General features: G+C 55.7%; 6 protein-coding genes across 12 annotated transcripts in view; 1 reads left to right on the top strand and 5 right to left on the bottom strand.

The window, feature by feature from the left end:
• Positions 1–344, bottom strand: part of GPR142 (G protein-coupled receptor 142) — a gene marked incomplete at its 3' end in the record, with an annotated part of 2,538 nt that extends 2,194 nt beyond the window's left edge. The window contains exon 1 of the mRNA XM_081218635.1: positions 318–344. Within this exon, the coding sequence (XP_081074761.1) occupies positions 318–342 (25 nt within the window). The 5' untranslated portion in view covers positions 343–344. The remainder of the gene's footprint in view (positions 1–317) is intronic.
• Positions 345–5,378: 5,034 nt separating this feature from the next.
• Positions 5,379–9,899, top strand: BTBD17 (BTB domain containing 17). Its single transcript, XM_081218383.1, has 3 exons — positions 5,379–5,483; positions 7,065–7,341; positions 8,631–9,899. The coding sequence occupies exons 1-3, from the start codon at positions 5,399–5,401 to the stop codon at positions 9,703–9,705; spliced, it is 1,437 nt and encodes a 478-aa protein (XP_081074509.1). The 5' UTR covers positions 5,379–5,398; the 3' UTR covers positions 9,706–9,899.
• A 768-nt stretch (positions 9,900–10,667) lies between these two features.
• On the bottom strand, positions 10,668–36,103 carry KIF19 (kinesin family member 19). Its single transcript, XM_081217951.1, has 20 exons — positions 35,891–36,103; positions 34,065–34,145; positions 23,753–23,863; positions 23,034–23,121; positions 22,574–22,710; positions 21,368–21,493; positions 20,820–21,014; positions 19,321–19,467; positions 17,845–17,967; positions 16,202–16,367; positions 15,354–15,528; positions 15,050–15,248; positions 14,188–14,458; positions 13,969–14,090; positions 13,367–13,500; positions 13,007–13,112; positions 12,746–12,842; positions 11,699–12,096; positions 11,327–11,486; positions 10,668–11,094 (listed from the first exon to the last, which is right to left on the bottom strand). Exons 1-20 carry the CDS (start codon positions 35,927–35,929, stop codon positions 10,964–10,966), a joined length of 3,006 nt encoding a protein of 1,001 aa, XP_081074077.1. The 5' UTR covers positions 35,930–36,103; the 3' UTR covers positions 10,668–10,963.
• Positions 36,104–43,447: 7,344 nt separating this feature from the next.
• DNAI2 (dynein axonemal intermediate chain 2) lies at positions 43,448–63,573 on the bottom strand (the record flags this gene model as incomplete). The annotated part of the gene is made up of 12 exons (XM_081219186.1): positions 43,448–44,128; positions 45,947–46,174; positions 46,988–47,134; positions 47,809–47,944; positions 48,713–48,936; positions 52,077–52,199; positions 53,083–53,222; positions 57,307–57,420; positions 58,446–58,588; positions 60,648–60,769; positions 61,749–61,910; positions 63,391–63,573. 12 exons carry the CDS (start codon positions 63,571–63,573, stop codon positions 44,024–44,026), a joined length of 1,827 nt encoding a protein of 608 aa, XP_081075312.1. The 3' UTR covers positions 43,448–44,023.
• Positions 63,574–72,476: 8,903 nt separating this feature from the next.
• TTYH2 (tweety family member 2) lies at positions 72,477–113,040 on the bottom strand. Of its 6 annotated transcripts, none has more exons than XM_081220123.1 (14): positions 112,858–113,040; positions 105,235–105,407; positions 99,415–99,526; positions 94,223–94,443; positions 88,794–88,889; positions 88,227–88,299; positions 83,820–83,889; positions 83,495–83,550; positions 82,900–82,992; positions 82,590–82,682; positions 80,658–80,800; positions 79,854–80,036; positions 79,310–79,388; positions 72,477–74,258 (listed from the first exon to the last, which is right to left on the bottom strand). In XM_081220123.1, exons 1-14 carry the CDS (start codon positions 112,984–112,986, stop codon positions 74,178–74,180), a joined length of 1,602 nt encoding a protein of 533 aa, XP_081076249.1. In that variant the 5' UTR covers positions 112,987–113,040; the 3' UTR covers positions 72,477–74,177. The 6 variants fall into 6 exon arrangements, with proteins under 6 accessions (XP_081076249.1, XP_081076252.1, XP_081076253.1 ...); XM_081220125.1 differs by lacking the exon at positions 72,477–74,258 and adding an exon at positions 75,430–76,512; XM_081220124.1 differs by lacking the exon at positions 72,477–74,258 and adding an exon at positions 75,430–75,977.
• A 4,907-nt stretch (positions 113,041–117,947) lies between these two features.
• Positions 117,948–121,513, bottom strand: RPL38 (ribosomal protein L38). 2 transcript variants are annotated; one of them, XM_081218908.1, is made up of 5 exons: positions 121,407–121,513; positions 121,161–121,195; positions 120,954–121,014; positions 118,774–118,896; positions 117,948–118,022 (listed from the first exon to the last, which is right to left on the bottom strand). In XM_081218908.1, the coding sequence occupies exons 2-5, from the start codon at positions 121,161–121,163 to the stop codon at positions 117,997–117,999; spliced, it is 213 nt and encodes a 70-aa protein (XP_081075034.1). In that variant the 5' UTR covers positions 121,164–121,195; positions 121,407–121,513; the 3' UTR covers positions 117,948–117,996. The 2 variants fall into 2 exon arrangements, with proteins under 2 accessions (XP_081075034.1, XP_081075035.1); XM_081218909.1 differs by lacking the exon at positions 121,407–121,513 and adding an exon at positions 121,313–121,398.
• Between the last annotated feature and the right edge of the window lie 16,806 nt (positions 121,514–138,319).

Here is a 138,319-nt window from a genome sequence, read left to right as displayed (position 1 = left end):
TCTATGCTGGAGAGCACCCTCTTCTGGTGCTATTGGAGCTGGAATGGCCCCGGTTTTCAGATGGGGAAACTGAGTCTAGAGGGGGTAAGGTGACATGCCTGCCATCACACACAGCTGGCAGGTGGCCAGTCTGGGATGAGGACCAACCCCATGCTCTGGTCCCTGTCCCTCTTAGCCCACACTTTAGGATTTTAGGTTTCACCTTCCAGCTTTTGATGTTTCCATATCCGCTTCAAGCTCCCCACTCCCGGACTCTAGATTCCTTACTGGCTCTCCCACCTTACTCTCCCCACCTGCCCTGGCCCTAGACGCTTTACCTGTCTCTTGTTCTGCAAGCCTCATGCTCCTGGGTCCTGAGTCTTGGGTCACCCCGTGGCTTTTTCTGGTGGTCCCAGCAGCTCGCTCTCATCACCGCCAGCTCTCCGAGCGGTTGTTTGCCCCAGGATTATTCCAGCGGTCCTGAGCCTGCCTGTCGGTGCAGAGCGGTGGGGTGGGGTGGAGCGGGGAGGGAGGAGGAGGAAGGGGAGGGCGGGGCAGAGGCTGAGGGGAAGGAGTCTGTAAAGTAGTCGCTGCCTGGAGCAAACCAGGATGGGGAGGGTGCCCAGGCAGGGGAGGGGCGAGGCTGGGAGGCAGACCTTGGGGCGGGGGTAGCATCAGGGCTCTGGTTGGGCTGCCTCGTGCTCCAGGGCACTCTGGGAACCGGCCTGGCCTCAGTCTGGCGGTCAAACCCTGGGCGTGAGGCCTTTGGGGAAAGGCAGACAGATTCCAGGAGCTGACACAGAGGGGGCTGGGGGGAGGGAACCAGTGCTGGGGAGGGAGAGCTGAGGCTGCCCTGGGCAGGACCCAGATCTGGAGCGAAGCCTCACGGGCCAGGTCTGAAGGAGTCAGTGCCGTGGTGGCTGTGGGTGGTAGGACGAGAAGGAGACTACCCAGGGGGGCTGCTGGCCTGGAAGGGTGGCAGGAAGCCATGCCCAGTGCCAGCTGTGATGGCCAGGCCAGCAGAAGCCCGACCAGGCTGCCAGCAGCGCTGGGAAGCCCAGACCCAGCGGCTCCTTGCAACCGTTGTTTTCCTGGCCCTGGTGAAATGGACCACCTTTAAGGAAAATTAGTCACCGGCAAATCAACACCATCCAGCGTGGCTTGCGCTCTGGAGAGGCTGGAACCTGCACCCGGCCGGCTCCCCAGCCCCATGAGGGGAAGAGCGACCGGTGCAGCCCACAGAGGGCACCCAGGACAACGTGTGGAGTGGCTCGCAGGAGAGCTGAGGCCCAGCCAGCACTCGCTTCCCATGCTCACCCTCTGGGAATGTCCCAGAGCTGGTTTCCCTACGTTAGACCCCAATTCCGGGGCTGGAGCTACCTGGACGCCCACCCCCAGCCTCACCTCCACGCGCAGCCCTGGAACTCACAGAGGCCTTGCTGACCCCTGCTGGCTGGGGCCTGACCCTGAAGTCCTCGGAGAGTCCTCTGGCTTTGGCCAGGTCCCCTGGGTGGCACAGTGGGACCAGAGTAGGCACTACCCACTCAGGTCCCCAGGCAGAGTGTCCAGGACTCCAGCCCCAGAGGGTGCAAGTAGTACAGATATTTCCTCAGGCCACCACCTCCCTGCGCCAGGAGGCTGTGGATGAGCAGGGGGCCGTTTACAGCCGGGTGTGAGGGTCTCTGCTGACATTTCCTGAGGACCTACCCTGTCCTACACGTGTCACCCTCCCGGCAGCCCCTCAAGCTAACTCAGGTTACCTCCGTTTCACACAAGAGGGGACCGAGGCTCAGAGAAGTCCAGCAACTATGCTAAGGCCACAGAGCTAGCAAGTGGAGGTTGGAAATTGAACGTGGCTTTGTCCCTCCCCCAGAGCTGTTCGCTGGTCACTCCCTCCCACCATCTGCTCTCCGGAAGAGCAGGGGCTCAGGCAGCACGAGGCCACTGTGAGCTCGGGCTTTACGGGGAGAGGAAGGGGCCAGGCGGACAGCACTCGGATGCGGAAGGCCCTCCAGCCGGGGGACAGCAGGGTGGAGGCAGGAAGGCAGGTGTGCCACCGCGGGACAGCCCGGCTTTAGGGGAAGCTTTCAATATCATGTCAGTTACTTCAGGGAGCAATTCCTTCCTGTTTAGCTTTGCTGTGCCCCCCTGAATCCACGTGGCCTGGAATCTAAGCTCAGGATTCCCTCTTCCCCCATCTAAGCGTTTGGGGGCTCCCTAGCTCAGGAAGGGAGATGTCACGGGTGCAAGGGAGGCAGCAGCTGGGGTGGGGCTGGGGCTGGGAGCCCACCCCTCCGCCATCCCGTGTCTGATCACTCATGCCACAGATCCAGAAACTCTACATCCTGCCCCAAGCTTGCTTTTCCAGCACTAGAGAGTCCTTGCCCCACGGGGATCATCTATGGCTGCTGAAACATTGGGTTGGCCAAAAAGTTCGTTCAGGTTTTTCCGTAAGCTGTTACCCAAAGGGCCGAATGAACTTTTTGGCCAACACAGTAGCTTCCCAGAAAAGACAGTACGGGGAAAGAAAAGTCAAGCAGCGAAGCAGCACTTGAATCCTGGCTCTGCCCATTCTGAGCCGTGAAACCTCAGACAAGTCACTTGAGTTATAGATACCCTTGCCTCGGGTGGGAAGTAACACTGCTCTCTGTTCTAGCTCAGACTTGCTTTCAAGGAGTTATGGAGCTTCCAGATCGACAGGGCAAAATGAAACGGATTGTCTCAGATCTTCCATCTCCAAGACTGGGCAGCGCGAACGCCCTCCTGCTTCTCTCCAGCTCCAAGACTCTCACGCACACCACGCGCACAAACACACGCATGCAGGGAATTCCCTGGCCGTCCAGTGGTTAGGACGCCGTGCTTCCACTGTAGGGGGCACGGGTTCGATCCCTGGTCGGGGAACTAAGATCCCACATGCTGTGCGGTGTGGCCAAAACAAAACACATGCATGCACACCTACACACCACACATACATACACGTGTGCACACATACATAGCGCACACACATACACACACACGTGCATGCACACACTCCAGAAAACCTCAGACTAAGAAAATGAGAACGGAGAATGCGTATTCCTGGAAAGCCAGTTTCTAAATCAGTAGAGGGGTTTCAGGGATGACAGAAGTTAGAGCTAGTAAGAGGTGGAGCCTCTCAGAGATGGGGAGTCAGAGGTGACCCTCCTGAGTCTTCTTGGTAACCTGGAGCCTCCCCGATCCCTGCACACTTTTTTTTTTTTTCGCGGTACGCAGGCCTCTCACTGTTGTGGTCTCTCCCGTTGTGGAGCACAGGCTCCGGACGCGCAGGCTCAGTGGCCACGGCTCCCGGGCCCAGCCGCTCCGTGGCATGTGGGATCTTCCCAGACCGGGGCACGAACCCGTGTCTCCTGCATTGGCAGGCAGATTCTCAACCACTGCGCCACCAGGGAAGCCCCGATCCCTGCACACTTGAAATGCCATCCATGTAATTCTAGCAGGTAGACCTTAGCTTGGGGTGTACATGACAATCGCCGAGATGCTGAGAAGACACAGGTGCTCTGGCTCCTAGGTGGTGTGGGAGATTCCAGTGCAGGCAGCCACACCTCTAGGGGCTGATGCAGAGCCTCAAGGAGGCTGGAGTTAAGAAGTTAAGACCATTTTCTGAGTAGTGGGTTCTCTTAGCGTCATCTTTTTATCATCAACATTCCTGTCGGAAAGCATTGCACATGGAAGCCGGGATGCCCTCAGAGGCCACGACCCCCGTCACACGGAGGCTCTGTTTTTCTGAGCTGGGCCAGGGTGGTGGTGCAGCCCACGGGAAGGGCAGGCGGGCAGCCAGTGGGCAAGGGATGGTGGATCTGGACAAGGGGAACCAGGCGTGAAGGTCAGGACAGCCGGGAGGGGTTTCCGCTGGGCTGGACAGCTACATCTTTGCCAACCCGGACGAGGCATGTGCCAGACCCCATTCCTGCTCTCTCTGTGGCTCCAGAGAGGGGGGTGGAGCTGTTGGGTCTCTCTGTGCCAGCCCGGGGCAGAAATCAATGCATGGAGCTGGTCCCTGGTAGCCAGAGAGCAAGGGAGGGTGGGCTCCCACCCACCCCCAGTTAAAGACCCAGCCTCAGGAGAAACTCGGAGCTGATCTCTCAGGAGCACACCCCACCTCCACCATTTCAATTCATCAACTTGGAAGGACTCCCCCCCATGAAGATCGGGGCCAGGGCCTACTTGCTTCTGGAAAAGGTGAGGCCTCCCCAGCACCTGCCCACCCATAACACACACCCCTTGGGCTCTAGACGCCACCCTCCTCTCTCTGTTCCTTTGTCCTTAGAAGAGCTCTCCTCTGTACTAACCCAGCTGAAATGGCCATCTAGCTCTCTGCCTGTTTCTCCAACTGTCAGGGTGGGGTACTGGGTCTGCTGTGTGTCTCCTTGGAACTCTGAGATGGGAAAAATTACACTAGGAGGTTGGACAGAAGCTGGTAAAAGAAGCCTTCCAACAAGGTGAACCAAGAGACCTGAGACCTCTTGGGAAGGTGAATTAAAGGAAGGAAGTGACCAGGCACCTCCAGTCCCCATGCCTGGATTTGGGCTGCTTGGGCGGGGGGTGGGATGCCGGCCGAGGACCAGCCTCCAGCGAGGCGGCCAGCTCTCTTCTGGGCAGGGGTGCTCCGTGCAGGGGTGCACAGGCTCGGATGCAGCTCCTCTATGCCCAGCCCTGCCATCTTAGCTCACCTTGACCCTGGGTGAGGGGTGTGATGGTCACAGCCCCCATCTCCCTAAAGGCCCATCACCGTCCCAGGAGCATTCTTCAACGAAGAACATGAAAATGATATCAGTTACCCCGTGGGCCCGTATTTGAGACCCTTGCCCTCCTTTCTGGAGAGCTAGCCCACCCCAAAATGGGAGAGGGGGAGGAGTGGGAGCCTGAGCTGCCGCCATGTTCCTCTTCCAGGCCCTTCCTTTGCAGCCGGCTCACCATGGCTCCCCAGCCATGACGCTGGCAAGCTTGTGCTCTGTGCCAGGGTGGAGGCTGAGCCTGGGATCCGGGGAGGGGGCCGGCGACCCTCTGGGCTGGTGGCGGCCACTGGTTTTGGAGCCCTCTGCCTGCCCTTTGAAGAGCCTTAAACTTCCCAGGAGAGGAATGACTAGCTGTGCCATGTGGTAGGAGCTATGGGGGAGGGTGCCGGATCTGTCCCCCTCAGGGGCCCACAGGCAGCACAATAGCCCCTGGGGCTGCTGCTCTCTGGCTTAACTCGTTGCCTGGGCAACAGCTGGGGCCAATTTCCACCAATCCACGGCAGAGGCTGGGTGGTGGGAGGGAAGCCAGCCAGGGAAGGGAGGGCACCATCCCCTTGGGCGGGACCCTATATAAGGAGGAGGAATGTGAGTGGAGAGGTCTGGGCTTGCTCTCCCTCCAGTGGGCTTGGGGGCAGGGCACAAAGATGCTTAGGCTGGGCTACACCAAACCTGGGTCCTGGGCCAGCTTCTGGGCCATCCTGACCTTAGTGGGCCTGGTCACTCGTGCAGGTGAGTGGGCAGGGGGCAGGGAGAAGGGACAGGACCTTCCGGCTTTAGCCACACACGGCCAGGAGGGGGCGGTGTCCAGCCAGCCAGGACGGGCGCAGAGTGGATTTGATCACACAGCTCCGTGGAGGAGGGCAGCCTGCCTCCGAGGGGACGAGGGCTGGGCAGGCAGGCAGGAGTCTCAACGACAAGAAGACCCTTCCACTGTCCGTTGTCCCAGGCAGCTGGGCCCAGTTAGAGGCGAGTGGGGTGCCATCAGCATTCAGGGCGTTCAATGTGACAGCTTGGAGAGGCGGGGCTGGGAGATAACCTCGGGCTCCTGTCTCACCCTTTCTTCCTCCCTCCGTCTCCCTCTTGCCGACACAAAGATGCTCTGCTCACCTGTGTCTCCTCTCCAAGAGCGCACATGGGCCTCGGGACTGTGAGTGTGTGTGTGCGCACGCGCGCGTGTGCGAGTGCATGTATGTGTGCGCACGCGCGCGCCCTGGGGGGTGGGTGCGCCATCTGCTGCCGTCAGCTCCTCACACTGTGGTCCGCCTGGAGAAGCTGCTGGCAGTGTTTTCTGTCACTGAGTTTTCTGTCGCCGAGGGCATGTCCCCAGCTGACCCTCACGGTATCCCTGGAAACATGAGAGAAGGGCCCAGCGCGGCCAGCCTGCAAGGGGGGAACACCAGCCTCAAGGCACAGGTACCCCGAGGGTCCTGTCCAGGACAAGCTGGCCCTCTGTGCTTTCTCTGGTCTCCTGCAGGCCAGTGTAGACGGGACCCAGGAGGGCTGCTGGGCCTGGAAGCAGCTTCCCCTCCAGGCTGCAGCCTCCTCTCACAGCCAGCCCCTCCCCTCCCGCTCAGCGCTGGGGCGGATCCTCGCCCCCCACCCAGCTTGCCAAGCCCATCCTCTTCCAGGGCCTCTGGCTGGCTTCTCACGGCTGCCTCAGGGAGCCTGTCTCTGATTCCTGCACCTAAAGGAGCTGTCACCCCACTACTAGCACTTTCAATCTAAAACTAGAGCGCTTATTTGTGTATTTATTGCCTGTCTAAGGAGCTAACTTGTGCTTTTATGAGTGTAAGAAGCTGGCTTGTTTGGTTCACTGTGCTATTCTGAGCTCCCAGGAGCATGTCTGGCTTGTAGTAAGTGCTCAATTTGTCAGCGACCGCACTCCTTTGGACAACTCTTCCGAGGGGTGAGGTGCACAGTTCTTCAGGAGGTGAGAAGGGTGGGAACCAAGAGGTTCCTCGACCCTCGCCTAGGGGTCTGGCATCATGGAGACCAGCTCTGGACATTTTGTCCCATGCTGGGTCACGCGCTCTCCCCGCCAGGAATCTGCCCACCTTCCAAGAGCATCCTCTCAGGGTCTGCTCAGCGTCAGGCTTACAAGCTTCCCCACCCAGGATGTGCTTGTGTGCACACACATGCATCCACGCACTTCATGGGCACAAACAGGTGAGCACACAGCCTCCCCAGCCTCATCTACTCTCTGCCCACATCCAATCACATGCATCTCCAGCTGGTCCCTCTGCAACCCCAGCACGCTGCCCGGGGCCCGGGTGCCTTACTCAGGCTGTGCCGTGTTCCTTCCTGCTGCAGCCCAGAAAACTGATGTCGGCGGGGAGTCAACGGGCACCTCCATCAACCACTCCCAGACGCTGCTCCAACGCCTGCAGGAGCTGCTGCGGCAGGGCAATGCCAGCGACGTGGTGCTGCGGGTCCAGGCTGCGGGCACCGACGAGGTCCGAGTCTTCCACGCCCACCGCCTGCTGCTGGGACTGCACAGTGAGCTGTTCCGGGAGCTGTTGAGTAACCAGAGCGAGGTGGTGCTGCAGGAGCCCCGGGACGGTGCTGCTGTCTTTGACAAGTTCATCAGGTGGGGAAGATCAGGGGGAAGACTCCAGGACTTTCCAAGTCCCTGGCTTCTCCACTCACAGGGTGATGGAAGCCCTGGCTCCGAGCAGACATCATGTCCATTCCCTGGATGTCATTAGGATGACCGTGCAACCGCCTCCTCCTTCCCTCCTTCCACTGCACTCCTGCGAAATGCAGCGTGACTACCCTGCCCCCTTGCCTGGAGGCTCTGTGTGGTTTGATGTCACTTACCAGTTACCCTCAGAGCTGTTTCCAAATCTGGCCGTGAGAGCTTTTAAAAACTGTAGATTCCCGGGCCCCACCCTGGATCCTGGGCTTCCCGTCTAGGGTTGTGCCAAGCAGTCATTTCTTTTCTTTTTTAAAAAAAATATTTGTATATTTATTTGGCTGCGCCGGGTCTTAGTTGTGGCGCGTGGGATCTTTAGCTGAGGCATGCGGGATCCAGCTCCCTGACCAGGGATCGAACCCACCCCCCCGGGGTTGGGAGCACAGAATCTTAGCCACCGGACCACCAGAGAAGTCCCCCAAGCAGCCGTTTCTTATTTTAATGTCTCCGGGTGGCTTTGGTGTCTGGCCCCGTTTTGAACCAGAGGGCTAGGGAGCTAAAAAGGTTAGCCATCTCTCTGCCCCATCTCCTGCCTCCTGCTAGTGGGGCACCATTCACACTCTGGTCTGAGAAAGTGACCCTGATTTGACGGCTTAGACAAGATGGCTGCGGAATTCGGGTCGTTGCTTCCAACTTCCGGGCAACGGGAAGAGGGATAACACAGAAGGACCAAAGGGTCTCCCCGCCACCCCAGTCAGTTCTATTTAACCAGCCTTCCCCCAATTCCACTCTGTGCCTCTGCGGACATCTCATTGGCTAGAATTTAGTCACATGACCGCACTCGCTCTAAGGGAGCCTGGGAAACATCTTTTAGTCCCAGAGGCAAACAGCGAAGTAAAATGGCTTGCGCACTCTCATAGCAAGCAGCTGGCGGCATATGAGTCCAGATAGTAAACCCCGGAATGGCAGGAGCTACATCTGTCTTGTTCTAGCACAGAGCTTGGCACCTAGTAGGTGCTCAGTACATGCATGCTATTTCCATGTCCCCACGAGAAACGGAAAGAAGAGGCCGTGAAGTCGGATGGGCCTGGGAGGGCCCTTCTGTTGGCGCCCTTGACCATGATGCTCTCTGACCACGGCCGGGGCCCTCTGGACCCAGAAAGCGGCTCTGGGTGGGGTCGGGGTCGGGGTCGGGGTGGGCCCGCCCGCCCTGACCGCGCCCCATCTCCGCGCCTCTCCGGCAGGTACCTCTACTGCGGCGAACTGATCGTGCTGCTGGCGCAGGCCATCCCCCTGCACAGGCTGGCCACCAAGTACGGCGTGTCCTCCCTGCAGCGGGGCGTGGCCGACTACATGCGCGCGCACCTGGCGGGCGGCGCGGGCCCGGCGGTGGGCTGGTACCACTACGCGGTGAGCACCGGGGACGAGGCCCTGCGCCAGAGCTGCCTGCAGTTCCTGGCCTGGAACCTGTCGGCCGTGGCGGGGAGCGCCGAGTGGGGCGCCGTGAGCCCCGAGCTGCTGGCGCAGCTGCTGCCGCGCTCGGACCTGGTGCTACAGGACGAGCTGGAGCTGTTCCACGCGCTGGAGGCGTGGCTGGGCCGCGCGCGGCCGCCCCCAGCCGTGGCCGAGCGGGCGCTGCGCTCCATCCGCTACCCCATGATCCCGCCGGCGCAGCTGTTCCAGCTGCAGGCGCGCTCGGCAGCCCTGGCGCGCCACGGCCCGGCGGTGGCCGACCTCCTGCTGCAGGCCTACCAGTTCCACGCCGCCTCGCCGCTGCACTATGCCAAGTTCTTCGACGTCAACGGCAGCTCCTTCCTGCCCCGCAACTACCTCGCGCCCGCCTGGGGCGCCCCGTGGGTCATCAACAACCCGGCCCGCGACGATCGCAGCACCAGCTTCCAGACGCAGCTGGGCCCCAGCGGCCACGACTCGGGCCGCCGGGTCACGTGGAACGTGCTCTTCTCGCCGCGCTGGCTGCCCGTCAGCCTGCGGCCCGTCTACGCGGATGCCGCGGGCACCGCACTGCCCCTCGCGCGCCCCGAGGACGGCCGGCCGCGGCTCGTGGTCACGCCGGCCAGCAGCGGCGGCGACGCGGCGGGCGTGAGCTTCCAGAAGACCGTGCTGGTGGGGACGCGCCAGCACGGCCGCCTGCTGGTCCGCCACGCCTACAGCTTTCACCAGAGCAGCGAGGAGGCCGGCGACTTCCTGGCGCACGCCGACCTGCAGCGGCGAAACTCCGAGTACCTGGTGGAGAACGCCCTGCACCTGCACCTCATCGTGAAGCCCGTCTACCACCCCCTCATCCGGACCCCCAAGTAGCCAAGCGGGGCCCGGGGCGGGAAGCTCGGCGTCCCTGAGGCCTCTGGATCGGGAAATACAGGCCCGGCAGAGATGGGCCAGAGGGACTAGGAGTGGCATGGCCAGTGGAGGTGCCCACCCTGGCCCCCTGGGTGGAATCCAGCTGAGGGGTGGTAGACCAGATGCCTGGTTTCAGGAGCTGATTTCACGCTGACTTGAAGGTAACAGTCTTGGTAGAATAAACCAATGCTCAGAGAGGCGAGGGGATGATTAAACCACCCAGTTCACGGGTAAAAACCGTCCAAGGAGGGCTGCACAGGTCAGGGGCTCCCCATCTTTCTTTAGCTTTTCCCTGAGGGCCCCACCTCCACAGGGAACAGGGCAGGTAAAAGCATCCAAATGGTCAAGGCACTAGGTACCCCTGTGGGAGCTTTCTCACCTTGAAGCTGGGGGGCTTAGCTGGGCAACTTCTGAGTCCCGACTCGCAGGGGGTGGCCACTTCATTTGGGATGTGGACCACCCCAAGTCTCTGGCCTCTCCTGGGAGGGGGTCTGGGGAGGGGGGAAGGCTGGTGGGAGGGGACGTGAATGGGCCTTATAGTCCCGCCCTTCCTGGGGAAAGACCTCAGGGTCTAGAGGAAAACTGCTTTCCCCCAGGTGTTTGTAGGTTGGTGCTGTACAACCAGCCACAGGGGACTAGGGGGTGATGGTGGTGGTGGTGGGGAGTTGGGTTGAATCTTAATCAGTCACGGCCACCCCACATTTCAGACAAGGTCTAGTTTCCAACACAACCATCAAAACTCAAATGGGATTTTATTGTTAAAAAGGGGGCTTGGTGGGGGCGGAAGCCACTGCTAAGTAACAAAACCAGATTCCCTCCCCGACCCCAACCACAGCATGTGAATGCTCCTGCCCCAGATGTGGGCCCAGGAGCCCTGTCCCATTAACAGTTCCCTCCCCCCCATTTCTGAGGCCAAGTCGGGCCACAGGTCTCAGAACAGGGTTTTGGCAGCAGGGTTTTCTGTCCAGGGCTGGGAGGCCAGGGAGCCCTGCCATCCCGGCCGTGCCTCCTGGGCTCACCTCCCCTTCCCAGTGGCACCGCAAGCACGGGAAGTGTTGGGCAGGCGCCCTCACCGTTCCTGGGTCTCAGGAGTCCCAGCCTTCTGGGATCCTGAGCTCCTGCTCGCAGGTCACCCCCGTCTGCCCAGCCTCCATCTCCCATTTCCTGCCACACCCCATTCAGTCTTGGGGGCAGGAGGGCCGGTTCCAGGCAGGGCCCCTCAGTTATGTGCGAAGCGTCCATCTTTGCCATGGGTGCTTGTGCCATGGGGCAGGCGGGGCCCCCGGGTAGCCCGTTGGGAAACACCAGCTGGGTTGGAGGGGACGGCGTGGGGTGAGGAGTCCCCAGGGCCTGCAACAGGGGAAGGGCCACGAGCAGTGCTTCAGGAATGCCTCTCCATCCCCTCTGATCGCCCAGTGGCTTTGAACTCCCTAGGGGCACAACCCCAAGGTGCCAGTCCCACAAATATTCTTCAAGAACCCAGTTTCCAGCAAGGGGCAGCCATAGGGCAGGGAGCTCAACGTGCTTCCTCCCTGGGCTGACCAAGCGCTCCCCTCCCATCCCCTCCTTTGCTGGTACTGACCTGTGTTCTGGCTTGGAGAGAGTTTGACCTTGGCCATAGGCAGGGTGACCTTTCCCAGGTGCCGGGTACCAGGGGCTGGGTGCCCGCACACTTGCACCCTGTGGTCCGAGATGCTCTGCACGGGATGGGACCCCAGGAGGTGTGTCTTGGGGCGAGAGAGCTGTGTTGGTTGGAGAGCAGTGAGGTGAGGTGGGAGCCGCATGGGGATCCGATACAGGGGTCTGCCCCAGCTGCTATGCCAGCTTGGGGGGATATGGCATGGAGGGTGGTGCACAGCTAGGGGTACCCTGGGGCCGCTGGAGCAATCCAGCCCTCAGAGCCCCACCAGCAAGGCAGGGGCCCAGACCCCCCAATCCTTGCCCCTGGACTCACCCCTTGCCCTGTGACCTCAAAGGACTGGGACCTCCGCTTCCTCCTCTTTGCCTCCAGCAACTCCTCCCGTTTCTTGCCCAGGCTTTTCTTCTGGCCACGCAGCCAGGGCCCAGGGCCATCGCCACGATGCTCGACTGCCCGGGATGGGGCCTCACCCGTGCTGCTGGACAGGTTGTCCTCACTGGCAGCGTGCTGCAGCATGGGGCTGGGTGGCCGCTTGCAGGCCAGCAGGCTGGGTGGCCGCGTGTCGTCCGCCTCGCTCAGCGAGTGCAGGGACAGGCTGCTGCGCTCCATGCTGGGTGCCAGCAGGTGGCGCCCCTCGGCGCCCAGGGCCCGAGAGCGTCGCCGGGCAGCCTTCACCGAGATGCACTTGGTGCCCGTCAGGATCTCCTTCCTCTCTGCGGCGGGACAAAGGAGCACCCAACCCGAGATCAAGGCCACATATTCCTCCCCCTCCTGCACCTCCAACATCCCTTCTCTGCCAAAGCATCCCCCCTTGCTTGCTGTTTAAGAAACTTTGGGCAAGTTTCTGAGCCTTACTTTCATCTGTAAACTGGGGATGGTAAAACTAACCCCACTGAGTTGTGAGGATTTTTTTTTTTTTTTTTTTTTTTGGCCGAGCCTTAGGTCCCCGACCAGGGATAGAACCCATGCCCCCTGCAGTGGAAGCGCAGAGTCTTAACCACTAGACTGCCAGGGAAGTCCCAGGTTATGAGGAGTAACTGAGATAATGGGCATAGCCTATGGCCAGGGGGTAGGGATTCGGTCTATATTTGCTATTACAATTATTTCTGAGTGGGAAGGTGGGGCATGATCCTAAGTGCCATGTGTTCCCCATTCTGGTTTCTGACTGTGCCCCCAGCTTTGTGTGGACAGAGCAGGTCATTAATCCTCTCTGGGCACTGGTGCCTCTCTTTCTAGAACGGTCAGCACCCGACGCATGGGTGTATTCAGCAGTGCAGAGGGAAGGAAGGGGCTCTGGGCTGGGTGATCTGAGCAGTTTAGACGATGCCAGGCTCAGGCTGACAGGGTGGGCAGGGGGCACACCTTTGCAGGACAAAGGGATCTCTGACAGGTTCTCACTGCTGTCAGGGGAGGAGTTGATCCGGCTGCTCAGGCTGCCCAGGCTGTCCTGAGTAGGGGCCTGTGAGACGAATTGGTTGGGAAGAGAAGCCACTGGACACAGCAGGGACCCTATGTCCCCAGGGGGCTGTTTTGGAAAGGCTCCATCCCAACCACTGGGTGTCCACCCTGGTACTCCCACCTGCAGCAGAGGAGCCCATCGGGCCAGCGGTGCCCAGTGCTCACCTCCTGCGTCACCAGGCTGCCAATCTGGATGGGGGGTGGGGTGGGCACAGAGGAGCTCTTCACCTGCCAGGCTCCGGAACTGGCCTTGAACACGTGGTTGGCTTCACTGAGGTTGGCAGAGGAGGATGGGCATCTGTTGACCAGGCTGGTCCCACTGCGGTCCCACCCCCACCCTAGGGGGGAGCTGTTGTGTAAAGGGAGAAAGGACCCAAAAGTCCTGGCTCCAGACCTGTGCCACCTCCCCGCTTTCGTTCCTGCTCCATCCTCCCCAGGAAGCCCTAATCTGGGCTGGCATCTCTGGGACACAGCCCGTGGTGGCTCAGGCAGGAAGGACTGGCAGAAAGTGGCCCCTGGCCTCACCTCTCTGTGCTGATCGGAGGCAGAGAGCTGCCCTGCAGGAGCTGGGCTTCGGAGCTCAGCGTCTTCACGCTCTCTGGGTCAGACTCTGGGGTCAGCAAGGTTCCTGCTCTGCTAATTTTGGGCAAGGAGCTGTCCTGGGGAGGGGGAGAAAGGGCAGTCAGAAGACTTGGTCCTGGGCCGGGTAACAGCACAGGGTGACAAAGTCACACAGGGTGTCTGGGGCTGTAATATGGTCTGGGAGCCCCAGAGGGCAGTGGCCTGTTCTGGGTCCCCAGGGACAAGCTGTGGTAGGCTAGGCATCCCCCGTGGCACTGCCTGGTGGCCTGGTGTCCTGGGAGGGCGTCTGGGGCCATTTGTCATATCTCAGATAGCCAAACCGGACCCCCAGACCCTGGGCGGGGACAAGTGCCAGAGAAGAATATGCCGAGAAAGGAAGCTTACTCAGGCTGGGCAAGCCTTTGGGTGGGATAAGAAGGAAGGAGTCAGCTCCCTGGGGACCAGCCAGCCTGGTCCCACCGCCATGCCAACGACCTGCACGCACTGCCCTGGGCATCGGCCCCTTCCTTAGCACGTGTGCACATGCTCAGGCCCGAGGCGCCCACCTGCAGGGCCCCAGAGGCCACGCGGTCCATGATGGCGGCCCGCTCCAGGCTGCCCTCGTCCTGCGCTCGCACGTACACTTCGTACAGCTCCTGCAGGCGCTGCGGGACGGCCAAGCTGTAGTCTGCCACGGGAGGGGCAGGGCTCAGCGCGTGCCCTCGGGCCCTCCGCGGGTCGATGGGGCCCGTGGGCGGCTCGGACGCGCGGGGCGCGGGCCCTACCGTCGATGATCTGCCGCTGGCCCTGGATGATCTCGTCGCAGAGGCTACGGTGCTGCTCCAGGCGGCGCAGGGCCTCGCGGCGGTGGCGGAGCGCGCCGTCGCGGAGCAGCGCGTGCGACTGCATCTCAGTGTTCTCCACCTCGAGCTCGTGCACGCGGCACAGCAGGCTGAGCACCTCGCGCTGCTCCTCGGAGCCGATGCGCCGCGGCAGCGTCTCCTCTAGGCGCCGGCCGCGCGCACGCAGCTCTCGGCAGCGCTGCTCCAGCGTCAGCTGGGGACCAAGCGGGGTGATCGCCAGGCGGGCTCTCGCCCACCGCTGAGCCTGTCCCCGCGCCTCCAGTCCCTGGACTCTGGGCTCCCGGCTGAAGCCCCATTCCGAGGCCCACCCTCGAAGCTGCCTCTCGGGCCTTGCAACCAGGGGCTGCTCCTGAGGGGCCCGTCTGTGCCTACCTTCTTGCCGTCCTGACCACAACCCATCCCTGGAACCAGCTCCGTGGATCTGCTGAGCCCCAGCCCAGCTGGTGCCCTCTGGGCTCATGGTACCCTGAAACCCCCTGGCGAGGATATGCTCCAGAACAGAGGGCAGAGATCTGGAAAATCCTAATTATGATATTGGCTACCATTTTTTGAGTCCTTGGTATGTGAAAGGCATTTGTTTAATCTTCCCAACAACCCTACTAGGGCTGACTACTCCCATTTTACAGATGAGTAAGAGAGGCACAGAGAGGTGAAGGAGTTTAGTGAGGTCACAGGGGATTTGTGGCCTGAGCTCCCAGCTCCCACTGCTCCCACAGGCCTCCCCCAGCCCCTTCCTGCTGGGGCCTCTCAAACCCACTCTCCCAGACCCCCAGACCCCAGGCACCTTCTGCTTTCGCAGCTTCTTCTGCTCTCCCATCAGAGCAGCGATGCTCTCCCGGGCGCAGGCCACCTCGGGGGGCTCCAGGATGTCTGGCTGGTCATCGCCTGTGTCCGAGTCCTTCTCACTGTCGTCCTTGGTGTAGGACTCCTTGCGTTGCTCCTCCCTCCACTTGAGTGTCCTGCGTGACTTCTCGTGCTCCCAGCTGCCGCAGCCCCACCCCCGAGGGAGACCCGGGATTCAGGCCACGGTGGGAGGCACAGCATGCATCTCCAGCTCCCAGCCCCTGTCCCAGGCCGGGGGTGCTTACCCCGCAATGGTGAGCAGGTGGCGGGAGGTGTCGATCTGCACCTCCATGGCGTGGTTCTCCAGCTCCAGCAGGTGTCTCCGCACGTCCATCTGCTCCTGGAAGGCGCTGATGAGTTGCTCCCGCAGCTGTTCCATCTCGGCCTCCTCACCCTTCTCGCTGTGCAGTTGGACCTTGGCTGGCCGTTGAACGGCAGGTGGGGGAGGTCAGTGGAGGAGGAAGGGTCAGGCCAGGAAAGGCTGGGCTACCTGGGGCCCTCCCCTCTCTTTCTTCCCAAATGACTTCCTGTGCAAGCGCCTCCTCCAGAAAGACCTCCTAGATTACCACACCCCTCCCACATCCCACTTCCGCACTGAGTCTTCAGGCTATGACCCAAAGGTGATTCCCAGCTTCTCCGTATGAACTGGGCTTCCGCCAGCCTTTAGAGCACCTTTCCGTCAACTAATAAAAGGTGCCCTTTAGACACTTTACTGCCACCTGTTGGAAAATCATCATAGCAAGTACAGAAAACGTATGAGCACCGTATCCCTTCTGGTGATGCCAGGCACAGTTTCAGAGCCCTGCACTGCAGCCCCGAGAGTGACGCCCCGCACAGCTAAACGCCCACGTGCCACTCACTCGTGTGATACCACCTAATCCTCAGGTCGAGTCTCTGAAACAGAGATCATGATTCCATTTGACCGTTGAAGGACTGGAGGCTCAGAGAGGTTGATAACTAGCCCAAGGCTACCCAGCCAGAAAGAATCTGAGTCTAGCTTTGAACCCAGCCCTGCCTGACCCCTGAGCAATTTGAGACGGCCTGGACGGGCTTCGGGAGACGGGCTCCCACGGGCACAGACCCCCACACACACCTTGGACGTGACAGATGTCGCCCCGCTCCAGCCGGCCACGGGCCCGGCCCCGCCCACCCTGCTTGTCGATCTTGCACTTGAGCCTCTGGATCTCGCCCCGCAGGTCGGCAATGATGCTGGTGTACTGCGCGATGTGGTAGGAGACATTGAGCAGGTTCTGCTTCACCTGTGGGGATGGGAGGGGAGCAGGTACGGTCACCTGGACGCCGGGGCCTGCCTGCGGGTTCCTCTTTTCTCTTTCTTTTTTTTTTTTTTTTTTGCGGTACGTGGGCCTCTCACTATTGTGGCCTCTCCCGTTGCGGAGCACAGGCCCCGGACGCGCAGGCTCAGCGGCCATGGCTCACGGGCCCAGCTGCTCTGCGGCATGTGGGATCTTCCCGGACCGGGGCACGAACCCGTGTCCCCTGCATCGGCAGGCGGACTCTCAACCACTGCGCCACCAGGGAAGCCCTCTCTTTTCTCTTTCTTACCCCTAATCTTTCTGACAGTAATGGCCTCCTTGCCTCTGAGCCTACAACCTCTCAACACTACGTGCGTCCGCCAGAGGCATACTCCTAGAATGCCGCCTTCCCTGCTCAACCTCCAGTGGCCCCCTACTGCTTGGGGGGAATGCCCTAATTCCCCCACCACTGCCTCTAGATTTTCTTTTGACTCACTGCTCCATCAGGAACATTCTGCTCCAGCCAAGGAACCATTGTACTGTATGCCCCACTCCCACCACCGACACCATCTCCTTCCTGCCTCTGGAACCTCTACCCTTACTGTTCCCTCTCTTCCTAAGTTTCCTCCCCATCCTTGTCTCCCTCTCACAGTCTCCAAAGAGCTACAGGGGACCCCACCAGCACCCCCATCCCCGACCGTCGGCATCCTTTCCTGCTGTTAATAATACTCTGAACTATCAATTCAGAGTATTATTATTACCTGGCTCCTCCCATCATTAAGTTCCTTGAGGGTTGGGGTAAAACATAAAGTGCCTGGAACAATGGCTGGCGAATTGTAGTGTCGGGAGAATGTTCATGAAATCCTGTCTTAGAATTCCCACCCCTCTACCCACACGGGTGGAAACCAACATCCTAACAGATAGCGAGGATTCTAACACGTTCACCGGAGAGGGTGAGAACGTGGGCTTGGAAACCAGGCAGACACAGCTCCAGTCTCAGCGTCATCACTGCCCTGGGACTGGGAGGTCACTTAACTCCCTTCAGCCTCATTTTCCTCAGCTGTGAAATGGGGATAGAAATAACGCCTGCCTCATTTGAGGATCACATGAGATGATTTGATAAAGGGCCCGACATAAGTGCGTAGTAACGGTCACCTCTATTATGTCTATTAGGATTAGGGGATTTGGAAAGGTGAACATCTGAATGAGCATCTGAAGATGAAAACGGGAAGATGGAAGGGGACGACGGGGCTCGGGGCGCACAGACCTTGCACAAGAAGAAGGGGACCCTCAAGGGCTGTGGGCTTCCCGGCAGGCAACAGGGAAGGGCACAGGGGTGACGCTGGACTGGGGAGTGGGGCCAGTGCGATGGTGGCTGGTTCCAGAGAATGTGCGGTGCGGTGACAGGGCCTGGAATCAGTCCAGGGGCTCGAATCTTGGCCCAGGAAGGCGGGCCCTGGGGGACAGACCAGGAGTCCCTCACCCTGGTCTTGATGTTCTTGGCCCGGCCAGCGTAGGTCAGGGTGTTCCGGGATTCCTCAAAGGCACTGCTCGCTGGGCTGATGTGGGCGATCATCACCGTTCGGCTGTTTCCCCCCAGGGAATCCTGGATGGGGCCAAGGGCGGGCTGTGGTCAGCAGGGCCCTGCCTTCCTGCACGCTGCTCCTGCCAGGCTGTTCGTGATGTCCTTGTGGTGTGTGTGTGTGTGTGTGTTTCCCTCTCTGTATCTCACACGAACACACACGCACGCACACACGCACACACTCTCACAGGTGCTGAAGCCGAGCATCACAGGACTCTCCCCTCCTCCTCTGCTGTCCCCCCTTCTTCCCTCTTCCAGCTTCTTCGCCAAAGTTCATATTTGAAAATTTCGAGTATCCAGGTCAGGGTCTCCCGGCTTCCCTTCTCCTCCCCTCATACCTGAGAACGAGGAAAGGCAGCAGCCCTGGTTGGCTGGGAACCAGAGGGGGAAGAGCCCCGTGGGGCCCTGGACCCCTCCCCCATCCCCTCTGGCCTCCCAGGTCCCCCTTTATCCGACTGCTGGTGGCACTGTTGTCTTGGCTGGAGTGAGGGGGGTGATGGGGACCTCTGTATGAAGGTTGAATTTGGCCTGTGGCCACTGCCTCCCTTGCCCTGGGCTTGCCATGCCCTCCTGGACAGACAGAGAGTGCACAGCGGGGCTGCGGGCTTGGCGGGAGACAAAGCCCTTGGCTGCAGCAGTTACCAGCTGGGCGACTCCAAGCAAGCTCCATCACCTCTCTAATCCTCAGCTTCCTTGGGTTTCGAGGGTGGCAGTAATTAACTGTCCTACCTCCCAGGCTGTAAGTGCAGTGATGCTGGCAGGCCCATGGCCAGCGAGCATTAAGCCATCTGCAGCTCTGCTATCAGCCTAGACAGACCTCTGCTGAGACCCTACGTCCAGCACTTACTAGTGTGAGGCCTTGGGAAGGTTACTTAGCCTTTTAGTGCCTCGGTTTCCCCATCTGAACATGGAAATAGTAATCCCCTAACTCAGACTCGCTGACAAGATGAAAGGGACTGGGAAGTGGGTGCTGAGGCACCGAACACAGAGCCCAGCCAGGAGCGGGGCCTCCCAACAGCAGCCTCTGGGAGCCATGATGCTGACTGACCACCTGAACCCCCAAATCCAGACGACCCCCAGTTCCCCTAGACCCACAGCCCTGGGGTGGGAAGTTAGAGGCAGCCCAGTCTTTGGTGAGAGTCACCAGATAACATACAAGACACCCAGTGAAATCTGAATTTTGGATAAATAACAAGTGGGTTTTTGTTTTTTGTTTTTTAGTTTAAGTATGTCCCAAAGATGGCATGGGACATACTTATACCCAAACAGATTTTGTTTCTTTGAAATTCACATGCAGCCAGGTGTCCTGTATTTTTCCTTGTGACGCTGGCAGCCCCACCCTGGGTGCCAGGCACTGGGCCCGGTGGCAGCTGGTACCTTCAGCAGCCGGGTGAGCTTGCTGTCACGATAGTTGATGTACTTGTTGCTGCTCTTGTCGCTCAGCGCGTTGATGCAGTTGCCCAGGGCCAGCAGCGAGCGATTGATGTGGGCCCCCTCTTTCATGCGCTGCCCACGGTTCTGTGTCTGGGGGGCGAGCAGTGGGCGTGACTCCCTGCCCCGGGCCATCCTGAGTGGTAAACCCCTCCCTCTCCCCCGGGGCCCTGCAAGGGAGAGATGCTGAGGGCCTGGTCCCACCCTCTGTCCTGCGGTCAAGGAGGGCATTCGAGAAGGTCAGAGAACCGGAAGGCCTCTGAACGAGAGTGGGGGACAAGAGGCTTCTGAGGAGGGCTGAGACCCTGGCACTTCGTCTGCCCTGGGGCTAGCCCCGCGGCACAGCTAAGGCAGCGCCGAGAATGCGATGGAGGTGGGTCATGGCTTCCCAGGCAGCTCAGCTGAGAGCCGGCCCGGCCATGGGCACACGGCTCTAGAGGGTGCGCCAGGCTTCAGGGATGGAAGAGGGAAGTTTGTGTGTGTGTGTGGAGGCGGGGAGTGAGTGTGTGTGAATTGCACGTGTATATGTGACAGCATGTATATGGGTATAAGAAAGTCTGTGAGTGAGGAAATGGGTTGAGGTGTATGTAAGTGGGTGTGTGAGCAGGACAGTGTCAAGTCCCAGGAGGCTCTGCCTACAGCCGCCCTCGGGAGATGTCTTTGCCCAGCCTGGTGAAGCTGGGACCCACTCACTCCAGTGGCCGCGGGGCACACCCTCTCCCCCCGCGGGGAGCTGGCTGCTCCCCTGTACTCCTCCTCCAGGAAGCCCTCAGGCGTTTACTGGAAGAGAGTGGTGTGATTCTCCAACCCCACCCTGTTTAAACCAACCCCACATGTTCAAACATGAAGCCCTGTTACATCTCCCTGGCGCTGTCCTGTCCCTTGCATTTGCTTCAGTGCTAATGGTGACATCACCCAGCCCCAGCACTCATGTGACCGTGAAACCTCCAAGTTTGCCCGCAGGAGGGGGCCTGGGCCCAGGCTCAGGGCCAGGCGGACAGGGCTTAGTGATGGGGGACAAATGCTGAGAAATGGGTGATGGATCTTTTTCTCTCCCTGATGTGGTTGGCAAGGGCCTCCTCCCGGGCTCTGCCCAGGGTGCCCCCCGTCGGGGGACGTTGTTTCCCCCCTGCCCCAGCTCCTCATTGGGCCCATTCATTCTCTTGCCTGGCCCTCCCTCCTCCGGGGCAGCCATGTCTCCTTCCCTGGAGAAATCCCCACGCTCCCAGGCCCCTTCCCACAAACAGCCCTTGAGTGCTTCCCCAGGGTCCCCCCCATCCTTCTTGCTCATCGGAGACATCCCTCAGTCGCTTCCCCTCGGGATCCCCCTCATCCCTGCCCTCCCTGGGACAGTCCCCACCCCCACCCCTTGGGGAGCTGGGCGGCCAGCATCCCTGCCCTGTCCCCCAGGCTTTCTCCCCAGCCCCACGGGGAGCTAGCCTCACCTGGGAGGCCCGCTCAGAGCCAGCCAGGTCAATCATGAACAGGCGGCCCTGCCGCACCTCCTGCAGGATGTTCTTGACCCGGCCGCGCTGGCGCACGGACACCTGGAGCACGGCGTGGGAGCGGGAGGACGTCTGGTTGGCGGCCGTGGGCTCCTGGGTCCTCTGCCGGTTCCCCTTCAACAGCAGCTGCATGATCTGGGTGGGTGGGACGGGGGAGGGAGGCCACTCCTGGGGACCCGTGGGGATGCTCCCACGTCCTGCATCTGAGAGGTTGGGAAGGGGCCCAGGCAGGGGTGGGTCGGCCCCCTGTGTGCTGCGGGGCCTGGGAGGTCAGGGTCTGTCTGTAAACTGGGAGGCTGGTTGCCTGGTCAGCCCCCAGGGTCTGCGTGGCTGGGGGTGTGTCATCCAGGATTCTCTGTGTCTGCCCCAGCCCCAGCCCAGCTGAGCGGGCAGCTGCTCCCTGGCTGCAGGGCCCAGCCCGCTCCTGCCCATCCCCACCGGGAGGTTAGTGTCCCTCCCTACTGCCCGGCTGGCTACACAAGACTCGCCTCTTTGGCATTGACGGTGGAGACCTCGGTGATCCCGGCCACCTGGATTACCCCTTTGGAGTCTTCCCTCAGCTCCAGGTACCCCAGGGCAGGGTTCAGCAGGTCCCGGATCATCTCGTTGTAGATCTGATGGGCCAGGTTGGGAGGGGCAGGGGACAGATGTTAACGGGAGACCAAGGGCAGAAGGTTCAGGCAATGGCCAGTCTCTCTGTCCCTCCCGGGCGCTCCAGGCTCCTCTCAGGGAAACCCTGGTTAAGGAGAAAGACCCCTTCCTTTCTAGGGGGTGGGCATAGGGGGCTTCAGCATCCAGAGGGAAACATCGGGCTGCCAGAGCCAAGGGTACAGAAGGCTTCAGAACCAAATGGAACTCCCTTTGCAGGCTGGCCAGGCACGGGACAGGGGATGGGACCTGACCCATGGCCAAGCCCTGTTTGTTGCTAGGCAACCCATACTCTACCTTCACCTGCTCCCACCTTGCAGGCCCCCAAAGTGCATCTTGCTGGTTGAGTCAACACCACGCTGGCTGGAGCAGCTGCTGGCAGTAATATCTCACTGCCCTTCCTGAGCTGTCACCCAGGAGATTATCAGCTCCCGGAGGGAGCCGGAGAGGCCAGGAGCCAGATGGCATCTAGCCCACTGGCTCTCCTGCCTCTTCTGGCTTCTGTGTGTCCCTCGCCCCCCAGCCACCCCCGCTGACCCATCATTGCCTGGTGGTAGCATTCATACAGGTGGGCATCAGAGGCTGTGGCAAGATAGTGAAGGCTGGCAGGTCCCAGCCTGTCCGTGTACGTGCAGTTCCCACCTGTACCTATATACACTGAGTGCCTGCAGGTAGCCTGGAAGGGCAGACAGGGTTGGCTTTCAGGAGTGTGCCCAGGAGGGTGGCGTCTGGGAGGATAGCTGAGGTCTGTGCTCAGCGACAAGGCTACTTTGGAGTGTGGCACAACGGGCACGGCTCGGCTTTAAAGCCCTGGGGTCCTGAGTTTGAATCCCTGCTCCTTCACTTACTGTGTGACCTCGATCTAGTTGCCTAACCTCTCTGAGCCTCAGTTTTTATAAAGTGAGGCCGACCATCTGCACATGGGAGAGCAGCAGTGATGAGCACCCCAGGAAACTGCCCCGTGACCTGGCCCCAGGGAGGTGAGCCAGCCCGGTCCTATGGACCTCTTGTCCAAGCCCACGGGACAGGGTGGAGGGAGGACTCACCTCCAGGTAGGACATGGACACCTCATATTCCATGTCATTGCTGGTCTCCTCAATGGCACAGAAGAGGTCATTGAGGGTCCGAATGTAGATGCCGGGCTCATGGTCTGTGCCCAGCATGGTGTAGGTTTTCCCGCAGCCTGGGGCAGGGCAGGAGGGGCGGGTGAGCAGGGCAGTGGCCGGGCGCGCAGGGGCTCCTGGCAAACCTGGGTCTGTCCTCAAGGCTGGACCCTCCCAGGTGGCCAGGGAGGTGGCGGGGGAAGGGGAGAAGATGGTATCCTTGGCTGGGGATGGGGCTCTGGGTCCGAAGGGCCCTGGGGGAGGGTGGCTTTAATCAGCCACATCCTCGGATCCTGCTCCGGTTGGGGCCAGACTAGCTCTGCGGTGGAGGGGAAGGGGGCTTGATTCTCAGAGTGGACAACCAGGGCATACAGTCCTCTCCGTGGGCTGGGCTCCCCCTCACCTGTGGGGCCATAGGCAAAGACAGTGGCATTGTAGCCTGAGATGACACCTTCAATGAGGCTCTTGGTGGTGGCCTGATACACCATCTCCTGCAGGAAAGAGGAGACCCGTCAGGGGCCTGGGCACAGGCAGGGCAGAGCACACAGGCCCACGGGCACATCCTGGCTCCCAACAGCAGCAGCTTCTGTCCCTGGAGCCCTTGGCCCCAGAGAAGTGGGGGTGGGAATTGGGGGATGGATGTCTCTGCTTTCACCCCATGGGGGGATGCCAGCCTGAAAGAGAGCTCGTGACACCTGAGACGCCTCCCCCGACCGCCGGCTCCCAGCCCCCAGCCCCGAGGACGCACGCATTACACCTGCCGCTGGGAGCATCCCGCAGATGGGCAAGATGGGGGTCCCTGGGAGGGTGTCAGCTTCCCGAAGCTCCCCTCCCAGCGCCAGATGGGCTTCAAGCACTCTCCTCCAGCTCCCATAGGGGCCACCTGTGGGGTGTGCTGTGTGGGTCCCCGTGTAGGGTGGCCTCTGCGTGCTGACCGGGGTGTCCACGCAGGAGGCTCTGAATGCACCACGCAGGCACACGCACACTTGCATGTGTGGGGAGAGAGCAAGTGATGGAAGGAAGGCTGAGGGTCGGTGGCAGGGTCCCCCAAGGACTCCCTCCTGAGAGGGTCAAAGGGCAGAGAGAGGATCTTGCGTGTCCCTGGGCCCAGGCCCCCCTCACCTGGGTGGCAGTGTAGTCAAAGGCCACGTCGAATAGGTAGGACTTCTCCCGGGAGCGATGCGCCCGCAGGATGTCGTCGGGGTCTTCCATTGGGTCCATAAGAACCACCATCTGCAAAGGTACCCGAGGGGAGGCTGGTGGTCACCCGGGAGCCCCAGGCCCGTACCAATGTCAACACTGACCACTGACCTCACCCCTCCTCACTCAAGACATGGGAAGGAGTGGGGATGATGCTCTGTGTCCAGGAACGCCGGGCCCAAGGAGGTAAACTGAGTCCTGACAAAGGACAAGGCACTGAGGGGGATGGACTGTCCTAGAGCCAGCCAAGGTCGCAGAGACAGTGATGGCGCTCCTTTCCTGGGTCAGCAGGGGAGCCAGGGCCAATGACAGCCCAAAGAGGACCTGAGAGCAGACAAGACATGAGGGGCAGCCCCTTGGAGGGGCAGAGGGAGCTGACTGACAGAGGAGGCTGACTTGGGAGCCCGGCCCGGCTCCGTGGACCTGGGAGATCCACGTGTCCCTGTGGGTGCACCCCCGTCCAGCACCAGGATTCAGGAGGCCCAGTGCTGGGAGGACCACAGCCTTGGAGCTCCCACCAGACTCATCCCAGTAGGTACACAGCTGTGCTCACTGCGTCTAAACTGGCCTAAGACCCCTGGGGTCCCAGCAGGGCCCCCTTCTGGGATTCTCAATGGAGGAGAGAAGAAGGAAGAGGTAAGACAGCTCCCTAGGAGGCCCGACCCAGGACCCTCACCCAGAGGTCTTATCCAATCAGATGGGATTCCAGGTAAGCCAGTTAGAGGGGATGCTCCAGACAGGCTGGGCTGGGGCTTTGTGCAGGGCAAGAATGAGGCCACTGACTGAGGCCCCCTCACAGCCTGCCAGAGGCTGGGTGGCCATGGTGAGCTGAGTGCAGGGTGTCAGGGCCTGCGGCTGTACCTGGGGTGCCCACCTGTCCCCAGCCACCACCTCAGGGCTTCAGCCCCAGTGCCCTGTAAGCTTGTCCCAGGATCCAGTTCCTGGTTCAGGGCTCTAACGCCAGCAGCAGGAGCCCTGATCAAGTTTCAGACCCAAATGAAGATACACCCGCCCGCAAGTCCCCAGGTGTGGGTGCCAGTGGAACGCAATGGAACTTGACCAGATGTACAGCTCTCACCCTCGGTGCCAGAACTCCTGTGCATACTGGCAGCACCAGCGGCCTGAGGGCCACCCTCTAGGGACCTTTGATGCAGGAGTGGGTGAGCTGTGTGCACTGATGCCCAGCACCCACTGATCACCTTCAAATGACCTCTGGGCACTGCCAAGTTTATGGCACCATCGGCATTTGGTTCTTTTGACATCCAGACTCCTGAGAATCAGGACATTGTCAGCACAGCTGCTACGATCCCCTCTTAAAGAGGGCTTTGTCTGCGTCTCCATCTGTCTGGGCCCCAGCCTGCGCCCCACCCTTCAGAGCATCACCCCCAGCCTGGTCCACTCTGGCATACAATGGAGCCCTTGTGCCCCTCAGCCAGGTGAACTGGAGCTGAGCCGCGGAGGGCTGGGGTGGGGTGGGGTGCTGTGGGCTGCACAGGGAGTTCAGGCCGGGTGACCACGACTGCTGGGCACCTTCTATGGACAAGGCATTAAGTGGGGCCCTCGAGGAGAGAGAGAAAATGAAATGTGGTTTCCTGCCTCTGACATCACAGTGGAGTGGGGAACAGATCATTGTAATAACAAGCGCCGAGCTCCAGGAGGCAGTCAGAGCATAGTGGAGGGGCATGTGATCCGTGATCCAGGTTTTCCCCTGCAGGAGGGCTTCCTGGAAGAGGTGGCGCCAGCACTGAGTCTTTTTTTTTTTTAAAGCTTATTTATTTATTTATTTATGGCTGTGTTGGGTCTTTGTTGCTGCACATAGGCTTTCTCTATTTGTGGCGAGCGGGGGCTACTCTTCACTGCGGTGCGTGGGCTTCTCATTGCAGTGGCTTCTCCTGTTGCATAGCACGGTCTCTAGGTGCGCAGGCTTCAGTAGTTGTGGCACACAGGCTTCAGTAGTTGTGGCTCGCAGGCTCCACAGCACAGGCTCAGTAGTTGTGGCACACGGGCTTAGCTGCTCCGCAGCATGGGGGATCTTCCCGGACCAGGGCTCGAACCCGTGTCCCCTGCACTGGCAGGCGGATTCTTAACCACTGCGCCACCAGGGAAGTCCCCAGCACTGAGCCTTAAAGGATGAGTAAGAGTTGGCTGAGGAATGTGAGGTGAGGAAAGCAGACGAGGGAAAAGCACTAGCAAGGCCACGAGGTAAGAGGCAGGCTGTGGACAGACGGCCTCAGCTCAGAATCACTGGCGATTCTTGTGAGAAAGGCAGGAGGGATTTTTCCTCCTGTCCTCTCTGCCAGGAATCTCGACAGCACAGACCCAAGGTGGCCACAGAAGGAGACGTTGGGGCCCCTCTGTGGGCACATGCTGTCCCCGCTCTGGGAGGCTCCTGTACGTCCTAAATGTCACCCAGGCTGACACCCAGCATCTGCCCAAGGAATGTTTTCTCAATAAAGCTGCACAGAGGGAGCTTTGAATGTGCCACATGCAGTGCTACGTGCTTTGCACGCACTTTCTCATTTTCCCCAACAGCTTAGAGTAGGCACTTGTATCATCTCAGGATTATCATGAGGAATCAGATTGGTACCCAAAAGCTGCACTGCCAAGTACAGAGCTTGTTGGATTCAGAGCTGTTGGGTTCCAGAATCCAGGCTCCTAACCACCAGGCCCCCCACCCCTGCCTCTGGACCAGCAGCTGCCTTCCTGGGGCCTGTCCTGGTTGAACAGTGTCCTCCCCAAATTCAAATATTAAAGTCCAATCCCCCAGGATTGGAGATGACGCCTTCAATGAGGCTCTTGACGAGAATGTGACCTTATTTAAAAAGAAGGTTGTTGTACGTATCATCGGTTAAGTTAGGATGCGGTCCCTTTATAAGGACTGGTGGTGTCCTTATAAAAAGGGGAAATTTGGACACAGACACACGTGGCGGGAAGATGATGGGAAGAGACACAGGGAGAAGATGGCCATCTGCACGCCGAGGACAGAGGCCTGGAACAGATTCTCCTTTGCAGCCTCGGAAGGAGCCAGCCCTTCAGACTTCTGGCCACAGAACTGTGAACGAACATATTTCTGTTGTTTAAGCCCCCCAGTCTGTGGTACTTGGTTCCAGCAGCCTTACAAATTGATACACTACTGGAGGCAGGCTCCTCCCTCAGCCCTGAGGGAATGGGCTAGTCTGGGAGCTCTCTTTCACAATTCCCTGCATCTTATATTTTTTTAATTAATTAATTAATTAATTAATTTTATTTTTGGCTGTGTTGGGTCTTCGTTGCTGCGTGCGGGCTTTCTCTAGTTGCGGCGAGTGGGGGCTGCTCTTCTTGTGGTGGCCTCTCTTGTTGCGGAGCATGGGCTCTAGGCGCACGGGCTTCAGTAGTTGTGGCTCGCGGGCTCAGTAGTTGTGGTGCGCAGGCTTAGTTGCTCCGCGGCGTGTGGAATCTTCCCGGACCAGGGCCCAAAGCCATGTCCCCTGCCTTGGCAGGCGGATTCCTAACCACTGCGCCACCAGGGAAGCCGCTCTGCATCTTAAATGTTCGTGCCTGTGGCATGCTGGGTACCTGACTCTGGGAGCTTTCAAGGGGCACGTTGACCACACAGGACGCACAGGGCCCTCCCGATGCCGGTGGGAGGGTTGGAGGCAGGGCCGGGAGTGGGGAAGGTGGGTGGTGCATAGCAGGGCTCTGTCCCCACTGGTCCAGGCCTCCTAGCTCAGCAGAGGCCCCCGGGCTTGACCTCTCCCTGCCCCCACTGCCTCCAGCTCCAGACCTGTTTTTCATTCAGTGCTGACTGTGACCTTTCCACGGTTCTAGCTTTGGGCCTGGAAACACAAGACCCGCAAGGGAAGTAGGGGGCCTCAGGCTCAGGAGAGAGTGTCATCCATAGCCTGTGTCCCCATTAGGGACCAGGCTCCTCGCCAGCATCTCCTAGGTGAGTAATACCATGAACAAAGTGTGTCGGGAGTTCTTCCCGCTGCACACCACTCAGCTGCCGGGCTTTGATTGGCTTTGCAGTTTTAACCGCTTCTTTCTGGCCTCCAAACGGCTAAACTGAGACCAGGGTTTCACAATCTTGGCACTATTGACACTTTGGGCTGGATCACTGTTATCAGGAATTGTCCGCTGTGTTGTAGGATGTTTAGCAGCAGCCCTGGCCTCTACCCACTAGAGTCCATGGCACAGCCTCGTCCCAGCTGTGACATTGCCGAATGTCCCCTAGGGAGCAAAATCGCCCCCAGTTGAAAACCTCTGACCTAGACTATTCCTCCTCAAGCCTCCAAACTGGCAGCAAAGATCTCCAGGGGAGGGGATGTGCAAATTGGGTTCAGGCTCCATACTGCTGTGTGACCTCGGGAAAACTGCACCAACTCTCTGGGCCTCAAGTGCTTCCCAGTTGGAAGTCTGGGAGGACCAACAAGGCCGTAGCCTTGAGAGAAGAAATCGTGCCAGCACTCCTCACCTACTCAGGAAGCCCCAGCAGAGAACGGGTATCTGGGGAGGCCCCAGCCTAGGAGACATCATTTCCAGTCCTGGGAGCTGAGCCCATAGCCCCTGTATTCTCAGGGTGTAAACAGGACCCAGCGAAACAAAAGCCTGATTCCAGGTGGCTATCACCCCTGTAAGGCTGTTTCTAGATTTTTGTTTGTTTTTTCTTTAAGAAGGAAAATTCATGGCTGGTCATAGTTCTAGTTGTAAAAGTACCATCCTGTGGGTACTCAAGAAAGGAGATTTTGATCTCAGGAAGGGTGTCCCTGGGCCCTGACAGCCTTCAGGCTAGATGGAAAAGACAGAACGCTGAGCTCATAAAGCCACCAAGGCCCAGCTGGCTGCTCAGGACAGAGCCACACCTGGCTGATGTCCTGGCCAGGTCCCCACATGCCTACAGGACTCTGAAGACCCTGAGGCCTCGGGTGAGAGGACGTGTGACCAAGATTGTCTAGGGCTGCATCTCTCATGGGTCTACAGATGCCTTCATCAGTGTTGCCCTGGGAGCTTGTAAAATACAGATTCCCAGGCACTACCCAGATTCACTGAATGAAAATCTCTGGGGAACTGGGCCCACAGATCTGCCTTTTTAACCTGCACTCTTACCTTGTACCCATTCAGGCACTCAGTGTAAGAATCCTTGCATCCTGGCAGCATTATTCATAATAGCCAAAAGGTAGGAAGCAACCCAAATGCCCATCAACTGATGGACGGGTCAACAAAATGCAGAGTAACCATAGCCTGGAATAGTATCCAGCCACAAAAAGGAATAAAGTTCGAACCCAGGATACAAGGTGGATGCAGCCTTTTTTTTTTTTTACTTTTTGGCTGCACCCCGTGGCCTGGGGGATCTTAGTGCCCCAACCAGGGATCAAAGCCCCACCCCCTGCACTGGAAGCGTGGAGTCCTAACCACAGGGCCGCCAGGGAAGGTCTTACAACGTGGATGAACCTCGAAAACATTATGCTCAGTGAAACAAGCCAGACATGAAGCACCACATATTGTATGATTCCATTTCTACAAACTGTCCAGAACGGGTGAATCTACAGAGACGGAAAGTGGTTTCCTGGGGCTGGGAGGGGGCTGGGGAGATGGGCGGGGTGGTAGCTAAGGGTGGAGGGAAAGACTTCTTGAATCCTCTCCCAGTCACCCTCCTTTGGGGTCACAGAACCAAGAAGCATCCAGATGGTGGGTGTGCACCGGGGGCTCCGCCCCCGGGCAGGTGAGTGGGGCTGAAAGCGCCCGGGCTGCTCCCACAACACTCACAGTCTCTGACTCTCGGCATCTGTCACCTTATACTTTATTCACCTTTCACAATAGCCTGCACTTGCATGGCACAGCTCTCCCTTACAGGATTGCCTCTAATCCTCTCAACAGCTCTTGGGCTGGGCTGAGCAAGTTCTTTATTTCTTTTTTAATTAGTTAATTAATTTATTTATTATTTTTGGCTGCGTTGGGTCCTCGTTGCTGCGCGTGGACTTTCTCTAGTTGCAGTGAGCGGGGGCTACTCTTCGATGCAGTGCGCAGGCTTCTCATTGCGGTGGCTTCTCGTTGCGGAGCACGGGCTCTAGGCGTGTGGGCTTCGGGAGTTGTGGCTCGCGGGCTCAGTAGTTGTGGCTCACAGGCTTAGTTGCTCTGCAGCATGTGGGATCTTCCCGGACCAGGGCTCGAACCCATGTCCCCTGCATTGGCAGGCGGGTTCTTAACCACTGTGTCACCAGGGAAGTCCAACAGTGGAGCAGGTTCTTAACATACTGTCTTCTGATGAGGAAATGGAGACCAGGACCCGGAAGCCCCTTGGTGGCTCCTCCGACAGGACCCCAGGACCCCAGGGGCACGGGGGCGGGGGTGACAGTTGGGCTTTGAACAGATAAAGGCTAATTGTGGGATTATGCATATGGTCAGGTGACTTAAATCCTGTCGACAAACATGGTCTGGAGGGCTGGGGGGAGGATCAGCAGGCTGCGGGCTCTGTGGGGTGGGGAAGGGAGCTGTTTGTTCTGGAACTTCTGGGCCCCAGCGACCTCTCAGGCTGTCCCTACACCTTGCGGTCATCAGTGGCATCCCTGAGGGGTCTGGCGTCAGGGTCTATTCCTGCCCCAGATGCTAGGAGACCAAGCTCCTACCTGAGTCTTCCATGAACACAAAGGTGTGGCCGTGACAGATTGGGGACCACCAGACAGGGAGCCCTGAAGCCAGAAGGGGGCGGGCAGGAGGTGGACCAGGGTTTCACTTACCTCTGGGGCCTGAAACCATCCCGTGTGTCAGCCCTGGAGGTAAACTAACCTCTATTAAACGCTGACTGCGCACCAGTTGCTGGGTAAGCACTGGGCATGCGTTAGCCCGTGAAGACTTCTAAGACGGCGCTGTGACAATGATCCCGAATCAAATGGGGCGATGGGGGTGGGTAAGACCACAGGCACCGGACCACCTCATGACAAATCCAAACCCTAACTCCAGCTTCCCCTTGTCCCCAGAGGACACTCTGCCGAGTGAGTGTCCACCTCTGCAAAGCTAGGGGAACAGTGTCTCCCTCATCTGCAGGAGAATGACGCCTAGCTCTAAGCAAGGCAGTCCTAGGACCCCTCACGGTGGCCCAAGCCAGTGGGTGGCTGAGGCCTCGGTCCACCTCTGCCCGCTCAGAACCCACCGGCTGGTGGGCTTTGGCAGCATCGCCTCCCTGCTGACCACCAGGGGCCAGGCTTCTGTGGTGACCTCTGGGCTGCTCTGCTCGGCGGCTCCCCACCCGCTAGCCCGGGACAGCAGGAGCAGGGGTGAAGTAAGCCCTGCATCACAGAGAAGGCAGAGCCCAGAACCCCAGGCCAGCAGAGGCTGGGTTGGGGAGCACTTCTGCGGGGCTGGGCCGTGAGGGAGGGCCACAACCAAGGGAGCAACGGAAGCAGCCGGGTAAAGGGCAGATCTGCTTCCCAAGCAGATGTCTCTTTAGCGGAGGCCGGGTGCTGTGTAGGATGCTTGGGCCCAGCTGCACCTTTGCTGGGAAAAGACTCGAAGGCCCTGTGGTCCTGGGGATGCTCCCAAACTCACCCTGCCAGCCCACCGGGCTCCAGACCTCCGGGAGAAGGACCAGAGCGGCTGGCCCATCAGTGAGGCTGGCCAAGCCTGCAGCCCCCAGCCTCCCTCAGGGCCAGCGATGCAAGCCTGGGAGGCCTGGGCCACAGAGAAGCCATGGGGGTCACCGGAGAAGGATGGAGGTCAGGGGGCAGGGCCTAGCCAGAGGGCGAGGCTATCCATTTTACTTTTTGGACTTCACCTTACTGGTCCGAGCACTTGAGCGGTGGCTGGTTTTTCAGAGGTTCCCAGCTTGCCACTTGCTGTGGTTTCTCCCAAACTGCAGCCCAAGCAAATGTATCTTTGGTTTTTTTTTTGTTTTCTTTGGCCCCACCATGCAGAATCCCATGAAGGATCTTAGCTCCCTGACCAGGGATCGAACCTGGGCCCCCTGGCGTGGAAGTGCAGAGTCTTAACCACTGGACCAAGGAAGTCCCAGGCAAGTGCATCTTTGAAGCCAGCAGGGAGAGAAGATGCTGGGGGCCAGAAGCTTAGCATTCTCCCTGCAGGGCCTGGAGTCTGTGTTGAGAGCCCTGAATCCACGCTGCTCAGACCACTCTCTCCATGTCTAAGCTGACAAAAGAGCAGCCCCGTTGGGGCTGCTCAGCACTTGGGACCGCTCAGCCCTTGGGACCTTCTCGGAGGCGCAGCTCGGCCTCCCTCTCCACTGGCAGGGACAGAAAGGAGCCAGTGTTTGCTGTGCGTGGGCACACAATGGGCTGTGCCCTGGACCAGAGCGTTTCCATCAGCATCAGTTAATATCTCTTAGCCCCCACTCCGGCTGGGAGCCAGGAGCAGCCCAGAGAGAGAGCATCATTGTCCCACCTCTGAGGACCTGATGTCCTTGGGGACAAGTTGGACAAACAGGGAGTGGCCTTGCCTGGAAGGAGGTTTCTCCTCTCAAGTTCTCTGGCCGTTCATGGCTGGCCCCTCTCATCAGCCAATCCAGCAGCCCTGGGCACTCTCAGTCACTTATAGATGATAACTCACAGCTATTAAATGCCTACTGGGTACCAGGCCCTGGGGAAGCACCGTGCATACATTTGCGGCTGAAGACCCTCCAGAGGAGGCATTATGGTTACTGTCCCCACTTACAGAGGAGGCAACTGAGCCTTCTGGAAGCAGCCTGGCCCAGGCCACACAGCTGGTAAATGATAGAACCTACACTACATGGCTGTTGTGTGCATGCATGCTGCTCCCACCAGGCCTTCAGATGGGTTCTTCCCAGCCCTCCCCTGCCTTCCTTCAGGTCTTTGAGGAAGGCTACCCTTTTCCAAGAGGGCACAGAGGAAGAGAAATCAGGAGGCTGGTGCCACCCAGCTCTGTTGTGGCCACAGCTCACTTGGGCTGAAGGAAGAGGCTAGGTGGGGTGAGCACTTGCCCCAGGGACCCCGAGGCAGGCAGGCATCACAGGCTTTGTCCACCTATGGTCTTCTTACCATGGCCCTTGGGCTTCCTGAGTCCAGCCTGCCGGGCTCAAGGCCAGCAGGTGCCCACTTTACGCCTCTCTCTGCAGTGCACTGCGCCACCCTGACTCCTCTGACCTCCTAGCACATCCTGCCACCTTGATGAGCCTGGGCACTCAGGAGAAGCTAGCAGCAGCAGCCACAGAGCAGAGGCAAGGGGTTGCTCTCGGGGTCCCCAGAGGCCATATCCCATGATGCTTCTACCCAGGCACCAAGCCTGCCCCCACCACTGTGCCCATCCCCACCCCAGACCTGAGTCCTCAACTGCCTACCCCAGAAACCATCCTGGCCGTGGTCTACAGAGTGTGCAGCCTGGCTCCTGCCCACGCTGCCAAACTTATCTCACTCCTCTCGCCCCTTCTCTCTCTGGCTTGAACCACACTGGCCTTGTCTCAGTTACCCAAGTGTATCACAATCCCTCTCACCACAGGGCCTTTGCACATGCAAGTCCCTCTGGTTGAAATTTCTCCCTTCAGCACACTCCTAATGACCTCTTCTTCATCCCTCCTGTTTTAGCTCAAGCACCCTTTCTCAAGGAAGCCCTCCCTGACCTCTGGGTCTAGGTCAAGTTCCCTCTTATTCTCGTATCTCCACACATTTCTTTGCAGCCCTTGTTGGCTACAAACTCCTATGTTCATGATTCAATTCTTTCACTTAAGTCTCATCTCCCTGCACTGGCAACAGAGGGAGGACAGGGTCTCTTCTGTTCACCGTGGTTTCCCGGCTCCTAGCACTGTCCCCAGCGTGTTGTGGGCACTTGATAAATATTTCTTGTCTCCTGTGTAAACGGAGGTGGGGCTTGCCCTGCCCACCTCATCACGTTGACAGGAGAACCAAGAGAGCAAATAGACATCCAAAGACTTTGCAAAACATGAACAGTCTGGAGGTGAGCATTAGCTCTAGACGCTATGAACACGTGCTCTACGGGTAGCAGACCCATTAAGGTGGGGAAGTCAAGTCATGGGTACGTGGAAGGTGTGTGAATTTTTTCAGGGCTGGAGGGAGGGGCTCAAGCTCCCCCTCCCCCCCAGACCAGGGAAGCTTTTAGCTCTCCTTGGATCAATCTAGGGAGGCTTCCTGGAAGAGGGACTGTGGTTTCCTTGATGATGTAGTCAATAGTACAAGGAGTTCAGAGGGCAGAGGAAGGGCCCTTCCTGCCCCCACCAGGTGTGAGCAGACCTCTGCCCTGCCCTACAGCTCCCAGCCACAGCCCCATGTACCTGCTCGTCTACTTTATGGGCGATGAGGGTGGCTCCTTCTTCCAGCTCCGCCACGCTGATGGGCCGGACCCGGAGCGCCACCTGGGAGGGAAGGCCAGACCCCTGGGATTAGATGGAGAGGGCTGTGCCGGGCCGCAGAGACAAGGATGAGAGGACCCCAGGAATCCTCCCTTGGACCAGCCCCATGGGTTCCTCTCTGTTCAGCCATCCAAGCCTGGTTCATCTTAAGGAAAACTCAGTGGTTCAAGGCTACCATCTAGGTCGAGGGTACCAGGTCCACAGAGTGTGGGCTCTGTCTGAGTCTATGAACTTCCCAGGAGCCTGTGCCCCAGGGAGAGCCCCAGCGGAGAGAGCTGTCTGCTCCTCCAGGCTGCATCAGTCACACCCCAAATTAAGCACCTGCAGCCCCCCTGGGCTTTGAACTTGGAGGCCTTGGCAGTGGAGCAGCCTGTCTGTGCATCTGTGAATGATGTGGGCGGGAGGTGGGACGGGGGCCCAGGGGACATCCCCTCCTCATGCTGACAACCAGTGACTGCATCCCCACCTGAGGACAGTGCCATCGGAGGCTCCCACCTGCCTCTATCCTCCCGCCAGAGAGAGATGGTGGGTCTTCATCCTGGGCCTGGGTCTCCCCCCAGACGGGGCGCTCCTTCTTCTACTGATCAAGGGGAAATAGCTGCCCTTGTGGGGCACCAAGGGGTGTGTGTGGGTATAACTAATGGGCCCTCATGCCAGGTGAGAATCCTTCACTCTCAGAGGCACTTCACTGCCTGTCAGGCCGCCCACACCGGCCTCCTCAGCCAAACTCCACGGGTGGCAGGGAAGGCCCCTCCATCCCTGCCCCAGGGGTGCACACCACACAAGCCAAGGCAAGCCATTTTCAAAGAGACAATTCTAAACTGCCAGAGAGGATGTTCCAGAGCCCCGGGCTTGCTTGGGGGCCTGGGGCTGAGGTTCGTCTTTGGAGCAGCGAGCTCACCCTACACCCTACAGAGGCGGGAGTCTCTGGGGGCCGCATTATCCTCCAGTTACATTACCACCCACCTGCTGGTGATGGCGGCCCTTTCCCAGATCCCAGAAGTTAGGGTGTGGGGAGGGGGCTGGGAGAAAGCAGTGGCCTTGGGGTCACTGAGTCTTCCCCCCATCACTCAGTCTGGCCCCACTGATAATCCGAAACCTGTCTTTGTCTCCACCTGTCTCCCGTGCCCCCCACTCACACCTCTTCCTCTGCCCCGGTCCCCAGGGCTATGAGGGGCCATCTTGGTTGCTTCCAGCACTTCTCGGAAATGTTTCGAGTCCTTACTTGGGCAGCATCTGTGTTGCAAACCAATAACCAGCTACCTTCAACCCTGTACCAGCTCCTCTGGTACCTGGGGGCTCTTGTCTACCTACCTGTGATCCCCAAACACTTTAAACTCCTGACACCACCGGGCTGGCATGCTCTGGTTCACCAGGAAACTCCCACCTTCCTTCCCCAGGCAGGTAGGTCAAAGCCCTCCCTGCCCCTGGCTTTTCTGGATCAGAGAGCAGTCTTGTTCCAGAGCCCCATCTGCACAGGTGGGTGGGTGGGTGGGGGGTCCTGCTGGGAAGGTGTAAAAGGGGAGTGGGACTGAAGCCTGGCTAACTTCCCAGGCCTTAGCAGGGTGGCCATGATGCCCTCCTTCCTGACATGCACGACTCGGGGCACGTTGCTCTGGACGCTCCCAGCCCCTGACCCTGAGTGTCCTCTTAGCGGGGCCACACAGTATGGTCCGGAGGCCGCCCGAGGGTGTGGGTTCGGGGGACCAGGGATGGGGTCGAGGAGGGGGAGGTTGACGGGTTCTCACCATGAGTTGCTGGTCCTTGGAGTCCCCGCTGTCCTTCATGCTGGCGGCGGGTGGAAGGGCTCAGGCCGCGACAGCGGTCGTGGCCGAGCCGCAGCCCCACCGCCGCCGGCTCCCTCGCAGCCTCGCCTGCGCTGCGGCTGCCTGACAACCCGAAACCAACGACGCGCCCGCGGCCGAGGCCGCCGACAGGGAGGCGGGGCCGGGGGAGGGCCCCGACGGCGCCTCCCGCCTCCCGCGCCCCCGCCCCTCCGCGCTGCTGCCGAGGGGTGGCCGCCTCCGCCGGGGAGCCGCCCTAGCCTGCTCCGCTTTCCCAGCGAGTGTCCGCCTGTGCGACCCTCCGGCCTTCGGCACGGCCCTGCGTCCGTCCGTTTGGTAGCTCTCGGCGCCCCCTCCCCGCACCCCGGGGCTCGCGGCCTGGGCTCCTCTTCCACGGCCCTCCAGAGGGCGCCCGTCCGGCCGCGTGGCTCGAGAGACAGACACGCTGCCTCCCGCTCGGGCCGCGAGCATCCTCTGCCGGTCTGTCTGTCTGTCTGTCTGTCTGACTCAGCGTCTCCAGGGCGGCGGCTGGCAGCCTTGTGTTTCCATGGGCGCTGCGTGCATCGTGGCTGTGGGCTCGTGTCGCTGGCGTGGTGTCTCCACCGCGTGTCCAATGACAGAGCGGGCAAAGAGTTGGCCCTTTGCCCCGGCTGCCTACCCGAGTGTGCAGGGGAGCACCTATGGCACTTGGGTTGTCACAGAAGAGCCTGCCTCTCAATGTCCTTCACTAGCAAATCAGACCTGATCCGTAAACCCAGAATCTAGGTCAAGATGGTTGGGTCTGTGTGCCTTCTGGCTCCCTGCCTGCTGTATCAGCCACGACAGTGTTCAAGAAAGTATAGGTCAGATGCTGCAGTCGCCATCCTTGGTGAGAACAACAGCAATTACACACTCAGGGAGCACAGTGGAAAGATTCCCGGCCTCAGGGGCCCCAGGAAAACAGGATTCTGGTCCCAGCTCTGAATCCAACTTGCTGAACCACCTGGAGTCAGTGTTTCCTGTACTCTCTGGGCCTTAGTTTCCTGGGTGATGGTGGAGCTCCACCTGCTTCTGATGGAAGAAGCCGTCATCTTTCTTGTCTTCTCCTGCCCCCACTGAGGCTGAGCCAGGCAGCCCCCCTGCAAAGACTGGGCAAGGGGAGTCCAGTGGGGTTCACTTCCCTTTTAAGGAGTTGGGTAAAGGAAGAGCCGCTTATCCCCTGCGGCCGTCTCAGACGGCCTGGCACACATCCAGAACATGATGCCAGCCTGTGTCCTGGGACTGGCTTCTCCGGCTGACCCCAAGGAGCTCGTGTTAGGTATAGTTATTAATAAACAGTGGCAGAAGGCTGCCGGTGGCTTTGGATTTGATAAATAGGTAAACCCAGTAAAGCTCGGTGGAAACCAAACACTCCAGCATGGGCTCCCAAGGTTTTGTCCCGTTCTCTGGCCCAGGCTGCTCCGGGGGCTGCGCACGGAGGCTGGACAGTTTGCAAATGGGCGAGATGCGCGGAGAAACAGGTAAGTTTGAAGATGTGTCATTTGGATTGAAAACACCCTCCAGGGAATTCACTGGAGGCCCAGTGGTTAGGACTCTGCTTTCATTGCCGAGGGCCTGGTTGGATCCCTGGTCGGGGAACTAAGATCCCGCAAGCCTTGCGGTGAGGCAAAAAAAAAAAAAAAAAAAAGAAAACCCAAAATTTGTTAAGAAAGAAAGGAAGGAAGGAAGGAAAGAAAACACCCTCCAGGCTTGCATTTCAGACCCCCGAGTCTAATCCATTTGGATCAGCACACGAGGCCTCTAATCAATTACACTATAGCTATTTTTTCTCTCTCTTTTCTGTTCCTCTTCATGCATAAATCCCACTCAGGATGGCCCATGGTGGTAAAAATAAGAGGACCTTCTAAGCAGGTGGTCCCAGCCCATATTACTTAGATTCTGACTCATCACAAAGTCATCTCTATTCTCAAACGTCCCCCACTTGACTCCAGTGTTTCTGTCAATGACACCCCCATCCTTAGAGCCCCACACCTCTAAGTCATCTTTGACTTCTCCTCTCCTCTCATCTCTATGTTCCAGTCCTGGCGGTTCTACTTCTGCAAATGCATCTCCTCTTCGATGTCTCCTGGCCATCCCCCCGCCCTCCCTCCCCTCCCCGGCCCTGCCCCGGGCTCCAGCTTTTACCTCTTCTCACCTGGACAACATCATGGCCCCTTGTGCCCCCTGCCTGCCCTCTCCTCCACTTCTGAAACCTGCAGCTCTGACCTGGAAGTAGAAGCCGGTACCTCGCTCACCACACCTCCTTTTCAGGCCCCTGCCCAGCCTCACTGACCCCCCCCCCAACCCCCCACCCCCACCAACCCGCACACTGGTCTGCATCCACCCGTCCTGACTGCTTGTTTGCTCTCAAACACATGCTTGTGCTGGGTCCTACCTTGCTCATGCTGGTCTCTCTGCCTGCTGCGCCCTTTCCAACTTCTGTTGAATTTGTTTGTCCTCCATATTAGACCCCTCCTCTCCTTCTCCACAAATCTCCTTTCTATGCCCTCAAAGAGCCATCAGAGTAGGCTCCATCAGGGCAGGGGCCCGGGCACTTGGTGAGCGCGTAGTACATACCCTCCACGTACTGGAATCCATACCACGCTGGGCTCTGATCGCTCACCCAGTCCTGCTGCTTCTGCCCCTCCTCTGCATCCCCACTGCCACTGCCCGCAGGCTGGGACCTCAGAGTGTCCCATCTGGGTGGCCGCAGCAACCTGCCTGCTCTACCTCCAGCTTTGCTCTCTTCCCACCCACTCCCACCCTCATTGTTCTAAGAAACAGATCAGTGTCATCACCTCACGTGAGATCCTGCCATGGCTCCCTATTGCCTTCCATACGGACTCGGCCCCTTAGCCTGGAGTCCCGGCCTTGCCCGCATCATCTCTGGCCTGTCCCCTCCTCCTGCCCCTGCTCTGGCCATGCTCAACCACGGGAAGTATTCTGGATGGGCCACGCTCTTCAGTCACCCCTGGGCTTTGTTCCTGCCTTTCTGTCCTGGCTGTCCATCATCCATTTATTTTTCTGGCTAACTCCGCCTTCACAACTCATCTCACAGGGCCCCTCCCCCTTTTCTGAGCTCATTGAGATCTTCAGTCATTCACCTGAAGTTTCCAGTGGGCAGAAGCTCCCTTACCTAATAAAAGGCCCTCGCTGCCCTCCTGAGTGTTGATGTGATGTTGGCAATGACTATTATTTGCATGCAGCAATGGTATTTTCTTTCTTTCTTTCTTTCTTCTTTTTTTAGCTTGCAGATCTGAGTTCCCTGCCCGGGGATCAAACCCGTGCCCTTGGCAGTGAAAGAGCCGAGTCCTAACCACTGGGCCGCCAGGGAATTCACACAACGGTATTTTCAGTCAGAGGTATGTGACGTTCTCCACTGTCCTCCAAACCCACCCCCGTTGGAACCCACTGGTCTCAATGAGCCCTGAGCACTTTCTAAAGCCCTCCTGTCACCCTCGAGGGCCCAAGGGATCAAAGTCCCCCCTGCCTGTGAGCTGGACAAGTGTACTTATAGCTTGGGAGGGGACATGAAGGAGAGTCATTGGGAAACAAAGCACCCATTGAGGATTTGTCTCTTAGGAAGAAGCCCCAGCGTCCCCTTCCATGGGGTTCAGCTGCTGAAGGGAGCCCGACAAACCATTTCACACATCGTCCTAGTAGGTTCTCCTATTAACCTGGAACTTGTTGCCCTTGGTGAAGGCTGCCACCAGAGTCTTTTTTTTTTTTTTTGCGGTACGCGGGCCTCTCACTGTTGTGGCCTCTCCCGTCGTGGAGCACAGGCTCCGGACGCGCAGGCTCACGGGCCCAGCCGCTCCGCGGCATGTGGGATCCTCCCGGACCGGGGCACAAACCCACGTCCCCTGCATCGGCAGGCGGACTCTCAACCACTGCGCCACCAGGGAAGCCCCACCAGAGTCTTCTAAATGAGAGAGGTAATAGACGCTAATTGAGCATTCACATTGAACCCAACTGTGGTGTTACGTTGACGTGTTATTTCATTGACTCTCCCAGATAATCAGGTAGGTAACAGAGATACAGAGAGGTAAGTAAGTCTATAGCCATCGCCTCGCTCCAAGCTGCCATCTTCTCTCACCCGACACCTTGATATCCTCCAACCAGGGTCCAGGCCACCTCCCTCCCGGCATCATCCGTCAGCAGCCCAGTGATTTTGTAAAAGTACAAACCTGATCGCAACACTCCCCCGCTTCTCAGTGACACTAGGAGAAAGGTCAAAATCCTTCCCGGGACCGTCAAGGTCCTGGCCGCCCGCGCATCTTCCAGGCTCTCTTCCAGGCTCTCTCCCCATCTCACCAGCGCTTGCTCACTGCACTTCCGCAGCAGCGACTTCTGCCTGCTGGCCAGACAGCAGCTCCAGCATCCTCTCTCCTCGGCCCGACTGCCCCCTCCATTGTACACCTCCACAATCACGCGTGTGCGTTTACGGGCACACGGATGCACCTGCACCTGCGCACACACTGCCTGGCTGCCTCACGCTTGTCCTGGGTCTCGGCTTCACTGTCACTTTCTCACAGAGGCCTTGCTGACAGTGCCTTCCCCCCCCCCCAGAATCTAGGTTAGTTCCTTCTATTATCCGTCTCATAGGGCCCTGTCCCTTTGCACAACTGTCATTCTACATTTATCTGTGTATTTGTCAGGGCTCCATTTCTCCCACTGGTGTACCAGCTCCGGGACAGCAGGGCCTGCATCTGGCTTATTTGCTTGCTGCTCTGTGGCCGGGGCCCAGCACGATGCTGAGCAAAGTTGGCGTCACCCAGACAGCAAGCACCTGAGCTGGAGGCAGACTCCAAAGCCCAGACCCTCTCGCCTGCCTCTGAGCCCCATACAGCACTGCTCCTGTGTGCCATTCTCATTCCTATCCTGAGGGGTAACCACCAGGCCCTTAGCACCCCGGTGCTGGGCCTCTGGGCCTCTGGTTCTGGGAGACAGAGAAGAGCCGAAAGGGGGTGCTGATCTGACCCTGCTGGGTTACCAGCAGCCACCTTTGCCTCCCCTTGGGGGCAGTGCCATCCCAGGGGCCTCTGGACCCCAGGGAGCCCTTTATTTTGTTTCTAATGAAGGGCAAAAGGGGTTCCTTCTTCAGAGTCCTGCCCAGGGGCCCACGGTATCTGGTTGCCACACAGAAGGGAACGTGGGACAGTGATTCCCCTGCAGCGCATGGGGCTGTCACAGCTGCCACCGAAGCGTCATCAGTAAGCGGCGTCGTAGCCAGTCAAGGCAGCTGAGTACAACAGGTCCAAGAGGAGGAGTGCACTCTCCCCTGGGTGTGCGTGGACCGGGGGGGCCTTAACTGTGCTGTGGAGGCTTCGGTCCGGCCACTTTCCGACCCTGCTTGGATGTGTCCCCGCATCCAGGCTCTGTCATCCACGTTCCACATTCCACGCCCACGTGCTGGGTCTTTCCAGCAGCGTCTGCGTCTCCAGTGATGCATCATGGTTTTGTTTTGTTCCTTGTTGGGAAAGACTAGGCAACGGGCTCCAGAGGAGGCTGGTGAACGAGGAGGGGATGGTCGTCGGTGAGGATGGACAGCGATGGGCATCGCATTCACAGAGCTCATGCCACCCTTTGCCCTGCGATGTCTGGAGGGACCGCCTCGCCTCTCCCACGCCCATTCCGCAAATGCCATCCAGCACAGTGGCACCCTCTGTACTACAGCGAAGGGTTTGAGGCCCCAGAGGTGGCCCCCCCACTGCCGGCAGAAGCCAAAGGCCCAAATTCTAGTAAAGCAAAAGAATGTTCTCCCTTGGGGCTCATCAGCCCAGCCTCTCACCCAGGGGTCCATCGATGTGCCTGGGGCTAATGCAGGGAGCCCTGACTTTCTCCAGGACGTTTCATTTGGATAGACTTTTTTTCTCTAAGTCATGGTTTCTTGACCTCTGCACTGTTGACATCATGGGCCAGATAATTCACTGTGGTGGAGACTGTCTTGTGCACCGTAGGGTATTTCGCAGCATCCTTGGCTTCTACCCACGGGATGCCAGTAGCACCCTGCAACCAGCTTCGTCAATCCAAATGTCCCCAGACATTGCCAAGTGTCCCGCTGGAGACAAAAACCACCCCCAGTAGAAACCACTGTGCTTCAGGCAGGACTGGGGCTCCCTGGGTCCTCCCACAGTGAGGGGCCTTATCACAGGAGATCCTACAAAGCAGGGTGCGCGATGTGCCGGCACCCTCTGCCTGGATGCAACCCCGGGTGGGGAGCGGAGCCGGCCCGGCCCACTTCCTTTCCTGGGGGACCTGAGAGTGGGGTGCAGGTGGGCGTAAGCTCCGAGGCCAGACGGTGGGCTGCAGTCCCAGCTGTGCCACTTGCTCCCATGAGACTTGGCCAATTCCCTCCCTCTCTCTGTGTCTTGCTTGGCACATCGTGACTCAAGGATTGTAGGTGGTGATATCACTCCTTCTGGGGTTAATGCAAAGATCAAGTGCTCAGTCAATGTGCCCTGCGATGATTGTTTAGCAAGGTCTAGCCACAGTGGCAACTGGATTTTTTTTTTCCTTTGGGAACAAGGGGTGGCTGACCCTGTGTCCTTCCCCAGTAAGATTCTTAACACAGTCATTTTTTATTTTTTATTTTATTATTTATTTATTTATTTTTGCTATTTGCGGGCCTCTCACTGTTGTGGCCTCTCCCGTTGCGGAGCACAGGCTCCGGACGCGCAGGCTCAGCGGCCATGGCTCACGGGCCCAGCCACTCCGCGGCATGTGGGATCTTCCCGGACCGGGGCACGAACCCGCGTCCCCTGCATCGGCAGGCGGACTCTCAACCACTGCGCCACCAGGGGAGCCCCATTTTTTATTTTTTAAAGAGCACTCTCCGGACTTCCCTGGTGGTCCAGTGGGTAAGACTCCGCACTCCCAATGCAGGGGGCCCGGGTTCGATCCCTGGTCAGGGGACTAGATCCTGCATGTGTGCCGCAACTAAGAGTCCACATGCTGCAGCTAGGAAGTCTGCAAGCCGCAACTAAGACCCTGAGCAGCCTAAATAAATACATACATAAATAAACATTTAAAAATAAAGAGCACTTTCGGTCACTGTCGGGGCCCACAGAATGAACACCCACAGAATGAACGGTGGTCAGGGATTTCTCCTGGTGCAAAGCTGCCTCTGAATTGCCCTCTTGCCTTACCAGTGTTTCTGGTCACCAAATGCTGTGGTTTCAGGGCATCCCACTGCCCATGCTGGAGCCCCCTCGAGCCCTGCGTGGTGTCAGGCGTGAGCTGCCTGGGCTCCTGTCCCCGTGCTGCCCCTCATGAACCCAGTGACCCGGGCAAGTCCCCACATGTCTCCCAGAACCTGTTTCTTCCTCTACCGAGGAAGGATAATCAGAGCAGAAACCTTCCAGGGACTTTATCAAAAGAGTGACACGAGCTAACATGAAAAGCTCTTAGTGCAGAGGCATAATAAACACTAACCATTAGCACTATTATTATTAATTTAATTTTACAAGAATGAAGACAGCAGAAAGCTCGCCCTGTGCAAGAGACACCCAGCTCATTTCATCCACTGACTCTCACCCTCTTGGAGGTCAATGCTCCCCAGAGGAGTTGCTTGGAAAGATGTCTTAGAGGTGGACAGACTTTCTGTCCCCCGGTCATGTGTGGGTGCGGAGGGTCAGTAAGGGAGAAGGAGAGACCGCTTCCCGCACCCACAGGCCTTCCCGAGGCCCGGCCATGGCCATGGCAAGCCCAGCGGAGGCTTTGCAAGCTTGTGAAGGAAGATGCTTGTCGGGAAAGCCCTTGCAAAGCTCAACCCAAGGGAACAGGGAGGGCCAGGGGACCTGGGTGAGGTTGGCTGGGGTGTGGCCGAGGCCAGGGGACCAGCGCGGGGATGAGCCCTGCCCCTTCCCTCCCTCCGAGGGGTCTCTTGGGACTGGGCTCAGGGAGTCACCGGGAACCGGGGATCTGTGGGGCATATGGGGGCTGGGTTGGTGCCCCTTTGCTCCTCCAGCCCTCCCTTACCCCGGAGACCCTTTAAGGGAGGGCGTTAGCACCCCGACTTGTAAAACCAGGGCAGTGCCGAGAGGTGGGAAGCAGGCGCGCGTGTGAGCGGGGCTCCGGTCAAGGCTGACCTTCCAAGGTTGGACTCTCTTCACCGTCTCTTTCTTCCTCCCTTTCTTCGTCTCCCTCCACCTCCTCTTCTGTCTCCAGACTTGGTCGTTCCAGCTACAGAAAGACAGCATAGACTTGTTGGTGGAGGGCAGGCCTCCCTGCACCCGGGAGGTTAACCCCTGAGCCTAGGTTGCTGGGCACCCAGGAGACCGCGTTGCTAGCACCATGGCCGTGAGAGCCTAGCGGACGCTCGACACCTGTGGGTACGGATGGTGGGCACAGCCTCAGGCACCTGCCGCTTGCTGCCTGGGCCACCTCGAGCTCGTTCCTCCTGAGTCTCCTTGGTCCCCTCCCCTGTAAAGGGGACATGATTCCCTGCAGGGCTGTGGCTGGGATTAGAGATAATGCATGTGAGGACCCAGCAGTGCTTTCTCAGCTCTGACCCCAGAATGTCTGGCCAACTGCGGAGACGCAGAGACCGGCAGGAAGCGTGTGGTGGGCAGAAGGAGGGGGCCAGGCTCTGTGTAGCTTAACCCCTTCTGAGGATCAGCTTCTCCATCCAGAGCGTTCACGCTGCTGTGGGGAGCACGTCTGGGGCTGTCCAGCAGCAGACACAGGGGCAGCGGCCACATTGCACCGTGTCAGCATCACCTGCTGGAGGGCTGGAGGGCCGGGGGGGGGATGGGTGGGAGGAGCCCGGGCTGTGGGTCAGAAAGGCAGGACTCCAGCCTCGCCTCAGCCCCACCTGTACCACCAGATGGTGTGAGAATACAGCCGCTCAGGTCCGAGTACTTCCAAATGCAAAATGCGCCCACAGAAATCACAGCCTGTCTCTAGACCCAGTGGGAGAGAGGCAGAAATGGTGAGTAGTCACGGGATGGAGCCGGTGAGCTGCTCTGTGTGCTTACCCACCTTCCGTCCCCCTGTCACTCCATCAGTGCCCGAGAACTGGACACACGGGCCGGCTTCATGGGCCGGCGCCCCGTGCGGCCACGCGGCCTGTGCTGAGCAGGGCTCCACGCTTGCTTTAGTGTCTGCTGCCACTGTCTTAAACTTCTCAACACTTTTTTTTTTTTTTGGCCGCGAGGCATGAGGGATCTTAGTTCCGTGACCAGGGATCAAACCCGCAACCCCTGCAGTGGAAGCGCGGAGTCTTAACCACTGGACCGCCAGGGAAGTCCCTTGAGCCTCTCAATACTTTTGAACTAGGGGCCCCATGTTTTCCTTCCTTCCCTAACTAGGTAGCCGATCTTGCTTACAAGGGCAGATGCTGGCCCACACTCGCTTGTCCTTTTCCCTTCCGTGTTGTGCTTCCACTCTTTCACATCTTAGCATCTTATCTGTGGGCCCCTAAAGACAATGGCCCAGACAGACCATGTCTTTTTCTTTGTCCCCTCGTACCTAAGAGGGCCTGGAAGGTGACACTACCTTTATCACTCCATCTCCTCAGTTTCCAGATGAAAATTAAGGAACCAAGAATTGAAGTGATGAGCCCAGGCGATACAGCTAGAAGGTGCTTTGGAGCCGGGGCCATGGATGGCTGAGCTAAGGACACATTTCACCCCCTGATGCCAGGAGGGGTCATCACAGATCTCACAGCCTCCTCCTCCCGGGCCCTCTAGGCTCCCTCTTCTCTGATGGCTCATGTAGCCTGGGTCACATGCATGTTCAAGGTCCCCATCGTGGTGGGGAGAGGAGGATTTCAAGAAGCACAGGGTACGGCTCCTGCGCTCAGGGAGCCTGAAGTGTGTTTGGAGACTTAGGATTCCTCTGGAGGAAGGGGGTAATTCCTCCCACTTGCCAGATGGACAAATGAGGGTCCACCCGGTGAGGCCACTTGCTCGCGGTCGCCCGAGGTCAGCAAGCAGGCAGCCCAGGCGCCGCGGCTCCCTCCCGGCCACGCCACCCCCCGAGCCCGCTCGAGGCCCCTACAGGCTTGGGCTTCTTCTTCATGGCTTCCGCCTCCCTCTTCTTCAGCTCCGTGAAGATGACATCAAAGAACTCCTCCTCGGCCTTGGTGACCAGCTCCTCCAGGTTCAAGGCAGGCTCCTCTTCCCTCTGGTGGCCATCCTTGCCCTCCGCCTTGCCCTTCTCCTTCAGCCGCATCTCACGGCGCCTGGCCTCCAGGATCTTCTCCCGCCGGGTCTCACGCTCAAATATCTGCGCACAGGGACAAAGAGGCCGTGGGAGAGGCAGGCAGGCAGCGCTGGCTCCCAGCACGGGGGCCGGGCGGGTTCTCCTTGCTCGACTCCAAGCAGCCCACACAGAGGCCTGTACTCCGGGCTAATGGCAAGAAAGGGGGGCTAAATATGGGGGTTGGGAGGCGGGAGCAGGGGTGCCAAGTTACTCAGTTCCAAGGAATTCCAAGAACACAGATGCAGGCGTGAAGAACACCCTCCGGGGCTGCGCAGCATGGCGGCCTGGGCCCACAGAGGACGAGTTCATTGGTGGGACCACAACCTCAGGCAGAGCCAGGAGGGTCTCCCAGGGTCTCGGCACCAGGGGTTTTCAATTTCTCTGCGTGCCCCATGGTTCTGGGGAGGCGCCTCTGGGGTGATGGATCTCAGCCCCCAGGGCCCCTTCCCCAGGACGGTCCCCTTTCACCTGTCTTCTCTACAGGCATTCTGCTAAGGCTTCCTTGGACAGGTTCTGCTGCCCCAAAGGTATGTTGTTTGAAACTAGACAAACTGACCGAGTCAAACCACTTGGATTTGCCGCTGAAAAAAACTGAAGCTTGGAGACGTAAAGTGACTTGCCCAGGGCCACTTGGCTACTGAGTAGTGAAGCCAGGGTGGATTCAGACATTCCCAACATCCACTTCTCGGGCTCATTTCCTGATCTACCCCCAAATATCCATCCATTTCCCAGGAGGTGACGGAAAAGGGCATCTGTACTTCCCTGACTGGCCCGCTCGGCCAGGGGGCCAGGTCAGGACAGGAGCTGGTGCGCACCTCGCCCGGGGCCCGCACCTACCGAGGAAACCATGTTCTTCTCGTTCCTCTGCAGGGTGCACAGCCCATTCGAGACCTCCAGCAGCGTGGTTGTCCCCAGCTGGGAGCCACAGGCAATGAAACGTCCATTGTCTTGTAGCCGGAGGCAGAAGAGGGCCTCGTCACACACCTGTTGGAGGGTCAGGCAGACCCGGGTGAGGGAGGAGAGAGGAGCAATGTCACCCTTTGTTGGTCTGATTATCTGGCTCCTGGGGAGACTTAGCCAAGCAGCCCCATTCAGACACCCTTGGTGACTCCCCTGATTGAGGGGGACCCCAGCCTCAACCCACAGGATGAAGTTCACACTCTACGACTGGCTGTAAAACCCTTCACCCGCAGCCTCATCTTCCATCTCAGCCTGCCCCCCACACCCACCCCTCAGTCCAGCCCCACTTTCCTTCTTTCTTTTTTTTTTTCTTTGCTGCACTGTTGGGCACGTGGGATCTTAGTTCCCCGACCAGGGATCGAACCCATGGCCCCTGCATGGGGAGCATGGAGTCTTAACCACTGGACCACCAGGGAAGTCCCTTCAGCCCCACTTTCATTCTGCAGTTTCCCCAGCCCCGCGCTTTTCCACGGCCCTAGCCTGCAGGTCTCTGCTCTGGCTTTGCTGATAGGATAACGTTAGCTCAGGCTGGAAGGGGTCAGCTGCCAGAAGCCTGCGCCCTGGCTTCTGAAGGAACAGGCCTGGCAGGAGGAAAGGCCGGGCATCTGCTTTTTTCCTTTTTAAATTCCCCTCAGGTGATTCTGCTGTGCCACCAGAGTCTGAGGGCCTGGGTGCATGGGGAGGCAGGTGCACATGACCTTCAGGCTGAGGGCGGGGTCACATTGCTTGAACACAAAGTCCCAGATGTCCAAGGTCCCGTCCATCTTGGTGGTGAAGAAAACCGCTGGCCTCACTGGGCTCCAGGCACCATCAGTGAGATAAGCCATGTGGTACCTATTGGGAGATGGGTGCCACCGGTCAGGGACCCCTGTGGTTGGGAGGGATGGAGAGCCTGCTGAGCCGCAGCCCTACTCATCCAGCCCCGCCCCGGCTGCAGGGTTTCATTGCTGGGCAGGAAGTTCTTTCTTGTGTCTGACTTCTAGCCACACCAGCCTCACCACCCACAGCTCACAGTTTGCACTATTTCTTCAAAGAAGACATACAGATGGCCAACAGGTATACGAAAAAGAGCTCAACATCACCAATCATCAGAGGAGTGCAATCAAAACCACAATGAGATATCACCTCACAACTGTGAGGATGGCTAAATTATTACAAAAACAAAAGATGAGTGCTGGAGAGGGTGTGGAGAAAAGGGAACCCTTGTGCACTGTTAGTGGGAATGTAAATTGGTGCAGCCGCTATGGAGAACAGTGTGGAGGGTCCTCAATCCCATTTCTGGGTCTTTATCCGAAGGAATTGAAATCAGGATCTCGAAGAGATACCTGCCCTCCCATGTCCACTGCAGCACTACTCACAATAGCCAAACATGGAAACAACCTAAATGTCCATCGACAGATGAATGTGCAGTTTGAAGCATCTTCCTTTCTGAAGGGGCTGAATCAAGCCACTGCCCAGTGTAAGCTTGGCTGTTTGTGGAGAAGTGTTTTCTCCATTTTATGGGTGGACACAGAGACGCTCAGAGCACTCCTGGCTTGGGCTGGGCCCCCTCTGTGCCCTCAACCCCCTGCATCCCTCTCCCGCCCCAACGTCCCCCCTTACTTGGTCCACATAATGGACGACTCCCGGCTGTCTTCTGACCAGATGCGGGCGGTCCAGTCGCCGACGGTCAGAAAGTTCTTCGGGTAAAATGGGTTTCGCTGCAGGGCATAGATGGGGCCATGGTGGCCTGAGAAGGTGCACACAATCTTCTCAGCCGATGTCTTGGCCTTGCGGTTGCAGGAGATGACGATGCCTTGCTCCGTGCCCACCATGAACTTGGTCGGCTGTGGAGGGAGTGACACGTAAGCGAAAGGCTCCATGGAACATCAGCTCAGGGTTTAGCTGGCAAGGCGAGCGGGTTTTCCGGAGTCAGGGTGGTGGAGCGGCAGGACGGCTGGGGGTCCAAAGGTGCTGAAAGTGCCTGCGGTTTAAGCCTCTGCTCGCGCTGTGCCCCGCCCCCTTCTAGGTAGCTGTGCCCACTCTTGCGCTTGATCAGATCCCACACTTCTTTAAACCTCCCAAGGGCCCCACAAATAAGGGCCCCCGACTCTTCTGGTCCCTGGAGAATCTCATCACCAGCCCTCTTCCTGTAGCCTCACTGTGTCCACTAAGCATTTTGCCATAAAGATCCTGAATGTTTACACATAAAGTAAATGACTGAATCACTAATGTAAAACATGGATCTAGAAGAGCTCCCTCCAGCCTCCAGCTACTACTCCCCGCAAAACTGGTCTACGTTGTACACCCGTGTCCATTCACAACACCCAAGTGTCATCGACATGTGAACGACGTGTGATCTGCCCGTACAACGCAATATTATTTGGCCTCAGAAAGGAAGGAAATTCTGCCACGTGCTACAATGTTGATAAACCTTGAGGACATTGTACTAAGTGAAAAAAGCTCATCACAAAAAGACAAACGCAGGAAGTGTTCACTAAAATGAGGTACCCGGAGGAGGTATATTCATAGACACAGAAAGTTGAAGGGGCTGAAGGGAGGGGAAAATGGGGAGTTTGTTGATTAAAAGGTACAGAGTGTCAGTTTTGTAAGATGAAAAAACTCGGGAGAGCCCACAATGTAAGTATATTTAACAATGGTTAAGATGGTACATTTTACATTATGTGCGTTTTTTTTGTTTGTTTTTGTTTTTACTACAATTAAAAAGAACAACTGGGCTACAAATTGGAGGGTCAAAGGAAAGTGAAGACCCTTCTACACTGTTGGTGGGAGTGTAAAGTGGTACAGTCATTGTGGAGAACAGTGTGGAGGTTCCTTAAAAAACTAAATATAGCACTAACATATGATCCAGCAATCCCACTTCTGGGCATATATTCGAAAAGATACATGCACCCCAATGTTTACTACAGCACTATTTACAATAGCCAAGACATGGAAGCAACCTAAATGCGCATCAATAGAGGAATGGATAAAGAAGATGTGAGACATATATACGATGGAATATTACTCAGCCATTAAAAAGAATGTAATAATACCATTTGCAGCAACATGGATGGACCCAGAGATGATCATACTAAGTGAAGTAAGTCAGACAAAGACAAATATTCTATGATATCACTTATATGTGGAATCTAATTTAAAAATGATACAAATGAACCTATTTAGGGAGACTGCGTGCTTACAGTGCAGGGAGCCCAGGTTCAATCCCTGGTCAGGAACTAGATCCCACGTGCATGCCGCAACTAAGAGTCCTCATGCTGTAACTAAGAAGCCCACATGCTGCAACTAAGAAGCTCGCATGCCACAACTAAAGATCCCACCTGCTGCAACTAAGACCTGGCCTAGCCTAAATAAATAAATATTTAAAGAACAAAACAAAACCAAAAACCCCCAAATGAATCTATTTATAAACAGAAACAGACTCACAGATATCGAAATGAAACTTATGGTTACCAAGGAGGAAAGGTGTGGGGAAGTGATAAATTAGGAGATTGGGATTAACGTATACACACTACTATATACAAAATAGATAACAAGGACCTTCTGTGTAGCACGGGGAGCTCTACTCAATACTCTGTAATGACCTACATGGGAAAAGAATCTAAAAAAGAGTAGACATATGTATTATGTATAACTGATTCACTTTGCTGTAGAGCAGAAACTAACACAACATTGCAAATCAACTATACTCCAATAAAAATTAAACAAAAAAAAAAAAGGAAAGGAAAGAGACACAGCTCGAGAGTCCCAGAAAAGTAAGGAATAAAGTCAACTCCAGGGCTTCTGCAAGCTAGTAAGGGAGATAAACTGCCCAGGTCCCGGTGGCCCATCATGCCTCAGACTCCTTGGTGGGGCATGGGGTGGAGAGCCTGGGCCTTGGGGTCAGAGCCCTCGGTTTGAGCTCAAGCATCCCCATGCTCTAGAGCATGTGACTTACCTCCCTAAGATGAAGTTGTTTATCTGCAAAGTAGGGATAGTCACATCACCTCACAAGACGGTCATGGGTGATCACACAAGCTCAACACATAAGGCAGATACAAGGGTCCGGCACACAGTGTGGGAGAGGTGACGACTAGTGGCAGTGAGGTCATTGCATCTAGCACTTGGCCTAGAAATCTCTGATTCGGGGACAGAATGTTTTTCTGAGTCCTCCCCACTGTGACTCCATGCCCAGGGCTGAGGAGGTCAGTAAAACTGTCTTCCACCTCATCTACCACATTGATCCCCCAGCTTGGGGGGTGGGGTGGGGGACTCCCAGGGCAGGGGTGAGGCCAGAGCACCTGCACCTCCTAAGGGCCTGGGAATGATGTCACACGGCCTGGAAGCAAACCAGTGACAATCCCAAGGGGGAGCCAGGCCAAGAGCCATCTGGAAAGGTCATTTTCTTGCTTTGGAGGGAGTCTTTATTTGCAGCTTCTAGAAGCTTCCCTCCTCGGACACAACCACATTACCACTTTGATATTTCTTTACTGTTCCTTCTCGGTTACTAAATGCCATCATAGGCCCGTGCTCTGGTTTGCCAAGGAGGCTCCTCTGATCTCATTTTCCTCTCCAACACCTCTTCTTTCCCCACGGAAGTGAAGCCACCGGCCCAGGGTCCCACGTGAGGCAGGGACAGACCTGGAGCCTGGCCTCTGAATGCTGGTTATGGACAGGGCTCTTCTCATAGAATGGGGCCTCTCTGGAATCCTGTCCTTTCAGAAAGCTTGCCTTCTGATCAGCCTGGACACTAGCCAAATGGCGACTCTTGAGTGAATTAGAATGGCCTCCTTCCTCTGCTCTGCTGCCCCCTGCTGGAAAGTGGTTGTAAAGACCACACCGGTCTAGGAGGACCACAGGCGGATGGTCCAGAGCACAAGGTGAGAAGGAGCCACAGGGTCCATCTGACACAGTAGCCACGGCTCTGCCCTTGGCTTTGGCTGCCCTGGCAATGGAAGTCAGGGAAGGGAGAGGAAGGGACACCCACCAGAGTAGCCTCGAACTCCAGGGAGATGGCCCCCAAGGCATGCTCCAGCTGTTCCTTTTTGGTGATGTCCATGATGACGACCTCGGTGGGCTCGCTCAGCTTCCGGATGTCCCACCACATGACCTGATGGGAGGAGGGGCCAACTCTGAGACCTGAGGTCCCGCAATTCTCCTGACTTTTGCCTTCTTTTCCCCCTCCACCTTTTTGGGGCCAGTCACTGGGGCCAAAGGGGTGTCTGACAGAGACTACCAGCAACCCGAGGGAACAAACATGCTTTGAGAATCACTCCTTTTGTCCACAGTCCCAAGCCTGGCTAATCATCAGCGTCATGAGCAAGCTTCCTAAAATCCAGATGCCAGGGCCTCACCCCAGACCTCCTGAAGGAGAATTGCCAGATGTGTATTCTTAAAGTCTCCTCACAGCAGGGCAATATATAGCAACATTCAAAATGCACGCATGCTTTGACACAGAAATCCCACCGCCAGGAACGTATACTTCACATGTGTGTGGTAATCTATATACAAACACACTCTTTGCCACACTTTTTGGTAACTACAAAATATTAAAATCCACTTCAACAAATTACAGCATACCCATAATTTATTAAGTCCTTAGCAGGCATGGGGCAGCGCTTTACGATATATGAAATCATCTTCAAGACATGCTAAATGAAAAACGTCAAGTGCAGATCAACGTGCAAAGGGTACAGAAAGAGAGCAAAGACAGACACGTTTGCTTCTGTATGCAGACATGGAGGCTGGAGGCTGATGTGGGTGGGCGGCTACAGGGAGGGGGACTGGGAGGCTTGAAGGTAGAGGTGGGAGGAAGGCGTTTCACTGTCTGCCCTTTTGTACCTTTGGGATCTTGTTCCATGTGCATGTATTACCTATTATTCAATTTAAAAATGGAATGAAAAGGAAACATTCTTAGGTAATCCAGTGGAAGTTTGGGAAACTGTTACTGATCCCCACCCCCTTGCCCCCTACAACGTCCGGCTGGTCGGTACCTGCCCGTCCGTGGATGCCGAGAAGCACTCGGTGCCCGTCTTCGACTGCAGCCAGATGGTGCCGTAAACAGGGTCTCGGTGGCTGAACTCAATGGTGGACAGCTCTGCCACCAGGCTGCCCTTCCTGGTGTCCCAACAGGCTGGCGGGGAAGAAAATGAAGGGGATGTGATGGGGGCACAGGCTTCCTTTCTTAGTGCAGGGAGCACGGGATAGAGGGATGCTGCTTGTCTTGGTTTGGCAGGTACGTGGTTTTTTAGAAGCAGGGCTAAGTTCAAACCCGCCTGAGTTTCCTACCAGACCCCAAGGCATGCTTCATTCATTCCACTGAGCCCCTAACACATGTTGAGCATCACACTGGGCACTGGGGAGGCCACTGGGATTCAGACAGCCACAGTCCCTGGGAGACGGGAAGGGAAATCTGCAAGTACAGCCTGTGCTGTGATTGCTCCAGAAGGAGACACATGGAGGCAGTCAGGGAAGGCTTCCTGGAGGAAGTGAGAAGGAACTAAGACTGAGGAGGAACCTCGGGATGGAGTGAGCCAGGCAAAGAGAGAGGAGCGCCTCCACCCCAGGGAAAGGCTCTGGGAAGTAAAAACATCTACGCAAATCTCTCCTGCTGCATCCACTCATTCCCTTTTCGCCTCTGTACCTTTGCTGCATCTGATCAGAAAGAAACACACAGAGGGAGATTTATCCTTTCTCCTGATTCATAATTAGTACGTCGCTTCTTCTGTTTTACCAAGAAAGACTCGAAGCTTACCTATTATTTTGTCCCAGTGGATTCTGTTTTCATTTTCCCACGAGGGTATATAGCGAGGACCCACCCTATCACTCAGAGCTGTTTCTAGGAAAGCTGGTTTTGTAAAACAACAACAAAAGTCCATGATCCATAAGTATTGATTTATGGAATCCAAGTCCAAGGCATTTGGCCCTGGACCAGTCTGGCCCAGAAACAGGTTTTCTTAGCTAAGCTCGCTCTGCTTGGGCAAAGCAGTACTCCACGGTGGGTCCCATGTCTTTCTTACAGACAGAAGGGCCCCAGAGCCTGGGCTGGTCTGAGCTGGCATGAAAAACCACTGAAAGAGTTAAGAATGATGAGCGAGGCGGGGCTCCTGCATAAATCGTGGCCAAGTGGCTTTGCTTCAGTCTTTTAAAGCCTGGGCATCCAGATGGATTTGCAGGAGGCTTATGGGAGCCCACGTCTATCTCATAACCCTGGAGCTCCCCTGGAGAGGGGGCAGCAGGTCTAAGAGGGAGGTCAGAGGCCTCAGGAGGCCAGGAGGCAGCCTGGCCACAGAGGGTTGCTGAGAAGCGTCCCAGCCGCTCCGGCCCCTACTCCTGGAGCAAGAGGGGAACATAGGAGAGCTCGTGAAGACAGGAGAGAGGGGGAACCCTTTTCGTGTCTGGTTGAGTCTGGCCTGGGATGCAGACAGGAGGATTAATGGCTTGGTTACTTCAAGGCCAGAGGTGACGGGCAGGCAGGAACCTTCAGGGCCCACGTGGGCAGGTTTCTTCTGAGCTCACCAGGGATACCAACATCAGTTTTCTGGGTGTCCCACCAGCAAAAATGGCAGAGTAAAGACCTCTGAGAATTCTCTCCTCCATAAAGGCCAAGAGAACCTTGGCAAAAATGGTCAGAATCAACTTTTTCAGAACTCTGGAAATTAGCCAAAGGCTGGCAGCCAATCAGAGTGTTTATTTGAGAAAAACGGCTGAATCTTGGTAAGAACAGTAAGTGCTGTTGCATTTTGACTTGCCCTAGTTAGGATCCTATACTCTCCGGTTCTATGGTAGCCTTGAAAAATAACATTCTGCCTTCCTGGTAAAAAACCAATAGCCTGGGGCTTCCCTGGTGGCGCAGTGGTTGGGAGTCCGCCTGCCGATGCAGGGGACACGGGTTCGTGCCCCCGTCCGGGAGGGTCTCACATGCCGCGGAGCGGCTGGGCCCATGAGCCATGGCTGCTGAGCCTGCGTGTCCGGAGCCTGTGCTCCGCAATGGGAGAGGCCGCAACAGTGAGAGAGCCGCGTACGGCAAAAAAAACAAAAAACAAAAAACAAAAAACAAACCAATAGCCTGGCAGCCAAGGGATGGAGCAGAATGGAGCTGGAGCTCTTTCAAAGTCTCCTATTCAAAGAATTGTCACTATTTGACCTGTCTGTCTGGTGGTTCCCTGGAAGACCCCCCCCAATTGCAAGGTTGTGTATATTCACCTTGACTTGGAGCTTGCCCAGTGAAAAAGGTCTTTTTAAGAAGGCAATTTTGAAAATAATTATAATTACAGACAACTGATTAACTTTGCAGGGTCCCACAGTGGTGGATAACAAGTGGGGCAAACAATAGGCTAACCAAAATGCTTGAAAGGAAAAGCTGGAGAATGTCCATAGGAGTTTTGGAAAGCTCCTGGAACCTAGACGGTCACATGCATGGGTATGGCTCTGTGCATTCCCAGGGCTGCACACATACTGAGGAAAAAACTGAGAAGGCCCTAAGCTTTCACCTCTGGCTGACCTTAAGGCTCGGTGCAGCAGCTAAGGCAGAGTTGACAACTGCCTGGCTGAGTGTTGAAGGTATGCTCAAGTATGCACACAGAGCCTCCTAGCAAAGTCTGTGAGAGTTATTGGCTCCAGATGACAACATGCAGAAAACATTCATCTCAAGCGCACAGGGAACATTCTCCAAGATAGACCACATGTTAGGTCATAAAACAGGTCTCAATAGATTTTAAAGATTGAAATCATGCAAGGTATCTTTTCTTACCATAACAGAATAAAAGTAGAAACCAATAACTGAAGGAAAACCAGAAAATTCACAAACATAGAGAAATTAAACAACATACATCTAAATAATCCATGGGTCAAAGAAGAAGTCAAAGGGAAATTAGAAAATACCTTGAAATGAATGAACATGAGAAGACAACATACCAAAACTTAGGGTAGCTAAAGCCGTGTTTAGAGGTAAATGTATAACTATAAATATCTGTATTTTTAAAAACCTCAAATCAATAATCAAACCTTCCACTTTAAGAAATTTAGAAAAAGAAGAGCAAAATAAACCCAAAGCAAGCAGAAGGAAGGAAATAGTAAGGATTAGAGTGGAAATAAATGAAATGGAGAGTTTAAAAACTGAGAAAAATCAATAAAATAAAAAGTTGGTTCTTTGAAAATAAAACAAAATTTACCAACCTCTAGCTAGACTGACCAAGAGAAAAAGAGAGAACACTGAAATTACTAAAACCAGGAAAGACATAGGAGATGTTACTACCAACCTTACAGAAATGAAATGACTGTAAGAGAATGAACAATTTTGTCAACAAATTAGATTACCTAGATGAAAAGGAAAAATTCTAGAAAAACACAAACTATCAAAACTGATTCAAGAAGAAATAGAAAATGTGAGAAGACCTGTAACAAATAAAGAGGTTGAATTTTCAACTTTAAAACTACCAATAAGAAAAATCTCCAGACCAGATAGCTTCATTGGTGAATTCTACCAAATATTTAAAGAAGAATGGCTATCAACGGTTCACAAACTCTTCCAAAAAAAAAAAAAAAAAAACAGAAGAGAAGTAACACTTCCCCATTCATTCATTTTTTTTTTTTTGATGTATGAGGTTTTATTTAACTCATTAATGAAAGAACAAGCAAGACGGTAAGCTGGCTTTAAACAAGTTTTGATAGAATCAGTTTCTAAACTGAATGAATCCCCCCTGCAAATGGTCTTCATACCTCTTGTTTTAGCCAGTTCTATAATTCTTTTTTTTTCCTTTTTCCCCCCCGACTCACTCTATATGGCTGGTATTACTCACACCCATTACCGTGTAGGTTGCCCCCAACTGCATCTCCTGAGATGGAGCTCCCCAGTGGTCTCATAACCCCTTTGCCTCTAGCTAACCTAGCCTAGCTCAGGGTAGGCGTACAGTAAATGTTTCTTGACTTCACTTGGCCCATAATTTTCTTAACTTTTTATTTTGAACTCATTTTAGCCTCACTTAAACTTCTACAACTGAAGACACGGCTGAGGTATCAGCAAAACCTGTCTCACCTTGACGTTTGGAATCTGCAGGAAGTCCCCATCCCACTTTGTCCTCCCTGGCAAGCCTAGCCTGGCAGGTGCACCCTGGCCAGACAGCAACAGGGGCCAAGCTGCCTGAGAGCCTGCAGGGGACTCGGGCTGACTCCTGGTTAAGTGCCGGGCGGGGGGTGGGGGTGGGGTCCCTCCTTACCAATCTGCCCATTGTAGCAGCCCGCCAGGAGCACGTGGGAATCTTTGGGGTTGTATTCCAAGGTGACAAGAGGAGAAGATGGCTTTAGGGCAATTTCTGGCCTGTTGGGGTTTTCTACAAAGCAGAACGACAACAACAACTATATATATATATATATATATATATATATATATATATATATATATATATATATATTCTATCAGACCTGGAAAAAAAAGGACAGGGTTAAACCCCTTCTACAGGTGGCGGGTGGCAAGGGGAAGCCTGGAAGCCCCTCTCCAGGCTGCAAGCTCTGGTCCTCAGTGGCCAGCATCTAGCCCTAGAGGCTCTTCTACTGGTTTTATTTTTGGGAATCAGGATTGTGTGTGTGTGACTGTCATTCTAGTCCATTTTCCAGGTTTGGTATTAAATGAGGTTTAAGGCTTTTACAAAAAGTCAACTCTCCCCTGACTTGTGTGAACCAGCTGCCCTGTGTGTACAGCAGGGATAATGATGGAGTCCAGCCCACGGGGCAGCCCTAAGAGCTCATTGAGCTGCTCAGGTGTGTAAGTGCTCAGTCCTGTGCGTGGCACCTACACCTGCTAATAAAGGCTAACGTTTATTTTCACAACGACAGCAATGAGGGACGTCTGAGAGCATGGATGGAGCCCACAGTCACCTGCTACCTGCCAGACTCTGCCCTGGGAGTGAGCCCTTCTGTCAACAGTGGTCCGTGCTCCCGAGTGGACACACTGCCCCTACTGGCCATGAATTAGGGGAAAGTGCCAGGACAGGTGGGACAGAGGTGAGTCCCTGCGTCCCTGTGAGGACCCCTTGGGTCCCTTCTCAGTCTGCTGGGGACTCTTTCTGATATGCTCTTCAGGGACCCAGAGTTGGGTCTCCATGTGGTCTGGTCTTGAATGCCCTGGGATCTGGAAATGAAGGGAGTTCCCGCTTCTGATCTGGCTCCGCTTGGCTGCACCTGAACCCAGACAGCAAAGGGATGAGACAGTGGCTTCCTCCTGGGTCCCTGGGCATCCCAGTGAGGGACCAGCCCCACGAGAGTCCCGCTGCTTCTACCTTCCTCCCCCACGAGTTTTCACTGGTCTCTGCCGCACTCCCTCATCCTTCCCTGGCTACCAGACCCCTCTCTTCCTCACCCAGGTCCCAGATGTACGATTCGTTGCTCATGCCCTCAGGTGGCCGTTGAAAGTCCAAGCAAGAGTACGCCACTGCCAACTTCCTGCTGCCATCGGGGTGCCAGGAGATGTGTGTGGCTGACCGCTTAATTTCCTGGGGATCCCTTTAGGGGAGGGCAAGAGGGCAGAAGACTGAAATCCCAGGCTCCCTAAATTTCGTATTTGCTAAGTTTTTTCTTTAAAGAATTCATACATATTTAAACATTCGCTCAGATAAATTTATTTTAAAAACAAAGCTGACAGGACTGCCTTAATTGGAAAATTGATCTCACCAGCCATAAAAAAAACTAATAAAAATTAAGACAATGGAAATAAAATATTAAATTTCAGCCTGATGTCTTCGTTTGCTGAAAGTTCCGAGCCTGAGGCTTGATTTCTCATTAATATTAAACTATGAGAGAGGGTGAGGAATTCAGCCATTATGCTCCTTGGTATTTGCCCAATTGAGTTTAAAACATATGTCCACACAAAAGCCTGCACACAGAGGTTTACAGCAGTTTTATTCATAATTCCCCAAACTTGGAACCAACCAAGATGCCCTTCGGTAGGTGAATGGATAAACTGTGGTACATCCAGCCATCATTATTATTCAACATTAAAAAGAAATGGGGCTTCCCTGGTGGCGCAGTGGTTGAGAGTCCGCCTGCCGATGCAGGGGACGCGGGTTCGTGCCCCGGTCCGGGAGGATCCCACATGCCGGGGAGCGGCTGGGCCCATGAGCCATGGCCACTGAGCCTGCGTGTCTGGAGCCTGTGCTCTGCAACGGGAGAGGCCACAGCAGTGAGAGGCCCGCGTACGGCAAAAAAAAAAAAAAAAAAGACTTAATGGCCCCAAACTGACACTTTGTCATTGAAGTCACCGGAAGGAAGGAACGAACGTGGGAAATGAAATAACTTTCTGGCCATGTGACTCATCCACATCACTCCTCCCTGAAGCACTGCTATAGTAGAAGGAGCACAGGCTGAGGCCCATCTTTGGTTGGGTCACCCACCCACTGTGAGCCCTGAGCACATCCCCTCCCTAGGGTCAGTTTCCTCATCTGTCAGACGCGGAGGGTGGATGGCATGACTTCTAATGCGTCAGCCCTCTCGGATATCCACATGGAAGGTCAGACCCCAGCAGGGCTGGAGCAGCAGGGCAGACAGCCCCCGCCCCACCCTGGCCCTTCTCTTGCACGCCCATTGCTAGAAGCCTGCTCGGCACACCATGACTCAGCCCTGGATCAGAAAAGAGTCCTTACTGGTTGTGCTGGGGCTGGGTGAAACACTTCCCAGGACCCTCAGTGGGTCACGGTGGCAAAAATGAATCCTCCAGAGTTGGCATTTGAGGCTAGTCACGTCTGAAATCACAGGTATTCTCTGCATACATGAGCACACACACACACATGCACACATATATACATACATATACATGTATACGTGCACACACATGCACATATATACATATACATGTATACACATATGCATACATACATGCACACATGCATATACGTGTATTTTAAACAAAAAGTAGTGCTCTCTACACACTGTTCTGCCCCCTGTTTTGCTTTGGTTTCACATAGTAAATCTTGGAAACTCTCTATAGGCACATAAGGAGCTGCCTCATTCATTCTGATGGCTGCGTCGTATTCAACAGTGTGGGCATACCAGAATTGCTGGAACCAGCCCCCTACCGATGCGTTTAGCTTCCTTCCAGTCTTTGGCTAGCACACACCCTGCCGCAGTGAATATCCAGTGACTTCACACACGTGTCTGTGGGATAAATTTCTTTTGTCAAACTTCTGCTGTCCTTGGCGGTCATTCCAGGCACACTCCTGAGAGTTTGGGATGAGGGTCTCGTTTACTCCCAGTGCAGCCGGATCACTGACGTTGGGTACTTGATACATTCTCTACACCGTATGAATCAACCACACTTGTACACAGCTTTGCAAATTTGCTTTAGTCTTTCTCCAGACTCTGTCCTCCTTTTCCACCAACCAGGCCTGCCCTCAGGGTGGGCACCACTTGTCTGCTGGGCGTTTTATTGCTCTGTTCCTTATTAAGCTCGGATCACAGATGGCATTGTACCCATGGCATGGAGTAACGGGCAAGGGGTCACCTTTGGAAGCACCCACGCATAGGGCTGAGAGAAATTGGCCAGACACCTGCCTGGCTATAGAGGTACCTGAAAACATTGATGGTTTTAGCTGAAGCGGCCTCTTCCATCACCTCCAGCGCATCCTCGTCATCAAAATACTCCTGGTAGATGTCAGTGGCGTTATTCTGCTTGATGCAGTGCTCCATGATCTGAGGAGGACACAGCGGGAGTTCTTAGCAGTAAAGGGAGGTCCTTTCAGCCTGACCAGGGCTGAGATGGAGTCTGGGAGGGACGAGAAATACCTAGTAGTCTTTTCCCATCCTTCCAGCCCATGCATTTTCAATGGGGGCAACACCTACGCCCCAAAAGGGTGGAAATTGGTTCTTGGGGGTAAAATATTATTACTTTTTTATACAAAGCACAGATATACATGCAGTACATAAATATATAGTACACCTATGGTATTACATTTTCATTGGGGTGGGGCGATGTCTAAAAAGGCTTATTGGGGGACAACAATGAAAAAAAGGTGAAGAAACACTGCTCCAGGCAAACAGAATTAGTAATCACTCCATATATGGCATCCATCTCCTGTTTCCTCCACCCAGAAGGCCATTCCCCGTTATTCCAAATATCCAACAAGGAAAACTCAAGATCAAGTGCCACCTCTTCCAGGAAGACTCCCCTGATTCCTTCAGCAGGAAATCAACTCTCCCTCCTTATGGGGCAAATGGCAGAGCATCTTTTCTCTTACAGCCTTTCATTCTACCTTATACAGTGATACCTCTGTATTTGTTTTTGGCCTCCAATGGATTATAAACTCTTTGGGGCAGAATATATGTGAATTTCACTTTTTGCAATCTCTACTGCACCTGGCAGAGACTAGAAGCTCCATCCAAATGTGTCGAATGAATGAATGATCCCTACTGGCAGGTAGCTGCTGGGTGGGGTTCCTTGGGGTTCTCTTTGCCCAGAGGATTTCCCATTTTTCAGATTCCTGTTAAAGCCCGTTCAGTCCTTGGACCTTCTGGTCTGCTGTGTGGACCTGCCTGCCTGCTCCCAGACAGAAGGTTGCATAACGTAGCTGGTGTCCTTCCCCGAGGAGCCACGGTTGCTGAGCTTGACGTGCAGCTGGGGAAGCAGAGTGACGGCTGAGGCCCTTACCACTGGCGCTGAAGGAAGCCTTACCGAGCCCAGCTGCACGATGGTCTTGATGTAGTTCTCATCTTTCTCCACCTTCTTCCGGAAGCGGGTCGTCTGCTCCAGTTCCAGGGGGTTCACATCCTTGGGCCAGCCCCCCTCGATGTGATTAACCCCCCGGATCTCCATTTCAAACCGCTCTGTGTTGGCCTAGACAGAGAGCCACAGGTGAGAAGACTCCTGGCCCTGGTGGAAGCATCCGACCACTTCTGCAAACCAGTGTCCCAGGGCTCCCGGGTCCCTGGGCTCTGAGCGCTCAGGGTTGGACCTGTGAGGTGCTCCTGGCCAAAGCCACTATATTTTCAGGTCCAGCAAGGAACTTTCTGGTCCTTGGATGGTCACAGGCAGCCACAAAAGTGCCACCCCTGTGGAGTTAGCAGCTTTGCAGATGCTGCCAGTGGCTATGGAAAATCCAGTTCTGACCTGATCTCAACCCTAAAGGTCCAGAGGAGCCCACCCACCAGTTCTGTGAGATCCCAAAGGAAAATGTGACTAAGCTTTCTCCACCCTACCATTTACAATGTCACAGGAATCGAGACATAAAAACAATTAAGAGTGTGGACTTGCTTTGCCCATTCTCTGTTGTAGGGAGGATGGCATAGATGTAGTTTTACCCCTTAAACTTACCTCTTTTCCTCCTTCCCAGTTTTCCCCCACCTTTTAAATTGTGGTAAAATACACATAACATAAAATCTACCATTTTGACTAAAATGTACAAGTTAGTAGCATTAAGAACAGTCACAATGTTGTGCAATCATGATCACTATCTAATTCCAGAACTTTCTCATCACCCCAAATGGAGACTCCATACCCATTGAGCCGTCACTCCCCTTCTCCTTTTCCAAAGCTAAAAGTTTCAACAGGGTGGAGCTGCTGACAGAGGAGACCCTGATGTGGTGTGGCCTTCATGGCCACCATCTTGTTTAGGTGGCTACACCATGAACAAAACCACTCTGGCCCCCATGACAGCAGCTTGCCCTGGGAAAGCAAGAAACTCAGTTTGTTTGAACTGTGAGTTATTGGAGCCATCCACAAAGCGTTTTGGCCAAATCAGTGTGATTTTCATTCCGTTGATTTGGGAACATGACAGTTGTGTTAACTCCTTCAGTCTAATCTTCTCTCAGCCGTTCTTGACATAATCAGGAGCTGATCACTTGGTTCAGACAGACCAGGAGAAATCTGGGAGCTTGGACAGCAACATGACCCTCAGTTCCTTTATACTGGAGGCACCTCTGACCAGCACTTTCTATGGGACCCTTTCCTTTTCCCAAGCTAGGCGGGTCCTGTAGATGTGAATCCCTGGCCCCCTCAGATACCTCTCCCAGATGTACCCAATGCCTAAAACAACTCTAGTAAGAGTCTTAGAGGTGAGGCCAGAGCCCCTGGGAGAGAGAACATCTTGATTTACATTCACCCGGCCCAGGGAGTGGTTGGTGCTGGGCCTTGTCCTGACCCTGGGCACCGAGGTGGGTCTGGGAGCGATTCTGCCCTCGTACTTCCAGCATCTTCACTGATCCACTCTAACTGGCTTCCAGGGGGATGGAGTCACCCAGGCCCACTTGCCTGCCTTGGCCAGCCACCCTGCCGGACCACACCTCCACTGGCCCCGGCCCCTGGGGCAGGGACCCACCTCATGTTCCGACATGCTGGTGGAGCACTGGATGCCCTTGTCCACAGGGTTCCGCTCCATGAATTGCTTGGCCAGCTCAGGGTTGGGCGGTATGTCGATGTTCAGCTCTGCCTGGCGGTCGGAGAAGTTGCATTGCTTCCCGAACTCGCTGCGCTTCTTGACACACACGTACACAATCTCCATGGTACCAGCTGCTGCAGGAACAGAGGGAGGGTGTGTGGTGAGGGGCCCCAGCTGGCTGCTTCCCAGTCCCCACGGACCCTACCACCGGGGGCAACTCCAGGTTCCTAATGGATTTATCCAGATGCTCCATCTGCATTTGAAAAAATAATTTATGGAGTGATGACTACAGGCTAAGCATCATCTTCAGTTCTTACCGTTGCCCTCTGAAGTGGACAATAAAATCACCCTTTTACTTTGGAGGAATCCGATATTTGGCGATACCCAGAATGCCTTGCCCAGGATCACATAGCTCACATGTGGTAGAGCTGGTCTACCTGACTCCAAATCTCTTACTCACCAAATGATACAGTTTTTGCTGAGCTAGTATGTTTATTGCAAGGCAGGAAGAAATACTGATGGCGATTATGTTGAACTAAATTCCCTGCCACACACTGGACCTGATCATACAGCATACAGATTTGAGCCCCAGGCCGCTCTGGAAACCCTCCCATCCAACCACGTGATTGCCAGAAAGGCTCACCCACTAGGTTACTGGATTCCACCCTCCATCACCCTGTGGGATCCCCACTGAAACCTCTTCCCTCCACGTCACTCCAACGGGGACAGGGCTGGGAGTCCAGCTGAGAAGGAGAGAGGGTCAGACCACTTCCCCAGCAGGCAGAAGAGTTAGGCCTTTGGGAAACCCTCTGACTTGTGCTACTGGTCATGAAAGGCACAGTGGGAACTTGAAAAGCAGGCTGGGTTGGACCCTGACTTCAAGTTCTGGCCCTGCCACTCACCAGCTGCTTGACCTTGGCTGGGCCACTCAGTCATTCCAAGACTTGACACACTTAGGATGCCGAGAAGGTGAAATGCAAGATCTCGGGCAGCAGCAGAGCCAGGGTTCAAATGCAACGCTCGGAAATGCATTCTCACTCATGCTAACTGGAAGTCTTAGAAAGGCCGTGGCCCTTCCCACGAATTGCTCTCGACTTGCCCCAAAAGACAAGATTAAGAAAATAAAGAGAGGGCTTCCCTGGTGGCGCAGTGGTTAGGAATCTACCTGCCCATGCAGGGGACACGGGTTCAAGCCCTGGTCCGGGAAGATCTCACATGCCATGGAGCAGCTAAGCCCATGTACCACAACTACTGAGCCTGTGCTCTAGAGCCCGTGAGCCGCAACTACTGAGCCTGCGTGCCAAAACTACTGAAGCCCGCACTCCTAGAGCCCGTGCTCCACAACAAGAGAAGCCACCGCAATGAGAAGCCCGCGCACTGCAATGGAGGGCAGGGAATTATAGTGATTGAGCCCCTACTAGGGCAAATAAATTAATTTTAAAAATAAAAATAAATAAAGTGAGGGCTCTTAATCTCTCAACCAACGTTTCTCGCATCTGGGACGTCCATTCAAAACATAGAGATTCCCAGGCCCCCTCCTGCAAACACTGATTTACATGTGTGGGATGAGGCCTAGCAAAGTGTGTTTTACACAATCACCCCAGATGACTGTTAGGACCAGATATGTGTCTGACCCCACCTCCAGGGCTTCAAAGGACCAGAGAGGTGGGTCCCGGCTGCCCCCTGAGATGCAGGGCCAAGAGCTGTGTGACAGCCTAGAAGCACGTGCCTGGGTGTCCTTGGGCCCTGGAGCAGCTGGGACCAGGGCTCAGGGCGACGAGGATGCGAGGTTAACTCCTAGGTCCCTTTGCATCCACCTATGTTGTTCCTTGAAGACAATACCACCCTCCCAACCACCCAGCCCGAGCCCCAGAACAACTCAAACTGCACCAGACTCACAGAGAGCAGTATTTCCCGCTCTTTCCTGTGGTTTGGAAACTCTTCTCCCCAGGAAGGGTAAAAGCAATGGCTTGGAGAACAGAGGGTGGGGACAGAAGCACAGATTACAGCAGGTTGCCCTCATGGGTTGTTTGGCATGGACAAGATAGAGCCTCGTGCAAAAGGACGCACATCCAATTAGCTTCTTCCTGTCCGCCAGCACACTGCTGAAGTACAACAGGGCTGCACCTGCGCCCCTTCCCTCCCCCCCAACCCCTCCCCCAAGGACTGCCAGACTCGGGCAGTTACAGGCTGCCTGTCTCTCCCTCTGTTAAAAGATAATTGCTACGAGACAGCTAGCTCCTAGGGGACACGACGGGTCTTAAGAGCATGAGGAAACCCCAGGAAGACAAAAATATCCTCTTTAGCCCAGGTCATATCTTTAACAGCTTTGCTTTCCTTCTTGGTGCTTCCTAGGGCCAAGCTAGGAGCGAGAACAGAGGCATTGTTTTCTATCTGGAGGCAGACAGAGGGGACATTTAAAGGCTGGCTGGGTGATGGGAAGACAGCTCATTCAAGGACCCAGAGCGGGCTCTTTCTCGCAAGCTGGTGGAGCATGAACATGAATGGTGAGGTCAGAGTTGGGGGTCTCAGGAGGTCTCTTCCCGCCCTGGTGAGACAAGTCTCATAGGCTGGGCTGCCCCAAGCAGCGCCTGAACGGGCTGTCTGCAGAGGGGGCTTCCAAGGAAGGCAGGAGCAGCATCGCTGCCCTCTGGGAGTTCAGGGGAGGAGATCGCCCACCCGTGGGAACCTCAGGCCCACAGGCATCTCAAACACAAGAACGCGCAGAATTGGAGACACGCTGATCTGAATGTCAAATATGCAACCACCTCTTGCATCCTGGGGCAGTCAGATCAGAACCTTAACCAAACATAAAAACAAAACTAGGCTTGTGCAGTGATAGTGAGCAAAGTAATTCCTGGAAAAGAACTTCCTTTGGCTTAAGAGAAAGTGTGTTTCCCCAGCAGGGAGACGAGGGAGTGGAGGGTGGCTCAGAAGTTCAGTGCAGGGTTTTCGCAGGCAGGCGGGTGGGGGGCGGCACCTTCCCTCACCACGGGACTCCCTGGTGGTACAAAGGAGACAAGGTCTCCTCTTCCTCGCATCCCTGGGGCAGCCCCCAGTCTTTGTGCTGTGTCTGGCTGGACAAAGGACTGCAGGGGGAGGAGCTTCCTGCCCTCTTTCTTCTGTCTGTTCACCTTCTGGAATTTGCGGTCCTAAGGGACCCACTCGCCTTCAAAAGAGGCTGATCTCCCTGAATCCCTTCCTCTGCTTCACACTGGGTCGACCAGCAGTGAGCTCCAAGAGGTGGAGGATAGGGCTTCCCTGGTGGCACAGTGGTTAAGAATCCATCTGCCAATGCAGGGACACGGGTTCGAGCCCTGGTCCAGGAAGATCTCACATACATGCTGCGGAGCAACTAAGCCCGTGCACCACAACTACTGAGCCTGCGCTTTAGAGCCTGCGAGCCACAACTACTGAGCCCACGTGCCACAACTACTGAAGCCCACGTGCCTAGAGCCCGTGCTCTGCAACAAGAGAAGCCACGACAATGAGAAGCCCGCCCACCGCAATGTACAGTAGCCCCTGCTCGCTGCAACTAGAGAAAGCCCATGCACAGCAACGAAGACTGAACACAGCCAAAAATACAAACAAATAATTAAATACATTTATTAAAAAAAAAAAAAAAGAGGTGGAGGATGAGGATAGCCAGAGGTGGGTGGAGGTCCTCAGAACCGGAGGGTGATGTGGGACCCTGTCTACATCCTCTGCCCACCACAGTGTTGGCCCCTTGAATGAAGACTGAGGTCTTTTATTCATCACTATCCCCAGTGCCTGGCTCAGAGAGGGGCTCCCTACCCCCTTTGTCACATGCTGAATGTGTGATGTGACCCCAATCCCCCAGGGCTCTCGCCTAAAGCTCTTCTCCCTCCACTCCTCTTCTGGCTTGAAAAACAAAGCACAGCAAAGGTAACAATTTAAGAGAGGAAAGCACTGGTTCTGAAAGCTGGGAGAAGAGTGCACTTCTGTGGTTCAAGAGACCATGATAAAGTTTGAACTTGTTGCAGGAAGAAGGAACTAACGGTGTGACCTTGAGCGTGATACCCTAAGGGGCATAAGTATGCCCACTCCCGGGTTGAGGAATAAACTGATGCAGAGGGCCTGTCCCCTAGTAGGGGCTCAATCACTATAATTCCCTGCCCTCCGTTCTTATCAGAAAGCTCTCCTCTTCACGGGCTTAGCCTCCCGGCACCCCAGTCCCAGGCTGTATTTTCTATCCATTCAGCTGTAAACCCTTCAGAGGTCTCCCGTCCCCTCCAGGAGACCGATCACATCAGGACCCCGACTGGCAGCTAGGGGTGCAGGAGGCAGGGTGTTTAGAACTTGCTGGGTCCCGTGACTCGGGAAGCATCGAGGGCAGCGAGGACTGATGGGGCGGGGGACCGAGGAGCGCTCGTCCAGGAATCCACCATCCGGCAGAGCTAGCCCCAAGGACGCCCCACGAGGAGTTTCTTGCACTAGCGGTGGTTCTCACACTTGGGGGCTCCCCCCCTTCACTCTCCACTCTCCTGTTCAGCCGCGGACGTCCTCCCCGCACCCGCCCTTACCCTCGGTCCGTTCCTGTTGCCTCTGGGCCGCTGGGGAAGCACCCGAGCGGCGGTGCCGGCTTCCCGGCTTCTCAAACGGCTCGGAGCCTTGGCGTTTACCCGTTGCCTAGCAACCCTGGCTGGCCCCGGACGCGGGGCGGCGCTGCGCAGCGCTGAGCGGAAGGAGATCCGGGGCACGTGACCCCCCCATCCCGCTATGTTGGAAGCGTCTCCGGTCCCTCCCAAGTTAGTCAAGCACCGGTAATGATAAACTTTTGTAGAGTCTCTGCCAAGGCGCTTATCCGAGTCTACAAATATGCATTTGGCAAGATCCTGAGAAAATGCAAATTGTTCTCAGCGCGCCTCCGGGTCCTGCGGCCTGGTTGGGGCTCTGCTATTTATTTGCTCGTGATCCGGCGGGTCGTTTTACCACCCCTTCCTTCAGCTTCCTCGTCTGCTAAATGGGAATTATAACCCCCAGCCTCCTTTCTGCTACCATATTCCCTGCACATTGTATAATAAGCTTAAGTCTGATTACAGCACCAGAATGGAAACTCCTGGAAAGTAGGGACTGGGTGTTTCCACAGCTTAGCTCTTGGTTGCCACGTTGTAAACATGTACTGTTTATTGAATGGATGAATGAATGAATAAAATGAATTTATCATGGGTTAAGGCAATGAGGGGAAATAATGTAAACTAAAAGAAGGGGATTTGGGGCTAGAAAACATGGCTTTGAATCCCAGTTTGGCCATTTACTAATCGCATGACCTTGGGCTAGTTGCTTTCATTTTCTGACTCAGCCATCCTCGTTGGCAAAGGGAGGGGACAGTGGCAGTACTTAGGATAATTGGGAGGGCCAGCTGAGCTGACGCGGCAGGGTGCCCAGGCTGGAGCTAACTGCAGAGCCGGCATCTGAAGGGAGGCCAGCTCTGTACCTCCGACGACAGGGAATCTAATTGGAGTTCAGGGATGGGCGCTGGAGATTTGGAGTGGGGCGGACCATGTGTCATCCAAGAAGTGGCATTTGAGGTTGGAACCAAGCCTTGAAGAACGGTTATGAGCTGCAGCGGGGAAGGAGTGGGGAGAGGATTCCAGATTGGGGGGAGGGCGGGGCTAGTGTGAGCAAAGGAGGGGCTGTTGTCATGGAGGAAAGGCATTTGGGGGGCTGGAGTCCCTGCGGGGGGACAATGAGAGATGAATTTGCAAAGGTCAGCTGGGGCCAGTTTGTGGGAGATCCGAGAGGCAGTCTAAGGCGCCTGGCCAGCTTCCCGGGGGTTTTGTGAAAGTACAGGAAGAAAGCAAACATTCCCTCCCTCAGGCTCCCCAGCTCTTGCATAAATGTGCTTTCACCACTACCCGGCAGGTGCAACAAAATTGCCATTGAGATGGCACTTTGCCCAACCGCACTAACCAAAGGCGAGCCCATAAGTGACTGCTGACATCAACCGCCGCCCCCCCCCCCACCCGCCGTCGACTCCAGCCACCAGTTTCTCTGAGTCAAGGAGTCCCTCAGGGTGGATGCCGAGGGGGCTGATGGGCTGGGTGCAGGAGCGTCTGAAAGCCCCACGGAACCGCCTTTGTGTGGTCAGATGTGAATCAGACCCGGACAAAACGTCAAGAAGATCGGCTCCACCCTGGAGCCCTTGGCTGGTTGGGACTGCGATCGCAGGTGCCCTCCTCACCCCACCCCCAGCTTTGGGAAGCTGAGGCTCCCAACACACACGTTATGCCCCGGGGAAGGGAAGTGAGGCAGAGGTGGAAAAGGGGGAAATGGGAAAAGTTGAAAGGAAAACTGCCGCCTCCTTTCTCCTATTATTGCAATGATTTATTACAGGCTCCCCATCCCCCCTCCTCTGCCCCCACGCAGAAAGCCTGCATGCTGCCAACCACCAACATGCGGCTGTGTTCACTGGGAAGACAGGTGGCTCCCATGTGCAAGCCCGTCTCAGCCACCCTGGGAAGCCAGCAATAGAGCATATAATTAGAAGTAGGCACAAGGGTCCAGTTTAAAAAATGCAGGGTCTCTCAGATCTCTGCTCAATCACAGCAGAACTGCCAACTGAAATTCTTTGCTGAGAGCGGCCCCTGGCCCTGGACATCCCCAAGGCCAGTCCGCAATCCACTGCACTGCTGTCCCCCCAACCTCTTTTTCCAATTTTTTATTGTGGTCAAGTACACATAAAATCTACCACCGTAACCATTTTTAAGTGCACAGTTCAGTGGTGTTAAAGTACATTCATATTGTTATGCAACTGTCAGCACCATCCATCTCCAGAGCTGTTTTCATCACGCAAATCTGAGACTCTACTTCCCTTAAACAATAAGACCCCACGGCCCCCCTCCAGCTCCTGGCAAGCACAATCCTACTTTCTGTCTCTATGATTTCGACTGGTCTAAGTACGTCCTAGAAGTGGAATCACACAGTATTTGTTTCTTTTTTGTAATTGGCTTATTTCACTTGGGCGTAATGTCTTCAAGGTTCATTCATGTTGTAGCAAGTGTCAGGATTTCCTTCCTTTTTGAGACTGAGTGATATTCCGTTGTATGGATAGAGCACATTTTGTTTACCCATTCATCTATAGATGGACCCTAGGGTTGCTTCCACATTTTACTATTGTGACTAATGGTGCTATGAGCATGGAGGTACAAATATTGAGACCATGCTTTCTTTTGGAAAATGGAATTGCTGGATCATATGGTAATTCTATTTACTTAATAGAATTTATCCATTTTTAGTTTTTTTAAAAATTATTTATTTATTTATTTATTTTTATTCTTGGCTGCGTTGGGTCTTCGTTGCTGCCCGCGGGCTTTCTCTAGTTGCAGGCGAGCGGGGGCTACTCTTTGTTCTGGTGCGCGGGCTTCTCACTGCGGTGGCTTCTCTTGTTATGGAGCACGGGCTCTAGGCACGCAGGCTTCAGTAGTTGTGGCACGTGGGCTCAATGGTTGTGGCTCGTGGGCTCTAGAGAGCAGGCTCAGTAGTTGTGGCGCACAGGCTTAGCTGCTGCTCTGCCGCATGTGGCATCTTCCCGGTCCAGGGCTCGAACCCGTGTCCCCTCCTTGGCAGGAGGATTCTTAACAACTGCGCCACCAGGGAAGTCCCAAGTTTTAATTTTTTTGAGGAACCGCCATACTGTTATCCACAGCAGCTGTACCATTCCACATTCCTGCCAACAGTGCATAAGGGACCACTCCGTCTGCCGCTCCATAGGGTAAGTGTGAATGACAGCCTCAAACACACGCCTGTTCCTGGCAAAGGCTTGAAACGCGGTCGATTCTGGGAGCACAGCTGCCGCATGGAAGTCAACAGTAGCTGAGGACCATGGGCGGGGAGCTGGGGTCGGCCTGCCCAGCCCTCTCAGGCTGGCCCGGGTGTTCAGCGGACAAATGAGATGCTGCAAAGAAAGCTGGAAAGGCTCCGTGCATCCCAGGCGCCCAGGCCCAGAGAAGCACCCCGTGGAGGTGAAGAGTTTAGGAAGAGAATGCAGCAAGGACCTGCTGCAAAGCTGGGAGAGGTGGCCCGCCACACGACACCCGCCCCAAGCCCATGTAATGGCACAGAGGTGCCCAGCGGGGCTCTGGGTTGCACACTCCTGGCTCTGACACTCTGTTCTTGACCAGGGTTCTTGGCCTTACCCAACCAATAGAAATTGATTAGAGGTCACACAAGAAATTCAGGCCAGGCTTTATTGGGGCCCCTGCTGCAGCAGGAGAGAGCGAAAACAAGTAATAGGTTCCCTTGCTCGCTCCCCGAAAAGGGGGGAGCCGAGCTGGTTCCTTATATGCGGTGAGGGTGGGGGTGTGTCCGGGGGTGCAGCTGGAAGGGTGGCTTAGTGGTCTGCCCACCCCACTGGTGGCGCTGTGTGCAGTGCCCTGCTTTTGCTCCTGACACCGTTTTTGCTCCCAGCTCTTCAGAAGTGGCGGTTGGGTTTTTGGAGGTCTATTTGTCCAGAGTTTGCCCCAACTGCACATGCACGCAGTTATTTTTAGTCCCTTATAGTCTCTTTGTATTTTGTTGCTTGAGGAGACGTGTGTCCAGGTGTAAGCACTGCAGCAAAGGGCCCCAGGTCCCAGCCTGTCTCAGCTCCAACTAAGTCCTTACTCTCTCTCTGCACCTCTGTTCTTTTATTTAGAAAATGACCTCATAAGGTTATTATGAGGTTTAACAATTAATGTGAATTCTTGGGACAGTCTTTGGTACACACACTGGAGATAATAAATGCCACTCATTATCAGCAACCTTAGAAGCAATGACCTTTAAAGGGAACTTTGGAGACTCGAGCAGAAAGGCCTGTCTGTCCTTGGTCCTGAAGATCAGCAAGGTCACCCGCCACCAGAGAGGCCCTGGGACATTCATTCAACAGCCCTGTCTTTCAATCCTTGATACTGAAACCTGCTCTGGAGTGCTCCCTGCACGTAACCCAGCCAGAAGGTGCTGTTAGGGACCCTTGTCATTCCCAAAGCTGAGGAAGTTGGAGACGGTGTGCATTTTAGTACCAGTGGTTTATTTCTCCCCCAGGTGAGGGCACACGTGCATCAAGCAGAGGTGTGCCCGCATGGCCCCTTCAGGAACCACCCAAGGGATTCTAGTTTAGTTTACATGCATTAAAAACAACTCTAGTGGCCGAGCGTTAAGAAACACCACCTTGGTGTCGCCAAGTCCTGTCTGCACGTGACAGGGCCTCACGAAGGTGGCTTCACGGTGCACGTATGTACAGGTGAATGGGGGAGACAGAGTCCCGGAGGCCCCGTGGCCCCGCTGGCGTGGAGGCTTGGCTGGGGGTTGACAACCACTCTGCTGTCAGTGTTCTGACCAGAAGGCGGTGCTTCCAAAATGGAAATGGAGCCCCTGTCCACAGCCACACTACCCTGTGCCCCTGCTTCGGTGTGCAGGGCTGCGGAGGCTCCCGGGTCACGCACTCTTCGTCGGCAGGAGGTTGGAAGCACCAAAGACCCTAACCCTGGATCCTCGGCGGGAAGGATGGTGGGTCATTATTTTCTCCTTGTCCACGAGCTCTTTCTCACCCAGCAGGTGTAGGTCAGGGGCTGGGGAACAATGGGGTGGGGACGGGATGGTGGGAGAGGTAGGGAAGACACCTGTCTTCACATCAAGACACAGTCAGCCCATTCTGCTAAAACCTTTTATGACAAACTTTCCTGAAGACAAAAGCGGGGGGTGGGGGGCTGGGGAGAGTTGACCTGGGCATTCAGCCAGTCTCCTGGACCAGACTCTGTTCATGTTCAAACTTGCCTCTTAGAGACTTTGTTCTCTCAAAACGCCTCCCTCGGGGTGGGATGAACCCACAACCCCATCAATCAGCATCTTGGGATAGGATGTCTCACTGATCTTTATTTTGGTAGACAAATCAGGTGGGAGGGATGAACCCCACATCTATAGTAAAAACCGGCTGTGCTGTGAGTTTCAATTCTTTGGCTAATCAGAAATCTTTAAAACACTGGCAAAAAAGAGTTGGAATTGCTTTCAAAGTGTCTGTGAATACCTGAGACTGTCCGTATCCGCAGTGAGCAAACTCACAGCAGCGATTCTGGAATGGAGGTGCGGCGACAGAGGGCTGCAGAAAGGCTGGCCCACCCCTGCCACCTGGAAGCCCACCAGGCACGAGGCTCTGGTCCCCCAGCCTCCTATGCAGGGCCTGCCAGTGCCTTCCCCTGGTGGCACAGGAAGAGTCCACCTGGCCCCGGGAGACGGATTTGGACAGTGTCTGGTCTCATCAGGGATGTCATCTCCTGATCAGCCCTCCCACCTTTACCTGTGGGGAGATGGCACCCATCCGAGCAGCCAGGAGGAGGCACAGTCCAGGCAAGGGGACCCTCAAGTCAAGCCTGACTCCTCCCCACCGTCATTCACCACGTGGGGAAGGTGGGACGCAGGGGCAAACTGAACCAGGCTCTCAGCTTAGGGACGGCCAAGCACCTGGAGGGCATTTCCGGTGTGGAGAGAAGGTCAAAGGAGGGAGAGGCTGGTCCAAGTCATGGGTCTTCTGTCTGCCTGGGAATCTCAGCCAACCCCAGGCCGATTCTCCCTGAATCTCAGCCACTCCCTTGCGCCAGCAGGGGCCTTCCAATCCTGCAGGTCCACGCACAGTCTCTAGATGCCTTTGGTTTCTATGAAAGAAACACGCTTGCATTTGCCTTAGTTAAAAACCAAAATGGATCAAGGAGGCAGGAACTCCCGAAAGTGTGTTAGGCTGGAAACTCATTCCCATAGTGCCTCAGGTGTTCATCTGCCACGGACAGGTAGGTGGCCCTCATGCTGGGAGAGTACTGTGGGAGAGAGGTGGGGGGGACAGTCAGAACAGGGTCACACATCACCCGTTAAACCAGACACCGTACTAGCAAAAATGCTGGAACTTCTGAGGAAGTGTGAGCTGGGCCAGCCACAGTGGCCGGGCACCAAGTTTCAATGTCAAGGCCTCATGGGGATTAGCAGAGGATTGTCGAGTGGCCTGGGCAGGCTTCGTGTTTGCTGATGCTTCCAACCCTGGGGCCATCAGGACGTCTGGGTCCCAGCCTCAAACTCAAGATGCACACATCGACCAGCCACCCTGATGCACCAGTGTGCTTAGGAGCCCGCCTAGTGAGCAGGCTGAGGGCACAGGCCCACTGACTCAGAGAGCCAGGTTCAAATCCCAGCTGTGCACCTTACTCATCCCACGACCTCGGCGGAGGTTCTCCAGTCACTCCAAGCCTCCGTTTCCCCACCTGCACGATGGACCGAAGAGTACTCAGCTCTTCCACTGAAAGGATAGAGTGATATAAAGCAGGCAAGACCCCTAACACGGGGGTTCTCAAACTTGGCTGTGCATCAGAGACACTGCGGGGGCGGGGGGGGGGTCTAAAAGCATCCTGAAACCCAGGCCACACCCACCAGTATTTTTTTTTTTTTTTTTTGCGGTCCGCGGGCCTCTCACTGTTGTGGCCTCTCCCGTTGCAGAGCACAGGCTCCGGACACGCAGGCTCAGTGGCCATGGCTCATGGGCCCAGCCGCTCCACGGCATGTGGGATCTTCCCGGACCGGGGCATGAACCCGTGTCCCCTGCATCGGCAGGCGGACTCTCAACCACTGCGCCACCAGGGAAGCCCCACCAGTATTTTTTTTTTATGTGATAACATAACATAAAATTAAGCCTTTTAAAGTGCCACCACCAGCACCGGCCAGTGACCCACGAGGCTCCTCCTTGACCAGCTGGCATCGAGCAGTGCAAAAGCAAATCCCTCCCTAAAGCTGGGAGAGTCACGCTGTGGGCTACACCTGCACGCAGGTGGGTACATATCTCCTGGGTCCTGGGACCCTGCCTAAGGAAAGTGAGGAGGCGGAGAGCAAATCAAGCAGCTCAGTATCTGCTACTACTAGATAAAAGTGACTATGAGTCAGCTTAATAGCAGGTGCTCAATAAATGTTATCACTATGATTGCTTATTATCATCACTATTACTAGCTGCGTAGCTCTTGGCAATTCACATTAATCCTCTTAGACTCAGTGTCCTAGTTCGTAAAACAAGCTTGACACTACTGGAATGATCTAAGATCGTCATGGTGGTTATATTACAAGATAAGTTCATTGAAACTCGCTGGCAATTGCTCATTAAGTGTTAGGACAGGAGAGATAAGTTGTTTTCTCCTTTTGATGTGAGAAAAATGAGGCTATAATTATCTTACAGAAAAAAAAAAATACAGTGCCACCAATATTTTTTTGTAGGTTCTTCCAAGTGCAGCCAAGTCGGAGAAACACAAAGTTTAAGTGTTCATTCACAGAAGACGTTAGCGGGCCTCTGCTCGGAAGTAGAGATGCGGCTTCTTAGGTTAGCACATCTCACATTACACGTAGGACCTGAGATTCTGCATTTCTAACAAGCTCCAGGTGCTGCTGGGCAGCTAACTCCAAGTAGCGATGGTCCACAGGATCCTGACTGTCTCCTAGTGCCAGGGATGTTTCTGGGGTCCAGGTCGAGGCCGTTCACACCAGAGATGGACGAAGGCTTCCTGCTGGGGGGCAGGGAGTAGGGGCCTGAGACCCCTTAACCCAGTGGGTCTGAACCAGGGGCAATTTTGCCCCTGCCCAGGGACACCTGGTAATGCCTGAAGGCATTTTCAGTTGTCACGGCTGGGGGCTATGGAGTGGGGATGCTACTGCTATCGCGTGGGTGGAGGCCAGGTATGCAGCTAAACCTCCGACAGTGCACAGGACGGCTCCTGTGACACGCAGTGCTCTGGCTCAAAGTGTTGGTACGCCTGAGCAGGCTTCAGGCTTTACCTGGGAACAGGTTAGAAATGCAAAGCCCCGAGCCCCACCCCAGATATTCTGAATCAGAAGCAGGGTGGGCCCAGTGGCCTGAGTTGTAATGAGTCCTCCAGGCGATGGATGTTCAAGAGTGAGACCCTCCTCCTTGAAGCAGTATTTTCCAAACTTGCTTGATGGCAAGGTTCACCCGGGCTACGTCTTCAGTGAAGTCCCTGGACTGGTATTTTTAAACAAGTGCCTGGGTCATTTTTGTCCATCGGGCCCAGGATACGGTGCCTGGAAAGACAGGAGGTGATTCCTAGAAAGCAGAGCTAAGGGAAAACACGTTTCTAGCCGAGGGAAGAGGCTGTAGGTTCCGATGGCCTGGCTTGATATCACCCACCTTAGTGAAATCCCCAGTGTCCCAGAGATGGAGCTGGCAGGGGGAGGGATTTTCCGTACACCAAATGCACTGGGTACTGATGGATAATATTTAGAGCAGGTGCAGGGGGAGAGTGGGCAGCGGTCAGCTGTGTCCTCTTTACTGGGGCTCACGTCCGTATCCTCCACGCTGTGGCTTCCTTGGTCAGCAGGCTCAGCCGTCTCTTCATGCCTCTTGCTTGTTAGGAGGGGAGGGGGGTCATCTCTGGGGCAGGTTGAGCTGGGCAGGGCAGGGCAGGGCAGTCAGCTCTGCCAAAGCAACTGGAGTTTCTGGGCTGGTCTCAGTTATAGCGGGGGAAGGTTTAGTCTGTCCGTCCTTGTCCTTGCAAATAAGGTCAGTTCTTGATTATCTCTGCTAATGTCAGGAAGAGTGGCCTGGATCTTTCAGAACAGAAGGTAATCCGAAATTCATTTTTATTTGGCATCCCCGTGCCTTGAGTAATTTATTTTTCACAGCAGCGGATCTCCCCTAATTATGTTGTACTGAGATTAATATTAAAATCAATCTACATTCCTGGGGCCACAGCAGCTGGCGGGAGGAAAAAAGGAACCCAAGAGGCTTCTGGTTTAGAGAGAAGCCAGCTTGGGATTTCAAAGGTGCCAACTCTGGAAGCAGGCTTGGACCAGCCGCTCTCCCTGCCTCAGGCCCCCAGGGAGCAAGAGTAAGGCCTGGGTCTAGTGCTGTTTGTAAAAGGACAGCAGGGAGGCGCTCTGGCCAAAAAGCAGCAAGGTGGGGAGAGCCAGAGGGTGGGTCTGGGCACGACACTGCACACATTTGGGGCCGATCATCCTGCGTGGTGGGCAGTGCCCTGTGCTCAGCAGCACCCCTGGCCTCCACCCACTAGATGCCAGTACCAGCGACCCCCCCCCAAGGTGTGACAACCAAAGATGCCTCAAGACATGGCCAAATGTCCCCCGGGGGAGCAAACTCCCTCCTGGGTGAGACCCAGTGCTCCAAGGTAAGGCTCAAATGTCACCTCCTTAGACCCCGAAGGAACAGTTCCTCCCTCTAGGTCCTAAAGCACCGTATGGCACTTATTACAACAGCTTTCTTTCCATGTCCTGAAGATGGGGGCTGGGTGCCCATCTCTCTTTCCGGGGTCCGGCACTGTGGTTTTCCCCAGGCGCACTCGCTGGATTCCCCGAGTGCACGTGAACATTGCGGTTCTCAGGGCCAAGGTCTATTTCGTTAGTGCCCCGTCCTTGGGGCTCCAGGGCTCCTATTTCACCAACTGGACGGCTCCTTCTAAACTACCTGGATGGGGCAGGTGAAACACCTCGCCCAGCCCAGTGAAGGCAGGGGCTCCTTCCCCGACAGACCCCTGGCTCAAGAATGCAGACTTCAACCTGGACTTAGAGCCCCCTCTTTCTTACAAAGGCCACGCCTCCGTGGAGGAGGTGGGGTGGGAGGAAGCTTGAGTGACAGCAGAAGGAGGGGGTAAAATAAACAGGCGGCCCAGTCTTACATCACTTACTGCGTCACACAAACATGCTTTCGTAAGGATCAATTTCTCCAATGCTCCAACGTGCTATTATATCCCCATTCTACAGATGGGGAAACTGAGGCACAGAAAGGTAAAGTACTCGCCCAAGGCCACAGAGGTCATAAGCAATGAGCTGGCATTGGAACCCAGGCATTTGGTACTGGAGTCTGTTTTTTTTTTTTCTCTTTTGGCCGTGCCACGATGCTTGCAGGATCTTAGTTCCCCGACCAGGGATGCAACCTGGGCCGCGGCAGTGAAAGAGTGGAGTCTGTGTTTCTGAACCTCAGCTGTCTCTATTTGCAGCTCTATCTCAGCCAGCAGTATGAGGCCACCCTCATACTTCTCCAGGGGCAGACAGCCGGCACACTCCTCACACCCTGATGTCGCGTCTAGGTCCCCTGGCTGGGGTGGAGGGTGGGTGGGAAGTGCGGACCCCACTTGGGCACAGCCTGGGGACGTCAAGAGCTGCGGGGCGGGGGGAGGTTTGGGGCAGGCAGGTCTGGTATTAGCCCTCCCAGACCTGCCACCACAGGGGCCCCTGACCCTCTAGCTCAGGGTGTCAAGGTAAACGTAAATCTAAAAAGAAAAAATTTCCCCGGTGCAAAAAGGGAAAGAAATGCTTCTTTGAGCAGCATTTCCTTTAGAAAGCTGATCCTCATAAATTACTCCTCTATCCCTCTGAGAGGTGTTTAAACCTTTTTAAAGGCCAACGAAGGCTCTCAGCAGTTTTACAATCCAGGAACGTTTTCTTCCGGGGCTGGGAGCCATCTCTGAAACGGTAGCATCAGGAAGACTGCCCCCATCTCCCCGGCAGTTAGTGAGCCCTGATGGCCACACAATTACCAGGTGGATTTAGGATGAACCAGTGTGACAAATGGTGCTGCTGAGTCCTCTTGCTGGCGGACAGGAACTGTTTATCTTGAGGACAGGTGTGGAATGCGGTGCATCTATCTGCCTGGCTATGTAGTATGAGCTCTGTCTTTACAATCCCCTTAGCAGACAGCCTGCGATGTGCATGGCAGTCTGGTTTAATGCTTATCTGGCAACAGAACGGTTTCATTCTTTTCTACCTCTGTGGCGGGGAGTCACTGGGTCCGCAGGAGGTTTTTTCTTCAATTATTCCCCCCTCCCCACAGGGGCAGTGCCTTTGCCCAGGGAGCCCAGGTTACCGTGGGCGGAGGGGAGCCTCTTCCAATGAGCGGCACATTCTCGTAGCGCGGGTTCCCACCGAAGAGGACAGCTTGGTTCCTGCAGGCGGAAAGGAGCGGGGAGAGCTCAGGCTGGGGAGGCCGGGTGGGGGGGTGTCTGCTCAGATTCCTACAGGAGGGTCCCGGGGGTGTGCAGATGGGAGATGGAAAAGGACCACGGATAGACGGGAGGGAGTGAGGGCAGGAAGATAGGGAGGCCTGGGGAGAAGGAGCAGGTGGGGTGATGGCGCCAGGAGCAGTGTGGCCTGGAGAAATGCAGCTTCTCGGGCCTTCAACCTGCCCTGCAAGCTTGAGGCAAAAGACCTGACACCTGCAGGGGCTCTTCCTCCAGCACTAGATGCTCCCCGGGGGCCTTCCCACCTGGCATCCTGGCTGCAGCGAGGGGACCACGCTGGCCTCGGATGCCTCCTCCCCACCCGGCTCTCTGGACCCAAACGTGCTGCCCGCAGATCCAGCCCGATGGGTCGGGGGAGGTACCGGGGAGGCCCTGGGAGCCCTGCCGTACATGTACTCCGAGACGGGGGCATTGGAGATAGTCTGGGCCGGGGGCTGCAGGCTGGTCTGGCTGCCCAGGCCGCTGCTGTAGCTGCAGAAGCTGCGAAGCTGCCCGCGAGGGGGGTTGTGGGCGGCGATGCGCCGGGCCTGGGGGTTGAAGGGGTCATCGTCGATGTCGTCGTAATCTCTGTCCCTAGAATGACACATAGGATATGGCCAGCTGTGAGGGGCCCCGGCCCGCTTCCCTATCTTCCCTCCCAGGACTTTCCCTCTGGCCACAGGTGTCTCCTTGAGGTTCTTTGATAGGACTCTGCTCCACTCCCAACTGCACATCCTCCTCCTCCAGGCAGTCCCCCATGCTGACCACAGGCACACAGACCCTCCCTACCCTGCTTCCTTTTCTGATCTACTCTGAAGACACTGAAATACCATCTTGTCTCTGCCTATCTCCTCAATGAGACTACAGGTGCCCTGGCGCTACAGTATGTCCTTCTGGTATTCTGAGGCACCCCTCCCAGCAGCAGCATCCCACCACAAAGTCCGGCAGAGCAAGAGGGGGTAAAGCAAAGGGTGCCAGGCTGTGGCATGGTGCTGTCACCAGCCTTGGCCCTGCTCCTGCCCTGGCCCCCTCCAACCTCCTTTTGGGGTTCTGTCTGGACTTTCAGGGACGCTTGGGCAGAAATCCAGCCAGCCTGTTGGGGCTGAATGCCTGGTCCCCCTGTTGCCCTTCTCCATCCCAGGTTATCAGCTCCCGGTTCAGTCACAGAGCTGAGCCTCCTGCCTCCTCCCCCAGGAAGCCGCCCAGGCAGCCCACCTGGTGGCAAAGTGCTTCCAGGCCCCTGGCCCCATGCAGATCATGGTGGAGAAGGCGAGGGCAGCCAGGAGGGAGAAGAGGCCGAGGTACAGCAGGCCCTCGAGGCCGTCGTAGCAGATGCCAGTGAGGGCGTCCAGGTAGTCCTGGCGGAGGAAGAGGAACACACAGCTGGAGGGGGAGTGGGACACAGCCTGGGGTCTGAGCTGGTCTCTGAAAGCCCCTCTCCCCCAGCCTGGACTCGGGATCTCTGCCCCTCTCCCATCCCAAGCACCTTGAACAGCCACTCAGGGTCCACGCTCGGGACCCGGACACAATGGGGCTTCTCGGGTTCTCTCTACAAGCCTTTGCTGAATACCTACTGTGTGCTGGGCTCTGAACAGGACAGATGAGCTTGCAGGGTAGGGGAGCCGGGGGACAGGGGGCATTTAATCTGAGGCCAGGATGGCAAGGAGTGGAGTGTGCCTTGAGCAGCTGAGGCAAAGCAGACAAGCTTGGTGTGTTCAGGAAAAAGGAAAAAGGCCAGGTGAGATGGCACCAGGTCATGCTGGGCCTCGCAGGACAGGCGAGGAGTTTGATTTTTACACAAGGCGATGGGAAGACATGGGCAGGTTTGGGGATGGAAGGGATGTGATCCTATTCTTTTTTTTTTTTTCTCGCGATACGCGGGCCTCTCACTGTTGTGGCCTCTCCCGTTGCGGAGCACAGGCTCCGGACGCGCAGGCTCAGCGGCCGTGGCTCACGGGCCCAGCCTCTCCGCGGCATGTGGGATCTTCCCGGACCGGGGCACGAACCCGTGTCCCCTGCATCGGCAGGCGGACTCTCAACCACTGCGCCACCAGGGAAGCCCAATCCTATTCATTTTTAAAAGACCGCTCTGGCTGCCTGGCTGCCATATATGAAAGGTAAGGGGGCAGGAGAAAAGTGGGGACTGGTTAGGAGGTCATGGTTGTCACCCAGGGGAGCGGGATGGTGCTCGGACCTAGGCGGGAGCGGTGGAGGGAGAGAGAAGTGGACGGAGCAGGATATATTTGAGAGTACAGTTGTGAGGCCTTGCTGAGGGGTTGGATGTGGAAGGGGAGGGAGGGTACTGGGGCGACTCCCATGTTCTCAGCTCTGAAGTCAGACTGCTGGGGCCAGAAACCCAAGCCCTTGAACTGATAGCTCTGGGATGTTCAGTAAAGCTACTTTTTAGATATACATATAGATAGATAGGTAGGTAGATAGATGCATCTGTCTATCTACCTATCTATCTATCCATCTATCCATCCACATACATAGACACACACACGCACGTTGCTTATCTATAAAATTTCCCATAAAATAACATGTATCTCACAGTAAAACTGTGAGGACTCAATGACATGTTGGATATAAACTGCACAGAACAAGGCTGAACACAGAACCAAGGACTCAGTAAATCGCAGCTGTGAACATTATTACGAATATTTGCTCGAATTCCACATGGGATGCGAAACATCGACATGCACTGGCTTTCTGCTTTGGGGGAGAGAGGGCCTCACATACTCCCAGTGTGTGCCCTGCACGATTGTCCGATATTCCAGACTCCTAGAGATGACCCTGGCAATGAGAATGGGATGTCCACTTGCAATTCAGGAATTGGTCAGGTGGACCAGATGGCTGGGAGTCTGGGCAATGGGGAACAGCCACCCTCATATAGCTCAGGGCCCCCCAGCATTCTAGAGGTAAACGGATCCAACTCTCCTACCCGCACCCCCGGTACCTTTCACTGAGGCTCCCCGGCTCAGCTACTGGAGAGAATCCAGAAGCCAGGCACCTCTTCTACCCCATTCCCTGGCCTGAAGGGAGCCCAGGCAATCACTCTCCCAGCCTCTGCAGCCTTCTCTCTGGGAAGATGTGGCCTGCTGGGGTGCCCCCCGCCTTCCACCCGCGCCCCCAGGGCCACCCCGGCACCTTGTGCAGCCCCCGGCAATCCAACATGGCCATCAGCTGGTGGAGGCTGGACTCGGATGAATTCAACAGGAGCTGGATTCTGAGCAGATCTTTCTGAAGCAGGAAGAAAGAAAGAGGCAAACATGCAGACAGACAGAGAGGCAGAGAATGAGCGCTGGGGGGAGGGCTTGTGGATAAAACCGCAAACCGCAGCTTGTGCAGAGAGGCCTTTAAAGCCAAAGGAAGCGGCTAGACTGCCGGGAGGGAACAATTTCTTTCCATAGCCTGGTCTCTGAAGCCCGACCCTGTGGGAGGTGGCCGGCCACCTTACCTCTGCTGTGGGGAAATGCGGGACAGCAAACTGCAGCAGTCCCGTCACCTGGATCTGCATGGTGGTCAGCGAGCGCTGGAAGACGGTCAGTGCCTGGGCCAGGAGAGACCAAGGTCCCGCATGAGCTTCGATTCCCAGGAGCCCCCCCGCAGCTGCCAGATTCCCCTGCAGCCCCTCCCGGTCTGCAGCTGCAGTCGCTTCCCCATCATGGCCCTTCCTGCTTACAGGAGGTCTTCCCCTCAGCCCTCGGGCTTCTTCAGAGCAGCACCATTCTCTTGCTTCCTGCTACTCTAAATGTCCTGCTGGGACAGCCTTGCCCGGGGCGGGGAGCGGGGGCGGCTTGTGAGAAACGCAGAATCTTGGGCCCCAACCCCGATCTACTGCACAGCCTCTGCATGGTAACCAGCACCCAGGGTGACGGATGGGCATGCACGCTGACCAAGAGCACTGTCCCCTGCAGAGGACCCCAAAGAAGCAAAGAACACCCAGCCACTGCCACCTTATTGGTCAGTGCTGGGGCTTGGGCTCAAGAGGGAGCGAGCTGACCACCAAGGGGGCTGGGGGCGGGGTGAGGGCTGGGCTGGGCGGGCCGTACCTGCTGGAAGGGGCTGCTTGCACTCTGACTGCAATACAGGTAGTAACGGGTCACCTCTGCAAGGCAAAGACACTGGGTCAGGCAGGAGCTCACATGTGACCAGCTGCTCATCCACCCTCAGCAGCCAAGCTGGTACCCGAGCTCCCAAAGGAGGTAGCTTCTAAGAAATGACCCAGTGGTCCAGCTGGACCTGAAGTAGAGGGGTGGGGAGGCAATGGGTGACTACAGTGCTGAAAGGGGTAAGTAGAGGCACAGTCTGGCTGACCACGAGCCTGCACTGAGCATCCTGAGTGGCTCTGACCCCAGAGGCCCGAGAGCTTGTTACCTGTGCGGAGCTGGCCCTCCGTGATGTTGAGGATGAAGGCGTCGGGAGCCGCGCAGAAGTCGCCGGTGCCCTGAGCCGGGGAGAGACGGGAGGGGTGGAGGAAAGTCACACACCGGGGCCCTGGGAGGAACCGGGTGCCCTTGGCCCCCGGCACAGGGACCCCGCGGCTCAGACCTAGGTGGGCAAGAACAGTCAACAGCCACCCTCCCTGCGCTCGAATCCTGGCTCCGCCTCCGCCCAGCTCTGTAACTTTACAGACAAATCCTGTGTCTCCGCGGCCTCCTCAGTCACATGGAGAGAAAAATGCTATTCACCTAATGAATTAATCTACATAAAGTACTCAGAAAAGTGGCCGACAGCAGGCACTACAATCCGTTAACTCTTATTCCCAAATGCCTCTTCCGGGATGGACCTGGGTCAAGGGTAAGCTGTGGGACGTGTTTTGGAGAGTTTTTTGCACCATGACTTCGTTTGCTCATGTTTTATTTTTTGTCCTGCTGTTACCAAGTCCACCCCCGCTCTGGGGCTGTCCATCTATGAAGCCTCCCTCAGAACCTCTTTCTAAAGAACGACATTGGTGCTGAATCCATCTTTGAGCTTTTGGGTGCAGGTCCTGTCATGATGAGATGGGGGACCAGGAAGCGCACGGGCTGAGAGGACACGGGTTCCGGGCTCTGCCACTGCCGCGCTGGGGGACTGGGACACCGCAGCGCAGCCTGGCTGGGTGACCACCAAGGGCCCACAGGGCTGAGTGGACGCACGTCTGGGCCCCAGAAGAGGCAGCAGCGAGGATGCCACCCTCTGAGCCAGGCCGTCCCCAGATCTGGCCTGGGGGGTGCAGTGGGAGACTGGCTAGAGGGGGACTTCCACCTTTCAGAGCAGCCAGGGGAGGCTCTGGTCCTCTGGCCCATTCCAAGGGGCACCCCGGCTCCAGTGCACGCTCTCCAAGCCGGGGACTCCTCTCCGTGGCCCTTTCCTGCCAGTGCCCTGTCCTCCTTCAGGAAGGGCTGCCTCAAGGGGCAATGCTGGAGCATCACTCATTCATTCACCGAATTGACGAGTATTTATTGAGTAGCTACTAGGTGCCACACGATGTCCTAGGCATGAGACACAGTGGTAAGCTGTACTATGGCACTTATGGTCTAGAAAGTGTGTGTCTGGGTGGCATTGGGGAATAAAATGCCCCTCCAGATACAGAGCTTCCACAGAGCCACATCTGTACACGCACACATGCACACATATACATGCTCACACAACCACATGCCTCAGGACCCCGGGAGAACCGTTTTATACTCAAATCACTAGGGTCCATCATCAGACTGGTTTATTATTATAAATCAGAGCTGCTGCACCAGCGGGCCCAGGGGTGCACCCTCACCCCCGTTACAGGAGTGGCAGAGAGAGGGGAGCCAGAGCCAAGCAGGGGGACGGGGAGGCCTTGGGAAACGTGAAGAGCGAGGCCGCCATCTTGGTCTGGGTCACCCCCAACAAGTCTGGGATCCAAAGAAGGACAGGAGGCTGCTGGCAGAGGCTCCACCAGGGATGCGCCCCTCACCCCCTCTCCTCAGGCCAGGCCTGCTCTTCAGACCCTCAGTGAGGATTCAACCTTCCTATCGGTGAAGACAAGGGCCCGTATGTGCGTGTGCACGCGTGTGCTTTCTTCACGCAACGGGGATGGGGATGGGGGGCGGGGGAGGGGAGGGTGCGCTGAGCACGGTTGGAGTCGCCCTGTGACTCTCCTAGAAAGGTAGTAAATGTGCAGTAAACCAATGGACCCTTACTATGTGCCTCCCAGGGGTCAACCAACCCATCTCGTCCTAACAACAACCCTTCAAGGCGACTGCTGTTCTCCCCATTTTACACAAGAGGAGACAAGGAGATGGAGGCCTGGGGAACTTCAGTTAAGTCCCCAGGGCCCCCTGCTGGGGAGGTGGGGAGGGGATGAGGACCCAGCCAGGGGGGTTCCAGAGGCCAGCCCCCTTGGGCTTGGAGCATATAGTTGTAATATTTACCTACTTATTTGCTTTGGTATTTGTTCAAAGTATTGGCTATTTTTTATAAAATTCTTTGGAAGTTTTTCCTTTATTGATTGGAAGCAGATTATTTTTTGCACGATTAAAATAAGCTTATTATATGAAATATTAAAAAACAAAAACCCTCACTGGGTCAGGGCCCAGTGAGGTGGGCCCGCCGTCCCTCCTGGCCGATTCCCAGGGAGACCTCGGCTCAGTCGGTGTTGCTCTGCGGCCAAAGCACCTGGGTGACCCTTTCCTCCTTCCTCTCCTGGAATCCACTTCTCCCCCTCCCTTCTCCTTGGGCGCTTTCTCTCCTCTCTGCCCCTCACCCTTCACCTCTGCCTTACACTCCTGACTGCACGGGGGCGGGGGGGGGGTGTCGAGCAGATAAGGCTCAGCTCCCCGGCTCCCAGTTCCCTCCCCATAGGGGCAATGCTCCTATCTCATGGAGGCCCTTTCCGGGGGACGGGGAAGGCAGGGGGTGAGGCCACCCCTGCAGCGGGAAGGCAGTGTTGGAGCTCTGGTCCCACAGATCTCAAAAACAAAAACACCCCCCCAAAAACAGGCTCAGAGAGCAGGGGCAGTGGCCACACAAAAGCTCCCCACAATAGCCTTTGAGGGCCTGGCTCCTTCACCCCCCACTTCCTATTAAAATGCAGCAGGATCTGTAGCCCCATCAAAGGCCCATTCACTCCCTCATCCTCTCTCTCTCTCTCTCACACAAGGGCCTGACTAATCGAATTAGGGAAATGGCCTTTCTCTCCAACTCCCTGGCAACCCGGGGCCCTCAGCTGGGAGCTGAAGTCCCCGCTGGGACGGAGCTGTCTCCCAAAAGGCAGCCCGTGGTGGCCAGCTGGAGGCCATCGCTGTTTTGGGAAGGCAGATGGGGGAAGGGCCCACCATATGCAAGCTTCCCTGCACCCACTCTTCTCCCTGGAGAGGCTGTCGCCAGGCGGCTGTGCGTGGGGCTCCGGCCAGCAGCCGCTCCCCCTAGACCATGTACAGCCCACCCAGCTCAGATGACGGCAGGATGCGTTTGAGTATGACCTGCGCTCTCCTCCTCTGCTCTTCCCTGTATCTGGAGGGGCCTCAGCCCCGGGGATGTAGGCTCCTGCCTGTCCAGTTCTCCCTCCTGCCCAGAGCAGACACTGAATGGGGGGAGGGGAGACAAAACGGGAGATGCCCACCTCCTCCCCCTTCTGGACGAGCTTTGCTCAAAGCTACCCTGAGCAAGCTGCACCAGGGTCTACTCATTTTGGGGGCGTCATGGATGCAAAGTGGCCAAGGCCAGAGCCACCAGCCAGCCCCCAAGTCACTGGGCCAGGCACGCATTTGGGTAGAGGGGTTCCAGTGAGCCCTTTACTTTTCTCCCCAGGTTGAAAGGGCAGAACGGATGCAGGTCACGGGGTTACTCTGTGGCCCTTAAGTCAGCTAGGGGTTCCCTGAAATCCCTTGGTACATCCTGCCCCCTGTGCCCCCCCCCACACACTGTGCACCGCCATGTAGCGATTCACATGGGATGGCAATGATCTGCCTACATGTCTTTCTTCCGCGGGCTGCGACTTAGTCAAGGGCAAACATCACGTCCTCCTGTTTCTGCACCCCAGGCACCTGCACTACTGAGTGCCACACAGACAAACATCAGCTGAACGAACGAACGAACGAATGAATGACATGCACACAGCTTCTCTAGAGCATTAGACCTATTAAAGACCAAACATACCTGCATAGGAAGCTTCCCCGCTTACACTCCTGACCCACCTTGTGTGTGTGTGTGTGTGTGTGTGTGTGTGTGCATGCTTGGTTTTGTTTTGTTCACATCTCGAGGCACCACATCAGGAAACATACACCACTGCATTTTAGATGGTGTGTGTGAGTCCAAGGGCAAGGGGACGGGAAGCAGGTGAAACGCCACCTTCCACGTTCCTGACACCGGGGAAGCCGGCCCAGGAGTGTGCTTCTGAAGCTGGAGGGCTCTCCAGTCTGAGGTTCAAACGCCGCCCACACCCACCAGACCTGGTTAGTTCTTTATATCCAGAGAGAAGGCACCTGGTTATCTGTGCCCATCCTCAGAAGCCGTGGCTGGGAATGGGCCAGCAGGGCGGGAAAGGGATCAGGCTTCAAGGGTCTTATCTTGGCTCTGCCCCGAAATGCCTCGTGACCCTGGGCAAGGCCCTTCCTTTCCCCGGGCCTGTGTCCCCATCTGAAGGGGGAGGGGGCTGGCACAGATGAGCCCAGCCCCTTTAGTCCTGAGACTCTGGGATTCTAGGTTAGGGACTGAGACTGGCAGCTGGCCCTGCCCCGGGGACGCTGGACGGGACACATCGATGCACCACCAGACAGATGGACCACCTGGTCAGACCACCCAGCACCCCCGGGCCCCCCAACTCACCACTGCCGCAGCAGTGTCGGCAGCCAGGGACGTCCAGCTGAGAAGCAGGGCCAGCACCCCAGAGCACAGCACCCTAGGAGAGAGGCAGCTGCTGGTGGGATCCAGGCCAAGGCCGGCAGGCGGGGGACCCCGTGATGGCTGTCACCCCGCCAACCTTCAGCGCCCTTCCTCTCGGCTACGATCTTGTCCCCCCGACCCCCAGACTCTTGCAGTGGCCCTGAGGGCAGCCTCAGCCCCTGCCCTGACATTGCCCCGCTGACTGCTGGCAGAGGGATATGGACCGATGCCTGGGGCACAGGTCCCTGAGCCGAAGAGACACGGCAGTGAGGGCGCAAGCTGAGGAAGAGAGTGGCTCTAACGCCTCAGTGGCTCAACAGTCAGGCCCAGGAGGGAGGGGACACGTGGAAGAAAGCCTGGTGCTGGCTTGGTGTCCAGATGGTGAGTCAGTGGCTGCTGCCCCCACTACATCCTCCCAGCCCTTCCAGGCCCTCATCTCTCTGATGGTGGCACTGTCACCCCACACCCTTGGCCAGCTCCTGTCCCAGGCCCAGAGGCGGGGCTACTCACGAGGCCAGGAGGCACCTGGAGCTCTTGGCCAGTCCCAGGCAGGCGAGGAGGCAAAGGACCAGGTCCAGGACGAAGAGCAGGAGGTAGGAGAGCCACCTGAGCAGACCGGAGGGGATGGTCAGGGGGAGCAGGGCACAACTGCCCACCTGGGGCCCACCAGGGAGGCTTGGATCACTGCCCCAGGCCCGCTGGACCCTTCGTGATACAAACCGCCCACAGCCAGTGGCTAAGCAAACTAGACCAGGGGGCGCCCCTGCCCCGGAGGGGAAGAACCCAGCGTGCATGGCGGACAGCTCCTCTGGGCTCCGGGAGCTGCACCCCGCTTCTGCCCGGACAAAGGAGTCACCTTCCCCTGCCCCGGCTGAATGTCTGAACCAGCACGGTCCCCTGAACTTTCTGCAGTGATGCAAGTGGACCACCTCTGCACTGTCCACTCTCTCTGCCACTACCCACGTGTTGCCACGAGAATGTGAAACATGGCTGGTGCAACCGAGGAAATAAATTTCTCCTTTCATTTCCTTTTTTTTTCAACTTTTTAAAAAAAATTGAAGTATAGTTGCTGTACAATATTACATAAATTTCAGGTGTACAATATAGTGGCTCACAAGTTTTGAAGGTGATACTCCGTTTATAGTTATTATAAAATATTGGCTACATTGTACAATATATCCTTGTAGCTTATTTTATTTTATTTTATTTATTTATTTTTATTATTTTATTTTATTTATTTATTTTTTTGCGGTACGCGGGCCTCTCACTGTTGTGGCCTCTCCCGTTGCGGAGCACAGGCTCCGGACGCGCAGGCCCAGCGGCCGTGGCTCACGGTCCCAGCCGCTCCGCGGCATGTGGGATCTTCCCGGACCAGGGCACGAACCCATCTCCCCTGCATCGGCAGGCGGACTCTCAACCACTGCGCCACCAGGGAAGTCCTATTTTTTTAAATTTAATTTTTATTTTATATTGGAGTATAGTTTTTTTCTTTCCTTTTTGGCCACGCCCGGCAGCATGTGGGATCTTAGCTCCCTGACCAGGGATCGAACCCACGCCCCCTGCAGTGGAAGCGCGGAGTCTTAACCACTGGACTGCCAGGGAAGTCCTGGAGTGTACGTAGTTGACTTACAATGTTGTGTTGGTTTCAGGTGTACAGCAAAATGATTCAGTTATACATATATCTTTTTGATTAGGTTTTTTTTTTTTTTGCGGTACGCGGGCCTCTCACTGTTGTGGCCTCTCCCGTTGCGGAGCACAGGCTCCGGACGCGCAGGCTCAGCGGCCATGGCTCACGGGCCCAGCCGCTCCGCGGCATGTGGGATCCTCCCGGACCGGGGCACGAACCCGTGTCCCCTGCATCGGCAGGCGGACTCTCAACCACTGCGCCACCAGGGAAGCCCTTGATTAGGTTTTGATTTCAACCACCTTTTGTGCCAGGCACCGAGCTTAGGGCCAGGGGCTTCTCGGATGAGTGGGCTCATCCCCAGACCATCAGGAGCTCGGGGTGGGGCAAGGGAGCCCAGGCCAGGTCATCCCAGGGCACCAAGAACCTCCAGGCCTCCCAGCCCCTCACTCCTCTGGCCTTTTGCTGCCCACCCAGGGCTGAGGTGTTGGGGAAAGGCAGTCACACAAGCTGGAGAACCTGGCAAGTTGCACCCCCCCTCCCCCCTTGAGCCTCAGTTTGCAAACCTGTGAAGGAGGCCGGAACTCTGTGAGGATTAAGTGCTCGCTAAATGAAAAGGGAAACAAAGAAAGGCAGAGGGATTCCGGGGTCCCTGCTTTTCTGCTTCTCCAAAGCACGGGCTGCAGAGCCCAGGGTACCCAAGTCCAAGGGCGCTCACAAGATCCCAAGCAAAGCACCCTGGTTGGTTCCCTTCCAAACAGGATCCCAAGGTGCCCTCACAGCTCAGCTCCAGCCTCGCCGAGCAGCCACTTCCATCGGCCCTGCGCTGGGGGACCAGTCTGAGCGTTGGGGACTGGTGGACGGAGAAGGCAGGGAGCAGAGAGAAGGGGCTTCTCCTAGTCCCAGAAGAGGGAAGTCTTCTGATCATTATGTCTCTTGATGCAAAAGCCAAGTAAATTCGTTGACTTCTCTCCAGCAAAGGTTTTCTGCTTCACTAATACCACAAGGAGGGTAAGAAAGAGCTTGGCGTGTGGGTAGGGAGTGGGGTGGATCTGGAAGAAAGTGACAAAGAAGCTCCAAGTGGGGGAGAGCATGCTGGAGGCCGCCTGGCAGCCAAACGAGGTTCCTTCCCCCTTTACGAATGGAGGCTAAACGCCTCAAAAAGGGGACTAATCAAAATCCTCGATTCCCTGCCTGGAGCGGAGCCGGGGCAGCCACTGTAGTCTCTGGAGCTCCCAGGAATGGATCTAGCGGCTCTGGGGAAGTGCAGAGCCCGCCCCGCCCTCCACTAGGACGAGGCCACCAAGAGCCAGTCTTCTTAGAATCAGAGTCGGAGCTTGAAAGAACCTCAGGAACATCTAGCATTAGAATCTCATTCTACAGGGCTTCCCTGGTGATGCAGTGGTTAAGAATCTGCCTGCCAATGCAGGGGACATGGGTTCGAGCCCTGGTCTGGGAAGATCCCACATGCTGCGGAGCAACTAAACCCGTGCGCCACAACTACTGAGTCCGTGCGCCACAGCTACTGAAGCCCACGTGCCTAGAGCCTGTGCTCCGCAACAAGAGAAGCCACCGCAATGAGAAGCCCGCACGCCGCAAGGAAGAGTAGCCCCCGCTCGCCGCAACTAGAGAAAGCCCGCGCGCAGCAATGAAGACCCAACGCAGCAAAAAATAAAAAAAATTAAAAAAAAAAGAAGCTCGTTCTACAGACTGTTAAACTGAGGCCCGTGGGAGAAGAGCCTGGACCAGGAATTCCAGACTCTCCATGTCTCGGAGCCTTCCTACAAGAGACACAGCCAGCCACCAGGCGCCTCTCAAAGTCCTGGTTTCATGTTTCCAACATAAAGGTTTCTCGTTACCTCTCTCTCCTCTACTCTGCACATTAGCAGGAAATCAGCTAGGACTGCTTCTAACCCACTCTCCACGATGACTGTGTTTCAAGGCATCCACACCTCCTTGTGTAGTAAAGGGTTCCTGGAAACAGCTCTGCGAGGCGGATGCGTTTTCCCAGAGGAGCCTGGTGATGACCTGGGGCTGTGTTTCTAACCAAGAACTTGGCTCTCGCAGGAGCAGCTCAGACCCCTACTCTCTCAGCTCCTCCCATATCCGGTGTTGATGCGCTTGCTGTTACACCCTTTGTAAATCTCCGGAGAGGAGTCTCTTGGCTTTTTAATTGCCTCCGATACTTAGCCAGGCCTTGTGTAAAAGTACTAAAAAGAATTTGCTTAGCTGGATGGCTGCGCTCTAGAACCATTTGGAAAGCAAAGATGAGGAGGCTGTCCAAAGGAGACCCAGCCCCTACGACTGGTTAGGTCATGAAGAATAAAATAAGGCTTTTGTTTTAGGGCAGCTCAGGCAAGAGGCGGGAGCCAACAGCAGATGAGGGGAAAGGACAGAACATCACTAACGTCCAGAAGCCACAGGTGCTAACCTTGAACTAGACCTGAACAGGGGTGGAAGTTGGGGATGGGGGCTCCAGGGGACGCGCTCAGTCACCCACATTGAAATAGATACTGTGCAGCGGTCACCACTTACCCCAGTTTTTCATAAAATCATCTTAAACGTCCCGGTTGATACATACATTCTGACTTATTTCACCATAGTCATTCTCAAAATGCCCACATTAGGCCCTTTGGTGTACATGGCCCCAGGTTAGGTCTACTCAGAGAGAATGGCAGGGTCAAAACGGATACCTAGGGCTTCCCTGGTGGCGCAGTGGTTGAGAGTCCGCCTGCTGATGCAGGGGACACGGGTTCGTGCCCCGGTCCGGGAAGATCCCACATGCTGCGGAGCGGCTGGGCCCGTGAGCCATGGCCGCTGAGCCTGCGCGTCCGGAGCCTGTGCTCCGCAACGGGAGAGGCCACAACAGTGAGAGGCCCGCGTACCGCAAAAAAAAAAAAAAAACCCAAAAAATCCCCCCCAAAATGGATACTTACTTTCCACGACAAAAAGATTTAGGAGGCTCAGGCAATGACTGTCCCTCATGTCACAGGACTAATCAGATGCCACTGTATTGGGTCACAAGTCACAACCAGTCCTTAGAGTTGGCAGTTTCTTTTTGGTCACTTGGGAGAAAGGTGCTTTTGCACGTGAGCAGAAAAACATCTGGTGGGAAGCTGCACTGGTGACATCTGGAAAGGCAGGGGCTGGATGGGCGGGAGGGGAGGAACAAGGAGCGCTGTCCAGGGCCAGGGGGGCCTCATGAGCTCCCCTTGGTTGGGGCCCGGCCATCTCCTACCCCAGGGAAGGGAGAGCCCTGGGTGGGGAGGTCTCTGGCCAGAGGCCACCAGAAGCATTTTCTCTGGGTCAGTTCAGCCTGGGATGGGGCTTTCTCATAAAGGGGAAATGAATCCAGAGTAACCTGTGCAACGTTGTGGTAAAGACTCTGACCTTTGCTAATGGCTTGAAGGGGAGGCAACAAATTGGGCGGGGTGTGTGGAAGAAGGGGCATCCAAAGAGCAGATACTTGCTCTTCGGGGCTCCTGTGCCCATTGCTCCCCAGCACTGCCTCCATGCCAGGCGCCCTGCCCTGGGTGTGCAAGGACGTGTATGCCATGAGTGGGTGTCACCCTTCGGCTGGGAGCCCCCCAAAGCCGGGACTGCCTCCTCCTTTCTTGGTTGTCCCCAGATTGACCTTCACCAGACCGTGTGCGTGGAGGGAGGGCAGCTGGTCCCTGGTCAGCTGGCCTGTGTCCAGTGCCTTCACCTGGGATGGGGTTTGGGTGATGGGGAGGCAGGGGAGACGTAAATGAAACCCCAAAGGCTCGATGACACAGGTGTGAACCTGCATACCTGATATGGCAAAGGTGGGGTGGTGCCCCACAGACCACACCACTCAGGCAGGAGGCACCCCTGAGCTTGCTAAGCAGCTGCCATTGGGGGGAGGCAAAGAGGCTGCCATCTCCCCGACCCCCTGCACCTCTGTGGCTGAGAATGCAGGTGCAGGGAACCCTGTCCCAGAAACCCGGGCAGGTGAGGAACCCATAAGCCACCAGTACTTCACCCAGCACCAGCCACAGAGGATGCTGGTCCCGGAGGAGCCCCTTGCTGTGTGCGGGGTGGGAGGCCAGGTCCAGCCTCCTGCTCTGAGATCTCGGCACATCACTGCCCCTCCCTGGGGCTCAGCGCCTGCCTGTACAAGCAGGCTGTACTACATGCCCACCGCTCGGCCCCCACCAGCTCTCATGTCCTAGGGATTTCAGTCATTAAGGCTTATTAAGACCTTCTGGTGGCACTTCCCAGCCCAAGCCCCAAGACGCTGGCTTGGATGAAGGAAGCTGGTGCAGGCCCATCACCCCTCCCCGGGGCCCCTCACCGGTAGTACTCCACGTAGCCGGTCTGGTTGGCCAGTTCGGTCAGCTCCTCGGTGACCTCTGTCCACACGGGCACTCCTGCCAACTGGACAATGATGTTGCCCGCCATCTGCTGCATGAACTTCAGCGTCTGGAGGTAATCTCCCCGGGTGGCAAAGATCTCACTGAGCCGGGCCAGGTGCTGCTCGAGGTCCACCTTCATCTTCTGGGTGGTTCCAGATACCTGGGGAGGGGCGGGGCTTCTGAGTCTGGCCTCGGGTGGGAGGAAGCCAGAGAGGTAAACCCTCTGCCTCAAACTCTGGAGGAGAAGAGCTTGGCCTTGAATGAGTGCCCCACGGGCGCCACCCCCAGCCCTGAAGAGTCATGAGGCTGTGGTCCAGACGGAGGATGGACAGCAGAGGCTCCCACTACCCGCCCAGCCCGTGGGTCCCTTCATCCAGGGGACGGGCTCGATCTGGCCCTAACCAGGACCTGGGCTCCAAGACACAGTGCTTTCCTAGAAAGACAGACCCAGATGGGGAAACAAACAAGAGAAGCCATTTTTCTTCCTTGAAGATTCTCTTCAAAGTTTAAACACCTTGGGTGATGAATTCTTTTGGGGGGTGAGGAATAAAATGTTTAAACTGAGGAGTCCCTCTGTTGCTACCTGACCTTTTGTTCCCACAATAGGCTTTCTCAGCGTCTCACAAGAGAAAGGCTTTGTTGTAGAGCAAACGACAGCCCACAGCGTCCTGAACCCCCCGAGTGAGAGCAGAACAATGGAACTTTGAAATAATACAGGCAGACGGGATCCTGCCTCCGAGCAGCTGGGACACGTGACAGGAGGAGGAAATCGGCGCCTTCTCTGTGCTTGTTTCCCTCTCCGCCCCCCATGTTTGTCCTGCCTGGAGCCGAGCAGACCCTAAAGGAAGCATCTCTCTGCTCAGAAGTAGAGAGGGAAGGTCAATGGAGGTGACTCTCCTGGGCCTGCCAACAAGGACCACAAGAATTAGAAAGGTGCCTCTCGATAGCCCAGATGCAGGGTCCTGCCAGGGGATGGAGACCCAGCCTGGGAACCCCAAGCACCTCCCTGCCAAGCCCGTTCTGAGCCTGGGTGTCAGCACGAGGGGAAGAAGGGCTTCATTGCTCTGAAACTGTCATGCTACACCAACAAGCACAACTGGTTGGAAGCGGGGAGTGTGTGCTACTCCTGCAGGCAGTCTTCAGCTCCCCCAGGTCTGAAAGGAAGAGGAAAACGACCCAGAATGGGAGTCCCCTGGCGGTCCAGTGGTTAGGACTCTGCGCTTTCACTGCCGAGGGCCATGGATTCAATCCCTGGTCGGAGAAAGAACTAAGATCTCGCAAGCCTTGTGGTACTGCCAAAAAAAAAAAAAAAAAAGACCCAGAGAAGGTTTAGGAGCGTCCCATGGGGAGAGCTCTGCAGGGAGGTGATCAGACCCGACTCCTGGCAGCAAACGCTGTTTCTCCGCATTAGGGGGGACTTGACAGCGACTTTGGGGCCGTCACACCTGCGCTAGGAGTTCCCGGTTCCAGAAAAGAGAACGGCCCCCTTTGCTGCATTTTATTTCTTTCAGTGTCAGCGGCTTGTTCCTTTTCCCGGCTTGTTGCTGGTTCTTACAAGCTGGCTAAGGACCAAGAGATACCAAAGTGCAGAGACGCTGGGCATGTACAAATGAATTCAATAACTAAACCTCACCCTCATAAACGTGCCTTTTCAATTCAATAAGATCAACGGACAAAGGCTTTGCAGCCATTGATCCAAAGGCACTCTTTTTTTTTTTTGTGGTACGCAGGCCTCTCACTGTTGTGGCCTCTCCCGTTGCGGAGCACAGGCTCCGGATGCGCAGGCTCAGCGGCCATGGCTCACGGGCCCAGCCGCTCCGCGGCATGTGGGATCCTCCCGGACCGGGGCACGAACCCGCGTCCCCTGCATCGGCAGGCGGACTCTCAACCACTGCGCCACCAGGGAAGCCCGATCCAAAGGCACTCTTAATAAATGTTAATATTGGGAGCAAGACCTGTACTGTGTGATATGTTCATATTCCTATATGATAACTAGCACACTTTAGATCACAGGGCCGTTAAAAATGCTCTCTAGGGGGTTTCCCTGGTGGCGCAGTGGTTGAGAATCTGCCTGCCAATGCAGGGGACACGGGTTCGAGCCCTGGTCTGGGGAGATCCCACATGCCGCGGAGCAACTGGGCCTGTGAGCCACAACTACTGAGCCTGCGTGTCTGGAGCCTGTGCTCCGCAACAAGAGAGGCCGCGATAGTGAGAGGCCCGCGCACCGCGATGAAGAGTGGCCCCAGCTCGCCGTAACTAGAGAAAGCCCTCGCACAGAAACAAAGACCCAACACAGCCAAAAAAAAAAAAAAAATTAAAAAAAAAAAGTGCTCTGTAAGCTGTTCCTGTAAGGCCACTTTTTTCCCCCTTCCATAGCTCTACATGTTTAACTTCTCTATTTCTTAAATTCCTCCTTGGAAAAAAAAAACCAAAGCCAGGCCCTCTCTTTCCTCCTGATGTCTTCCCATAGGAAACGAAACAAAATAGAAAAAAATAAAATCACAGTGTTGACCTACTTACACCCCCGGCTCCCCCACTCCAACTCCAGTCCTTAGAGGTCCGGCACAGAGCTCCCCAGGGGGAGATGGGCATGGGAACACACAGAGGTGGATCAGGCTCTCCCACAGGGAAGAGAAACTCTTCAATCGGGAGGGCCGGCTCAGCTCCCCAGGCTGGGGTGGGGTTAGGGGCGAGCTAGCAGGTGGTAGAGGAAGCTGTTGCCCCAGAGGACGGAGCCGTGGTTCTCCAGCTGCGGCCCCTGGACCAGCAGCATCCGTGTTATCAGCTGGGAACTCGTTATAAATGCAAATTCTCAGCCTGGTCCCAGACCTACAGAATTGGAAAGTCTGGGGTGGGCCCCCCCCTCTGTGTTTACCAAGCCCTCCAGGGGATTCTGATGCAAGCTCAAGTTTGAAAATCTCTGAGACGGAGGAAGCTCCCTCTTAGAGAAGGAGCTAATGAGGTTTTCTAGACAGGCAGGGGATGAAGTGCCAGGAGATGAAGGGGTGGAGCCTTGGCAGACGGGGGGCAGGGCCCCCATCTCAGAGCCTTGAAGGGAAAGGCTAAGACCAGACCCCTGGGTTCCAGTACTTGCTCTAACACATACTAGCTCCCTACCCTGGAGCAGCAACACGACCTCTCTGTGCCCAGTTCCTTCCCCAGGGCTGCCCACAGCCCTGATGCCAACGCAAAGGAGAACCCAGAGGAGCCTCAGTGGCCACCAGAACATGTGGCTCAAACTTGAGCCAGCTGAGCTCCCAGGGGCTGGTTTTTTTTTTTGGTTTTTTTTTTTTGCGGTTCGCGGGCCTCTCACTGTTGTGGTCTCTCCCGTTGCGGGACGCGCAGGCTCAGCGGCCATGGCTCACGGGCCCAGCCTGGGGGTCTTGGGCCCAGCCTGGGGGTCTCAGGCCCAGCTCATCTACGGGGGATAAGGACATGAAAAGCTTGAATCTTCCCATCAGGGCGGCTCTGGGACTTTCTTCCTCAGCCCTGGGGAGGCACGGGTCATTCCTTACAATGGTCACAAGTCAGCCAGTGAAGGTCATGGCTCTGGGGCTTCCCGGGGAAGGGATTCTCCTTCAGGGCCTGGCTCTTCCTCCAGTGGTTCTGTGCTGGTGGGTGGAGCCCCTTCCCCACCAGGGCAGAGCGGAGGGCGGGGGTCCCTAGGGAGTGAGCTCCCCCCAGGCCAGGTCGTACCCGGGCCCCACCCAGTGCTGGTCAGGCGGCGTTCGGCCCCTCAGCTCCCCCATCCCATCCGCCCCATCCTCGCCCCATTAGAGCTGCTCCAGCCCAGTGTCCAGACAGCTCTCAGTCCCCAGGGATGGGTCCCAGTGGACACAGGCGGTGGTTGGATGAGCTCAGCAGGAGAGCTGGGCCCCTGCTCTGGTGTGTGACCCTCGGCTCCCCAGAAGGACTCTCTGAGGCCAGAGCCACGGCACCCAGCACCCAGCCGTACCCCCAAGGAGCAGCACAGCTGTCTCTTTAAGGGAGTCCCTCCTGGGAGGAGCTGGGCTGGGGGATTAAGGCCTGAGAGGAGCTTAAGGGAGAGGAGGGGCACTGAGGTCGAATCCTCCTAAAGCAGCACCAGGATGAAGTCCACAGGCTCTGGTCGGGGCTGGATTGTGTGGCTGAGGCTGCCTGACACAATTGCTCATTTGCTGAGGTCACCCCTCTACTGGGGAACTGGCCCAGAGGTGATGGGGGACAGGACTGGCATTTCTGAAAACTGCCCTGGAGCCTGGCTCCTAGGGCACCAGGGGCTGCTGGGAAATCAGCTGGAAAGAGCCAGTGCTTCCAGAGAGAAAGTGACAAGCACTGGGGGCCATGGGCTACCTTTTTTGAAGACCCTGACTCTCCCGGCCCTCGAGGCTCAGCAAGTGGACCTCTTCCCTGGGCGGAAACTCCTACCTCTCCTCTGGCCAGCCCAGCACATCCTTCACCCTTAGCCCCCAGCTGGAGTCACGGCGCCTGGAAACCAGAGCCCGGAGGACACCTTGCGGGGTTTGGGGCTCTTCACTTGTTTTTTTTTGCGGTACGCGGGCCTCACACTGTTGTGGCCTCTCCCGTCGTGGGGCACAGGCTCTGGACGCACAGGCTCAGCGGCCATGGCTCACAGGCCCAGCCGCTCCGCGGCACGTGGGATCTTCCCGGACCGGGGCACGAACCCGTGTCCCCTGCATCGGCAGGCGGACTGTCAACCACTGCGCCACCAGGGAAGCCCCTCTTCACTTGTTTTTGAAGAGTGTTGACATCTCCTGGACGCCACCCACCATACTCTACACCCAGCACTGAACGTGGACACAGAGAACACCGCGGGGCTGACTTTCCACATTCAGGGGCCTCTTGAACAAATGGCACAGTGCTCAGCTCTGCTGAAGATGGACGGGCTTTGATCCCACAGCCGTCCTGCCCCCCAGGACCCCGCAGCCTTTCTCCTTCAGTCCTCACTCCTACCCCTGCCCCCTGTGCCCTCCGCCCCCCAGCCTGGGGAGCAGAAATCGCCGGTTGGCTCCTGGCGGGACCAACTGGCAGCCCCAAGGGGAGTCCGGCCCCCTTGGAGCCGAGCTGGCTGGGCTCTGACTGGGGCTCTCGTTCCCACCACGGTGACCTCACCGGCTGCCCGCGACCTTACCAGCACATCGATCCCAGAGAAGGTGTGGTTGGCATTGTCCAGGGAGTAGATCAGCTGGTACACCCCGTCGCTGGCCTCGCTGTTTCCATAGAAACCAACGCCCACCGCAGCACTAGGGGCAAGACCCCAAAGTTAGAGGTGACACCCAGAGGAGAAATTTTGTTAGTATACTATTTTTTAGCGCCGTTTTGACTTCACAATGAAACTGAATGGAAAGTAGAGCAATTTCCCATATACCCTGTGGCGCCTCACAGGCCCAGACTGCCTCCCCTGCCGTCAACAGCCCCCGCCAGAATGGGACAATTGTTACAACTGATGAACCTACATGGACACATCATTCTCACCCAAAGTCCCAGTTTACATTAGGGTCACTCTTGGTGTCGTAATACAATCTTATGGGTTTGGCCAAATGTATCCGCCATTATAGTCTCATACAGAGTAGTATCACTGCCCTTAAAATCCTCTGCGGTCTGCCTGTCCATCCCTCCCTCATCCCTAACCCCTGGCAACCACTGATCTTTTTACTGTCTCCATGGTTTTGCCTTTTCCAGAATGTCATATGGTTGGAATCCTACAGTATGTAGCCTTTTCAGACGGGCTTCTTTCACTTAGTAATATGTATTTAAGATTCCTCCATGTTTGTTCATAGCTTGAGAGCTCATTTTTCTTTTTTTAAGTGCTGAATAATATTCCATCGTTTGGATGAACACAATTTTTTTTTTTTTTTTTTACTGGGTTTTTTTTTTTTTTTAACCCCACATTTGTTTATTTATTTATTTTTGGCTGTGGTGGGTCTTTGTTTCTGTGCGAGGGCTTTCTCTAGTTGTGGCAAGCGGGGGCCACTCTCTTCATCGCGGTGTGCGGGCCTCTCACTGTCGCGGCCTCTCTTGTTGAGGGGCACAGGCTCCAGACGCACAGGCTCAGTAGTTGTGGCTCACGGGCCTAGTTGCTCCGCGGCATGTGGGATCTTCCCAGACGAGGGCTCGAACCCGTGTCCCCTGCATTAGCAGGCAGAGTCTCAGCCACTGCGCCACCAGGGAAGCCCTGGATGAACACAATTTAGCCATTCACCTACTGAAGGGCTTCTCGGTTGCTTCTAGGTTTTGGCAATTATGATGAAAGTGCCTTTAAACATCCATGAGAGCTGGTTTTTGACTTTAGCTGAGGAACTCTTTCCTGGGGGTAGGGGAGAGGGGGTGGTCTAGAGTTCTGGCAGGTGGGCTGGCCGGGGGAGGGAGGAAGGCTCTGGGGCAGTGGTCTCTGGCCTGGCCAACTAGCTCTGCAGCACATTTCATTCAGCCAACAAGAAAATACTCCTGTTCTCCAGTCCCGGGGCTCTGAAGGGTGGAAGATTGCTGGCCGGGCCCTAGGGATTTTGATGCTACACAGTAGGTCTGGGAGGGGCTCAGGAACTCGTACCTTTGCCAGCTCCCCAGGTGACTCTGACACACGTGGGCTTGGGGACCACTGAGGTCTCATGAAATCACACTCACCTCTCCCAAACCCTCCAAGGGTTGGGGATGTCCCCTCCATTCTCTATCCTTTCCCCACCACTTCCCCACACCACCCATGAGGCATCTGTCCTACTGAAAAGTCCCGGCTTCTAGAAAGTCCCTTCTTAGGTTGAGTTAGGTTGAGCTGAAGCCTACCGCCTTAAATCACATACCTGCTGGCTCCTGGCTGTGCTCGGGGCCAGACTGGAATAAGCCTCTAATTCTGCAAGGCACCCTGTCAGACATCTGAATGGGGCTCCGTGTCACCCCTTTTCTGCTCTACGAGTCAGATGTGTCCTCCAGACCCTGGTCTACATCATCCTCTGGTTCAACTCTCTCTAATCAGTCCATGTCACCCTTAAACGTGGCCTCTGAGTGAAGCACCCAAGCCCAGCTGGTCCCTCCAGCTCCGGACACAGGGGGCGAATGCCCTGGGGTCCTCCCTCCCTGTCACTGACCTTGTGGTCCATTAATATCCCTGGATTTCTCCCCAGGAACTGCCGCTAAGCCCAGGCGTTCCTTCTTCCTCTAGTGCCTTATTGCTTTTTGTTTTGTTTTAAATAAAAGCGGAACTTTAAATCCATCCCTGTGAAATTTCATCTAGTTGGTTTTAGTCCAACATTCCAGCCTGAACAAATCATCCGAAGTCTTGCCTCTGTCACCGATCATACTTTCTCTGACTCACACCGCTGGGGGTCCTCTCAAGATTCATTAAACAGCCTCCTTGAGTTTTCATCCAAAACGCTGATTTTCTGGGGGGCGGGGGGTGGGGAAGATGAAGGCACATGTGCAAACGCTTACCCTTTTTCTTTAAACAGGGCAGGACCTGGGATGGAATCCCCTGGGAGACTGTTATAGAAACCTCCTCCCAGGGTGCCCTTGACCCCTAATTCAGTGTTTCTCAGAGAGTGGTCCATGGACCACAGGACAGAATCATCTGTTAAAAGCGTAGGTGGGGGGTGGGGGGCACACCGCACCCATTTGTTACCAGTGTGGTCTGAGAATGTGCATTTTAAAACAAGGCTCCTATCTGCTTCACGTGTCTGACGCACGCAGGCATGCACGCACCAGCTAGAGTTTGGTGAACCCATGAGTAAATCAGTATTCTTTGCATTCAACCAGAATCGTTCAACCAGCTTTGAATCCACTTAACCGCACCACCACACAATCTGAAAATACAGCGTCCGCAGGGATACTGGGAGGACCTTGGTCAAGTGCAGAAATATTCATACGTTAAATGTATTGTATTTGTATGAGCTTCTCTTTAGTCACTTCATCTTTTAAATTTCAGTATGCTCTGAAAAATACCTTTCGTTTGCTCCTTGCGTTTCTAACTTTCTCTGCCAGTTCTCTGTGTCATGATCCAGTGTTTTCTGGGGACTCGGCCTCAAGCCAGTGCTCTCCGGTCCTTTTAAATCTCCCTTTCCCTGTTTTCAACAACGGAGGATTCTACTTTTGCGTCTTCTCATCGTGCATGGATTTATCGGAGGTGATGGCTCAGGAGGGGCTGTGTAATTGCAGCCGGTCTGAGACAAGTCTGTGGTGCTGTCCCTCTCTGGTTTAACAGCACCGCTCTCGTTCTCAAACGTTAAATCACTGGCCCCCCAAAGAGAGGAGCGCTGGGGACTCTCCTCATATCCCTTTTGCCTTGCTCATTCTTTCTTCTACGAATTGAATCTCCCCTCTTCCCCGAGATCCTTGCTGTCAGAGCTCAGCAAGACCTCCGCCTCCTAGTCCCCCCAGCCTCACCTCGTATCCCTTCTCCTTATGCTTTTGTTGGCCACCCCCCCCCGCCCCGCTTCTCTCCCTCAACTCACTCCAACTGGGCTCCAATCTGAGCACAACTCCAGTGAAGGTAACTGTGGGCCTCCACTGCACTTACTGCTCCTCCACCCACCCTGCTGCACCCCTACCCCAGCCCCCTCACCCGCCTCTGCTCCAGCCACACTGGCTTCTCTCAGTGCCTTAAAAGCTTTGTGCATCCCACTCCTGGGCATATACCCGGACAAAACTATAATTCAAAAAGATACATGCACCCCTATGCTCATAGCTGCACTATTCACAATAGTCAAGACACGGAAACAACCTAAATGTCCATCGACAGATGAACGGATAAAGAAGATGTGGTACATATATACAATGGAATATTACTCAGCCATAAAATAGAACAAAATAATGCCATCTGCAGCAACATGGATGGACCTAGAGATTATTATACTAACTGAAGTAAGTCACACAGAGAAAGACAAATACCACGTGATATCGCTAATATGTAGAATAATCTAAAATATGACACAAATGGACTTATCTATGAAACAGAAATAGACTCACAAAGAACAGACTTGTGGTTGCCAAGGGGGAGGCGGGGTGGGGGAGGGATGGATTGGGGGTTTGGGGTTAGCAGATGCAAAGTGTTATATACAGAATGGATGAACAACAAGGTCCAACTGTGTAGCACAGGGAACTCTATTCGATATCCTGGGATAAACCATAATGGAAAAGAATATGAAAAAGATTAACTGAATCACTTTGTTGTATGGCAGAAATTAATACGACATTGTAAATCAACTATACTTCGATAACATAAATTTAAAAAAAAAAGCTTTGCTCCCCCCTCCCCCCCACCACAGGGCCTTTGCACACACTCCAGTTCCCTCTGCGTGCAAGTATCTCCTCCTAACTTGCCCCCACCTTTGCCTAGTTCACGCCTTCTCATCCTGTTGGTCTTGGTGCCCTTGTCACCCAGTTAACACCCGACTCAAGTGGGCCATCCAACCTCACACCTATGCCTTGTCTCCAAAATTACCCTTTCGTTCATGAGTACTCAAATCAAACAAGCATATGATCCTCTGTCTCTCCCAACAGACCAAGAGCTACAAGAAAGCATAACTGGTGGCTGTTTTTCTTATCGCCGGCTCCCTCGTGCCTGGCACGGGTAACCTGGAGAATTCTGAAGAAGGAGCTGTGCCACATACACTCCCGTTTTGAGTTTTCCTTAAGTGGCAGGTAATGATTACTTATTGAAATTGACCCTCCAAAGTCAGTCTTACTGTTGCAAAGTATTCTTCTGTCATTTGCAGTATTTTTTTCAGAAAAATCTGAGTTCATAGGAGAGAGGGCTGCCTGCGTAGCAAGCGCTGCTGGTTTCTTTGGCCGTCTCCATCCTGTCTCTCCCTGCCCGCCCTGCACACCTTACTCTCAGGAGGAGGCTGTTTAATACCAGGTACTTTGCAGGAGGCTCTTTTCTGCTGGGAGTCATATTTGTCTTTGAACTTGTGACCATGGCTCAACCTCTCTCCTTTAAGTTTATGATTTAAGCCCCGGCCACATGTCTCACCCAGCCCTGGTTCTCTTCCACATGTTTGGTGCTATGTCACCCCTGCAAAGCCGCTTTAAGTTCTTGCCCATCTTTTGGCTTAGATGCCCTGACACTGCAGGCAGGACGGGACCTTGAACGTGATCTAATGGAGAAGAAAGCCCTGGGCATGAGGTGAGCCGCTAGGGATGAGCCCCATCTGCCTCTTGTCCTGCTGCCGAGACAGTGCTGTGGGTTCTTGGATACAATGGACAATTAGCCATGAGGCATTCCACCCCTTGAGCAGGACCACCCCCCGGAGCGTTTCAGGAGGAACTGAGGCTTTTGGAAAAACCTCTGTAGATACAGAAACAAGAAAAATACAGCTGGTGAACACAAGGCCCGCGCGTGCATGTACACTGCCTGGGCAGCGTGGCTCTGACACACAGTTAGAAAGCCTCACTTCACCAGCCGAAGCAAAGAAGACCCAGATGATGGCGCTAAGAGCTATTGATCTTGTGAGAAGATGGCACTGATCTGGACTGGAGTCAGACTTTGATCGCAGAGCCCGGGCGGCCGCTGGGAGGGGACAGGACGCAGAGAGCAGAGATGTCACCGGTCAACTGCTCAGGGAGCTCGCTGCCAGGCTGGAGAGGCCCACCCCGGGGCAGGGGCTAGGGAGGCTCGGGAGCCTCCCCTCGCCATCCAGGACATCTGATTCCCACTGTTTGGCGAGAAAAGGCACAGCTTTCACCCTGGAGTCAGGCCCTCCCATCCAGGTACCCGGAGCTCAGGCAGGAGAACGTGGCCAGACAGCTGAGGAGCCACTTGGGGTTTGCTGGTGGCGGGGTGGAGTGGTGCGGGAAGTGGAGGGCGAGGAAGGGGTGTCCTGGTCATCAGGCTGACCACTGGGGAGACCCAGATGGTCAGGCCCACTTTTCTTCCGCTGTGTCCGCCTCGCAGCCTCACACGGAGACCCTCCGACTCCCCACCCGAGCGCGCACGCCGGGCCCGGCGCAGAGGGACACTCACCAGCAGACGAGCCCAGCCACCACGACCGTCCAGGTGATGCAGCAGGGGTGGCGACGCTTGGTCTGCACCGCACTGTTCTGCAGGGAGCAGCACACGCACACCAGGTAAGCCGCGAGGAAGACGAGGTTGAGGCCCAGCCCGACGGCGGCCACCAGCCCCAGGAACAGCAGCGACTGAGGAGGGAGAGGCCAGGGGTCAGCACTCGGTCCCGTGGGTGGCAGGGGTGTTGGGAAGCGCCCTGCCCTCGGGCTGGGCGGGGAGTGGCGGGCAGAGGAGCTTAGGTGTGGGTGGGGGAGGACACGAGACAAGAGGTGGAAGGAGGAACGGCTCAAGCCTGGCCCCCAGGTCCGGGGCTTACACAGCTGGATGCAGGTGCGGACCAGGCCTTGTCTGATGGATGCTCTGAGCTGCTCAGGAGACAAGGCAGGAATCATCCCCAGACAGTGAGGTCTGTGGGCAGTGCTCTGTGTGTCTGAGGGAGACAAGGAGACGGACGTCCCTGGGATCAGAGCATCCAAGGCCTCCTGGAGGACACGGGGCTGGGCGGGGTGTCTCAGAAGCTGAGTGGAGCCTGTCGCAGGGCGGGGAAGGGATGCCCTGGCGGATGTGCCCCACAGAGCCTTGTTCCAGGTATTGGGGTACATCCTCAACCAGAGGCCAACTCTGCGCTGGGGGAGGGGGGAGACGTCGGGAGATGCACCTGGGGCGTCCCCCTCATCACATCTTGAAAGGGACGGCGACCCCCCAGATGCCAATTGTGGCAGCAAAGCCCAGAATTCTGAAGGGGGGAGGAAATGCCGTCTCAGGCCCGCTGAGCAACTCAGGGTCCTGCAGAAGGAGCCGCTGTCTGTCAGGAGGCCCAGAGCCCCCCACTCCTTGCCTTCCAATCTCTTGATTCAGCCAGATGGACACCAGATGGCACCAGGACTGGTGGCCGCCAGCCAGGGCTGGACCTGGCTCTAAGTCAGGCTCCTGAGCTGACAACCTCGCTTTGCTGCCCACGTGCCCCGAGCCGTCCCCAGCCCAGAACCCCCAGCGCTCCAGTCTGGGCTGTCGCGCAGGGTGATCAGCAGAGTTGGGGGGACACTGGGGCCCTTCTGGGCTAAGGGGGAGACAAGACTCAGGCAGGAGCATGCTGCCTCTGAACACAGAGGCTGGGGTCTGCAGTCCCGAGCCCCGGGGTCTTGGACGGGGGTGGGCAGAGCCTCACAGGGGAGAGGGTATCTGCCGAGGCCGCTCAGCCGCTCGGGCCTGTGAGGGCTTGGGCCGGCCTGCAGACCCCTGGCTTGACCTGCTCTGCTGGTCACCCGGACCGACAAGGTTTCTGAGCCTCACGGACAAATGGCCAAAGCAGTGGGGACAGCCCAGAAGAGGACAGGAGAGATGGCTCAGGGTGGATGTGACGAAGTGCGGCTTTCACCTCCACCTGGGATAAATATGTCTTAGGTGCTGCCAGGAACTTGCTCCCCGACCCCGGGCTCAGCAGCATGGGTGGTAAGCCCTCCTCCTTCAGGTAGCTGGGAAGGCCCAGTGGACCTGACCACACCCCCCTACGGAAGTCCTCCTGGGTGGCAGGCGCTGGGGCTCCCGGGTCAGGGCCACTGGGCCTGTCCCCTGGACTGTGCCAGGAGGCTGGCCTGGTGAGATGGTGGAAGAAGCTGCCACTAGCCGGCCCCCAACCCATGCCCCTCACTGGAGGCCCTGTAACCCCAGGCCAAGGGGAAGAAGGCAAGGATGGGGGTTTAGAGCCTTGCTATTCAAAGTGAAGTTCACCAACCCTGGGGCATTGACATCTTCTGAAATGCAGAACACACCTTCTCAAGCCCCACCCTGGACCCAGTGAATCAGAAGTGCACCAAGAGAGGATCCCAAGAGATCTGTATCTCATTGAAGTTGGGGAAACACTGATTAGTGTCAACAGACTTTCTCAAACTGTTTATAGTAGCTTAACCTTTTCTTCAGACTCTACTTAGCAGAGCGTTGATATACAGAGCGCCTCTGACTGAGGGGTGCACGTAAATGCCAAGCTTTGTCCTGGCCACCCCTTCGCAGGCCTGAGGCCCCTCTGCTAAAGCCCAGGACCCCCTTCACAAGTTGCAAACCACTGTGCAGTGTGCATATACCCCAAGAGCCAGCAACCCTACTCCTGTATATTCACCTGGCAGAAAGGAGGGCTCATGTCCCCCACAAGACACATGCAAAAATGTCCACAGCAGCCTAACACTGCGGTAATAGCCAAACACCAGAAACAACTGAAATGTCCACCAACAAGAGATCAGATAGATAACAGGGACTGGAGCCACACGATGGAATACGACGCAGTTAGGAAAAGTAAACTGCGGCGACAGCCAGTGATGTGGGAGAATCTCACAGATGTAATGGTGGAGGAAACAAGCCAGATGACACAGCAGAGACTGTGTGGTTTAACTGACGTAAGATGCAAAATCAGAGAAACTCATCTGTAGTGACAGAGGTCCGAATAGTAGCTACCTTTGGGAGGGAATCAAGTGGGACGGAGCCTCCTGGGGGGTCAGGAATCCACTTTGTCTGGGATGGTCTCTCTCTCTCTCTCTCTCACACTCTCACACACACACACACACACACACACACACACACACACACGTATTGAGGTGTACACTTAGGGATGTGCACTTCCCTGTAAGTTAATCCTAATTAAAAAGAAAGTAACAAAAGCCTGGATAAACCTTTTGTATAGATTAGAGACTGGTTAACAGCCAGACTTCCTCTCAGCTACCCTGGACAGCCTCACCCTCAATCTCCCCGCAAACAGGAAAACCCACTGACTCTATCATGGGTCCTCATCCACCAAGGAAGGACCTCCAGGAAGTAATCTCGACTTGGGTTGGTGCCGTTTCAATCTCTCCAAACCACAGCCCATCCCCACCCCCGAGCCCCTGCCCTGGCTCCCCTCGTTTCACGCCTCACAGTCACTCCTGACTCCTGGCCTCCTGCAAGCCCCATCTTGTGCGCAGGGCCCTGGGATTCCGAGGCCGGGGGGCGGGGGGGCTCCCCAAGCTGGGCATCTGGCCTCAGTTCTATTACCCTTGGTGCAGCCCAGCCCCGGGGGATGCCCTGTCTGGGAAACCCAAATGCGGAGGCCCTTTTGTTAGCAGTTCCCCTCCAGAACTTTCCTCGGGCGCTGGGAGCACGAGGGCAGGGGCAGAGGTTAGGGTTAGGGAAGGAGCAGTTGGAGGGGGGAGGGAAGAGGAGCCTGAAGAGCCATCTCTCACGGGCACCTTGGTGTCACCGGCCACCTTGGTGTCACCGGCCAGCGGCCAACGGGCAATTATTTTCCGGCTGCTAATTAACACTGCGGGTCCCCCTGTGTCTGGGTGCAGGGAGGGTGTTACAGGGAGGACCTCCCGTCCAGAGGAAGGAGGAAGCCAGGAGCTCTGCTCACACGGCCTCCTGTTCCGACAGCGCCGAGAAAGGAGCGTTCCAGGGCAGCTCCTGCGGCCACCGCCTCCCCGCCCCCGCGTCAGGGCTCGGGCCTCTCCCTCGACGCAGTGACTCCCATTAGTTCTGGTTTGTCACTTTGCGATGAGAAACCAGAGCACAAACCCAGGACCCTGACCGACTGGCATTCTGGGAACGCCGAGGCTGCAGCTGCACCGCGAGGGGCTCCTGCACTGGGGCGGGGGAGTGGGCAACGGCCCGAACGCCCCTCGCCCCGAGACCCCAGGAGACAGTGAGCCAGCCGAGGGGCGAGGCCAGGGCGAGAGGAGCTGGAGGGAGAGGCAGTGACTGGATAAGGGTGCAGTCCCTCCACCCCTGGGGGCAGGGCGCAGGGCGCAGGGCACAGCGTGACTGTCCCGCTGACCGTGACTCAGGGCTCAGACTGGGTGAAGGGGGCTTCCTCTTCCCAAGCTCGGCTCCCCTCAAATCCTGCCGGCGGGCCTCCCCGCCTGGCCTTTCCTCCTGAGGACTGCCCCCCAAGTTGGGGGAGCCCTGTAGTTCTGGGTCTAGCCCCTCCTCCGGCCTAAGGACACACACTTGGGACGCTCTGGGGAGTCTATGAGCGGAACCACGTAACGTCAACACACGGAAATCCGTGCCTCGTGTAAAAAATTAAGAGCGTCTCCTCTACTTCCTCACGCGCGTCCCAAGAGAACGGCTGGGCTACGGACGCGGGGCAAGGAAAGACACAGGGAGCGCACAGGAGGCTCCTGCACATCCGCAGGCAGAAGCAGCAGTCAAGCTTGGCGCAGCACTCTGGAGCCTCCAGGCCTCTCAGGGACAGCACCTCCTCGGTGTCTGGTCTCCCACCTCTCCGGGGAGGTGGCTGCATGCCGACGGTGGCAACTGAAGGAGGAAACTGAAGTGGCTTGTTCTGGGAGTCACTGCTGGGGGCAGTGCCAGGGACCCTTCCTGTTGTCCCCAACTCTGTCCAATGGGCACCTGGCCAGCTGGGGCTTCCTCCTCGTCAAGCAGGGCTTGTGGCAACTTAGGAAGTGCCGGGCGCTGGCCACATGCTTTACACCCACTAACGGATCGGGTCCCTTTAGTAGCCCTTTGAAGCAGGGATCCGCTCCATCTCCACTCCTTCTCCCCGGGCAGAGGTCAGCAGACTCAGGCTGAGAGGTCTGGGCTGCTTCCTCGGATGGGGCTGGGGGCCCAGCGGGGCCGGGGCGCCCTCTTCCACCTGGGGCTCGCCTCACCTGCCTCTGCAGACAGACCGGGCACGACCTCCCCAAGAGCCTGGTGGATGCAGCCCAGGTAGCCTGAGCGAGGACTCAGGGTCAAGTCCACTGGCAGGGAGGGATGGAAGGACAGCCATCAGGGGGCTTCCATGGCTCCCCAAGACCCCAGAAAGTGACTGGGAGCTCTGCTTCCTCAAGGAAGCTCTGGGAACTGACTTTGCTCAGGATGTCCCAGTCACCAGGCGACCTGCTTTTCACTCCTAGACCTCCTTGCCTTCCAGATGCCCTGCACGGCTCATCCCCGCCCCAGAACTTTCCAGGACGCACTGCCTGTTCCCAGTTCCATTTAACCTTTGTGTACATACACACACACACACACACACACACAGTACCACAGGACGGTACTGTTCATTTGGACATTTGGGGCATGAGCTGAAGCCCCCTCTGCATGAGTCTTTCAGTCCTTCCTGATCAGTGACTGTAGACACAGATCTTCCATCTGTGTTCTCCATGGGTTATTGTACGTGGACACGTTTCTGAACCTCAAGGTCAGTCTGCGTAATGATTTGCGTCACTGGATCCTATCACGTGCTATGGGACCCTCTATGTACTAAGCATGTTTCAAGGGACATCTCATCTAATACTTGCAGAGGAGGAAAGTGAGGCTCAGAGAGGTACAGACACCTGCCATGGTCACACAGTAAGTGACAAAACTGGGATTCCAACGCAGATAGCTGGATGGCACAGCCCCCATCCCATCTACTCAGCTGCGGTAGCGCTGAGCCTAGAAGGCCTTGGCTGCCTTGGTTATCACGTGACAGCCCCCCACCCCCGCCCCGCACTGGGCTTCTCCCCAGGCAAGTTTGCTGAGTACTGAGATGACTGACAGCAGAAGGTGACCAATCCAGGGTGTTAACTGACGTGGTGCCCTGACTCGGGCGGTGACCGCCGCTCAGGAGGAAGGGGACGAAGATGGGGACGTCCAGGAGAGACCCACGGTCAGACAACAGGGGAACTTACCAAAATAGGAGCTGCCTTAAATAAATACCCAGAGCCAGACTTCCCATCCAGGCTCACCAGACTCAGCTCTCACTCAAAGCCCTCAGGCGGCCTAAGCAGGACATGGAGGGTAGGGGTGGGGCTGGGTGTTGGGTGGCCGGGGAGCAGCGGCCCTGGGGATGCCAGCACAGTGTGCCAGGGTCTGAACCCGGGGAGGAGAGGGGCAGGGGCTGTGAGTGGGTCCCTCTGGCTCATCTGCCACCTCTCCAGGGGACCGAGGCGGGTGGCCCAGGCTCAGGCCCTGCCAACCACAGCTGCTGGCCAGATGGGAGCTGTCTCTGGCGGGGGGGGAGTGCCCTACCGCCCCTCCCCACACACCAAGGTCTTCTCCGCCCAGGCCGAGAGTTTACTTTTCCTCCAGGGGAAAGGAGAAAGCTGTGGTTGGAGACCCCAGGGGCAGGATCTGGGGCGCAGGGTTTGGGACACATGGACGTGGGGTCGGACACACACACACACACACACACACACACAGAGTACGCAAGCCAACACAGCTGTCTCCGAAATCATATCCGCCTCTTTTCATGCATTCATTGGGAGCGGAAGATTCCCTAGAGCTCTCCCCAGGTGGTTACATTCTCAGGGAACTGCCTTCCCCAGGCAGGGCTTGGGGAGAGGGAGGTCAGACTGACAGGGAAGGAAGCGAACTCGGGAAGCCAGACCTGGCGACGGATCCCTGCCTGCCTAAGAGCAGGAAGGGGTCCTGATTCTCTCCTCCTTCTGGAAGGGCAGGCACCATCTGCCTGGGGCCCGAGGGTGACGGGGACACTAGGGGTTATTATTAGACTCCCTGTCACTGGCGCCCTGCACACCCTAGTGGATCAGGATCCCCGGCGCCCTGCAGGAGAGAGTCCTGGCAGGGGAGAGGTGAACAGCCGACTTCCTGCTCAGCCTCCCTGGAGGTCCCGCTCCGCCCTGACTGGCCTCACACCGGGAGACTGCGGAGAGCCTGACACGCAGGCAGAGGCCGCGGGGGGTCAAAGTCCTGAACAAATGGGCCCCATCTTGGACTTCCCAGCCCCGGAATCTTAGACCCAACAGAAAACTACTCAGCCTGGCCACAGGGGCTGGAGTGGGCTGGGCCACACCTGAGAAGGCTGGGAGATTCTGCAGTTCTGTCTGGGCGGGGAAGCCTGGGGAGCACCCCTTCTCCCCAGGGGTGCAGAAACCGCGGAGGCCAGCAGAGCAGGGCAAGGCGAGAATTGCAGGGATGAGGCGAGTGGCTGTCCAAGCCGCTAAGATCCCAGAAATCCAGGGCCTAGAAGGTGTGTCTGTACAGAGAAGGAGGGTGCGCTGGTGTGAGATGGGGCTGATGGGGGCCACCTTCCTTCCCCCAAATATCCACACGTAGCTGAGGGTCCACACCCCTCTCCCCCAGCTCTGTCGCCTTCCAGGAGGGGCCCAAGTAGAGGTGCTGGCAGCGGCTTCCACGCTGCAAGCAGGGGCTGGGGAGGAGGGCTGCTGCGGAGATGAACTGGGAGACTCCGGTCAGTTTCTGCCCAAACTTCTCCCAGAGAGAGCGCGTCTTGTAACCGCAGGAGGAAAACAGCGGGGCCCTCCTCAGCACCTCCGCAGCTGGCGCGCCGGAATCACCGGGTACGGGCACAAATGCCCCTACGCCGCGCGGCGCTGCCCTCCCCGCCCCCCCGCAGGCAGCCTCTGTGCCCTTCCCCCCCGTGTCCCTCGGCCGGCTTAACTCCCATCTTTCCAGTTGTCCCAGCCCATGAAGTTCCCAGACCGGAGGGCCGTGGGCCAAGGACTCGCGGGGAAAGGGGAGAAGGGGCGAAGAGGCTGCGGGGAGAGTGGGGGGCGGGGTCTGGACGCCTGTGGAGAGCGGCGGGCTGGGAGGGCGGAAGGGGTGGCGCGGAGACTTGGGGCGCCGGGTCGGGGGGCGGCGCGGACTCACCTCCTGGTAACTCTCATCGCGGGGCCTGAAGGTGCTGTCCACCGGCTGCAGGCGCAAGCCGACGTGCGGGACGCTGTGCAGCCACACCACCCACCAGGGCGCGATATACTCCACGCGCGCCGCCAGCATGGCTCTGCCGGAGTGCGCCCGCCCGCTGAGGCCGCCGCCCGCAGCCCACCGCCGGGCCCGGGACGCGCGCCCGCCCGCCCCGCCCAAGGCTCCGCCCCGGGCCCACCCCGACCCCGCCTCGCCCTGGACTAGGCCCCGCCCCCCGAGCGCGCGCGCCCTCCCTGCCCCGTGCTCCCCCTCCGGCTGCAAGGGGTCACACCGAAGAGCCTGAAGCGTGTTTTTGGCCTGGAATCTGTCCTGGCCCCACGGGCGAAAGAGGTGGAAGGAGAAGTGGAAACAGCCCCCAGAAGGCTTCTGAATCTGTCTCTGAACAGCACTGTCTAGGTCCCCGGGCTTCTGGTCACTTATCATCAAAGCAAGCATTGCAGAGGGTCTGAGTGCCGCGGGCAGTCATGGCGTGAGAGGCGAGGCCGGCCGTTCCTAGCGCTCTTAGAGGGTAGAGAACTGACAGATTGGGGAAGGAAGGGACCCAGTCCTGGGTCACTAGTTCCGTATTCACTCTCAACTGTGATTGAGCATTCACTCTGTAAGCCACGTGGGTTCAAAGACATGGTCCTGCCCCGGGGGCGCCCAGCCCGTCTGCCCAATTAACGGGTGCCGCCTGGAAAGCCCCGGGCGGGGATTAAGAGAAGCAGCCGATTCTTACCAGCCGGCGGGACGGGGCGGGACGGGGAGGGCCCCCTGGGGAGAGACCCTGGAATTGTCCTGAGGGGAGGGGAGGGAGCACCGGGGGCGCCGGGAAGGGCCGGACATCCCTGGGAGACGCCAGAACCGTCGAGAACACAAGTTTACTGAGCGCCTACTACGTGCCAGGCACTGTTCTGTCCGTGAACAAAAGCGGATGGGAGCTCTGGCTGGGAGGGGATCGCAGTTTAGCGGCAGGCGGCAGCAGTATCCACGGGAAGACGGACAGCGTGCTAGGTTAGCGATGTTCTGGAGAAAAGCAGAGCAGGGTCAGGATGCGGGGGATGCGGTGGCGGCAGCCCCGGATCCGACAGAGCCACGCGGAAGGACGCGCGGTCCTGCGACCCAAACCGCGTGTCGTGACTGCGGGACGCGCGGGGCGGGAAGGAGGGGGAAGGCTTGGGACAAGGTCCAGGGCAGGGTAAAGGGCCGCCTGAGGTCGGTGAGGTGGGTGTGGGGCAGTTAAGGGGTCCTGAAGGGATCAGGCTTGAGTTGCAGACAGTCTGAGAGGTGGTAGCGAGGTGGGTAGAGACACCGGTGAGAACAGAGTCCCAGGAGAGGCTTCTAGGTTTCTGGCTTGGGGAACGGGGTGGATGCGGGTGAAACTCCACCAAACACACGTGGCTGCTAGAGGGGGGAGAGACCACACACGCCCCTTCCCCTGTCAGAGATCCAGGGCTGGGAGATGGAGTCCTGTTCTGTGGTCGAGACCTCTCTCTCCTCCGGGAGGTCGCGGTCCGGGTCAAGGTTCCCTGAGCCTGACTGCGGCCGTCCATCTGCGCAGGCGCAAAGCTGAGGCACAGAAGCTGGAGAGCACCGTTCCTGTCATTGGGGTTTCCTTTCATTAATTCAACAAATTTTGATTGAGCACTTTCTCTGTTCTAGGGAATACAGTGATGAGAAAAACACACGTTCCTGCCTGCATGGGAAGTTTAATAGGTGAGGGGAGAAAGCCTTTATCCCACTCGGTGATTAACTACAACCCCAGCCCCGCCCAGCACCCCCGCCAAAGTGCTTTCAAGAGCCCGGTATCGGTGTGTGAATCGGGACAGAGTCTTGGTGTGGGGGGGGGGACATTTCCTGAAAAATGACACGTGAAGTGAGAGCTGAAGGATGAGGAGTTAACCCCCAGCGTCCTGGGGGACAGTGGATTCGGAGCAGGGGGACAGTACACTGTGAGGTCAGGGACCACGGTCCGCAGGGGACGGAGTGGAATCAGTAAATGCAAAGCCCGCAGTGAGGGGAGCGACAAGGAGAGACTGGCACACTGCACCGACAGAAACAGACCAGTGGCAGGCTGCCAGGGGCTGGGGTGCAAGAGGGAACTTTGGGGTGGTGGGAATATTCTCTCTGGATTGCAGGGTTGGTTACACAACTGTATACATTTGTCAAAGTACAGAGAACTGCATACCAAGAAGGGTGAATTTCACTGTAAATTATACCTCAGCCTTACTTAAAAAGAAATATATATATATATAAAATTTATATATATATATTTTTTTAGTTCTCCAGCTAGGGATCGAACCCGGCCCCTGGCAGTGAAAGCTCCGAGTCCTAACCACTGGACTGCCAGGGAATTTCCCAAAATAAAGGTATTTTTAAAAAGAGAAAGAAGTTGTCAAGGTGGGCCCGGGCCAGACCACACATGGCCCCAGAGACCCTGGTCAGGGTCTTGGTCTCGGACCGGCCGTGCTGGTAGCTGAGGAAGACGGAACTGAAGCGGCTTCGTAGTGCCCTCTGGGGCACTGATAACCTGCATGATCACGCAGCCCCCATGCAGCCCCGGACTTCTGGGATAGGCACTGCCTGGTACCACATACACGTGCCGCCCCCCCCCCACCCCGCCCTTTGTCAACAGCTCTGGCTGCAGCTGCTGAGCCCTGCCACAATGACCCGGAAGTTAGGAGGATTTGGCATTCCTCTAGGAAGATTAGTCACTACTGCAAACTGCAAGTGCCTCAGGGGAGAAGGGAGGGCGAGGGCATGGAGTGTACCCTGAACATCGACTTTGCTGGAGCCGGGGCTGGGCCCAGAGACAGAACGGGTCGAGACGCTGACTGCACAAGCCCACCCTCAGGGCCATCACCGCAGCCTCGGGGTACAGCCTGGAACACACAAACCTGCTGGGCCGGTCTGCATCCAGCTAGACAGTGACCTTTCTAGCTGCTTCCCCGGAGGCCTGCTGACCTAGACGGGACGCCAGAGAAGCAGAGAAGCGGAAGAGAAACGTTGAGACCTCCCAGGGCCTTGTTAAGGGGGTCGAACAGCCCTCTTGCCTACGCAGCTCCCCATTCATCTGGCGTGGCGGGAAGCATTTCACCCAAGCTGACCGGCTGACCTCAGAGAGGCAGTGTCGGCCGTGGGCACCAGAGAGCTTGAACACATACCAATGCATCAAACCAACTTACGCAGAATCTCTGGAATCAGACCTGGCCTCAGCGAACTTTTAAAAAGTACCCTAAATGACTGGCAGGCACAGGCCGGGGCTGAGAACCACAGCATGAAAGGATGCCTTCTCTAGACAAATGCCTGCGGGATTTGTATCCTAGGAACTGGGGTTGGTCTCTGCAAAATGTGCTGGGACAAAGGGAGCCCAAATGGTAAACCCGCCCTCTTCCTGGGAAGCTGGACCAATGAAAGGGCGGGCAAGACTGGAAGCCGCTGAAGGCGCCCCATCTGGGTCTGTCAACCACTGAGCGCCCAAAGACCCTTGTGCCGGAGGAAACAAAACCCGAACTCCTCAGGACTAGACTGAAAAAGGACCTCACATGCCTCGAATTCTTACATAAAAAAGCCTACAAACCATCTCAGGCACTTGGCTACTTGGGCGTAGATCTCAGTGTAAACCACGGCCAGCCCTTCCCGGGCTGCTGGCGCTCATCTGCCGTAGTTTGGTGCCACCTCGTGGTGCACCCGCACATCCGTGCCAAGAAAGACCCTAACCTCGATCGTAGCTCACTGGGCTCTGAAACCACTGCAGTGGGTACTTGCCATAACCTGCTGGGAACTGAGTGCTGGAAAAAGCACCCTGGCGACCCTCACTCAGCTGCCTGAGACTGGTCCTCGGGCTGGGGAATACTTCCTGGCCAAAGGGTAATGAGCCCACAGGACCTGTGTGGGAAGTTTCCTTATTTCAAGCTCAATGAATTACTTTCCCTGCTTAAAAATGTGCGCCTCCTAAAACACTTGGCCCTCCATACTGCTCTCTGTGGGGAAAGGATGGGGGTCCTTCCATGAGGCAGGAGGGGTGCATGTAAGCGAACTGCCCTGCCACTGTGCAGACACTCGCTGGCCACAGGGGACCAAGGCCCACTGCTGAAAGCGATTTTGCCTTCTAAGTATTGCCCTATCTGTGTTTGACTGTTTCCTGTTTGGAGTCCTCCCCGGGATTGGTAACTGGCGCAGGGGAAGCTAAGGTAGTTTCTCAAGATCATTCAAGTCAGCAAGTAGTAGAAGCAGGACTGAATCCCCAAGGAGCCAGGCCTGGCTGGGAGTTGGGATTCGGGCCTTCACGCACCTGTCTGAGCAGCGTGTCCTATCCTCACACCCACCACTGCACTGCCTCAAGGTCCGGGGTCAGATCTCTGGCTCCTCCCTTTAATAGTCAACTGGATTTCAGACTGGTCTTTGGGTTTCAGGGGCTCCTTTCGCTGGGCTAACATCCACTCATCTCCATGCTTAGCTCATAGGCTCCTTCTCACAGCCCCTCATCTAAACTGTCCTCTCATCTGCGTTCAGCTCACGGCACCAAGTACCACTCCCGAGCTCCACTTAACCTTGAGTAGCACTTAGGAAACACACAGGAGTGAATTTTCACTCCTGTGCCTGAGAACACAAGTGTCTTAGTCGAGGGAGGGGAGGGAATCACACATCCACCTCCGCATCAAGAAATATTTCAACATGGCAGACACAAAAGCTCCACCACCTCCTGAGGAAGAGACGGCTTTATTTACTGCCATTTCCAAGAAGGCTAATCAACTCCTCCTTTTAACCATCATTTTCACGACCAGGGAGCTCACTTTACCTAAATGACTTTTACATCCCATGAGTGCAGACTGGCTTCACTTCCACCAATAATTGGCTCTTTTAACTGCCTATTTCCATCTACTTATTTTCAAACTTAGGCTTAAAAAAAAAAAACATGGCTTTATTTGTCCACTGGGATGACAGCCCAAGATTAGGGATGCAACAAGGTAGCAACCAGGGCCCCCATCCTATTCCCACCAGAAGCCATTCCAAGTAACACCCACACCCCTCATCCTCAAAGACAAAGGCCATTGTGAGAATTTAAAAAATTTTAATACAGTTCAAATCAGTGTGCGTGATTCATTTCAGCTCCTTCACCGCCAAACCTAGAGGAAAAGAGACACCAAAAGTAAGCCATTCAGAAGATTACTCATTTTATTTGAGTTACTACTGCTTGTCTGGGTTTTGTACTTAAGCTAAAGAGGGCTCGCAAAGCTCAGAAATTAAGCCCACCAGGACGGTTTTGCTTAAAACATTAACAGTTAGTGTTTGATAATAAAAACGTTCCCTCTCTCAGCCTTTCTAAAGATGTTCCGGTTAGTCTTACAAAGGCAAGTGGTGCTGGCTGACTTCTCACTGTGAAGAAGCAGCCTTTAGAAACCCCTCTGGGCTCCTGGGGCAGTTTCCTCCCAGTTGCCCTTTTGAGCCTTCCACCACCAGGACAGGCCCCTATGCTTAACTAACCTATGCTCATGGCCTGTTGTATTTAATAAGTCTCTCAACCTATAAAAATGGGGGTCATCAATATACCAGCACCTACCTACCTTGTAGGGCTGTGGTGAGGGTGAAATGAGTGACACAGAGTAAGCATCAGCTGTTATGATGCTGCATTAGGAAAGCACTGAAGGGGGTGAAACAAACTTTCCTGTGGCCACGGAAGCGATGTCTGGTATGGGATCTAACCTCTGAGAACCACCCATATTCCTTGCACTACACCCACAGCAAGAGCAGATACTGAGACAAACCACAGAATGGACTTTCCTCATTCTGGGGACAAGTCAAGAAACAAGATGGTGACACAGGGACCCTCCACATTCCAGGTTGTTGCCCCTCCCCGGGGGTTTCTGCCTTACTCACCTGGGGGCAGGGACTGCTTCAGCTTCTCTGCCTTCTCTTTGTCTGTGATGACCAAGGTGTAAAGGTACCTGCTACATCGAACTTTAAACTTCACATTATCCTTATTTTTCTTGATCTTGACCGCTATCAGAGACCAGAATTAACAATTAAATTGTATCACAGAAAAGAGAGGGCGCACAGTCCACCTGCTTTATAGTTCTGCAGGAAGTGGCACATGTGACAGCTGTGCTTGCCTCCCTCCACTGTCCCTCTGTTGAAACAGAAAACAAGACGCCCCCGCCCTCCTCTGAGCTCAGTATTTAAAAATAATGTCAGAAATCTTCATTTCCCTTACATTAATACTCAAGAACCTGGAGCTTAATGTTTATATTTAAAACACAGGTAGTATCTGGTACACTGAACACATCCTAGAACATCCTGTGTCCATCTTATTATTATTATTTTTTTAAGGGATGAAAGTAGTTCATAAAGTAAGGAGATGGATTATCTGCTGAGATCAAGAACTTTCCATCACCCTTCTAGAAATAACTCTGCATATGAGATGCCATCGGGGGCGATGCTAAGGCTCTTCCTTCAGGACCGCCCCCCGACATAATGAGCATGTACTGAAGCTTTTCCTCAAATCTGAGCAGAACACATTCTCTGGGCTCTTTATTGCTTTAAAATTCTATCTCAGGAACACAGCTCAGCCAATAAAAAGCCCCAAGTGTGCTCAAAATTCAACAGCGCAAGGTTTGAAATTTAGCAAACAGTCTCGTTATGTACAAGCGTCAATGCATTTTTATGAGGCCGGCACCTATTCTGACGGCTGGAAGACATCCGCTTCCCAGGTTACTCATGTCAGGCACCTGTAAGTTCCTCGTTCAGACTTCTACAGCACAGTTAACTTGGACTCACAACCCATAGCTCCATCTCTGCCAATAACTGCTAAAGGGGTAGGACATGTCACAGGAAGCAGAAGCTCTGTGGCCCTGTCGAAGGCACTGGCTGCCTTGGCTCATGTTTTAATAAATCAGGCACATGGATATTTACTCAAACCAACCTATTTTGCTATCTTAACATTCCCCCCAAAGCTAAGTATATTGCGTCGTCCCTAGTAGCTGCTGTACATCTATAAACTGAAACCTCACAAGATAAGGCAGATGCATCTCTTAAAAATGTTTATTCAACATCATATGATGCAGCAATTCTACTTACAGGAATATACTCAAAAGTACAGAAAGCAGCAACAAGAGATATTTGTACAACGTTCACAGCAACATTATTCACAAGAGCCAAAGGCAGAAACCCCCCAAATGTCCACGGACGGATGGATAAACAAAATGTGGCACGTACACACAATGGGTTATTTAGTCTTAAGGAGGAAATCCTGACAAACTCTCCAACATGGATGAATTCTGAAGATATCATACTAAATGAAGTAAGCCAGTCATGAAAGGACAAACACCAGATGATTTCACTTACATGAGACACCTAGAAGAGTCAAACTGATAGAGACAAAGTAGAATGGCGGTGGCCGGGGCTTGGAGGGGGAGAATGGAGACCTATTGTTTAATAGGTCACAGTTTCAGTTTTGCAAGATAAAAATTTCTGGAAAAGGATGGTCGCACTATAATGTGAACACACTCAAAGCCAATAAACTGCACACCAAAAACATTTTATGTTTATTTTACAATTAAAACTATAAAGAAAAAATTTTAAGTTTATTCAAAAAACACTCACTGAGCACACGTCCATCAAAAACTCGCTGTTTTATGTTTTTGATGCATCAATTACTTTCCCCTTCGTTTACAGGCTAGGACACTAACACGCGTAGAAGGGAACTTAGTTCCTTGGGAGCAGGGCCTGTCCTCAGCCCAGAGCCTAACACGCAGCACTAAGTCGGAGTTCATGAAACGCGCATTTCCAGATTTTCACCCAGTAAGGATGCCGTTCTGAGCACCTACCATACACAAGAAGACACACACGAACAAAACACCTTAGAACGTTTCTTAAACGTTCACAGTTAGCTGAAGAACAGAACACACTGGCCAACCAGCTTTTCTTACGCGAGACCTGCTAAAACCACTGCTCCCCGACAGCACGCACAGGCTTAAGCAGCCGCCCGGCCCAGCGCCCGTGCAGGGGCGGCTCCGCGCCAACGCGACCCTTTCCACTCGCTCGTCTAGACGCTCACTTACATTTGGCGTCCTTTCGTCTGGCTGTGAGCAGAAAGTCCTTGATTTCCTCAATTTTGCGAGGCTGCAACACAAAGCAAAAATAAGCAACTGCAGAGACACGCTTTTCTGGGATGGTCGGGCCTACCAGCCGACCCCTCGCACAGGCACCCCTGCCCTCGCCCCTCGCCCGCCAACCCCGGAAAGGCCCCAGGCAGGGGTCGTACTCACCATAGCGACGAGGCGCGGAGAGCGCGGGGCAGGACCTGCGGGAAAACGAGCATCAGCGTCCATGGGATGCGGGGGCCAGCGGCTACCCCGCTTCCCCTCCCCGCACCCCCGAAATGCCGGCCCCATCGCACTCCATTCTCCTCCCCCCGCACCTCTGATCCAGGCCCGGGGTCCCCAGACGTCACCCGGCCGTAGATTACCACGGATTACCCCCCACGCCCCACGTAGGGCCCGAGAAACACTCACCGTGAGCAGCCAGAAGCGAGGAGAACGGAAGAGAAAGAGACTCCCGTTTCCGGGCAGTTAAGCCCGCCCCCAGCGGAAGCTGGGTACGGTGTCTGCAACGGGTCAAGAATAGCAGAGGCGTTCGCCTTTCCCATCGCTGCGTCTCTCCGTAGCTTAACAGCGCGGCTCCCCGAAAGCAATGGGCCACCTGCCTCCACCACTCCCTACCTTCTCTATCCTCCGGTCCAAACCCCACCTTGGCTTTGCTAGGTTTTATTTCAGATCCGGTTTGAAGACGTGTGTTAGGACTTATTATCTACTACTTTCATTAGACCTGTGTATTGGGCATCTACGCAGAGATTTTTTTTTTTTTCTTTTAAATGGAGGGACCCTCCTACGTACATTTTATAACCTCTTTCTAGGGGTTCCTCCCTTTCCTTCTGGTCTCCTTTTCCACGGACATCTAATCTGTCAAGGGCAGGGCCCTCTTGCTCGCCTCTTTTTATCTAACGGAGCTTTTCCACTGGCTGCTTCCAATTCCTTTAAGAACTGGTACCATAAAAGCAAGTTAAAACTTGGAATAGCTAACGTTTATGGAACACTCACACCGGGCATCTCCTGTACTAAGCACTTTACCCATAGGGCCTCTGTGATCCTCGGGCGTGCTTGTGACGGGTGGCTCCGGTCGTTTACCCTAGTCTTACCCGCAGAGAATGAAGGCGTGTCAGTTGCTGGGAGAGGTGAAGTCAGGACTCGAACCCACGCTCCCAGACTCTTGACCACCTCCTTACTAGGCTGCGCACCTGAAACGGGCTGGCAGCTCTGGGAAGGCAGCGTTCCCTTTGCCCCTTTGGTTCCTCGCAGCCTTCATCCCATCCCTGGTATTATTTTCTCAGCACAAATTTACCCTCAGCTCTTCCAGAACGTCTTTTCAGGCAGGCTCCGGGAAACCTGAGGTTATCGATTTTATTTTCATCCTCCACTCTATTTTTAACCTCCTTACAAATGTCTACATTTTATTATATTTGTTTCCTCCCCAATTTAATAACTGCACAACAGAATGTAATTGCCCTGTGCGCATTATTACAGAGCAGCTCACTTGAAAAGAGTCCTTTACCATGAACTTCGCTTTGAACCCACTTCCCTCCCCCCTTCCCTCCCCTTAGACAAGCCCAGGTTGAGCATTTTCCTAGAGATGCTGGAGATACAGGGAAGGATAAACCCACAGTCCTTGCCCCTGGGAGATCAGGAAATCCTCTAATTGTGCTAGACAGCCTTTTAAAAGAAGCCAAACTATGTTTCTGTGACTACAGATGCTTCTGGGTGTTAACAAAGAGAAAAGTTAATTGGCAGGGCCTTAATGTGAGATTATCTGAAGGTCAGGAAGCCTCAGTTCTGACCTGAGAAAGACACTCTCAAATCCCCCCGCCTGACCTGACAGCCCCCCTCCATCTCAGGCTGATGCCTTTCTGGTCTTTTCTCCCCCACTGCACCGCCAAAAGCAACGACCTTTTCAGCCCAGCCAACTGGTGCCTTAAGGGCACTTCCTGACCCCAGGCATCGGTCTGTGCCCTCCCCCCGACCCTAAATCCTGCTCATCCTCAGAGCTCAGCTCCGCCCTCTCCTCTGGGCAGGACCCTGCACCTCTGCCTCCTGTCACCCCGTCACTCATGCAGCAGTTACTCCCACCTGCCTTTCCATAGGCTGTGCGGCAATGTTAAACTTCCCATACATTTGCACCGACTTTTTTATAAAGGCAAGGACGAGGTTCTGCATTCTGTTGATAACTCTCAAAATGCACTGCTCATACATATACAGAGGTGCTCAGTGCTGACATGCAGGATCCTCGAGATGGCTGCAGCATCCGAGATCACTCACCATATGAAGGGTGGATAGATTGATGGAGGGATGGTTGGATGAATGAACGAAGGGATGAAGAGAGGGAGGGAGGGAGGGAGGGAGGGAGGGATGGATGGAGTGATTAATTCAGATAAAGCAGTGCCTGGCACATAATAGGTCCACAAAAATATTTGTTGAGTGAATACCTGGTGCTTCTCCCCACTGGGACCTACAGGACAGGGACAGGGAGGGGGGCTGCACCTTCCTTTTGGCAGTGATCCCAGAGACAGATGTTTGCCTCTTGAACTGCGTAAGAAGAGAACATAGATGTCTAGTAACAAAACACAGAGACATATTTTTTCAGGTACCAATGGCTTTCTCCGGCTCCCCCAGGGCGACAAATAGCAAAACAAACTGCAGCCACTGAAAGGTGAAGCAAGGAGCCTGGAGGGAAGGCTTCCCTCCTTTGTGGAAACAAGGGCCAAAGCCCTGGCCCTGAGTGAGACAGCCTGCGTCTCTGGGTGGAGCCCAGGATGCCGCATTCGACAGAAGCTTCCCTAATGATGCTGATACACATGCAAGACGGCAAACTCTACAAGGAGCCCAGAGTGGACCCCATAGGAGATGAAGACCCCCAGACTTGAGAGCAGGACATAGCATGGACCAGTCTGCCATTACAGGTCAGCCGTGAAGCGGGGAGGATGGGTGGAAATGTCCAAGACTGGTGGCCATAGGAATGGTGAGGGTTACTGTCACTGTCCAAGGACCGGGGAGGAGGGTCTCAACCAGGCTGGCGTCTGTGTGGTCAGAGAGCTGGAGATGGACGGACGGCATGTCTAGAGCTGTGGGAAGCATCCATCCTCTCTCCTTTCCCTCCATCACCCTGCCGGGCCCAGGGCTGCCCGACTGGGCCCCTAGAAGCTAAGGCACACGGCCTCTGGCCCCCCCAGCAGGTACCTGGCCAACCCTGAATTTAGATTCCTCTTCAGCTTTTGGGGCATCTTGGAAGTAGGACCAGGAGTGGCCAAAAGAACTAGCACCGACTTCATGGGGAGGGGTGGGGGAAGGAACGTAGGATGGTCCCTTCCTACGTTCATGGTCTGAACGCTTACTCTGTGCCAGGCCCCGGGCTGGGAATAACCAGGCTGGGGTTTGGTGTTTCATCCAAGCCAAGTCCCGAGCAGCAAGGGCTGTGCTGGGGGTACAGCGGGCCTCTTGGGGGTGCCAGTGGGGGAGCTCAAGGTTTCTATAAGAGCTGGGAGGCAGCGGGAGAGGAGCAGCTCCCCGAATGGCCTTTCCCACTTTATGCTGCTCTGCAGGGCTGGGCTTGTCCACGGCAGGCGTCATCCTGCAAAAACCCATGGCTGGCTCCAGGGGTTTTCCGGGGGAGGTCATACTACCTCTCTCTCTCCTCCCTCGGGTGTTGCTGTGAAGCCCAAATGGGACAACGAGAAAAGCCAGAGTCAGAGCCATCCTGCCTGCCCCGCCCCGCGTCTGAAAACTCCCGCCCGGCCCTGGGTGTAGTTTCCATCAGTGGCCACACGAGGGCGCTGAGGCAGTGACTGGAAATGGAAAGTGAAGATTCTGGCCCCTTTCTGCCTTGCATCCTAAAACCCCCGGCTGAAAGCACTTACATAAATTAGAGGTAATATTTGTATGGTATTTCATACCTGACGGGGTGCTCTCATACCTACCATCTCATATAATTTCCAAGAGGCCCCCAGGAGGCCCACGCCTTTGTCTGGCGGCAGGGCTGTCCTTTAAACCATCTTGGAAGTTGTTTTGAATCTGGTGACGTGGGAAAAGGTTGATGAGGGAGGGAAGGAGGCAGGGTGCGGGCACGGAGGCTGGTGCTTTTTGGGGGGACCCAAGATGACTAAAGGAACGCAGGTTTCTCCCCTTCTCTAGCCCCCAAGGAGTCCAGGAGAATCTCAGGTGCTCCCGAGGGATGCAGGTTCAATATTCTCCCAGCTGCTGTGCTAAAAGCCACAAGGCATGGCTGGTCGGACTGGAACAGGGTTTCTCCAACTCGGCACTGCTGGCTTGTGGGATCGTTCTGTTTTTTGGGGGGAGGGGTGTTCTGAACACTGTAGGATGTTCAGCTCTCCCTGGCCTCTACCCACCAGATGCTGGACCCTCACAGCTGTGACAGACAAACGCATCTCCAGGCATTGCCACGCGTCCCTGGGGGGCAAAATCACTCCACGTTGAGAGCCACTGGACCAGAAGGACAAAACCAAGAGGATATTCTTTATGATAATGACGTCTGTCCTGCACCTGTGGCCAGGTAGTCATGGGCCCAGGCCTCTGTCTTTGCAGCCCGTGGCCATTGCTCATGCTGGTACCCAGCCCTTGCTCTGGGATGCTCAAAGGTTCAGCATCCTTTTCTGCTGCTTCTCTGTGGCTCTCTGGCTGGCTGGCAAGATGGGTGTGGCCAGGTAGCCAGTCACCAGGAGCACATGCAGCCCCATTGGCCAGAAGCCTTGAACCTTAGGAATGGCGCTCTCCTCCTCGGCAGCTGGAGGACCGTTTCCAGTGGGAGGCCTTGTGTGGGGATGGGGGTTGGGTGAGGGGGGGTGGAGGGGAGAAGGCGGAAAAAGCTCCTGCAGAGCCTGCCTTTAAGGGGCCTCTAAGAGAGCAAACACCCACCCGCCCAGACGGCCCATTGACTGATTAAACGGATTCAACCCATTTTTAGAGAGCTCCTTCTATCCGCCAGGCGGTGAAGATGCAGAAATAAGATCCTGTCTGCATCTCTGTCCCCATCTCCAGAGAATCACAGACTAGCAGGAGAGGCACTGATAAGGCCGTAAGTGCTTCTCACTGTGGGACCGGATGGGGACCGTGGGAGATTGATCCGGGCTGCGGACAGGCTGGGCCCAGGGAAACCCGCCAGGAGGAAGTAACAATGATGTTGATTCACAACAGAGAGAACCCACCCAACACAATCAGCAGCCAGCCGGCAAGCGCAAACCTTCAAAGCAAATATGCTCCAGGGGGGACAAGAATAAAGAAGCAATTGGATTAGGTGGTCTCAGTCCAGGAGGTCTTCCTGGAGGAGGCGTTGTGATAGGATTTATGGAAAACTGACCCTGGAGACAGATAGTCTTGGATTCAAGTCCTGTGTCTGGCTGGGAGAACTTGAACCAGTCTCCTGGCATCTCTGAGCCTCAGTCTCTGTTGAGGAGGGATATTAATCCCCCCTTCCAAGCCTTTCAGACCCTTATGCCAATTGGGTGTAGCCCACATGACTGTCTGCCACTTCCCTGCCTTGCTTAGCAGAAACCACAACAGAAAATGCTTAGCCCAGCAGCTGGCTCTGGGACTGTGAACTGAATGTAAGTCAAGAGTTGCCAGTAGATTCGGAGAACTACAACCCAGAGAAGAGGAGGTGGGCTGGGGTGGCCCTAGACTTGGTGAGGCAGGCAGAGGGCATCGCTGGGAAAGTCTGCCTGGTCTTGCCCAGAGGGGACACAGCCAGTTTTGACAGATGCCACCTCTTCAACTCCCCTGCTTCCACCAACCCCTTTGCACTGTGAACGGCTTCCACGGTGTCCAACCTGCTACCATAAAAAGGATGGATTAGACAGCGTCCACCAGCAGAGAGGAAAATAATATCGGGGCAGAGGAGAATCCATCTTGAGCATAAGGGACAAACACCCCTCCTATATATCAGCGTATGCCAGGGGGAGGGGGACATGAGAGAGAGAAAGAAAAAGGGCACGGTCCCTTCAAAGCAGGGGACAGGGGTCAACCTATCGGCTTGTATATATCTTTCATTATGCAGCGGGAGAGAGAAAATCAATAGAGCTGTCAGCACTGTAATGCATTCAGTATTGCAGACGGTCCCATCTCAGATGCTCCAGATAGATGCTTCAAATTAAAAAAACAGTTAAGGGGGAGAAGGGCTGCAGGGGTGGCAGATAAACGCCCTGACAGACCAGAGGGAAAGAGGGGACACGACTGAGGATCTGGGAAAATGAAAGTCCATAAATCATGAGCCTTGGAGAGCATCCTGGGTGTGAGTGACAGGAGACCTTCATCAGCAGTGGTGTCGGGCCTTGGACCCCCCCTCTGCCAGGTGGGAGTCCCAGGGAGGGAGGGGAGAGCGTGGAGAGGCCTCTAGTATTAATGGTGTTTTAAATTATTTATTTATTTATTTATTTATTATGGCCGCGTTGTGGGGTTTGCAGGAGCTTAGTTCCCTGTGAACCCCGGGCCCATGGCAACGGAAGTGCAGAGTACTAACCACTGGACCACCAGGGAAGACCCTATTAAAGGTGTTAATGCCGGGGCCTTGGGGGTCGGGCTAGACTGGGGTGTGAGGGGTGGAAGGGGTGCGGAAGCAGGCTGAAGTGAATGACAACCTCATAACCTGGGCCGTGTGGGTCCTTTGGGCAGGGCGCAGGCCGGTGGGTGCACCATCTTCCTCAGCCTCAGAGCCTTTGGCCTCCTGCTTCCCTCACGGTGGCCCCCAGGGCTGCATCCCCACTCCCTTGGAGGGAGTTGGGGGGGAGCCTGGATGGCCCACGTGTCCTTCCTGGAGCTGGCCGGCCCTGGCTTAAGACCATTAAGACCGAGGAACGCTGGGAAAGACCATGCATAGGGTGAAGAGCCTGCCCCCCACCCCCACCCCGCCTCGTCCCCTCCCCTCCCCGCAGGAAGCCACGTGCTCCTCCCCCTCCCCCAAGGGGCCACCTGCCCAGGGTTGGCCAACAGAGAAGAAAACCAGGCCCCCCACCCCGCATCAAGGTGTCAAGGGCAGGACGGTGCTGGCTCCGGGAGAGAGCCACTGCCCACCAACACCGACGCCCACGGCCCTCTGGAGCCACCCCAATCCTGACCGGAAACAGCACAGCAAGACTGCGTGATTGCAGGCTAATTTTTTTTTGAATTTTATTTTATTTATTTTTTATACAGCAGGTTCTTATTAGTTATCTATTCATACATATTGGTGTATACATGTCAATCGCAATCTCCCCATTCATCCCACCACCGCCACTTTGATTGGAGGATAATTTTAACCACGGGACTGGGTTTGCAGGAGCGGGCAACAGGTACACGGAAGCAGGAGGGAGATCTCCCCCTGGGCCTGGGGGTGGCCGGGGGCGTCACCTGGACCCGGGACAGCAAAGCTGTATGGGGGGAGGGGCCGTCTCACTGACCAGGGCTGAGACCTTCCCCCCAAGAACACGCTCAGCCCTCCTGCAGCCTGTCAGGGAGAGAGCTGGGATGAGTGCCCCCAGCTCACTGTCTTTTCTCCCTCCATCCCTCCTTCTCTCCAGCTCTCCTTCTTCCCGCCCCTCCCATCTCCTGCCAGGGCACCCCACTGGCTGGACTCCACAGGGTCGTGGCGGTCGCCCGCGGGACGCGGAAAAGGCTGGAGGCTCCGACCTGGAGGCACCAGCCAGCGTATATTCACAGAGCAGGGAGCCCATCGACAACAGCCCTCGGGGTGGCCTCATGACCTAATGTGGCCGTGTCACCGCCTGGCTCCTTCGCGGTCCCGAGGCAGAGGAGTCCCCAGGGCTCAGCGGGCTCCCTTCCGTCCCGTCCATCATCCAAGCGTACCCCACACACCCTGATCCCCGGAACCCCAGCCACGTCTGCTGGCCCACGTGCCGGCAACAGGCACAGACGAGCTCTGCGCTCTGGCCGGGCGCACAACCTACGCGCAGGGGAGCCGCGCGCCCCGCACAGCGACACACTGGCCGCGCTTCCCGAGAAACAGGGAGGCCCGGGGTTGCTTCACTAGGTTATATCAACCAGGACAAGTTCTACCAATTAAACTGGTGACCGCATTTCCAGAAGCAATTATGGAGTGCTGCACTGCCTCGCAAGGTGAGGGGATAAAGGAGAGCGCTCAAGGCTGCGGCGGCTGGAAGCGCGTCTACCTGCCTCTGAGCACGTGTGCCCTTGGAGAGGGAGAGAGTCCCGCGGAGGAAGCCGGAGCTCGGGGGAAGGAGGCCGGCGGCCCTACGGGTTCAGGGTGGGAACTGGGTGTCTGTTCCCCTGTCCTTCCTGTTTCCTTCTCTGCTGTGTACGAGCAGGGAAAAACAATTTGTGCGAATCTAGACTCCATTCCAGGGGGACAGGGAGGCGCGTTGCCTGCTTGTGAGGGGGGAGGCGCGAACTGGCCGGGGTCTCCATGGTGAGAAACCTTTGCCACCGCCTCCTCCCAAAGGCTCGCGAGCAGTCGGATCCCTCCCACGTGGCGGAAATCGCAGCATCTTTGGAGACGGAAGGATGGAGGCAGAAGTGGCCCCGAGCAGCCTCCTGCTTGGCTGAGTCTCGGGGAAGCCGGGTGTGCACGGGGTGGTGGTGGGGGCGCTGCTTCCCACAGCCTGCAGCTCCAACGCCTCACCCCCTCCTCTCCACTTGCTCTCTGGATCACCTGGTGAGGTGACAAGGGCTGTTACCCGTGCTCTGCCATCATCTCTCCCCTAGAGTTCGCCTGTGGCCTCTGGAAAGAGTTAGCTTCCGGGGCTGAAGGTCGGGGACTGATAGAAAGTAGCAGGGAGGGAGGGGGCAGTTGGGTCAACGTCCCCCCTCCCCTACTCTGCTTCCTTCTTACCTGTTCAGAATTTCCCCCTCAGCCCTTGTGGGGCAGGCTTATCTCCTATTAATGAGCAAGACAGATGCAGTTGGCTTTTTTTTTTTTAATTAATTAATTTATTTTTGGCTGCGTTGGGTTTTCATTGCTGCCTGCAGGCTTTCTCTAGTTGCAGCGAGCGGGGGCTACTCTTTGCGGTGCATGGGCTCCTCATTGCGGTGGCTTCTCTTGTTGCAGAGCATGGGCTCTAGGCGCGCAGGCTTCAGTAGTTGTGGCACGCGGGCTCAGTAGTTGTGGCTCGCGGGCTCTAGAGCACAGGCTCAGTAGTTGTGCACGGGCTTAGCTGCTCCCTGGCATGTGGGATCTTCCCAGACCAGGGCTCGAACCTGTGTCCCCTGCCTTGGCAGGAGGATGGTTAACCACTGTGCCACCGGGGAAGTCCAAGGATGCCTTGTTACTTGGGCATGGAGTGTTTCCCTGGTGAAATACTCAAAGCCTTTTGCCTCCCTCTCCAGTGACCAACTGGGTGATTGGTCCAAACTGAGGTGATTCCTTGAATTTACAAATACGTATTGAGCCCCTGCTCTATGCTGGGACTGGGGGTCTCGACATGAATAAACACATTTTCTGTCCTCATGGAGCTTGTCCTCCAGCTGTGAGGTGGGCCAGTTTCTCAGCTCTGTCCACCCCTCTCACAGCTCCCGCTGAAGACACAGCAGCCGTGTGAGCCCCTGCCCCATGACCGTGTGACCCCCATGTGCCGTGATGATGTGATCCTGCCCCATGGCCTCAGATGATTGGACTAGCCTGGGACAATCCTGGGTTTGGAGCCAGAGCTTAGAGACTCTGGTTTGTTATGTGGCTGATTGGTCTGGGGTTTCACGCAAACCAGGGGCCCAGGGGCACCTCTTTGGGGGAAGTCACGATGGGTACATGTAAGCAGTATTCAGGGACTAGGGCTTCAGAGGAAGAGCAGCTGTTGGACACCTTCCTAGTGGCTGTGACAGCAGGCTAAACTTTCTGACCCAGGTCCTGTGAAGTTCACCTCCCCCTTCCCTTCCCGCAATTTCTACCTTTTCCTGAAGCTGCTTTGAATTGGTTTTCATTTGAGAAACAAATGGCCCCTGGGGTAGAAGACAAGGTGAAAGTCCAGGTTGGGTGCACAGAGGAGGGGGCTGGGCTCCTTCCGGGGCCTCAGCAAATGACCGGGGCAGAGAAGGGAGACAGAAGGTGCCTCCCAGGGAGTGGGGGGAGAGCCTGGCAGAGGGAACAGCCCACACAAAGATGGGCAGATATGCAAGTGGGTGACATGCTCGGGGACCTTTCAACAGGGGTAGGCTGGCAAATGTTTAAAATCTGGCTTTCTGACCTAAATAAATAAATAAATGTGTCCTCTGTAACATGTGCCGATTCCCATGGTGTAAATGCTCCCACCGTGGTCAATTTCAGGTTGCCAGTGTCATGTCAACTTTTGAATGCAGAACAAGCGGCTCCCATGAGCTGGTAGAGCCGATTCCAGGAGACCACCCATCAGGTCAGCAGGTCAGCGCTTAGATGCAGGGGCCACGTGGGGAGGACAGGAGGCAGGAGAGGAGGGTGGAGATGGGATTGGGAGGGGTTTTGAATGTCACCTTTGGGAGTTTGAGTTTCAGTCTGAACTGGCAGAAACCCAGGCGTTGATTGGGTGCTTCGCGTGGGCGTGTGAATCAGCAGCTCTAAGCTCTTTGTGGTCTGCTGTGCCCTGGCCTCCCCTTCAGCTGGTCCCCTGAGCAACCCCAGGGAGTCTGTTGGAGCCTGGTATTGGACCTGGAGAGGGGTGGCCAGAATGCGAGGTGCACTGTTTCCAAATAGAGAGGGAGAAGAGAACTGACCCGCAGCCAGCTGTGCCGCGGGGCCATCCCTCATCCTAACAAGTCCATCCAAATCTCATTTGCTAATGAGGATTTTAATGGTCACAGGCTGACAAGCGAGACTGAGAGGGGAGATGGGAAGGTCGTTACGAAAATGATGTAGCTATGTGGCACGCCACTGCTGCCCCACCTGCCCACCCAGAGTGGGTGAGACGTGGGGAGCAGGGACTGGCTTGCCCACACCTCATGCGCTCCTGGCTGGGCCTGGGGGTCAGCACCACGGACAGGGGACGGCTTTGCTCTGTGTTCCCAGTAGTCAGGAATGCGGGCCCCTTCTGCTCCATAATAAAGTTTGCTTTTCCAAACCTCAGACGGGACGTCACCTCCCTTTGGAAATCTTGAGTGCAGCCCCAGATGGTGTCAGCATGGCAACCTTTGCACAATCTCTTAGCACCTACGTCAGGGTGCTTAAATGCTTCATTTCCTTGGCTGTTCTCCCTACTAATTTGTAAGCAGCTTGAATGCAGTGTCTGTACTATCCTCTCCATATCCTGAATCCTGACCACATGCCCAGCACTGTGCAAGGCATAGGGAGAGAATTTGTTGAGAAATGAATGAGCGAATGAATGAAACAGTGAATAAATGAGTAGATGGGGGAGTGAGGGAAAGAACGCATGAACAATGTGTTCAATGAGACAATCAATGGATATAGAATCACAGCCAGGCTATTGAAGGAGTGGGTAAAGATTTGGATATAAAAGAAATATCCCATCCTTTAGACTGCACAAGGTGGACAGGGAAGTTAGAACAGAGATTTCCAGAAATTCCCTTATCCCCCACCCCCCATTCTTCCATAATATAGGGCTATTCAGAATAAAAACTACACATTTCAACATTCCATGCAAATATCTGTGGCCATGTGACTAATTTATAGCCAATGGGGTGTAAGGAGAAATGGTGTAAATGGAGGGGGCATGGCCTTCTTCCCTTCCTCCTTCCTATTGGCTGAACTGTGGGGGTGATGGCTGGAGCAGGGGCAGCCATCTTAGACTTGGAATCCAGCCAGTTTGAAGCAACATGATAGAAGAAGAATGAGTCTTTTGAGGACTCTGCAGAAGAGAGCTTCTAGGCTAGCCCTGGGCTGCTAACATCTAGATTACAGTTGGAGGGAGAAATGAATCTCTAACCTTTTCTTCTGTTATTTTAGGTTTCAATGCTCAACTGAAACTAATCCTAAGTAATATATGCACTATCATGAAAGAGAGACTCAAACATAAGAATAAAGGTGCAAATCAGTGCAATGTAAATAAATCATGGAAGCTGGCACTGAGCAGGGTTGCCCAAGGTTCACCCAGGGTGACATCTAAGCTGGGTGTTGAAGGAGGGAGGAGGCACATGAGGAGTAGTAGGGTGGGGGATTGTTAGAATGATGACTGGGCTCCCAGATCCTGGGCCCCTGTCCTCATCCAGCCTGGAGGAGCTGCTTGCATTTGTCCCTGTGCTCAGCGTCCTGGGAAGAAGGAAGATAGCTGGTCAAGGCTCCCAGGTCAGGGCAGCCAGGAATCCTGGCTGGGGCTTGGGACACAGAGGAGACCAGAGATCAGGGGAAGAGCACTGGACAGGGAGCCAGATTGTGTCAGATCTCTGTTTTCTCCATTTCCTCTCCCAAAATGGAAGGCTCTCATTCATGGCTGGCCGCTGGGTTGTTTGTTGGGACAGTCCATCAGGCTGGGGCAGGGGAGGCCTGTGGCTATGACACCATCCCACGGCCTGGTTCTGTGCATTTGGAGAGGAGCTCCGATGGAGGGTGTGGTGGGCAGGATTCTCAAGTGACCTCCAATGACCCACACCCTTCAAAATTCCCTCCCCTTGTGTGTGGGTGGGACCTGTAACTTGCATCTCACCCAAAGAATATGGCAAAGGTGAGGGGATTTTGCAGATGTAATTAAGGTCCTTAAACAGTTAAACTTAAGTTCATCAAAACTGAGATTATCCTGGTGGGCCTGACCTAATCAGGCGAGCCCTTTAAGAGAGGGACTGGAAATCAGAGACTCCCTTTCCTGCTGACCTTGAACAAGCAAGCGTCCAGGAGTTCTACTGCTGTCAGGAAAAATGAATTTTGCCATGAACCACATGTGCTTGCAAGGGGATCCTGAGCCTCCGAAGAGACCCCAATCCCAGCCACACCTTGGGTGCAGCCTGGTGAGACCCCAGCAGAGGCCCCAGCTAGACCATGATCACATCCCTAACCCACGGCAGCTTTAATATCATAAATGTGTCTTGTTCTAAGCCACGACATTTGGGGTAATTTGTTATGCGGCAATAAAAATTTCATACAGAGGGTCCAGTGTGTCTGGACTGACCCTGCTTTGGTCCAGTCTCACCGCCTGCCTCTCTCAAGCTGGGGTGTGGGGCTGCGATCACTGCTCATGGCGATGTGATAATGGGAGAGAAAATTAAAATCCAAGATGGAGCGATTCAAAGACTGTAATCTCGGCACACAGTGGCACTTAGATTTCCCATTATTGATCCCCTCAGTGGATATTCTCCAATCTCGTAATTACAGGAGGACTTCTTCAATTTGGGCTGAATTGCCTCCCCTCCCCCCCACGGCCCTCCTTGATTTCTTTAAACTCACAATAATGCACGGTAGATTGTAGGGGAGCTGTGGAGTCTAAATAAACGGTGCTAATCACTTTAATTGAAATCTAATCTCAGCAGCGGGAAGGCTTCTCTGAGTGGCAAAGCAGGGGGTGAATCCTGTCCTTGGCTTGGGGCCGCTCAGGGACATTTGCTTTCTGGGGCTGACCCCCTGCGAGTTCCTGGGTTCCCTTTCAGTCCTGGGAGATGCTGACAGGTGCTGGGATCTGCTGAGCTAAATGTATCCCCCTGCCTCCAGGTATGATTTAGGCCAGTCTCTGCCAGGATCCCTGAGCAAACACACTGAATCCTTTCTTCTCTGCTCTTGTTGGCCACCGAGCAGTTCTGCTTATCAGCTAACCCACTGGTTCTCCAGGAGGCGGTGGGCAGATCTGTCCCCCTCCCCCAAGAATATTGGGTGGTGACAGGAGACATTTTGGGTATTGCAACCCGGGAGGAGAATTTCCACTGACATCTAGTGAGTGGAGGCCAGGGGCGCTGCTCAACACTCTCCAGGGCACAGGATGGGCCCCAGCACACAGCATGATCTGGCTCCGAACGTGAATAAATAGTGTGGAGGTTGGGAAAGGCAAATCAAAATGAAGTCCGTATTGCTAAGAGAGCTCTCTGAAATGGAGCAGGGAGGCCATCCAGGAGGTGTGACTTAATGCATGTCTCATCCTGGCTGGAGTCTGACCTTTTGACATGATGAAGTCACCCAGACCATCTGCCAGAAACTCCAGATGCTTATTGGACCCTTACACTAAAATAACTTGGGACAGTCTATCCACTTATCCGACCCCTGTCCAGAGCCCCTCCCACTGTTGGCCAGGAGCATGTAAAGGAGAGGTTGTCCCACTGAAGTAATTACCGCTGCAGGCACCAGGGAGACATACACGGCTCACTAAAAACATTTTTCCCTAGCAAGCCCGTTAAACCTGGCATTTAACTAGGAATCACAAATCTCAGTTCCAGAGAGACCCTGCTGCTCTGTAACCCAGGAACACGGGGAGCCACTGGCTTTACAGTTACTGCTTCTCACGGCTCCTTTCTCCAGTTTTTAGCAGGGAAAGATGACTCCCTGGCTGCCTGCCTGACTCCCCCCAGCCCATGAGAAGCCACGAATCTTTGGCTCATGGAGTGTTTGCCAGGTTGGGTGCCAGGGGTACAAAGAATAACTCAGGTCTAGTAGAGAGTCTGCAAGACTCTTAAGTACGTGGTCCAATCCTGTCCCCATCTGACATGAGGGGTCTCTGGGGTCCCCTCTTCACTCACCTTGTGCTTTCCATGGTCCCGAAAACTGGCCAAGACTGTTGGAACCCCGGGCCAACATCCCAGCCAAAGAACCGTGCAGATGAGACTTGAGGAAGGTCACCTGCCCAGGAGGTGACTCTGTGCAGCAGGGTAACACCTTCCACCCTTAAAGAAAGTGGCACCAGCGCAGTTTCCTGGGAGGGTGACCGGAACATGGGCCTGTAGAGGAACAGCTGGGCCCCCAGGGAGGGGACCCATTGCTCTCGCCCTCTCTGGTGCCTACCGTCTTCCTGTCTCTCCCTTTTCCCGCGTCCTTTCTGTAGATCCTCCCTGTGACCGAGGTCCCTTGATTGAGGGACCACATATCCTCATCAGCCAGGTTTACGCCTAGTGTCCTGGCATGATAATTAAAGCCTCCCCCTTTCGTGCTAAAAGATATCCTGGCTTAGACCTTCAATTACATGGGAGGGGGGCCATGAGGACACCTGGGGACACCGTGGCCACGAGACAAGCCTGGAGAGACCATGGTGGAGGGTGTGGTCTGTGGCTGGTGCCAGTTTGAGAATGGTAACTTACTTGTCCACCAGCAAGTAACTGCAGACCTTGAGAGGATGCATTTGGAAACTTTCATAGCAACTGACAAAGACATTTTATGGCTGATGATTTAAATGTAATAAAAATTAGGCTGCTTTTGGTGAGTTATTTAAATTTCGTTTTTCTAATAATTCCTTTTTATATTACTTTTACAGAATATTAACGGTATAGCCATTTGGGAAAAGAGTTTGGCAGTTTCTAAAAAAGTAGAACATATGATCCCTATGTTTAAAGTTACCATATGACCCAGCAATTCTAGGTGTGTGTGTATATATATATATATATATATTTATATACCCAAGAAAATTGAAAATATACCTTGTACATGAAAGTTCATTGCAGCATTATTCACAGTAACCGAAAAAAAAAAAAAAAGGAAACAACCTAAGTGTCCATCAGCTGAGGACTGGATGAACAAAATGTGATCTATTCCTACAATGGAATATTCTTCAGCCATGAAAAGGAATACAGTACTGACACATGCTACAGCATGGATGAACTTAGAAAATGTCATGCCAAGTGAAAGAAGTCAGACTCAAACGCTGTATGATTCCAAGTTGATAAAATGTCCAGAACTAACAAATCCATAGAGGCAGAGAGTAGATTAGTGGTTGCCAGGTTGCCAGGACTTGGGGGGAGGAGTGACAGCTAATGAATGCAGGGTTTCTTTTTGGGGTGACGAAAATGTTCTGGAATTAGATCATGGTGATGGTTGCACAACCCTGCAAATATTCTAAAACCCACTGAATCACACATTTGTAAAGAGTGAACTTTATAGTATGTGAATTACATCTTAACAATTTTTTTAAAGTATTGATCTATTACTAATTGGAAACTAATAAAGCACCGGTCCTGCCCTGCAGGTAGCTGAGAATCACTTCAGAGGAGGGAACTGAGTTCCAGTCAAGGGCAGGAGGGACCCAGGTTCACTCCCGTGGGTGTAACAGCAGGCAGCCCAGGGCCCCGCCTCCCAGCCAGCAGCTCAGCATTAGGAAAATCAAGCAAGCGTCCCTTACGCTCTGTGATGGGCAGTTCTGGGCATTGGTCAGCTCATGAAAAACGGGGCACTGGGAGCGTCCCGACGGCCCTGAAAGTCAGTCCCCTAACACCTCGAAATAAAACTTCTACAAGAAGAGACTTTTTCTGGGGCAGTGTGGCTGGACTGGCTTTCCTGACCTGTCTCTACTCCCACTTCAGCTGGGAGCTGCACACCCCAGAGACACGGTCCCCACCGTCAGGCGGAAGGTGTGCTGGTCTGCCGGGATCTGGGGCCGGCCTGCCTCTGCCAGCAGAAGCGGAGACCAGGGGCTTGTTTTCTTGCCCTGATTCCTGCCAAATCCGAGGGGCCAGCAGCCATGAATCGTGGGCAGAGCTGACAGCCAGGGCCACCTGCCTGATCAGTACCTGGCCCGCTGGGCCGTGAGCAAAGCAGAAGCCATCTGGAGCCAGGGTGTATCCTGACAACCAGAACAGTGATCATTGCCAGAGTCTAACGGACACCCCCTCAATGCTTGGCTCGATGCTAAGAGCTTTACAAATGCCGTCACCAGATGTCCCCAAGCCTCTTGTGGGTGTTGTTGTTGTCTCTAAGTTACTACTGAAAAAAAGGAATCTTCGAGAGAAGCTAAGTGGCTTGTCCAGGGCCCCACAGCTACTTTGTGGAGGAGCCTTGAGTGTAGATCTGCTTGCCTTCACCCTTGCTGCACCCACCGTGCCCTGCCGGTACCCGCATGCCGGGTAGATGGAGCAACTGACGGAGAGGAGTGAAGCCTGCAGAGGTGACGAGGGAGGTGGGAGGGGCCACCTGAACGTGGCGGGGTTCCTTCGCGGAGGATTACCCACATTTTCCCTGTCACAGCCCTGCTTAGGTAGATGGATGGGCGGAAAGCTGGCCCTGGTGCTGAACAACCGCAGGGCCCAGCTGGGAGGGAGACACGGGAATGGACAAGATGACCTACAGTCCTTGAGTATAACGTGTGTGGCTGACACAAGGGAAGTTCTGGGAGCATCCCAGAATCTGGGCTTTCAGGCGCTCTCTCCTGAGGTTTCCATGCTTGCCGTCTGGCTACCAGACACGTGTTGGGTGGACCTGGTGTCTTGGTCCAACCGTGGCGAACCAGGAAAGATGTAGGAGACCCAGATCTTCTTGGGGCTTTCAGGGAAACATGGGGGCACGTGGAGGCCCTATAAAGAAAGCACTGCCA

This window comes from Mesoplodon bidens (assembly GCF_964165515.1).
Source record: "Mesoplodon bidens genome assembly, chromosome: 19".
NCBI lineage: Eukaryota > Metazoa > Chordata > Mammalia > Artiodactyla > Ziphiidae > Mesoplodon > Mesoplodon bidens.
The sequence above is the reverse complement of the archived record's forward strand: the minus strand, read 5'-3'. Positions and strand labels throughout refer to the sequence as shown.

What these genes read in the sequence shown, in the direction of transcription:
- BTBD17 (XM_081218383.1), top strand. Translation starts at nt 5,399, where the DNA reads ATGCTTAGGCTGGGCTACACCAAACCTGGGTCCTGGGCCAGCTTCTGG. An exon ending in GGGCCTGGTCACTCGTGCAG is followed by an intron (nt 5,484 to 7,064) that starts GTGAGTGGGCAG and finishes TTCCTGCTGCAG; the next exon opens with CCCAGAAAACTGATGTCGGC. An exon ending in GTCTTTGACAAGTTCATCAG is followed by an intron (nt 7,342 to 8,630) that starts GTGGGGAAGATC and finishes CCTCTCCGGCAG; the next exon opens with GTACCTCTACTGCGGCGAAC.
- KIF19 (XM_081217951.1), bottom strand. Translation starts at nt 35,929, where the DNA reads ATGAAGGACAGCGGGGACTCCAAGGACCAGCAACTCATG. An exon ending in CACCTGCTCACCATTGCGGG is followed by an intron (nt 15,249 to 15,353) that starts GTAAGCACCCCC and finishes GGGCTGCGGCAG; the next exon opens with CTGGGAGCACGAGAAGTCAC. An exon ending in GATCCCTTTGTCCTGCAAAG is followed by an intron (nt 12,097 to 12,745) that starts GTGTGCCCCCTG and finishes GTCCCGCCGCAG; the next exon opens with AGAGGAAGGAGATCCTGACG.
- TTYH2 (XM_081220123.1), bottom strand. Translation starts at nt 112,986, where the DNA reads ATGCTGGCGGCGCGCGTGGAGTATATCGCGCCCTGGTGGGTGGTGTGG. An exon ending in TGGAAGCACTTTGCCACCAG is followed by an intron (nt 80,037 to 80,657) that starts GTGGGCTGCCTG and finishes GTGTCATTCTAG; the next exon opens with GGACAGAGATTACGACGACA. An exon ending in GAGGCTCCCCTCCGCCCACG is followed by an intron (nt 74,259 to 79,309) that starts GTAACCTGGGCT and finishes TCTCTCCCACAG; the next exon opens with TACTCTCCCAGCATGAGGGC.
- RPL38 (XM_081218908.1), bottom strand. An exon ending in CAGACGAAAGGACGCCAAAT is followed by an intron (nt 118,897 to 120,953) that starts GTAAGTGAGCGT and finishes GGTCTCTGATAG; the next exon opens with CGGTCAAGATCAAGAAAAAT. An exon ending in GAAGCAGTCCCTGCCCCCAG is followed by an intron (nt 118,023 to 118,773) that starts GTGAGTAAGGCA and finishes CTTTTCCTCTAG; the next exon opens with GTTTGGCGGTGAAGGAGCTG.